Source organism: Coregonus clupeaformis, chromosome 8 (genome assembly GCF_020615455.1).
Source record: "Coregonus clupeaformis isolate EN_2021a chromosome 8, ASM2061545v1, whole genome shotgun sequence".
Classification (NCBI taxonomy): Eukaryota; Metazoa; Chordata; class Actinopteri; order Salmoniformes; family Salmonidae; genus Coregonus; species Coregonus clupeaformis.
Genome location: NC_059199.1, coordinates 19,948,769 through 20,092,947, shown reverse-complemented (window position 1 = coordinate 20,092,947; position 144,179 = coordinate 19,948,769). Strand labels below are relative to the sequence as shown.

The window sequence follows — 144,179 nt, the reverse complement described above, 5'->3', positions numbered from 1 at the left end:
TCTGTCGAATACTCAAAGAAGTCACAGACTGACGCTGTTAAAACATGATATGGCTCTTGACTATATTCTAGCAAAACAAGGTGGCTTATGTTTGGCTATGAATTTGACGGGGGATGATTGTTATACTTTGATTCCAGATAGTTCAGATAATATCACTAGTGTTATAGATGCATTGAAGAATATAAGGGATGCATTTGGTAGATCTGAAGGAGCTGGATGGTCAGCGAAGTCTTGGTTGCAAGATCAGTTAGGCCCAGTGGGAGCAGTGATGGTTCAGATTTTAATAGCAGCTTTGATAGCACTGTGTGTGATGTTTTGCTTTTGTAATTTGTTACTGACCTTTGCGAAAGCTATGATATTGAGATGGGTTGGAGTAGTGATGCCTGGAGACAACACTCAGATGCCGTTGTTGACTGTTCCTGATCTGGATGAAGAGGGACAAGTGGGACTGGATGGAGTATTGATGGATAAATATCCTTTTTGATTATTTGATTATTTTTCAAATGTTTTTCAATATTAGTGTGATTTTAGTATTTTGTTATGAATCAAATGGGGGAAATAGGATAATGTGATTCATATATCATTTATATATCATTTTTTATATTCTTAGTTGATATTGATGTTTTAATTTGAATGTGTTGTTTTGCAAAGATACTGTTTGGTCTTTTCTTTTCTTCCAGAAGCATTTGGGGGAATATGTAGAGATTGAAATACTCAAACAAGGACAATATGAAAGGACAATATGAAAGGAGAATATGAAGCGACTGGAGGAGATGGAACAAGGAAGGTGTGGAAATGTTCCAATTCCATCATCGAAGATGCATTGGAAGTCGACACTGCGGAGGAGATGAAGTGTAGTTGTCACGATCGTCGTAGGAGTGAGTAGACCAAGGCGCAGCGTGTGAAACAAACATGACTTTATTTAATTAAAGTATCAAACAAAACACGACTCGTGAAGTCCACGGTTAACAATACCGACACGGAACAAAAACCCACAACACCCAAGGGAAAACATACAGTTTAAATATAGCTCCCAATCAGAGACAACCAGCCGACAGCTGACACTCGTTGCCTCTGATTGGGAGTCACACAGGCAAACATAGACACAGACAACCTAGAACACCCAAACAAAGAAACAGAACACATCGAATGAACACACCCTGGCTCAACATATAGAGTCCCATAGCCAGGGTGTGACAGTACCCCCCCCTAAAGGCGCGGACTGCGACCGCGCCTCAACTAAAGCAAAACAGGGGAGGGCTGGCCGGGCATACCTCCTCGGCGGCGGTTCTGCCTCTGGCCTTGACCACCACCCTCCAATGAACCCCCCATAGCGCCCCTGGTCCAGTCTAGCTCCGCTGGCTGGAGCTGACCTGGACGTAGCAGGAGCGGCTAGCTTCAGCTCCGTTGGGGAGCAATAACGCGGTACGTGATCTGGCACCGATGACCCAGGCACGGGTTGTGCCGGACTGACGACTCGCACCCCTGTCTTGGTGCGAGTGGCAGGAACGAGCCGGGCCGGGCTGGCGACGCGCACCGTAGACTTGGTGCGAGTGGCAGGAACAGGCCGGACCGGGCTGGCGACGCGCACCGTAGGCTTGGTGCGTGGAGCAGGGACAGGCCGGGCCGGGCTGGCGACGCACCCCGTAGGCTTGGTGCGTGGAGCAGGGACAGGCCGGGCTGGGCTGACGACGCACACCGTAGGCTTGGTGCGTGGAGCAGGGACAGGCCGGGCTGGGCTGACGACGCACACCGTAGGCTTGGTGCGTGGAGCAGGGACAGGCCGGGCTGGGCTGACGACGCACACCGTAGGCTTGGTGCGTGGAGCAGGGACAGGCCGGACAGGGCTGGCGACGCACACCGTAGGCTTGGTGCGTGGAGCAGGGACAGGCCGGGCAGGGCTGGCGACGCACACCGTAGGCTTGGTGCGTGGGGCAGGAACAGGCCGGGCTGGGCTGACGACGCACACCGTAGGCTTGGTGCGTGGAGCAGGGACAGGCCGGACAGGGCTGGCGACGCACACCGTAGGCTTGGTGTGTGGAGCAGGGACAGGCCGGGCAGGGCTGGCGACGCACACCGTAGGCTTGGTGCGTGGGGCAGGAACAGGCCGGGCTGGGCTGGCGACGCACACTGTAGGTTTGGTGCGTGGAGCAGGGACAGGCCGGGCTGGGCTGTCGACGCACACCGTAGGCTTGGTGCGTGGAGCAGGAACAGGCCGGGCAGGGCTGGCGACGCACACCGTAGGTTTGGTGCGTGGAGCAGGGACAGGCCGGGCCGGGCTGTCGACGCACACCGTAGGCTTGGTGCGTGGAGCAGGAACAGGCCGGGCAGGGCTGGCGACGCACACCGTAGGCTTGGTGCGTGGAGCAGGAACAGGCCGGGCCGGGCTGTCGACGCACACCGTAGGCTTGGTGCGTGGAGCAGGAACAGGCCGGGCTGGGCTGTCGACGCACACCGTAGGCTTGGTGCGTGGAGCAGGGACAGGCCGGACAGGGCTGGCGACGCACACCGTAGGCTTGGTGCGTGGAGCAGGGACAGGCCGGACAGGGCTGGCGACGCACACCGTAGGCTTGGTGCGTGGAGCAGGGACAGGCCGGACCGGGCTGGCGACGCACACCGTAGGCTTGGTGCGTGGAGCAGGAACAGGCCGGACCGTACTGGGAACACACACCACTGGCCTTAAACGGGGATCAGGAACGGGCCGGACCGGACTGGCAATACACCTCAGTACCTCTCGCCGTGCCTCTACAACTTCCTTCCCTCCTCTCGCCAATGGCTCCCGTAACCCGGTGGCCTTCTCTCCTCGTCTCCCATTTCACCCTGTGGCAGCCTCCTGCTGCCCAGTCGCCCATGCCGTGTGCCCCCCCCTAAAAATGTATTGGGGTTGCCTCTCGCCTGTCCGACGTTGACCCGTTTGGCGCCGCTGCTCCTCTCCTGCCTGGGTCTCCCCCTTTATCGCCTTCCGGTACCGGACGGCCTCCTCCTCAGTAATCTGCCCCCAACCGAGGAGGACATCCACAAGAGTCACCTCCTGCGTGTGTTCCTGGACACGCTGCTTGGTCCTGGTAGGGTGGGTTTTTCTGTCACGATCGTCGTAGGAGTGAGTAGACCAAGGCGCAGCGTGTGAAACAAACATGACTTTATTTAGTTAAAGTTATCAAAACAAAACACGACTCGTGAAGTCCACGGTTAACAATACCGACACGGAACAAAAACCCACAACACCCAAGGGAAAACATACAGTTTAAATATGGCTCCCAATCAGAGACAACCAGCCGACAGCTGACACTCGTTGCCTCTGATTGGGAGTCACACAGGCAAACATAGACACAGACAACCTAGAACACCCAAACAAAGAAACAGAACACATCGAATGAACACACCCTGGCTCAACATATAGAGTCCCAGAGCCAGGGTGTGACAGTAGTGGACTACATTCCAGTGTCTGCAATGAAATATAGACATATTTGCATGTGTAATACATAATTTGTGTCATATTCTTAGGTATAAATTTTTGTAGAATGATATTTGATGTTATTGGATACATGTGGGGATCTTAGATGTTTTTGTTTATTTCGTGAATGCTTAGGGACATGGAGTCTAGGCAGGGATAGAGATAATCCACCGTAGGGTCCGATGGGTCGACCAGCCTGAGAGTGGACATTTTGGATAGTATTTTGTTTGCTGGGGCTTTCATGTGTATTTAATGGCATCATAGTTTCAAATGCATTGATAAAGATTTATGAATTGATCTGGAGTACCTAGGTGGTTGCCTGGGGCAGAGGGGCCGTGAGAGAATTTTACTGTCTTGATTGATGGATGGATATTTGGAAAGAAGGCTGCCAGACAGGTTTTTCGCTCTCACACTCCATAAAGATTTGTTCATATTTCATAGTAATGTATTCACACTTCATAAAGATTTGTTCATATTTCATAGTAATGTATTCACACTTCATAAAGATTTGTTCATATTTCATAGAAAGGTATTTACACTCCAGAGAAAAGTGGTTTTGGGTTTATTGTTAAAGATACTCAATAAGAGAGATTGTTACTTGTCATAATCCTATTCTTTTTGTTTTCGAGACTTTTAGTTAATCTCGAATGGGGGAATATGTAGTGTATTAAGAATTATGACTTGGCTAATGTTTTCAAGTGGAACCTGAGAGGATGTTTATTTAGTTTCAGAGGGAGCCGTTTTAGGGTGACGCCCCATAGAAGACAGGGAGTGTGTGTTGTAGACAGGGGATTGGACAGTAGAGGGAGCCACCCATATTTTGGAGAATATTATAAGTACTGGGTTTGAACAAAGAACATTAGAGCAGACATATTCTTTTGGGACACTGCTCTCCGGGTGATCATGACATCTGTAAACTTATGCTGAAATCTTGTGATATGAATAAAACTTATGATCAAAGCTCAGTATAAGCAGACTCCTTTGTTACAGCATAATTAGCAACATTTGACTCGACACTACACTATCACAAAAGGGGTTCCTGAAAAGATTGAGAACCCCTGCCATAGGATACACATTTTCCAATATGGCTGTCAACCAGATCCATTGGTTTTAATTGGATTGGTCTCTTTCAATAGTAGGTGGAATATTCCTAATGATAATTTAAAAAAATATTATAGTTATGCAGATAACACAACCAGTTTAGCCAGGCTTGCAACATACAGTATATCATCTTTGTATCCTTTGTAAATATTAGCAACATTTGTCAAAAACACTATTTATGTAACTGGTTTTGGTCAGGTTTATTTTCCTTACATTTTGCATCATTCCATTACATCATTAGTTTACCTTTCTTTCCTCTGTCTCGTTCGTGTGGTTGTTCCTGATGATCGCTAGCAATAGTGGATCATATTAGGCTAACGTATTACAAGTTGTACAATCATTTGAGCCTATTTTAATAATTATGGAACGCAGACCATAACTGTCTCTGTTACTAACAAATACAGCCATGTGTGGTAACTTTACAATTTACTCGAAAGGCAAGGCACTCTTAGGAAATATTTGAATAAGGCTTTACACTAAGCAGTGTGTTAATTTAATTTAACACTGTTCCGGTGTTTATATGGGTTCACAGACTCCTCACTTTCAGTGTTGATTTAAAACTCCTTTTTATATTTTATTTTATTTAGCTGTGTAGCAGTTTAAACCTGGAGCCTGGCGCACGGTTCACAACAACTAGACCGCTGTTGTTACAGTTCCATGATTAGTGAGGATTATTAGGGTAGTTTTATAGGACTACTGATTTATAGGACACTTTATCTGTCAGTAATATTCATTAAAAATATATATTTAAAAATATATATATTTTGAGATCTGGTATAATGATTCAAATAGGCTCAAATGATTGCACAACTTGTAATATGTTAGCCTAATATCATCCACTAATGTAAACTTTTTCTCACCTTCCTTTATTTCATGGATTGAACAATTGAATATGGCAACTTTCAGGATGAATCAATCATTTTTTATATTTACAAATATATTTCGTGCATAAAGGCTCTCCAAACCAGTTTCTTTATTATTCATAAATACTTTCCTAAGCCTAAATAATATACAAGATCACAGTATTTTTTAATCTACCAATTGGTGCTGAAAAGGAGACGAATGTGTGTGTATTTCATTGATCCCTGACAGTTCTCTCCATATAGTCAGTCTAGTGAGTCTATCAAGAAAATTCAAATTAAGGGTACACCAAATTTAAAGGGATGGCTTTAGATAAATGTACTGAAACCCCTATTGAATGAAAACTCCACGAGAAAATCTCTTGGCCAGCAAGTGGGAGTGTTTTCAGCGGTTTAATTACATTTATTCAGCACGTGCAAGGGAACTACACCTGCAAAGCGTGTTATGCACCTGCGGCTGAATACCAACTACTGAGAAGTACATAGGACAGGCATGCGTAGGGAAGGCGTACATATCCTAAGTCTGAATCGGGCAACAATTGCATAATTTCTATTACATTTGTCAACCAGCCACTGAACTAATGACTACAAAATGATTAGGTAGCATAATTTTAAGATCATGATTGTCAGGGACAGAAGAGATTATAATCACCAATGTTATTTTTTAGAGATAATTTGTGCTTACCTAAATCTTTGTGTTAACTTACTGAGCCAACTCAACAAATGACAGAGCACAACTTTCATCTTAGCATGCTGAGTATTGCTGTACAACAGACTATTACAGGTGGGGCGGCAGGTAGCTTAGTGGTTAAGAGCGTTGTGCCAGTAACCGAAAGGTCGCTGGTTCTAATCCCCGAGCCGACTAGGTGAAAAATCTGTTGATGTGCCCTTGAGCAAGGCACTTAACCCTAATTGCTCATGTAAGTCGCTCTGGATAAGAGCGTCTGATAAATGACAAAAAAAAAAAAAAGTGGCAACTATAAAACCAATACGCTACCAGATTTGGACTTATTATTTCCCAGTATGACCAATTTCACTAAATCAAATATGTAGTTCTGCTATTTGTAACGTTATTTCAATGATGAGTCAGTCTAGGTAAATCATTACATCTTATAGCAAAAAATTGCCAAATCTCATGTTTTTTAAGATGAGATCCATCCAATAGAATGTCCCATTGTTGTTTGATACAGTCATTTTCAATGATTATAGATATGGTAAAGGGGTCAATGGAACGTTCCATTGACCAGATCGACGCACATTCTATGATCTGATCTAACAAAGTGGAAATTTGTCAGATCCGTCATGATTTATGTATTGTGACAGGCCCACAATGTGGCTACTTAAGTCCAATTTGGATATATTTAGCTGTTTTTGCTGCACAACATTTAGAAGTTGTACTTTTTCAGGTTTAGAAGAAGTGACTGCTAAATGCTAACTCCCGTTCATATAAGCTGGTTAGCATAGCTAGCCTAAAGAAATGGGTGGTGGTAGTCAAAGTTGTTTTTAACTGTAATACAGTTAGTTGATTGGTGACGATGACATGAACGTCATGTGTTGGGGTTGACATCCATACAAGCATTATACTCCAATTTTTCCCTCAACATAGTGTGAAATACACACATATAAACAGTTGCCTAAATGTAGGCACATTTTGCTGGGGGGAAATGGGGAGATTCGGGATCTTTCCCCCACAACCCTTCCCCCACGTTTCCATAGCAATTCCATTGTTTGGTCGAGATCGAGTGACCTCTTTACCGCATCTATGTGAACATTCCAACATTCCTTTATTAGCCTGCAAACATTCTGTTGCATAGACACCCATGCAACAATATATATAAAGGTGTGAAAAACATAGAAAGCTTCTTTTTTGGAGAGGGTGTCATACATCAATTTGATCAGGGGCTTGTGTGGAACAATTTAATACCATCAAACCTTTGCCACCCCAAAGTGGACAAATCTTTCCGCTGGCCCATGGACAATTATATGAGTCATCACATTCTCTCTTCCTTTCTTTCTTCTTGTTAATATCTCTCTCAATTCAATTCAATTTAAGGGGCTTTATTGGCATGGGAAACATATGTTTACATTGCCAAAGCAAGTTAAATAGATAATAAACAAAAGTGAAATAAACAATAAAAAATGAACAGTAAACATTACACTCACAAAAGTCCCAAAAGAATAAAGACATTTCAAATGTCATATTATGTTTATATACAGTGTTGTAACGATGTACAAATAGTTAAGGTACAAAAGGAAAAATAAATAAACATAAATATGAGTTGTATTTACAATGGTGTTTGTTCTTCAATGGTTGGCCTTTTCTTGTGGCAACAGGTCACAAATCTTGCTACTATGATTGCACACTGTGGTATTTCACCCAATAAATATGGGAGTTTATCAAAATTGGATTAGTTTTTCGAATTCTTTGTGGGAATTGTTTGGTCGTCCAGAGCAATGGCAGCTATTTTAACTCTCTCTGAAGAACATGGAGAATGGAAACACCTGTCAGATGTTTCCATTCTCCCTGTTCTTCAGAGAGAGTTAAAATGGCTGCCATTGCTCTGGATGACCAAACAACCAAACAACTGCTTCTGGAACCCTCTAGAACGTCTCTGTGTTCTGTGTTCTAGACCCGTATTCACTAAGCATCTCAGAGTAGCTGATCTAGGAACAGTTTTGCCTTTTAGATCATAAGGAATATGATTACATGGTCAGATCCTAGATCAGCAGTCCTTCTCTGAGATGCTTAGTGGATACGGGCCCTGATCTGAATCTAAAGTTCTGTTTTAGTTTCAGAATGTGGTTACTGTGTGTCAAACGTGAATGGTGAACGTGTAGAGAAATAACAAAAACAAAGAATTGAGTGAATTATACTACAGTGCCTTGCAAAAGTATTCATCTCCCTTGGCGTTGTTCCTATTTTGTTGCATTACAACCTGTAATTTAAATGGATTTTTATTTGGATTTCATGTAATGGACATACACAAAATAGTCCAAATTGGTGAAGTGAAATGAAAAAAGTAACTTGTTTCAAAAAATGGTAAGAAATTAATAACGGAAAAGTGGTGCGTGCATATGTATTCACCCCCTTTGCTATGAAGCCCCTAAATAAGATCTGGTGCAACCAATTACCTTCAGAAGTCACTAGTTAAATAAAGTTCACCTGTGTGCAATCTAAGTGTCACATGATCTGTCACATGATCTCAGTATATATGCACCTGTTCTGAAAGGCCCCAGAGTCTGCAACACCACTAAGCGAGGGGCACCACCAAGAAAGCGGCACCATGAAGACCAAGGAGCTCTCCAAACAGGTCAGGGACAAAGTTGTGGAGAAGTACAGATCAGGGTTGGGTTATAAAAAAATATCCAAAACATTGGAGCACCAATAAATCCATTATTAAATAAAATGAATATGGCACCACAACAAACCTGCCAAGAGAGGGCCGCCCACCAAAACTCATGGACCAGGCAAGGAGGGCATTAATCAGAGAGGCAACAAAGAGACCAAAGATAACCCTGAAGGAGCTGCACAGCGGAGATTGGAGTATCTGTCCATAGGACCACTTTAAGCCGTACACTCCACAGAGCTGGGTTTTACGGAAGAGTGGACAGAAAAAAGCCATTGCTTAAAGAAAAAAATAAGCAAATACGTTTGGTGTTCACCAAAAGGCATGTGGGAGACTCCCCAAACATATGGAAGAAGGTACTCTGGTCAGATGAGAAAATGCTATGTCTGGTCAAACCCAACACCTCTCATCACCCCAAGAACACCATCCCCACAGTGAAGCATGGTGGTGGCAGCATCATGCTGTGGGGATGTTTTTCATCGGCAGGGACTGGGAAACTGGTCAGAATTGAAGGAATGATGAATGGCGCTAAATACAGGGAAATTCTTGAGGGAAACCTGTTTCAGTCTTCCAGAGATTTGAGACTGGGACGGAGGTTCACCTTCCAGCAGGACAATGACCCTAAGCATACTGCTAAAGCAACACTTGAGTGGTTTAAGGGGAAACATTTAAATGTCTTGGAATGGCCTAGTCAAAGCCCAGACCTAAATCCAATTGAGAATCTGTGGTATGACTTAAAGATTGTTGTACACCAGCGGAACCCATCCAACTTGAAGGAGCTGGAGCAGTTCTGCCTTGAAGAATTGGCAAAAATCCCAGTGGCTAGATGTGCCAAGCATATAGAGACATACCCCAAGAGACTTGCAGCTGTAATTGCTGCAAAAGGTGGCTCTACAAAGGATTCACTTTGGGGGGGTGGGGGGGGGTGAATAGTTATGCACGCTCAAGATTGTTTTTTTGTCTTATTTCTTGTTTGTTCTTCAAAGTGGTAGGCATGTTGTGTAAATCAAATGATACAAACCCCCCAAAAAACAATTTTAATTCCAGGTTGTAAGGCAACAAAATAGGAAAAATGCCAAGGGGGAGAATACTTTCGCAAGCCACTGTATCTTGTCTATTAAACCTCTTTGTTTGCTGTGGTTGTTTTAAACCAATAAGGGAGTGATAACTTTTGTCTTTACTTTTTTACTTTTTGGTTCATATTATATATTTAATCTTAGTTCATCTTGGAAGGTTTTGGAGTTGGGTTTTGATACCTGTTGTAATAAATGATATGATCATAGCTAATTGGTGAATGTGTTACTGTATGGGTGCATTTGCATTCCTAGGTTTTATCCAAAGATGTGAGGACAGCCCTAATCTTAAGCAGTAAAGGAGACCTCTATCTATAGCTTTACAACAGACAATAGCTGACACCAGAGCCATATATTTAGAGAGTTTGGCCAACTTTTAGTATTTTTATTCTAGACATTCAGTTGCACAGCCTTCCCCATGTAATGTTAATGGGGAGCTAACATGGCTGCCATAGAATGTTGTAGTGTTATGTAAATGCCTATTATAATGCTCATTCTAGACATTCAGTTTATAGTATTTTTTAAATATTCCCATGTAATGTCAATGGGATCTAACATGGCTGCCATAGCATGTTAAAGTGTCATGTAAATGCATCATAATGCAGAAACCGCATTGGCCCAACTCTCTAAATACATGGCTCTGGCTGACACTAGTAAACCTTTCCATTTTACCTGACTTGACTCAAATCTGCCGACGTCTTGCTTCCGGACAAGCTAAACACCTTCTTTGCCCGCTTCGAGGATAACACAGTACCACCGACACGGCACGCTGCCAAGGACTGTGGGCTCTCCTTAACCCTCGCAAGGCAGCCGGCCCAGACGGCATCCTTAGCCACGTCCTCAGAGCATGCGCAGACCAGCTAGTTGGAGTGTTTCTGGACATATTCAATCTCTCCCTATCCCAGTCTGCTGTTCCCACTTGCTTCAAGATGTCCAACATTGTTCCTGTACCCAAGAAAGCAAAGGTAACTGAGCTAAATGATTATCACCCTGTAGCACTCACTTCTGTCATCATGAAATGCTTTGAGAGGCGAGTTAAGGATCATATCACCTCTACCTTACCTGACACCCTAGACCCACTTCAATTTGCTTACCGCCCCAATAGATCCACAGATGATGCAATCGCCATCGCACTGCACACTGCCCTATCCCATCTGGACAAGAGGAATACCTATGTAAGAATGCTGTTCATTGACTATAGCTCAGTATTCAACACCATAGTACCCTCCAAGCTCATCATTAAGCTCGGGGCCCTGGGTCTGAACCCTGCTCTGTGCAACTGGGTCCTGTACTTCCTGACAGGCCACCCCCAGGTGGTGAAGGTAGGAAACAACACCACTTCACTGATCCTCAACACTGGGGCCCCACAAGGGTGCATGCTCAGCCCCCTCCTGTACTCCCTGTTTACCCATGACTGCGTGGCCAAGCACGCCTCCAACTCAATCATCAAGTTTGCAGATGACACAACAGTAGTAGGCTTGATTACCAACAATGACGAGACCGCCTACAGGGAGGAGGTGAGGGCTCTGGGAGTGTGGTGCCGGGAACATAACCTCTCACTCATTGTCAACAAAACAAAGGAGCTGATCGTGGACTTCAGGAAACAGCAGAGGAAGCACGCCCCTATTCACATCGACGGTACCGCAATAGAGAAGGTGGAAAGCTTCAAGTTCCTCGGCATACACATCACTGACGATCTGAAATGGTCCACCCACACAGACAGTGTGGTGAAGAAGGCGCAACAGAGCCTCTTCAATCTCAGGAGGCTGAAGAAATGTGACAGATGCACAATTGAGAGCATCCTGTCGGGCTGTATCACCTCCTAGTACGACAACTACACCGCCCGCAATCGCAGGGCTCTCCAGAGGGTGGTGCAGTCTAACCAACGCAAACTACCTGCCCACCAGGACACCTACAGCACTTGATGTGACAGGAAGGCCAAAAAGATCATCAAGGACAACCACCCGAGCCACTGCCTCTTCACCCTGCTATCATCCAGAAGGCGAGGTCAGTACAGATGCATTGAAGCTGGGACCGAGACACTGAAAAACATCTCAAGGCCATCAGACTGTTAAATAGCCATCACTAGGCGGCTTCCACCCGGTTACATAACCCTGCACCGTAGAGGCTGCTGCCCTAGACTTGGAATCACTGGCCATGTTAAGAATGGAACACTAGTCACTTTAATAATGTTTACACATTTTTGCTTTACTCATCTCATATGTATATACTGTCTTCTATTCTACTGTATTTTAGTCTATGCCACTCCGACATTGCTTGTCCTAATACTTATATATTTATTTTACTTTTAGATGTATGTGTATTGTGTGTATTGTTGTGAATTGTTAGAAATAACTGCACGGTTGGAGCTAGAAACACAAGCATTTCGCTACACTTTCAATAACATCTGCTAAATATCTGTATGTGACCAATAAAATGTGATTTGATTTGATTTAGAGTATGTGTGTGTGTGTGTGTGTGTGTGTGGTGGTGTGTATTTATCTTCAGCTCCTGTCAATCTCAGTTAGCCTGTAAGACTGTAAGCGGTGTGTGTGTCCATATTTGATGGACCACTTGTAACTGAAGTGATCTCATTGCTTTAAGTGGATTGAGGGCTGTGACACACCCACCTAAAGTCACTCTCACTCACACACACACACACACACACTCACTCATTCACTCACACGCACTGTCATTATTTGTCTTTGACCCTCAATGTCTCTCAACAGCCACTTACCATCTCTATCTCTCTCTCTCCCTTTCTCTCTCTCCCTCTCGCCCTCCTTCTCTTTCCCTCTCTCTCTCTCTCTCTCTCTCTCTCTCTCTCTCTCTCTCTCTCTCTCTCTCTCTCTCTCTCTCTCTCTCTCTCTCTCTCTCTCTCTCTCTCTCTCTCTCTCTCTCTCTCTCTCTCTCTCTCTCTCTCTCTCTCTCTCTCTCTCTCTCTCTCTCTCTCTCTCTCTCTCTCTCTCTCTCTCTCTCTCTCTCTCTCTCTCTCGCTCTCTCTCTCTCTCTCTCTCTCTCTCTCTCACACACACACACACACAAACAGACTATCTGACAATCACCACTCCATCTTGCCATTACAGACTTAACGACCGCAAGCTTCTCTCACACACACTGTCATGTCACGAGAGCTAATTCTGTGAGCATGAGTCAGCTCAGTGATTTGCGTTGTTCGTATCCGGCGTCCTCTGTCTGTGTTTGTGTCTCCCTGTGTGTGTGTGTGTGTGTGTGTGTGTGTGTGTGTGTTGTTTCTATCGTTCCCCTGAGACGGTAACCCGGGAGACAGCGGCGTCTTGAAAAACATTAATATCATTAATGTGTCCGCTTCCACTTGTTATTTTAGTGTGTGTGTGTTCATTCAGTGCCATGACGGTAAGGAAAGGATTAGACAGTGTATTCCTTCTAACTAAACACTGTTTTAGTTGGGTTCACTCTGGGCTTACAGGAGATGTTGAATATGGCGATTCTCCTTTAAGTCCAGGAAGCAGCCATTCAACTTACCATTCAACAGCTTAATAATGTCAAAATACGTTCGGTACTTACCAAAGAATGGAGTTTCGCTGAGCAACTACCTTCATTACTGTCACCGGAATGTACTTCCAAAAAATGTCTAAATAAAAAGTTACATCCCACTGGGCAAAAATTGGTTGAATCAACGTTGTTTCAACCAAAAAATTAAATGTGATGTTGTTGAATCAACATGGAAAACGTATTGGATTTGTAAAAAGTCATCAACGTAAGGGAACTTTGTATTTTATTCACCTAACTTTTCACCTAAATCCAATGAAAGGGTGAAATATTAGTTGACAACTCAACAAAATGTAAATCAAAACTAGACGTTGAACTGACATCTATACCCAGTGCGATACAACTGAAAAAATGCCTTGTCTAGAAAGAACCTAAGTATTGTTTTTGACCAAGTGCGCCAAATCCACCTCTTGGAATTAAAATACACTAAATAAAGCCAATCTAGAAATATACAATCACTGTAACAACGTACCGTATATTGTCTACTTAATCTATTTACGTGAAATATTATTGCATTCCGTGTGGCGCGGGTGAAACAACAGATTGATATGACATTCATACACTGTTGTACGGTGATAAAATCAATGACCATTTCTGCTGCTGGATCAGCCGACCTGTGCATGGCAGTAATAAGTGATTTTATTGGAGGTGCAGAAGAGGTGGTCAAAAACAATACATACATTCTTTCCACACAAGGCATTTTTTCGGTTGCATGCAACTTTTTATTTAGACCTTTTTTGGAAGTACATACCAGGCGTGGTGGTAGGTGGGACCATTCTAGCCAATGAGAGGGCAGATACGCGTGTGAACAACAGGCACAACTCCGATATAAAGCCGTTTTTTGTTCAAAGTTTCTGAATTGCCACGTGCATCCACATATTTCAGTGCAATCGTAACAACCTAACTATTACAAAACTTCTATTAGATCAAATAAGCCTCACGTAGCAAATAAGCAATTACATTTTTTGTTCACCAAATTTGACACTCTCTCATTGACCTCCATACAAAAATTCCTGGCACCTAAAACCCTCGCAAACTTTTACAGATGCACAATTGAGAGCATCCTGTCGGGCTGTATCACCACCTGGTATGGCAACTGCACCGCCCACAACCGCAGGGCTCTTCAGAGGGGGGTGCGGTCTGCCGAACGCATTCCCGGGGGCAAACTACCCACCCTCCAAGACACCTACAGCACCCGATGTCACAGGAAGGCCAAAAAGATCATCAAGGACATTACATTAGTCATACGCTCTTATCCAGAGCGACTTACAGGAGCAAGTAGGGTTAAGTGCCTTGCTCAAGGGCACATCAACAGATTTTTCACCTAGTCGGCTCAGGGATTAGAACCAGCGACCTTTCGGTTACTGGCATAACGCTCTTAACCACTAAGCTACCTGCAGCCCTCCACTTACAGTCCATTCAGATCTGTGCACCCTAAAGGGCAAGGGGGAAGGTGTAGGGACGCATGGTGGGTCACTGATCAGCACTGACCAATGAGATGGATCCTATTTGAACAAACCTGATTGGTAGTGTAACAGTCTGTTCATACATACACTACCGTTCAAAAGGACATCAACCACCCAAGCCACTGTCTGTTCACCCCGCTCATCCAGAAGGCGAGGTCAGTACAGGTGCATCAAAGCTGGGACAGAGAGAATGAAAAACAGCTTCTATCTCAAGGCCATCAGACTGTTAAATAGCCATCACTAGCACATTAAAGGTTGCTGCTGCCTATTGAAATCACTGGCCACTTTAAGAAATGGAACACTAGTCACTTTAATAATGTTTACATATCTTGCATTACTCATCTCATATGTATATACTGTATTCTATTCTATAATATTCTACTGTATCTTAGTCCATGCCGCTCTGTCATTGCTTGTCCATATGTGTATATATTCTTAAATTCCATTCCTTACTAGATTTGTGTGTATTGGGTATATGTTATGAAATTGTTAGATATTACTTGTTAGATATTACTGCACTGTCGGAGCTAGAAGCACAAGCATTTCGCTACACCCGCAATAACATCTGCTAAACACGTGTATGTGACAAATAAAATTTGATTTGATTTGAAATACATATTTTTTGTCATTGACTCTATGGCCAAAGTTTAACTGCACATACATTCTCAATGAAGTAAGCATAATAATGTTTCTATCCATTTCATGTAGGAAAGAGGAGTCAACTGAAGATTGCAACATAGAATATTTATTATTGTATTTTTTTAGGGAGTAGATCATCTTTAATATTGCAGATAGATTGTAGCTTCCATCAATGTAATTGACTACATCATTTCCAATCCCCCATATATTTTTTTGCAAATATTTATATACATATAAATACGTACAATACCCCATAATGACAAAGCAAAAACAGGTTTTTATAAAATGTTGGCAAATGTATTAAAAATAAAAAACGGAAATATCACATTTACATAAGTATTCAGACCCTTTACTCAGTACTTTGTTGAAGCACCTTTGGCAGCGATTACAGCCTCGAGTCTTCTTGGGTATGACACTACAAGCTTGGCACACCTGTATTTGCGGAGTTTATCACAGATCCTCTCAAGCTCTGTCAGGTTGGATAGGGAGCGTCACTGCACAACTATTTTCAGGTCTCTCCAGAGATGTTCGATCGGGTTCAAGTCCGGGCTATTGCTGGGCCACTCAAGGAAATTCAGAGACTTGTCCCGAAGCTACTCCTGCGTTGTCTTGGCTGTGTGCTTAGGGTCATTGTCCTGTTGGAAGGTGAACCTTCGCCCCAGTATGAGGTGCTGAGTGCTCTGGAGCAGGTTTTCATCAAGGATCTCTCTCTAATTTGCTCCGTTCATCTTTTCCTCGATCCTGACTAGTCTACCAGTCACTGCCGCTGAAAAACATCCCCACAGCATGATGCTGCCACCACCATTCTTCACCGAAGGGATGGTGCAGGTTTCCTCCAGACGTGACGCTTGGCATTCATGTCAAAGAGTTCAATCTTGGTTTCATCAGACCAGAGAATCTTGTTTGTCATGGTCTGAGAGGCAAACTCCAAGCAGGCTGTCGTGCCTTTTACTGAGGAGTGGCTTTCGTCTGGCCACGCTACCATAAAGGCCCGATTGGTGGAGTGCTGCAGAGATGGTTATTCTTCTGGAAGGTTCTCCCATCTCCACAGAGGAACTCTGGAGCTCTGTCAGAGTGACCATCGGGTTCTTAGTCACCTACCTGACCAAAGGCCCTTCTTCCCCGATTGCTCAGTTTGGCCGGGCGGCCAGCTCTAGGAAGAGTCTTGGTGGTTCTAAACGTCTTGAATTTAAGAATGATGGAGGTAGGCCACTGTGTTCTTGGGGACCTTCAATGCTGCAGAAATGTTTTGGCACCCTTCCCCAGATCTGTGCCTCAACACAATCTTGTGTTGGACCTCTACAGACAATTCCTTCGACCTCATGGCTTGGTTTTTGCTCTGACATGCACTGTCAACTGTGAGACCTTATATAGAAAGGTGTGTGACTTTCCAAATCACGTCCAATCAATTGAATTTACCACAGGTGGACTCCAATCAAGTTGTAGAAACATCTCAAGGATAATCAATGGAAACAGGATGAACCTGAGCTCAATTTTGAGTCTCATAGCAAAAGGGTCTGAGTACTTATGTCAATTAAGTATTTCAGTTTTTTATTTTTAATACATTTGCAAAAAATTCTAAAAACCTGTTTTTGCTTTGGCATTATGGGGTATTGTGTGGGATTGTTGAGGGAAATGTTTTATTTAATAGATTTTAGAATAAGGCTGTAATGTAAAAAAAAAATACAAAATGGAAGGTGTCTGAATACTTTCCGAATGCGCTGTACATACATACACATATATACATACAGTGAGGGAAAAAAGTATTTGATCCCCTGCTGATTTTGTATGTTTGCCCACTGACAAATAAATTATCAGTCTATAATTGTAATGGTAGGTTTACTTGAACAGTGAGAGACAGAATAACAACAACAAAAAATCCAGAAAAACGCATGTCAAAAATTTTATAAATTGATTTGCATTTTAATGAGGGAAATAAGTATTTGACCCCTCTGCAAAACATGACAGTACTTGGTGGCTAAACCCTTGTTGGCAATCACAGAGGTCAGACGTTTCTTGTAGATGGCCACCAGGTTTGCACACATCTCAGGAGGGATTTTGTCCCACTCCTCTTTGCAGATCTTCTCCAAGTCATTAAGGTTTCGAGGCTGACGTTTGGCAACTCAAACCTTCAGCTCCCTCCACAGATTTTCTATAGGATTAAGGTCTGGAGACTGGCTAGGCCACTCCAGGACCTTAATGTGCTTCTTCTTGAGCCACTCCTTTCTTGCCTTGGCCGTGTGTTTTGGGTCATTGTCATGCTGGAATACCCATCCACAACCCATTTTCAATGCCCTGGCTGAGGGAAGGAGGTTTTCACCCAAGATTTGACGGTACATGGCCCCGTCCATCGTCCCTTTGATGCGGTGAAGTTGTCCTGTCTCCTTTCCAGAAAAACACCCCCAAAGCATAATGTTTCCACCTCCATGTTTGATGGTGTTCTTGGGGTCATAGGCAGCATTCCTCCTCCTCCAAACACGGCGAGTTGAGTTGATGCCAAAGAGCTCCATTTTGGTCTCATCTGACCACAACACTTTCACCCAGTTCTCCTCTGAATCATTCAGATGTTCATTGGCAAACTTCATACGGGCAAGTGTCTTCACTGACATTTTCAACATGTCCCTGACTGAGTCTGTAATACCAACATGTACCAACATGTTTCAAGCAGACCACCATAGTCCCCGTGCCCAAGGACTCTAAGATAACCTGCCTAAATGACTACTGACCCGTAGCACTGACGTCTGTAGCCATGAAGTGCTTTGAAAGGCTGGTCATGGCTCACATCAACAGCATTATCCCAGAAACCCTAGACCCACTCCAATTTGCATACCGCCCCAACAGATCCACAAATGATGCAATCTCTATTGCACTCCACACTGCCCTTTCCCACCTGGACAAGAGGAACACCTACGTGAGAATGCTATTCATTGACTACAGCTCAGCATTCAACACCATAGTGCCCTCTAAGCTCATCACTAAGCTAAGGATCCTGGGACTAAACACCTCCCTCTGCAACTGGATCCTGGACTTCCTGACGGGCCGCCCCAGGTGGTAAGGGTAGGTAACAACACATCTGCCACACTGATCCTCAACACGGGGGCCCCTCAGGGGTGCGTGCTCAGTCCCCTCCTGTACTCTCTGTTCACCCATGACTGCATGGCCAGGCACGACTCCAACACCATCATTAAGTTTGCCGACGACACAACAGTGGTAGGCCTGATCACCGACAACGATGAGACAGCCTATAGGGAGGAGGTCAGAGACCTGGCCGTGTGGTGCCAGGATAACAACCTCTCCCTCAACGTGACCAAGACAAAGGAGATGATTATGGACTACAGGAAAAAAAAGAGGACTGAGTACGCCCCCATTCTCATCGACGGGGCTGTAGTGGAACAGGTTGAGAGCTTCAAGTTCCTTGATGTCCACATCACCAACGAACTATCATTGTCCAAACACACCAAGACAGTCGTGAAGAGGGCACGACAAAGCCTATTTCCCCTCAGGAGACTGAAAAGATTTGGCATGGGTCCTCAGATCCTCAAAAAATTCTACAGCTGCACCATCGAGAGCATCCTGACTGGTTGCATCACCGCCTGGTATGGCAACTGCTTGGCCTCCGACCGCAAGGCACTACAGAGAGTAGTGCGTACGGCCCAGTATGTCACTGGGGCCAAGCTTCCTGCCATCCAGGACCTCTATACCAGGCGGTGTCAGAGGAAGGCCCTCAAAATTGTCAAAGACTCCAGCCACCCTAGTCATAGACTGTTCTCTCTGCTACCGCACGGCAAGCGGTACCGGAGTGCCAAGTCTAGGTCCAAAAGACTTCTCAACAGCTTCTACCCCCAAGCCATAAGACTCCTGAACAGCTAATCATGGCTACCCAGACTATTTGCACTGCCCCCCCACCCCATCCTTTTTACGCTGCTGCTACTCTGTGAATTATTTATGCATAGTCACTTGAACTCTACCCACATGTACATATTACTTCAACTACCTCAACTAGCCGGTAACCCCGCACATTGACTCTGCACCGGTACCCCCCTGTATATATAGCCTCCCTACTGTTATTTTATTTTACTTCTGCTCTTTTTTTTCTCAACACTTTTTTTGTTGTTGTTTTATTTTTACTTTTTTTGTTAAAAATAAATGCACTGTTGGTTAAGGGCTGTAAGTAAGCATTTCACTGTAATGTCTGCACCTGTTGTGTTCGGCGCATGTGACCAATAACATTTGATTTGATCTGATTTGATTTATATGTGCTTTCTTGAGCAGGGGGACCTTGCGGGCACTGCAGGATTTCAGTCCTTCATGGCGTAGTGTGTTGCCAATTGTTTTCTTGGTGACTATGGTCCCAGCTGCCTTGAGATTATTGACAAGATCCTCCCGTGTAGTTCTGGGCTGATTCCTCACCGTTCTCATGATCATTGCAACTCCACGAGGTGAGATCTTGCATGGAGCCCCAGGCCGAGGGAGATTGACAGTTTTTTTGTGTTTCTTCCATTTGCGAATAATCGCACCAACTGTTGTAACCTTCTCACCAAGCTGCTTGGCGATGGTCTTGTAGCCCATTCCAGCCTTGTGTAGGTCTACAATCTTGTCCCTGACATCCTTGGAGAGCTCTTTGGTCTTGGCGATGGTGGAGAGTTTGGTATCTGATTGATTGATTGATTGCTTCTGTGGACAGGTGTCTTTTATACAGGTAACAAGCTGAGATTAGGAGCACTCCCTTTAAGAGTGTGCTCCTAATCTCAGCTCGTTACCTGTATAAAAGACACCTGGGAGCCAGAACTCTTTCTTATTGAGAGGGGGTCAAATACTTATTTCCCTCATTAAAATGCTAATCAATTTATACAATTTTTGACATGCCTTTTTCTTGATTTTTTAAAAGTTATTCTGTCTCTCACTGTTCAAATAAACCTACCATTAAAATTATAGACTGATCATTTCTTTGTCAGTGGGCAAACGTACAAAATCAGCAGGGGATCAAATACTTTTCTCCCTCACTGTACAGTACCAGTCCAAAGTTTGGACACAGCTACTCACTCTGCCGTCCAACTCGTCCCAAACCATCTCAATTGGGTTGAGGTCGGGGGATTGTGGAGGCCAGGTCATCTGATGCAGCACTCCATCACACTCCTTCTTGGTCAAATAGCCCTTTCACAGCCTGGAGGTTTGTTGGGTCATTATCCTGTTGAAAAACAAATGATAGTCCCACTAAGCCCAAACCAGATGGGATGGCATATCGCTGCAGAATGCTGTGGTAGCCATGCTGGTTAAGTGTGCCTTGAATTCTAAATAAATCACATACAGTGTCACCAGCAAAGCACCCCCACACCATAACAACTCCTCCTCCATGCTTTACGGTGGGAAATACACATGCAGAGATCATCCGTTCACCCACACCGCGTCTCACAAAGACACGGCGGTTGGAACCAAAAATCTCCAATTTGGACACCAGACCAAAGGACACATTTCCACTGGTCTAATGTCCATTGCTCGTTTTTCTTGGCCCAAGCAGGTCTCTTCTTATAATTGGTGTCCTTTAGTAGTTGTGTCTTTGCAGCAATTCAACCATGAAGGCCTGATTCACATAGTCCCCTCTGAACAGTTGATGTTGAGATGTGTCTGTGACTTGAACTTGGCCTCATGAGAGCCATGTCCATCATAGCGCTTGATGGTTTTTGTGACTGCACTTGAAGAAACTTTCAAAGTTCTTGAACTTTTCTGTATTGACTGACCTTCATGTCTTAAAGCAATGGTGGGCGGTTTTTGTCATTGCATATTTGAGCTGTTCTTGCCATAATATGGACTTTGTCTTTTACCAAATAGGGCTATCTTCTGTATACCCCCCCTACCTAACCACAACACAACTGATTGGCTCAAACGTATTAAGAAGGAAAGAAATTCCACAAATTAACTTTTAAGAAAGCACACCTGTTAATTGAAATGCATTTCAGGTGACTACCTCATGAAGCTGGTTGAGAGAATGCCAAGAGTGTGCAAAGCTGTCATCAAGGCGAAGGGTGGCTATTTGAAGAATCTCAAATATAAAATATATTTTGATTTGGTGAACACCTTTTTGGTTACTACATGATTCCATATGTGTTATTTCATAGTTTTGATGTCTTCACTATTATTCTACACTTTTAAAAATAGTAAAAATAAAGAAAAACCTTTTAATGAGTAGGTTTGTCCAAACGTTTGACTGGTAGTGTATATACAGTATATACACATCTTTTTAAAATATACTATTATTTTCCACTAACCCAACCACCCTTCCCCTAATTGGAGTAAACTAATGAACAAAAATACTTTGGCTTCCACTTCCAGCTTATACATACTCTAAACATTTTACTGACACAATCTATTTTAAAATAGTTATCTTTTGTTTGTTTTTACTCCTATCCTTCTGCTACCGTCAACCCCTCCCATCTATTTCTGAAGACCATCCAGTTTGATTTCTATTTGCCATAAAGTTTTAAATGTGCTGTTTCACAAACGTTTTGAACCTATAAACATTTTACGGACACTGTATATTTTACAATAGTTATCTTGTTGTTATTAGTCCCACCATTGAGCTCCACTCAACCCCTCCCATCTATCTCTTAACACCATCCATATTGGATTTCTACGTGGTCCTCTGTAGCTCAGCTGGTAGAGCACGGCGCTTGTAACGCCAAGGTAGTGGGTTCGATCCCCAGGACCACCCATACACAAAAAAATGTATGCACGCATGACTGTAAGTCGCTTTGGGTAAAAGCGTCTGCTAAATGGCATATTATTATTATATTTGCCATATATTTTTCAACTGTGCTGTGGTGTTTAACAAAATTTCTGAACCTTTCTATTCTCATAGTTTCTACAGATTGTATATTGAAGATACATTTTTTTGCTAAAAATATTATTATATCATTGATCGATTTAATATTACTTTTCAAATCACCCAGTAGAGCGATCTGCAGAGTTAGCTCCAGGAAAATGTTGCAATTCTTCTGCCATTCCTGTACCTGCGACCAAAAACTAGCTATGTGTGGACAGTATCAAAACAAACGATCTAATGACAAGTTCCTTACTTTTTCATCCTTCCACTTGCCTCTTCCATTTTTGCTTCCCGTTTTACATTAATGCTGCAAATAGTTTGTTGTAATTTTGGGTAGAGCAGACATTTCCATTAATTTGTGTTAGCTGCATGGGTGACATAACTCCACCAGTCCTATTGATTATATAATTTACAAAGATTCTACTTTTTATTTTTATCAATTAGTATATTTGAGTTTAACCACAATATTTATTGTATTATTTATTCTGTCTTTTCTGGTGGATTAAACTGCATTGCAACCAACTTTCTATGGCTTGTTTTAAAAATAGCAATATTTTGGAGATTATTTCATTTTCAAATAACTGAAAGCGAGAGGTTGTAAACTGAATAAACGAAAAAGGCCAATCTTGAACATGGGGTGAGACATTCTTACTAATCTGCTAGAGAACCAGTTCAGATTTAAGTATAACTATTGTATGAATGACGCCTTTAGTGAGAGGGTTAATTGTTTAGTATCTAATCATTTTTACCATCTGAATTCATATTCATTATATAAATAGGACGTTTAATTTTGTCTGGCTTGCCGTTCCAAATAAAATGGAATGTTTTTTGCTCATATAATTTAAAAAACAGGGAGCTAGGTGTAGGCAAGACCATAAGCAAATAGATAAACTGGGATATGACTAAAGAGTTAATCAGGGTGATTTTTTCCACAAATAGACGAGTAAGTTTCCTTTCCATGGTAGCAAGATCTTATCTATTTTTGCTAACTTTCTATAAAAATATATTATAGTGAGATCATTTCTTTCTTTTGTAATATGTATACCGAGTATGTCCACATCACCGTCAGACCATTTGATTGGTAAACTGACGGTGGTCCTCTGTAGCTCAATTGGTAGAGCATGGCGCTTGTAACGCCAGGGTAGTGGGTTCGTTCCCCGGGACCACCCATACGTAAAAATGTATGCACACATCACTGTAAGTCGCTTTGGATAAAAGCGTCTGCTAAATGGCATATTATTATAAACCACATAGTAACTTAACATTTTTATTTTTTAGGGATCCAATACGTAATATAGTACACTTATCATCATTTGGTAATAATCCAGAGTGGTTAGAAAAAGTATCTAGATCCTCTATAAGGCTGTGGAGGGATCCAAATTGTGGATTTAAAAGAAAACATGAATCATCAGCATTCAATGACACCTTTGTTTTTAAGCCCTGGACTTCTAACCCCTTGATATTATTGTTGGATCTGATTTTAATAACATTTCGATAGCCGTAATAAATAGATATGCCGATAGTGGACAACCTTGTTTTACTCCTCTTGACAGTTTAATACTTTCTGAGAAGTAGCCATTATTTACTATTTTACAGCTAGGGTTACTATACATAAATGTAACCCACTTTATAAAAGATTTTCCTAAATTGAAATATTCCAGGGATTTACAGTATATATAAATTCCAGTCGTACTTTATCAAAAGCCTTTTCAAAGTCAGATATTACCTCCAAAGTATCGTCCATGTAAAAAACCTGTCTGATTAGGATATATAATATCCGACAATACCTTTTAATTCTATGCGATATACATTTTGCTAGAATTTTTGCATCACAACACTGAAGTGCAAGTGGCCTCCAACTTTTTTTATGGACTGGGTCTTTATATTTACCACTTGGATCCTGTTTCAGTAATAATGAAATCAGACCTTCTTGTTGAGTATCTGATAATCTACCATTTTTATAGGAGTGGTTAAAACATGACAATGACATTCCTCTGAGTATATCAAAAAAGGTTTGGTATACCTCTACTCGTATGCCATCCAGCCCTGGAGTTTTCCCTGACTTAAAGGCTTTAATTGCATCAAGAAGTTCCTCCTCTGTAATTTGGCCTTCTCGTGAGTCTTTATGTACAGCTGTTAATTGTACATTATTAATAGAAAAAATCCATACAATTAACTTCGGTTAGTGGAGATGGAGGAGACTGAAATGAAAACATATGCTTAAAGTACTTTGCTTCCTCTTTCAAAATATAATTTGGTGAATCTTGGGTGACTAATTTGTAACAAGTTTCAGTAAATTATTTTTGGTAGCATTCCTATGCTGAAGATTCAAAAATAATATGGTGCATTTTTCCCCATATTCTATCCAGTTCGCTTGATTTTTTACACTATATTACATTTGATCTTTTTTGAATAATTTCCTCCATTACTTTTTGTTTTTCCTTTAACTTATTCTGTGCCTCTATTGTACAGTTTTTTATTGCTATCTATCTGTACTGTTAGTCCTTCCATTTCCTTTGTTAATATGGACTCTTTTGACCTAAATTGCTTTTGTTTTAGAGATGAGTACTAAATTGCATGGCCTCTAAAGGCACATTTAAAAGTGTCCCATACAATAAGGGGATCTGCTGTACCTATGTTATGTCGTAAAAAGTCAGTTATAAATTATTCTGTCCTAGTTAAAAACAAGTTATCATCCAATAGGCTTTGATAAAATTTCCAATATCCTCGCCCACGTGGAAATTCTGTAAGAGTTAAGTATATGCCAATTATTTGATGGTCTGACCGCATTCTGTCCCCTATCAACACTTTTTAAACATTTGATGCCAGCGAGAATGACATGAGAAAGTAGTCAAGATGACTTGCTGATTGAGCCTCCACCAGGTACAGTGGGGAGAACAAGTATTTGATACACTGCCGATTTTGCAGGTTTTCCTACTTACAAAGCATGTAGAGGTCTGTAATTTGTATCATAGGTACACTTCAACTGTGAGAGACGGTATCTGAAACAAAAATCCAGAAAATGACATTATATGATTTTTTAATAATTCATTTGCATTTTATTGCATGACATAAGTATTTGATCACCTACCAACCAGTAAGAATTCCGGCTCTCACAGACCTGTTAGTTTTTCTTTAAGAAGCCCTCCTGTTCTCCACTCATTACCTGTGTTAACTGCACCTGTTTGACCTCGTTACCTGTATAAAAGACACCTGTCCACACACTCAATCAAACAGACTCCAACCTCTCCACAATGGCCAAGACCAGAGAGCTGTGTAAGGACATCAGGGATAAAATTGTAGACCTGCACAAGTCTGGGATGGGCTACAGGACAATAGGCAAGCAGCTTGGTGAGAAGGCAACAACTGTTGGCGCAATTATTCGAAAATGGAAGAAGTTCAAGATGACGGTCAATCACCCTCGGTCTGGGGCTCCATGCAAGATCTCACCTCGTGGGGCATCAATGATCATAAAGAAGGTGAGGGATCAGCCCAGAACTACACGGCAGGACCTGGTCAATGACCTGAAGAGAGCTGGGACCACAGTCTCAAAGAAAACCATTAGTAACACACCGTCATGGATTAAAATCCTGCAGCGCACGCAAGGTCCCCCTGTTCAAGCCAGCGCATGTCCAGGCCCGTCTGATGTTTGCCAATTACCATCTGGATGATCCAGAGGAGGAATGGGAGAAGGTCATGTGGTCTGATGAGACAAAAATAGAGCTTTTTGGTCTAAACTCCACTCGCCGTGTTTGGAGGAAGAAGAAGGATGAGTACAACCCCAAGAACACCATCCTAACCGTGAAGCATGGAGGTGGAAACATCATTATTTGGGGATGCTTTTCTGCAAAGGGGACAGGATGACTGCACCGTATTGAGGGGAGGATGGATGGGGCCATGTATCGCGAGATCTTGGCCAACAACCTCCTTCCCTCAGTAAGAGCATTGAAGATGGGTCGTGGCTGGGTCTTCCAGCATGACAATGACCCGAAACACACAGCCAGGACAACTAAGGAGTGGCTCCGTAAGATGCATCTCAAGGTCCTGGAGTGGCCTAGCCAGTCTCCAGACCTGAACCCAATAGAAAATCTTTGGAGGAGCTGAAAGTCCGTATTGCCCAGCGACAGCCCTGAAACCTGAAGGATCTGGAGAAGGTCTGTATGGAGGAGTGGGCCAAAATCCCTGCTACAGTGTGTGCAAACCTGGTCAAGACCTACAGGAAACATATGATCTCTGTAATTGCAAACAAAGGTTTCTGTACCAAATATTAAGTTCTGCTTTTCTGATGTATCAAATACTTATGTCATGCAATAAAATGCAAATTAATTACTTAAAAATCATACAATGTGATTTTCTGGATTTTTGTTTTAGATTCCGTCTCTCACAGTTGAAGTGTACCTATGATAAAAATTACAGACCTCTACATGCTTTGTAAGTAGGAAAACCTGCAAAATCGGCAGTGTATCAAATACATCCCACTGTATATCTCACTAGGTCAGGATATTTACAGTGGCTTGCGAAACTATTCACCCCCCTTGGCGTTTCTTCTATTTTGTTGCCTTACAACCTGGAATTAAAATTGATTTTTTTGGGGTTTGTATCATTTGATTTACACAACATGCCTACCACTTTGAAGATGCAAAATATTTGTTATTATGAAACAAACAAGAAATAAGACAAAAAAACTGAAAACTTGAGCATGCATAACTTTTCACCTCCCCAAAGTCAATACTTTGTAGAGCCACCTTTTGCAGCAATTACAGCTGCATGTCTCTTGGGGTTTTCTTCTCCTTCTTCTCTTTTGATTGATTGATAGAAGAGGAGAGAGTAGTGGGAGAGAGAGAGCGAAGATTGCGATGGCGCATGACCATCTGAGTAGGGTTGGAGGAGAGGGAAGCAAAAATGGAAACAAAGTAGTGATCAGAGACTTGGAAGGGGTTGCAGTGAGATTAGTTGTCACGACTGCCTCCGAAGCTGCATCCTCTCCTTGTTCGGGCAGGCTTCAGCGTTCGTCGTCACCGGCCTTCTAGACACTGCCGCTCCTCATCTCATCATTCCATTTGTTTTGTCTTGTTTATTACACACACCATATCCCCACATTAGTACCTGTATAAGTGTTCCCTCTGCCCCCCTGTCTTTGTGTGTGATTAGTTATTGTGGAGGTGACTCTAGCTCGGTGGAGCTACTTTGTATTTTGTATCGCCGGGATATTCACCTGTGTGCCTTGTTTTTCTCCAGTGCACCGTATTTACCGCACTGGGGTGTTTTACGCATTGCTGCGTACCGCTGTGTTCCGGAATAAACCATATATTCTGTGATTTACCCTCCTGCGCCTGACTACGTCTAAAATCACCCACTACATTACTAGGTGAACAGCCTCTAGTAAACATGAGGTCTAGCGTATTGCCTGCCTTGTGAGTGGGAGGGGACTGGGAAAGGGTGAGGTCAAAAAAGGCAAGGAGGGGAAAGAAAGAACTGGAAAGAAATTAATCAAAGGCAGATGTCAGGAGGTTGAAGTCACCCAGTACGAAGAGCGGTTAGCCATTATCAGGAAATGAGCTCATCAAGGTGTCAAGCTCATTGAGGAAATCTCTAAGGGCACCTGGTGGGCGATAGATTAGAGCTCTGCTACCCGACCCGAGCCCGACATTATACACCGGGTTAGGGCCTGTTTTTTCATCAATAACTAGGGTAAGGGTAGGGCTCAGGTATCACTAAATTGATCACCAACATTTTTATGCTGAGCCATTTGCTTGTGCTTTGCTGCGCAGTACAGTACATATCTGACTAAGATCATAACATGAACCAATCATAAACATCTATGTTTTAGGACCAAATCAGAACCAATCGTAGACGTCTACGTTTGGGCCAAATCAAGACCGGTCCGGACCACACCAAATCTTCCTGCCATCCAGGACCTCTATACCAGGCGGTGTCAGAGGAAGGCCCTAAAAATTGTCAAAGACTCCAGCCACCCTAGTCATAGACTGTTCTCTCTGCTACCGCACGGCAAGCGTTACCGGAGCACCAAATCTAGGTCCAAGAGGCTTCTAAACAGCTTCTACCCCCAAGCCATAAGACTCCTGAACATCTAATCAAATGGCTACCCAGACTATTTCATATTATTTTATATTGATTTTTTTGTGTGATTTGTTTTGGCATTCTTTCTTAAAACTACATTGTTGGTTAAGGGCTTGTAAGTAAATATTTCACTGTAAGGTCTACACCTTTTGTATTCGGCGCATGTGACAAATAAACATTTGATTTGATTTGATCTCAACCAATTATAGACGTCTATGTTTGGGCCAAATATAAGCCGGACCGGACGTCTGTGGACATTGAAATCAAGGCAGGTTCAGACCAGACCAAATCTGAACTAAACATAGATATTAGGGCTAAAATCAACATCTGTGAATCAACGGTCCATGCTTAGTGGGACACTCGGCATCCCAAATGGCACCCTTTTCCCTACATAGTGCACTACTTTTGACGAGAGCCCTATGTACAGGGCTTATACTGCAAAAGTATTCATCCCCCTTGGCGTTTTTCCTATTTTGTTGCATTACAACCTGTAATTTAAATTGATTTTTATTTGGATTTCATTTAATGGACATACACAAAATATTTAATATTTGAAAGTGAAGTGAAATGAAAAAAATAACTTGTTTCAAAAAATTCTAAAAAATAAATAACGGAAAAGTGGTGCGTGCATATGTATTAACCCCCTTTGCTATGAAGCCCCTAAATAAGATCTGGTGCAACCAATTACCATCAGAAGTCACATAATTAGTTAAATAAAGTCCACCTGTGTGCAATCTAAGTGTCACATGATCTGTCACATGATCTCAGTATATATACACCTGTTCTGAAAGGCCCCCGTGTCTGCAACACCACATTATTAAAAAATTGAAAGAATATGCCACCACAACAAACCTGCCACCCACCAAAACTCACGGACCAGGCAAGGAGGGCATTAATCAGAGAGGCAACATAGAGACCAGATAACCCTGAAAGAGCTGCAAAGCTCCACAGCGGAGATTGGAGTATCTGTCCATAGGACCACTTTAAGCCGTACACTCCACAGAGCTGAGCTTTACGGAAGAGTAGCCAGAAAAAAGCCATTGCTTCAAGAAAAAATAAGCAAACACGTTTGGTGTTCGCCAAAAGGCATGTGGGAGACTCCCCAAACATATGGAAGAAGGTACTCTGGTCAGATGAGACTAAAATTGAGCATTTTGGCCATCAAGGAAAATGCTATGTCTGGTCAAACCCAACATCTCTCATCACCCCGAGAACACCATCCCCACAGTGAAGCATGGTGGTGGCAGCATCATGCTGTGGGGATGTTTTTCATCGGCAGGGACTGGGAAACTGGTCAGAATTGAAGGAATGATGGATGCCGCTAAATACAGTGAAATTCTTGAGGGAAACCTGTTTCAGTCTTCCAGAGATTGAGACTGGGACGGAGGTTCACCTTCCAGCAGGACAATGACCCTAAGCATACTGCTAAAGCAACACTTGAGTGGTTTAAGGGGAAACATTTAAATGTCTTGGAATGGCCTAGTCAAAGGCCAAACCGCAATCTAATTGAGAATCTGTGGTATGACTTAAAGATTGCTGTACACCAGCGGAACCCATCCAACTTGAAGGAGCTGGAGCAGTTTTGCCTTGAAGAATGGGCAAAAATCCCAGTGGCTAGATGTGCCAAGCTTATAGAGACATATCCCAAGAGACTTGCAGCTGTAATTGCTGCAAAAGGTGGCTCTACAAAGTATTGACTTTGGGGAGGTGAATAGTTATGCACGCTCAAGTTTTCTGTTTTTTTGTCTTATTTCTTGTTTGTTTTACAAAAAAAAATATTTTGCATCTTCAAAGTGGTAGGCAAATTGTGTACATTAAATGATACAACCCCCCAAAAAATCAATTTTTATTCCAGGTTGTGAGGCAACAAAATAGGGGGGGGTGAATACTTTCGCAAGCCACTATACAAAACATTAGGAACACCTTCTCTTTCCATGACATGGACTGACCAGGTGAATCCAAGTCAAAGCTATGATCCCTTATTGATGTCACCTGTTAAATCCACTTCAATCAGTGTAGATAAAGGGGAGGAGACAGGTTAAAGAATGATTTTTAAGCCTTGAGACAATTGAGACATGGATTGTGTATGTGTGCCAATCAGAGGGTGAATGGGCGAGACAAAATATTTGTATTTGTATTTATTAAGGATCCCCCACTCTTCCTGGGTTCCAGCAACATTAAGCCAGTTATATACAGTTTAAAATATTACATGACATTACATTTCATAACACTTTTCACAACACATTGTGTTCCCTCATGCCACTACTCTACTACCACATATCTACAATACAAAATCCATGTGTACGTCAGTGGAGGCTCCTCAGAGGAGGAAGGGGAGGACCATCCTCCTCAGTGAATTTCATAAAAATACAAATGGAAAAACATAGAAAAAGTTATCATTTTCAGATAAAACTATACTAAATATATTCACGTCACCAAATATTTGATTAAAACACACTGTTTTTCAATGGTCTACAGTAGCCTCAACAGCATTCTGTAAGGTAGCACAATGGTGTAGCCGGAGGACAGCTAGCTTCCGTCCTCCTCTTGGTACATTGACTTCAATACAAAACCTAGGAGGCTCTTGGTTCTCACCCCCTTCCATAGACCTACACAGTAATTATGACAACTTCCGGAGGATGTCCTCCAACCTATCAGAGCTCTTGCAGCATGAACTGACATGTTGTCCACCCAATCAAAGAATCAGATAATTAATGTAGTACTGAAAGCATAAGCTACAGCTAGCTAGCACTACAGTGCATAAAATGTGGTGTGTAGTTGACTCAAAGAGAGAGAAAGACAATAGTTGAACAGTTTTCAACAAATTATTTTCTTCAAAAATTAAGGGGAAGCAAGAGAGAGAGAGATATCATCTTTTTTTTCTTTCACTTTCAGTTTCACTTACTTAGCTAGCAAATGCAGCTGGCTAGTTTAGTTACTCAAACACCCGGCTCATACAGAGGGATGCTATGTTAGCTAGCTGGCTATGACTATCCAACACAACATTGAAACTCTTCCAAGCCAAGGTAAGCTTTTGGTTTTATTAATGTATTGCCTCCGGGGCCCGCCAGAGTAACTGCTTACTGACTATATACTGTAACGTTACTGTATGATTGTAGCGGGTTTACTAACGCATTAGTTATATTAGCTATGTTGACTAGGACGTTACTTTAGCTAATATGGGGACAACAATGTAGGCTGTGTGTAGCGGTTATGACATGGTTTGGCTTGGAAAGGTTTTTTCTCCTGGTCACATACAGTTGATGTGTTGTTCATTGAAGTCCACAAACGAAGGGAAAAGGTGAGAGGAGGATAGTGCATAGAGGAGGAACTGTGTTTATGCGTGAGACAGGGGTGTATTCATTCTGCCGATTCTGTTGAAAAACGTTTCTTAAATGGAAGCAAACGAAACGGGGATAAAAATACCTGAATTTTTCTAATAGAAACTCTCGTTTGCAACTGTTGGACTAATGATTACACCCTAGATAAGCTAGATGCAGGCAAGAGTGTGCAAGGCGGTATTGAATGTGTCACTGTCTGTTCATGTGTCACTGCCTGTCATCTCAAATTTTTCTCTCAACCTGTATGCACCTACGTTGTAAACTTTAATTAATAGGCTAGGTTGATGGGTATAGGGAAACATTTGAGTATCATGTAGTAGCCTAAACCTATCAATGTTACATTGAACTGGGTGAATGAAATATATGACAGTCATCCAACATGCTGTAATACAAATAAGGCCATGCTCATGAAAAAAAATAATTGTCCTCCCTCATCATAAGTGGCACTGACCACCACTGGTGTACGTGTGTGTATAGTGCATGTCTTATCATGTGTTTGTGTAAGCGTGTGTCTGTGCCTGTGTTTGTGTCTCTTCACAGTCCCCGCTCTTCCATAAGGTGTATTTTATTATGTTTTTTAAATCTGATTCTACTGCTTGCATCAGTTACCTGATGTGGAATGGAGTTCCATGTAGCCATAGCTCTATATAGTGCTGTGCGCCTCCCATAGTTTGTTCTTGACTTGGGGATTATGAATAGACCTCTGGTGGTGTATGCATGGGTGTCCGAGCTGTGTGCTAGTAGTTTAAACAGACACCTCGTGCATTCAGCATGTCAACACTTCTTACAAAAACAAGTAGTGATGAAGTCAATCTCTCCTCCACTTTAAACCATGAGAGATTTACATGCATATTATTAATGTTATGTCTCCGTGTACATTTAAGGGCCAGCCATGCTGCCCTGTTCTGAAAATTGTAATTTTTTCGAGGTCCCTCTTTGTGGCACCTGACCACACGACTGAACAGTAGTCCAGGTGCAACAAAACTAGGGCCTGCATGACCTGCCTTGTTGTTAGTGTTGTTAAAAAAGGCAGAGCAGTGCTTTATTATGGACAGACATGTTTTGACCATGACAGTTTACAATCCAGCATTACTCCAAGCAGTTTTGTCACATTATTTATTACAAGATTTAGTTGAGGTTTAGGGTTTAGTGAATGATTTGTCCCAAATACAATGCTTTTAGTTTTTTTTAAATATTTAGGACTAACTTATTTCTTGCCACCCATTCTGAAACTAGCTGCAGCTCTTTGTTAACCTCTTAAGGATCGGACCCTTTTTTTAAATTTTCGCCTAAAATTACAAACCCAAATCTAACTGCCTGTAGCTCAGGACCTGAAGCAAGGATATGCATATTCTTGATACCATTTGAAAGGAAACACTTTGAAGTTTGTGAAAAAATGAAACGAATGTAGGAGAATATAATACATTGGATCTGGTAAAAGATAATACAAACAAAAAAACATGCAATTTTGTTTTGTTTTTTGTTCCATCATCTTTGAAATGCAAGAGAAAGGCCACAATACAATATTACAGTTTAGGTGCAATATAGATTTTGACCACTAGATGGCAGCAGTGTGTGTGCAAAGTTTCAGATATATCCAGTGAAGCATTGCAATACTGAACTATTTTGTATCAAGTCTGCCCAAATGTGCCGAATTGGTCAATTGATTCATTTTCAAGTACATAACTATAGAAAACATACAAAAATGATATGGTAATACAAAATGTAAGTTTACACACTCCCAGGAATGTCATACATGATGGATCATTAGCTTATACACTAACTTTCACACATCTAAATGGCCGGGCGGGGTGGGTTTGGAGCCAGAGAAAGCAGGGGTTCAAACTGTAGAACCCAGTTCCTACATTTGAATATAAAAATGGATTTTATCAAACAAAACTATGCTACATGTTATCTCTGGGACCCTTAGGATGACAAATCAGAGCAAGACTACTGAATGTAAGTACATTATTTACCTTCAGAGGTGATTGTGCCTCCTGAGTGGCGCAGTGGTCTAAGGCACTGCATCGCAGTGCTAACTGTGCCACTAGAGATCCTGGTTCGAATCCAGGCTCTGTCGCAGCCGGCCGCGACTGGGAGACTCATGGGCGGCGCACAATTGGCCCAGCGTCGTCCAGGGTAGGGGAGGGAATGGCCGGCAGGGATGTAGCTCAGTTGATAGAGCATGGCATTTGCAACGCCAGGGTTGTTGGTTTGATTTCCACGGGGGGCCAGTATAAAAATAAAAGTAATATGTATTCACTAACTGTAAGTCGCTCTGGATAAGAGCGTCTGCTAAATGACTAAAATGTAAATGTAAAATTGTTTCAAACCAGTTGCCGTGATACGTTTTTTGTTGTTGTGCACTCTCCTCAAACAATAGCATGGTATTTTTCACTGTAATGGCTACTGTAAATTGGACAGTGCAGTTAGATTAACAAGAATTTAAGCTTTCAGCCCATATAAGACATGTCTATGTCCTGGAAAGTTTGCTGTTACTTACAACAGTCATGCTAAACACATTAGCGGACGTTAGCTCAACCGTCCCGTACAGGACACCGATCCCGTAGAGGTTAAGTGTTACAGTGATTTCACTCACTGTAGTAGCTGACGTGTATAGTGTTGATTCATCCTCATACATAGACACATTGGCTTTACTTAAAGCCAGTGGCATGTCATTAGTAAAGATTGAAAAAAGTAAAGGGCCTAGACAGCTGCCCTGGGGAATTCCTGATTCTACCTGGATTATGTTGGAGAGGCTTCCATTAAAGAACACCCTCTGTGTTCTGTTAGACAGTTAACTCTTTATCCACAATATAGCAGGGTGTGTAAAGCCATAACATATACGTTTTTCTAGTAGCAGACTATGATCGATAATGTTAAAAGCCGCACTGAAGCCTAACAAAACAGCTCCATTTTACATTTAGCAGACACTCTTATCCAGAGCGACTTACAGTTTGTGAGTGCATACAATATTTTTACATACTGGCCCCCCGTGGGAATCAAACCCACAACCCTGGCATTGCAAACACCATGCTCTACCAACTGAGCTACATCCCTGCCGGCCATTCCCTCCCCTACCCTGGACGACGCTGGGCCAATTGTGTGCCGCCCCATGGGTCTCCCGGTCGCGGCCGGCTACGACAGAGCCTGGATTCGAACCAGGATCTCTAGTGGCACAGCTAGCACTGCGATGCAGTGCCTTAGACCACTGCGCCACTCGGGAGACTAGCTCCCACAATCTTTTTATCATCAATTTCTCTCAGCCAATCATCAGTCATTTGTGTAAGTGCCAAGATTGTTGAATGTCCTTCCCTATAAGCGTGTTTGCCAAGTGTGCAAAGCTGTCATCAAGGCAAAGGGTGGCTATTTGTGGTCCTCTGTAGCTCAATTGGTAGAGCATGGCGCTTGTAACGCCAGGGTAGTGGGTTCGATCCCCGGGACCACCCATACGTAAAAATGTATGCACACATGACTGTAAATCGTTTTGGATAAAAGCGTGTGCTAAATGGCATATTATATTTTATTATATTATTTGAAGAATCTCAAATATAAAATACATTTTGATTTGTTTAACACTTTTTTGGTTACTACATGATTCCATATGTGTTATTTCATAGTTTTGATGTCTTCACTATTATTCTACAATGTAGAAAAAATAAAAAAAATAAAGAAGAACCCATGAATGAGTAGGTGTGTCCAAACATTTGACTGGTACTGTATATACTGAACAAAAATATTAACGCAACATGTATAGTGTTGGTCCCATATTTGTTTACATCACTGTTAGTGAGTATTTTAGCAAGAAGCTGATTAAACAGCATGATCATTACACAGTTGCATCTTATGCTGAAGACAATAAAGGCCATTTTAAAATGTGCGGTTTTGTCACACAACACAATGCCAGAGATGTCTCAAGTTTTGAGGGAGCATGCAATTGGCATGCTGACTACAGGAATGTCTTCCAGAACATTTGCCAGAGAATTGAATGTTCATTTCTCTACCATAGGCCGCCTCCAACGTCATTTTAGAGAACCTGGCAATATGTCCAACCGGCCTCACAACCGCAGACCATGTGTAACCACGCGATTCCAGGACTTCCACATCCGGCTTCTTTACCTGTCACCCGGACAGCGGATGAAACTGAGGAGTATTTCTGTCTGTAATAAAGCCCTTTTGTGGAGAAAAACTCATTTTGGTTGCCTTTGCCTGGCTCCCCAGTGGGTGGGCCTATGCCTTCCCAGGCCCTCCCATGGCTGCGCCCCTGCCTGTGACACTTGTGGGGGTCCAGAAAAATAATGTTGTAACCGACCATACTTGATAAGATTGCACAATATGGAAAATGAATAGTTTGAGAGAAAAATTTTTATTTTCTCAGTAAAAGTCGCTTGGTTTTGTGAGTAGCTCACCAGCAGGTTTGAATTAATTTTTAACTGTGAATGTAAAACGTCAATGGTTACCTGCCTAATCACATGCTCTCTGTTTGTTCAGTTTGTCACTTGCAGGCTATCGTCTTCTCTAATCATGTCTCTGTGTCTCATGTTTATCATGAGAGTAAATGTTCAATAGTTACCTGCCTAATCCTTAACTCTGTTTGTTCTGTTTGTCCTTTGCAGGCCACTGTCCTCTCTCAGCATGTCTCTGTGTCTCATGTTCATCATGAGAGTTAATGGTTAATATTGCTTCTATTACTTCTTCTCTCTGTTTGTTCTGTTTTTCCCTTGCAGGCCACCGTCCTTTGTCATCATGTTTCAGTGTGTGCCCTCTAACCTCTGTGTGCTGATGCTGCTGACCCTGCTGCTGCTGTATCCATTTAATTTCATCTACGTGGGGCTCAGTCCAAGACCTGGCTACCATCTATACTGTCTGTCTAACACACACACAGACATAAAGATATACACACACAGACACACACACACACACACATACATCATTTACAGATACACACACACAATGTACAGATACTCACACACACACACACACAAACACACACACACACACACACATATGCAATGTAGAGATACACACACACACCACATCTCCCCCATCCATACTCACTAATTCCTCTCCTCCTTTCCTCTCCTCTCCTGCAACGTTTACAGTTTTTTTCAATTGTTTAAGCACAATTTTGAAAACAGGGCCCGGTTTGTCAAAACACTACACACAATTAGCACAACCCTACACCAAAGTAACACAACACTTCAGATCATTTGCAAAATGGAACACTTTTGTCAAAACTATACACGACTTCATAAAAACAATATTTTGTTACCATACGAAACACACACATTTCATATGACTTCAATCTTTTTGAACCAGTTACACACTGCTGTTGCTAACCTAAAACACTTTTAGCAAGTCTAATTCTCAGTGATTAGAGTACTGTAAATGAAGTACACAGAGAAAGTGCAACTATACAAACACTACACAAGACCAATGCTGCAGACTGAGGAAAATATCATTTATTTCTCTCCATATACCCAAATCAGTCAACATGTCAACATGGAGAATCACAACAAAACATGTCCCAGTTTTCATGCTACTACAGTAGTGCGCATAACACTGTTAGCTCAGCAAACAACAGACAAACGTAAAATACTGTATCCAGTACAGGTTACAATTACAGTAAATAACAACAACAACAAACATAAAAAATAATCTGAAAAAAACTGACAATATTGTACAGAAAATACTACAGTAAACATGCTATACATTATCTCTTCACCTAGCTGGATCTGGCCAAATAATTTTATCAACATCACAAGCAATATCCTTATTAGCAAGACAACGCGGGAAGAACCGTCTTGAATGTCGAATCCATCCTTGCACAGCTGCGGCGTCGACTTGGTCACAGGCGTCCTCCATGGCCTGAATGAGGGGTACCTGAGCCTGGGGCTGGAGATCGTAAACCTTCCACCGCCGTGCAGAGAAAAACTATTCGATAGGGTTTAGAAACGGAGAGTATGGTGGAAGGTATAGTACTGTCAACTGTGGATGGTGTTGAAACCAGTTCTGAACCAAAGCAGAGCGGTGGAATGACACATTGTCCCAGATGACAGTGTATTGCATCTGGTGCATTTCATTACCTGCTGTGACGATGTGTTGCAATCGGTCCAAAAATACGAGAATGTGAGGTGTGTTGTAAGGGCACATTTTGGCATGACGGAGGAGAACCCCATGCTGTGAAATGGCAGCGCAAAGGGTGATGTTACCCCCACATTGCCCTGGGACATTGATTATAGCCCTGTGGCCAATGATATTTCTGCCTCTCCTTCTTGCTTTTGTGAGGTTGAACCCTGCCTCATCAATATATATGAATTCATGCAGGATTTCCTCAGCATCCATCTGCAAAACTCTCTGAAATACAGTGAAAGACAAGATTGTGTAGTTCAGGAAAGGTCTAGTATACAGTCAATGTAAAAAAGTAATGTGTGCAGTATGCAACATCACAGTGCTAAAGTGAACAATACAAACCTCCACATACTCATGCCGCAGCCGTTTGACCCTCTCTGAATTCCGCTCAAAAGGCACTCGATAAAGTTGTTTCATTTGAACCTGATGTCTTTTCAGGATGCGTGCCAGTGTTGACTGAGAGACCTGATGGACATTATTGAAAATGGCATGGTCACCGATAATGTTGGCTTGTAGTTCTCTGAGCCTGATAGCATTATTGGCCAAAACCATGTTTATTATCTCTCTCTCTTGTTCTTGCGTGAATATGGGCCCCCTTCCTCCTTGTCGTTCCCGACCCTCAATCCTATGTAGAGAATAATACATGTAACTTACTCTACAGGAAGGGGTATCACAAGTGCTGATATGGTGCATACAATAAACGGCTGATTACTGTAACTGTAGACAGATCTTCTTTTACCTTTTTTCCTGTCGAAAAGTCCTTATGACAGATGCCACTGTATATCTGCTAAGATTTGGCTGAACTCTCAGTCCAGCCTCCCTCAGCGTCAATCCGTGGTTCACAACATGGTCCACTAGTGTTGCACGAATGTCATTTGATAAGTTTGGTCCTCTTCTTCTTTGTGCACGTTCTCCTCCTGCTTCAGGTCTTCCTCGACCTCTGGCTCGGCCTCTGCCTCTTCCTCTACCTCCTTCTCCTCCTCTGTGTACTCCTCCTCTCACCCTCACTCTTCTTCTGACTCCTTCCATTTTGGTTGAAGGCAGGTGAACCTACCTGCTGCATTTTTATAGAGCTTAAACCTGTTTGGTGTGTCTACAATTTAGCAATCATTTGTTTGTGCACCTGATGGCTGTGTTTAACAGATTGGCTCATAGGTGTGGTAATTTGACAGTCAGTGCTTTGGAATTGCAAGGACGTGACATCATGATATACTTCTGTGTCTGATGTATACAAGTGTGTTTAGTGTTTTGCAAATCACTGTGTGTAATGTTTTGCAAATAGTGTGAAGCTGACAATGTGCTTACAGTTGTGCAAATCTAGTATCGTATCTGAAGATTATGCCTTTGTTAAATGTTTTTCATGACGAAATGGAATGTTGGTTATGTTAGTATCAAAAGGCAATATTTAGTATAAGGTAACATATAATAGACAGGAAGTGTATTGTAAACTGGCCAGCAGAGGGAGCCCATCTTGTTGCATTGGTTATAAATAGGGGTACACGAAGAAGATAGGACAGAGCAGACATTAGAATTGGACGCCACTGCTCTCCGGACCACGCGTGTCTGTAAACTCATGCTGAAGCTTGTGGTCTGAATAAACCTTATGATCAATGTTCAGTATGAGCAGACTCCTTTTGTTGACAGCAATAATTGCCACCATTCATCATATACTACATAATGGCGAGCTTGCCAGGAGGGATGATGCAATCCTTCTTTGCTGCATTTGGAGTTGCCAAGCTAACTCAAGCTAACTTCGGTCTGGAGTCATGACCCGACTAGACACAGCTAAGTTGTTGGTTTTGTTACTGCTTGTGTACACTGGAGGAGTGTACCCTTATGACTGTGCCTTAGGTGGTGTTTTTGCTGATGACTGGGGTCTGGCTAATCATTATACAAATTTTAAAAATTGTTTATAGAGATGTGTTGTTTGAATAGTAAGTCAAGAACAGTCGGGGCCAAGATATGTATACAATTTTAGAGCATTGCAGGTTTAGATAAGCCCTCGTGACGAGGCGACCACAGGGTGGGCCAAAATCCTGGACATGCGTTATGAGTGTTCAGGTTCAGTCTGGGACTGGGGGTTGGTGGGACATTTCTTGGGGATGGCTTACTCAACTTCTGTTCGACGGGATAGTTGCATTGGGGGGGATCGCTCACTGAAATAGCCATACCCACGGCAGAATAAATTTAGGGCAAACGAAACAGTACTCAATTAAAGGAACGCAATGCTGGGTTTTGTTACATGTTGTAGGCTGCAGTTAGCGAAAGGCTAGTGCTAAAGGCTAATTGTGTTGCGTGCTACATGATAATCTCAACCTTAGAGGTCCACTGCAATGGATTCAAGCCTCTTAAACTTGTTTGTATGTGGTGGAACTGAAAGTTTTACGCAAATGTGAGCTCTGTTATGTGTAATTGTGTGAGTATAACGTATAAAATAGTGACGCTGTAGCGTAATGCTATCGGTCTATTGTGTGGGAAGCATGGGCTTAAGGGGTTGTGCGCATGTGCGTGTGATTTTACGGGGGCTAAAAACTACGACATGAGGTCGCGTTGAGCCTACAAAACAAAATGGTGGCTTAGGGTCAGAGGTCTTTGGGGTTTCTTTGCAGGGGTTTAATAGCTACTGAGAAGGAAAGGTGGACACCATCTTTTAAAATCGTTAGAGTGACTTTTATTTGAACGGGAAACTATTTGGCGATATGTAGTAAAGTTATAAATCAAATATATGTTGACGGAGTATAATTAATTAAATTAAAAGACGATTAAAATTAAATGAAATGTTTTGGAGCGATCTATGTAATAAATGATATTTGCGCATGCGTGGGATTCTGCAAAACAACACATTGGTTAAACTGCAGGGGGAGACAGAGGAACACAGACGACGAAACCAATACGCATAAAGAGATTTTAACACGATGATTCTAGTTTAAACTGTGATTGGTTAAAGATGAAACTTGTTTTGTAGCCTATTGAATTTATAAATTAAATATAGGATAACGGATTATAATAGATTGAATTAAATAATTAAATGACGGATTAAAATCAAGGTTTTTGGGCGATCTATAATTAGTCCTGAGTTTAGTCTTAGAGTGAATAATGTAGAACGAATGAATATTGAATGGTTGGAAATACTCAGTGATGGCATGAACTACTAAAAGCTGTTCTTGTGTCTTTGTCCCTTGTCATGAGAGAGGGGGAGCGAGGAGATACAGGAAGTGATCACGTCACGTGGCAGAGGATCAAGTCAAAAAGGTTTTGGTACTGATTGTGGTTACAAGATCTTTCCCTAACAAGATATGTGATGTTATGACGATTTCGCATAAGCTTGGCAAACTGATTCATTAAAAATTGCATTTTGGAGGCTATGTGCATCACTGGGGTTTAATTACAGATGTGTTGGGAATCCAGGATGGATTGAGGATTCTTCTGTAAATGTATGATAATTAGAGCTAATAGAGCAAGGGGTTATGGGAATTGGAGTATTGAAGGGTTGTAAGGTTAGAAGGCTTTGTTTATGGGTATTTTAGTCTGAAGTTTACTAACTTCATTTACTTGCATTTGATGGGTTGTGGTAAGATAGCCAACACTAATTGATATTGGTGACATAGGAATAGGAATTGGGGTTAATTATTCAGGATGGTTAATGGATTTGTTTAGGTTATATTAAGAATTACAGGGGGGAAGCTTATATAACTTATATAGTCTAAAATAGGATAGTTCACAATAAAGGAATATAAAGGGCTTGATATAGGGGAAAATTGATTAAAATAGTCATTTTTTGATCAAAGTAGGGTTAGAGTAGTGTTAGGAGAGACTAATGGCAGATGTTAGTACACCTTTCTCACATATGGATTCAGCAGAAAGACATCATCCAGCAGGGTGATTATGGCATCAGAGATGAAGACGAATACGAGCAGAAACAACGATGAAGATGAATCCAGAAGACGGAAGAAAACCGAGATGTCTGGGAACTTAAGGAGATGAGGATGATGACGATGAGAGTGATTGATGAGAGGCCATGGGTGGAGGTGACTCTGTGATCAGAAGGAAGTGGCAAGAGAGGAAAGAAGGATACTGGAGACTTGATCTCTGATGAAAGTTGAACGAAGAAGGAGACAAGAGATTCGAGTTCTGATGAAGAAAGTGATGAAGATTTGGAGATGAAAGGTGTTGTATGTTCAAGAGGATTTTATCCTACAATGACTAGCAAAGAAGAAATGGAGGTATAGACCGATGCTTATCATGCCTGGATAAAGCGAATAGTTTAGAAGAAGTAACACCGCTGAAGATACAGAAGAGGAGAAACTGCTGAGGAAAGGATCCCAAGAATTGAAGAAGAAGAATACATTGAGGCAAAGATGCTGAAGAAAAGTAAGAAGATGATGGAAGACGATATTTCGAGGACAGAACTTGAAATATAAGCTTTTGAAGAATCCTGATATGTCAACAACAAAGAACAGGACGAAGAAACTCTGAGAAGTCAATCATACAATTGGTGGAGAAGAGAAGCTTGTGTGATGAAGAATCAGAGTGAACCAAATCAACAATCACTGTTACAGCTTCAACTGAACAATATCCGGAAGGGGGGTATCAGCTGAGAGCATCGATTAGAGAAGAAGAGAAAATAGCCAACAATTGAAGTAAAAACAACCGACCATTAGAAGTGATAGTGAATAGGGGAAAAACTTATCTGGGTTCAGCCTAAAGAGGTTAAACATATCACTCTGTAAAATAAACTAATTAGGTTAGGATAGGGATTTGAAGTAGTAAAACAGTTTACTCTTCGGGAATCAATTGAGCTCTGTTATAGAAGTCAAATAGGAATTACAATAGACATACTAATATTAGAAGATACTGTTATTGCAGTGTTGGGAAGAGAATTGAATTGTACAATAAGATGTACACTAGACTGTCTAAGACAATCTGTCTGAAAACTTAATAGGGGTGACTGTTATTTTGGGTTATATTCTTACACTAAGAGATTTGAGGTTAGGCTAAAAGGTGTTTAGTCGGTTTTGCCAAGTCTGTGTAAAGGAGTCAGGAGCAGGTGGGGAATTCCCAATCACGTATTCTAAAAATTGGTGGGGAAGGAATTTTGTCAATAAATCAGGGGAAAAGGTTTTAAATGTTATGAGAGAAAAGATTAGATTAAAATAAGTTAGGAGAACTAGGGGTGAAGGAACTCTGAGACAGTAAGCTAAGTTTCAAAGTTAGTAGTAAGACAGAGAGAGAACAGTGAGGAAGGACATTTTAAAGTTTAGTGGGGAGATATGGTAGGAGTTTAAATCGATTAGGAGCAGATGCATTGAGAAAGTATGTGTTGCTGAATGATTTGAGGGTGATTGAGTATCTATATTTACAGTTTCCAGCAGGGAGATCAAGGTCATTATAGGTGTATTTTGTGTAATCAAAAGTTTGAAAGTCAGGGATTTAGAGATAGGACTGCGATTTGGGGAAAAAGTGACACTAGTGGTGATGGATGGAAGTACAAGGAAAGAGTTCAAAGTCTTAGGGGAAAACTGGGGGAAAATTAGGAGTAACTAAGGACATCAACACGTGAGGCTATTATAACAACAGTAAGAAGCAATTTAACTCTTTCAACATTGATAGGTATTAAAGTCATAAATATATTGCATTTGATTATAAGGGAACCAATACAGCACCAATTTTAGGGGGAAAACACTTATTAGGGTTTAGGATGGGGACGTTTCTCTCATATGGAGAGATAATTATGGAGAATAAGTGTTGTTATTAGGACCAGGAGTAAAAGGAGGTATAGTTTAGAAGAGGGTTAGGAGTGACTGTTCACTTATTTTGCGTAAGGTTACAGATAAAGATCAGGGAGAATATGTGTACTTATCTAGTGAAAGCATAGGAATTTGTTCCGGTTAAGAATTATTGGTTAAAGGGCTATGTAATTTGTAAGGTGATGCTTATAATGGAAGATTTGAAGTCTGTAAAACTTTCCACAGTCACAGAGGGAGTTAAGGATAAGTTTATTACAGTAGTCACTCCAACAGGGAATAATCGAATAGGATGTTGGTAGTTTCCCACTAGAGGGAATTAAGGGTTTTAATTCATCAACTAAATCAACAACGTTAATGGTAACTTTGGGAAGGGATTAATGATACGATGGTAATAGCAAATGTAGGAAGGATGACAACAACTTTTCTGAAATTAAAGGAGGCAGCAAGAGAGACTCAGGGGTTTAGGTTACTACGAATAGGGTTAAAAAGTAGAGCAGATAGTAGTAGAGAGCAATATAGGTTAATCTGAAATGGAGAAGAGAGATTCATCATGGAAGCTGCAGGATGGGGTCTTTTGATTTTGATGACAGAGGGGGGGGGCATCTGATCAGTGCTGCTCGTTCCTCTGTTGTGAAAATTAGAGATAGATTAACTCATTCGGTAAGAGTCAGTGAGGAATCTTGAGGGTTGATGTCTGTTGGGGATGCCAGCCCAAGACGTGTTAGACGGTCGCGCGGCCTCTGGCAGGTGTGGGTCAGGGTTATGCTTTGTCATGACTGTGGTATCGGCAACAGTCATTGACCGATAAAATAATGTCATTGTCAGAACAGTGGTTTAAGCCTAGGGTTTAGGTGTTCTTGGGTAAATGGATTACCCTATGGGAATTGTTAGATGGAAAGTAAAGTCAGGTAACAGTGGAAACCTGAAGTATTCAGGTGAACCAGTGAGGATAAAAGTTGTTGTTATTCTAATAAAACATATGAGGTAAGGGGTGTGTTTATGGGAAGATCAGATTGGGATGTTATAGGATTACTTAGGATAAGTATGACCTTAAGGGTAGTAATGACAAATAATATGTTACTTAGGACTTTGATGGTTAAAAGATTAGCTTTTGACTGACAATGTGACTATGGGAATTTTAGAGATATTTGGTAGGTTTGTGATGATAGAGTATATTCTTACCCTATGGGGGATAGGATGTTGTTACAGGTCAACGTTTAAGCTTCCATATGAGGTTTTTACCATTAAAAGAGGAGTGGTACCAATACAGGAATCTGAAGCTAGGGTTGAAAATGGGGTGAAAAGAGACATGGCTACAGGTCATAGTCTTCAAGCCTATCATTGAAGAATAAGTTTAAGGGAGAAGGGGGGACTTCATTCATGGTATGGTGTAACATTTGGGAAGATAATATTGATAAATATTAGTTATACTTTGAGTCCAGATAGTTCAGATAATATCACTGGGGTTATAGATGCATTATAAGGGATGCATTTGAAAGGATTTGGTTGCAAGATCAATTAGGCCAGTAGGGGCAGTGATGGGTTAATGACAGCTTTGATAGCAAGGTGTAATATGTTACTGACTTTTGAGGAAGCTATGAGATTGAAATAGGTTGGAGAATGATGCCGGTGTTGACTGTTCCGGATCTGGACGAAGACGGACGAGGGGGTCTAGATGGACTACTGAATGGATAAATATCCTTTTTGATTATTTGATCATTTTATTTTTATTGTTTCAAGGAAAACATTTTTTTTTTAGTATGATTTTAGTATGATTTATGAATCAAGGGGGGGATAGGTTAATGTGATTCATGCATCATTTATGTATCATTTTTTAAATTCTTAGGTGAAATGGAGGTTTAATTTGAAAGTGGTTGTTTTGCAAAGGATACTGTTTGGTCGTTTATTTTCTTGTCATTCCAGAAGCATTTGGGAGAACATGTGGAGATTGGAATACTCAAACAAAGACAATATGAAGGGAGAATATGACTGGAGGAGATGAAACAAGGAGGGTGTGGCTGATTCCATCATCAACAAGTCCATTGGAAGAGGACACTACAGGGAGATGAAGTGTAGTGGACTACATTCCAGTGTCTGCAATGAAATATAGACATATTTGATGTGTAATACATAATTGTGTCATATTCTTAGGTATTGATTTTAGTAGAATGATGTTTGATGTTATTGAATGCAGATGAGGATCTTAGATGCTTTTGTTTATTTCGGTGAATGTTTAGGGACAGAGAAGGTCTAGGAAGGGAGAGATTCATTGTACGATTCGATGGGTTGACCAGCCGTACAATGGATATTTATGGATAGGATTTTGTTTACATGTGTATTTAATTACATCATAGTTTCAAATGCATTTACATGGTTAATGAGGTTATCTGGAGTACCGACGGTGGTTGCCTGGGGCAGAGGGACCGTGAGAGAATTTTACTGTCTTGATTGATATGGATGGATGGCTGCTGGACAGTTTTTCGCTCTTACACTCCATAGAGATTTCTTCATATGTCATAGTAATGTATTCACACTTCATAAACAGGTATTTCATAGGAAGGTATTTACACTCTAGAGGAGAATGTGTTTGGTTTAATGTTAAAGATACTCAAGGAGATAAATGGTTAATAGTCATAATCTTATTCTGTTTGTTTTCGAGACGTTTATTTCGTCTCGAAAGGGGGGAATATCGTATCTGAAGATTATGCCTTTGTTAAATGTTTTTCATGACGAAATGGAATGTTGGTTATGTTAGTATCAAAAGGCAATATTTAGTATAAGGTAACATATAATAGACAGGAAGTGTATTGTAAACTGGCCAGCAGAGGGAGCCCATCTTGTTGCATTGGTTATAAATAGGGGTACACGAAGAAGATAGGACAGAGCAGACATTAGAATTGGACGCCACTGCTCTCCGGACCACGCGTGTCTGTAAACTCATGCTGAAGCTTGTGGTCTGAATAAACCTTATGATCAATGTTCAGTATGAGCAGACTCCTTTTGTTGACAGCAATAATTGCCACCATTCATCATATACTACACTAGCCTTGTGTTTTGCTCCTTGAGTGTAAGGTTTTGCTAATTGTGGGAAAAGTTTAATTTTAGTGTGTAAGCAATCGTAAAAAACTGTAACGTGACCATCCGTAGTGACATGTAAGGGAATCAATGTTGTGTATGCCTTTGTTGGGTACTGTGAGTCATGCCTTTCCCTAGCACTACTCTGTCCTGGTTGCATCTAACTTCACTCACAACATCACCTCAATATCAAGATGTTGTACCATCAGCAAGGACGCAAATGGAGAGTATAGAGACAGAGAAACACACACATACACTCACAACATTATCTCAGCCTCGCAATGCTGCAGTATCAGCAAAGACACAAAGGTAGAGTATACTCAGACAGACAGACAGACAGACAGACAGACAGACAGACAGACAGACAGACACATACACATACATACACACAAACATGCATGTGTGCACAAACACACTCACACATAAAGGGTAAGGGTATGTCATACTGATTACCTACTTGGTTGAAACGTTGTCACTTGACATGAAAAATATGATATAAAATACAATTTTTAAATAGTATTCGTTTTTAATTTTTTCCTTCAGATCAAAGTTCATCTGGACTGTCCTCGCAGTCGTCACCATGACGACATTGAAATCCTGATGGCGCGGGCCTGTCACTGCAACATGTGCTGCAAGTCACGCTACTGACACGTCACCGTGGCAGCGGGAACACGCGCTACACGCAGCAAACTGTAACATGAGGACTGGGATAAGAAAGAGACCCAAGGAGCGCAATCTGTCAATAAAATGTGTGTGAAAGGACTCATTGATTGAATGGTGTGTGTGTGTGTGTGTGTGTGTGTGTGTGTGTGTGTCTGTCTGTCTGTGTGTACACTACTTTTGCGTCTTTGCTGATAGTGCAGCGTTGCAAGGCTGAGAAAATGTTGTGTGTGTGTGTCTCTGTTACGGTCCGGCACTGTTGGTCCTGTTCCTGCTGGGTTTCCTTTCCCTTTTTCCCTGTGTGTGTTGTTTGTGTCTGTCTCCCCCTGCTGTGCAGTCCAGAGGATCTAGGTCAGGGGGCGTGGCCATTCTCTCACAAGATCAGTTACATCCAGCTGCAGCTCGTTGTCAACAATCAGCCAGCAGTTATCTACCCGGGCTGGACACCTCTCCAGCGCCAGTTCGTTCCTACACTACCTGTGGTAACTTGGCCCCGTACAGCAATCTCAGTCTAGTTGTTACTATCTCAGCATTATAGTTGTTTCTGCCACGTTTTGTAACCTGTCTCTCCTTCGACCAGATCCCGTCTGTTCCTGCTGCCTGCCTACCTGCCATTCCCACGCCGCAACCTGCTCATCTGTTGTCTGATATCCTCGTCATCCAGCTCTCCGGACTACTGGCTCTCCCCCCACTCAGCTCCTACCCCGGTCTGAAGCTATTCCACCCTGAACTGTTTCTCTCTGCCAATTCACGCTGAATAAACGACATCCTAATTCACCCTCTGTTGTCCGTGTGTCCGTCTCTGCACCTGAGTCCCCCACCAAGCCTAATAGAACGAACTGGCCAAACATGGACTCAGCAGAGATGCCACATGAAACAACGGGTGATGGCGTACAACGCGCCCTCCATTCACAGGGAATGGTATTGGGACAACACGACCAACTCATCCGGACTCTTGTGGATAACAACCAGCAGTTGTTGGATCAAGTATCTCATCTCACCTCTCAGGTAGCTAACCTGGTAACACTCACTACCCTTCCTCCCTCTGCTTCTCCTCTGCCTGTTCCTCCTACAGTGGCTCCAGGCTCGGCTTCCGCTCCTGCCCTTCGGGAACCCCCCTACAACCTCACCCGAACCTTTCACCGGGGACCTGAACAAATGCCGTGGTTTCCTGCTTCAGTGCCGCTTGGTGTTCCAACAGAAGCCCCTGTCTTTCTCCACGGAATCCTCAAAGGTACATTACGCACTGGGGTTAATGAGGGGCAAAGCTTTGATTTGGGCAGAAGCGGCTTGTTCTACTCAGCAGATTGCCAGCCTGTCGTTTGACGATTTTTCCTCTCAATTGAAAGTTGTGTTTGATCACCCGGACCATGCCGGGACCGCCACAAAGAGACTATTGAAGCTACGACAGGGCACGGGTAGCGTGGCTGAATACGCCATTGATTTTTGGACCTTGGCAGCCGATTCCAAGTGGAATGACGAAGCTCTTCAGGGAGCGTTTGTGAACGGTCTAAGTGACACGATTAAGAATGAACTAGCTGTTCGTGATGAGCCTGCTAACCTTCATGTTCTCGTTTCCCTTGCTACACGAATAGACAACAGGCTACGGGAGAGGAGACAGGAGAGGGGCGGTCGGGTCCACACCGCAGGCGGGGCCCCCTCGCTTTCTGCAGCCCGAGCTACACCACCACTCGGACACCGCCCACACACCGCAGCGGATCCCTCCACGGAACTAGACGAGCCCATGCAGCTGGGCCGTGCTCGCCTGTCCCCTGCCGAAAAGGAACGGCGTATGCGGGCTGGTGAGTGCATGTACTGTGGGGACCGCACTCATTTCCTGGTTAACTGTCCGGTTCGCCCAAAAGGCCAAGCTCGCAGGTAAAAGTGGGCGTACTTGCGAGTGCTACACCTGACTCAATGCCCACAGCACCCCGTCTAGTTATCCCAGCTACAGTCCAGTTCAGGAATCTATCTCTCCCACTAGCTGCTCTAATCGACTCTGGTGCTGAGGATAGTTTCCTTGACGTCAACCTGGTCACTCAGGCTGAGATCCCTGTTAAGCCTCTGCCTAAGCCTATAACAGTTACCGCTATTGACGGCCATCAGTTTGCCAACATCACCCACCAAACTGTCCCCGTTTCTCTCATGCTGTCCGGCAATCACAAAGAAACCATCCAGTTTAAAGTAGTCTCCTCCTCGGCCTCCCCCTTATCCTCGGTTTCCCTTGGCTTAGCCTTCACAACCCCCATATTGACTGGCAAAACCACAAGATACACAGTTGGAGCACTCACTGCCATTCTGTTTGCCTGGGGTCGGCTATTCCGCCCTCGGTCGGCTCCCCTGCTTCCCCTGTCAAAACCCCAGACCTCTCTTCAGTCCCTGAGGAGTACCTGGACCTGGCCGAGGTATTCAGTAAGTCCAAGGCACTTTCATTACCACCTCATAGGCCATACGATTGCGCTATTGAGTTACTGCCTGGAGCCCCTTTGCCGTCCAGTCGGCTTTTCAATCTGTCCCGTCCTGAGAGAGAAGCTATGGAAACCTACATAGGCGACTCCCTAACCTCTGGCATCATTCGTCCCTCATCTTCCGCTGTTGGAGCTGGGTTCTTTTTTGTTGAGAAGAAGGACAAAACATTACGCCCCTGCATTGACTACAGAGGACTAAATAACATCACAGTCAGAAATACATACCCCCTGCCTCTCATCAACTCAGCATTTGAACCCCTTCATGGTGCCACCGTGTTTACCAAACTCGACCTACGTAACGCTTACCACCTCGTTAGGATCAGGCCGGAGACGAATGGAAGACTGGGTTCAATACCCCTCTCGGACACTTTGAATACCTAGTCATGCCATTCGGTCTCACTAACGCCCCAGCAGTGTTTCAGGCCATGGTTAACGATGTGTTGAGGGATTTTCTACACCGTTTTGTGTTTGTCTATTTGGATGACATTCTAATATTCTCTAAGTCACAGGATGAACACGTCTCCCACGTCCGTCTGGTTCTCCAACGCCTCATGGAAAACAAACTGTATGTGAAAGCAGAAAAATGTGAGTTCCACCGGCAGTCCGTCCCCTTTTTGGGCTTTATTATCGAGCGGGGACAAGTGTCACCAGACCCTGACAAGATCAGAGCGGTTGTGGAGTGGCCCACACCCACGTCTCGGAAGCAGCTACAACGCTTCCTGGGCTTCGCCAACTTCTACCGCCGCTTCATCAGGGGTTTCAGCCGAGTGGTTGCCCCCCTGACCAAGCTTACCTCCCCTAAGGTGCCATTCCTGTGGACGCCTGAGGCCGAGTCAGCCGTGAGTACATTGAAGGAACTGTTCACCACCTCACCTGTTCTTATTCATCCAGACACTAGTTTGCAGTTTATTGTGGAAGTGGACGCCTCTGATTCGGGGGTGGGGGCTGTCCTGTCACAACGTTCCCCCACGGACCAGAAGCTCCATCCTGTGGCCTTTTTCTCCAGGAGATTGACCCCTGCTGAGAAGAACTACGACGTGGGTAACCGGGAGTTGCTTGCTGTCAAGTTGGCGTTGGAGGAGTGGAGGCACTGGCTAGACGGAGCAGAGCAACCCTTCATAGTCTGGACAGACCACAAGAACCTGGCTTACATCCAGTCGTCCAAGAGGCTGAACTCCCGTCAGGCCAGATGGGCTCTGTTCTTCAGCAGGTTCAAGTTTATTTTAACATATCGTCCTGGCACACGTAATGTCAAGCCTGATGCTCTCTCTCGCCAGTTTACAGACAATGAAGACTCCAGCAATCCTGAATCTGTTCTGCCCGCTTCCTGTGTGGTGGCGGCGGTTCACTGGGAAATCGAGTCCCTCGTCCGATCGGCACAAGAGTTGGAACCTGGACCGGCCGATGGCCCCCCGACCTTCTCTATGTTCCCGCAGCCGTGCGGCCGCAAGTGCTCAACTGGATCCACACCTCACGCTTCTCCTGCCACCCTGGTATGAACCGTACACTGTCGCTACTGAAGAGGCACTTTTGGTGGCCATCCGCCGAGGCTGACGTCCGGGAGTACGTGGCGGCCTGTTCCATCTGTGCCCAAAATAAGGCTTCCCACAGGGCTCCTTCGGGCCTGCTGCGGCCTCTCCCAGTCCCGAGTCGTCCTTGGTCTCACGTGGGCTTGGACTTCGTCACTGGACTTCCTATGTCTGAGGGTAATGACACCATACTCACCATCGTGGACAGATTCTCTAAATCTGCCCATTTTGTTGCATTACCAAAATTACCATCTGCCAGTGAGACAGCCGACCTCTTTGTCCTACATGTATTCCGTCCCCATGGAATACCTGTGGACATAGTGTCCGATAGAGGCCCACAGTTCATTTCTCGGGTATGGAAGGAGTTTTGTTCGGCTCTGGGTGCCACTGTCAGTCTCTCATCAGGTTTCCATCCCCAGTCCAATGGCCAGACTGAGAGGACCAATCAGGACCTGGAGGCTGCTCTACGCTGTGTGACATCCCAGAACCCGTCCACCTGGGCCAAACATCTCCCGTGGGTCGAATATGCCCACAATTCCCTCACCTCATCTGCCACCGGCCTCTCACCTTTTGAGGCGGCTTTGGGGTACCAACCGCCATTGTTCCCGTCTCAGGAAAGGGAGTTAGCCGTCCCGTCAGTTCAGGATAACCTTCGTCGCTGCCGCAAGGTGTGGGTGGACACCCGTGAGGCTCTTCTACGGACAGCAGAGCGTAACAAGAGGGTGGCGGACAGGCACAGGGTAGTCGCTCCCCAGTTCCAGCCTGGTCAGCGAGTCTGGCTCTCCTCCAGCAACATTCCCCTGCGCACTGACTCCCGTAAGCTGTCGCCCCGGTATTTGGGTCCTTTCGAGATCGACTCCATCATCAACCCTTCGGCTGTTCGGTTGAAGCTTCCCCAGGCCATGAGAGTCCATCCTACATTTCACGTGTCCCAGCTGAAGCTGGTCTCCTCCAGCCCTTTGTGTCCGCCTGTGGATCCCCCTCCGCCCCCGCGTATTATTGACGACCATCCAGCCTACACGGTGCGGAGACTGCTGGACGTCCGGAGGCGTGGTAGAGGGTTTCAGTACCTGGTGGACTGGGAGGGATACGGTCCCGAGGAGAGGTCCTGGATTCCCCGACGATTTATACTGGATCCGCAGCTGGTGGCTGACTTCCATAGGGACCACCCTGACAAGCCGGGTGGAGTCGCCGGGTGGCGCCCGTTGAGGGGGTACTGTTACGGTCCGGCACTGTTGGTCCTGTTCCTGCTGGGTTTCCTTTCCCTTTTTCCCTGTGTGTGTTGTTTGTGTCTGTCTCCCCCTGCTGTGCAGTCCAGAGGATCTAGGTCAGGGGGCGTGGCCATTCTCTCACAAGATCAGTTACATCCAGCTGCAGCTCGTTGTCAACAATCAGCCAGCAGTTATCTACCCGGGCTGGACACCTCTCCAGCGCCAGTTCGTTCCTACACTACCTGTGGTAACTTGGCCCCGTACAGCAATCTCAGTCTAGTTGTTACTATCTCAGCATTATAGTTGTTTCTGCCACGTTTTGTAACCTGTCTCTCCTTCGACCAGATCCCGTCTGTTCCTGCTGCCTGCCTACCTGCCATTCCCACGCCGCAACCTGCTCATCTGTTGTCTGATATCCTCGTCATCCAGCTCTCCGGACTACTGGCTCTCCCCCCCACTCAGCTCCTACCCCGGTCTGAAGCTATTCCACCCTGAACTGTTTCTCTCTGCCAATTCACGCTGAATAAACGACATCCTAATTCACCCTCTGTTGTCCGTGTGTCCGTCTCTGCACCTGAGTCCCCCACCAAGCCTAATAGTCTCTATACCTTGCTGATGGTACAACATCTTGATGCTGAGGTGATGTTGTGAGTGAAGTTAGATGCCACTAGGACAGAGTAGCGCGAGGGAAAGGCACTGGACTCACAGTACCCAACACATGCATACACAACATGGGTTCCCTTACATGTCCCACGCCGGTCACTACGGATGGTCACGTTAAACGCTGCAGGAGAGGAGTGAAAAGGAGGAGAGGAATTAGTGAGGATGGATGGAGGAAGATGTGGTGTGGTACATTGTGTGTGTGTGTGTGTGTGTGTGTTTGTGTGTGTGTGTGCATAAGTATTGCGGAGGGGGTATTTGGTTGTGTGTGTTTGAGCATGTACAATGCCTTCGGAAAGTATTCAGACCCCTTGACTTTTTCCACATTCTGTTACGTTACAGCCTTATTCACAAAATACCCCATAATGACGAAGTGAAAACAGGTTTTTAGACATTTTTGCAAATGTATTAAAAATACAAAAATGAAATATCACATTTGCATAAGTATTCAGACCCTTCACTCAGTACTTTTTTGAAGCACCTTCGGCAGCGATTACAGCCTCGAATCATCTTGGGTATGACGCTACAAGCTTGGCACACCTGTATTTGTGGAGTTTCTCCCATTCTTCTCTGTAGATCCTCTCAAGCTCTGTCAGGTTGGATGGGGAGCATCACTGCACATCTATTTTCAGGTCTCTCCAGAGATGTTCGATCGGGTTCAAGTCCGGGGCTCTGGCTGGGCCAGTCAAGGACATTCAGAGACTTGTCCCAAAGCCACTCCTGCGTTATCTTGGCTGTGTGCTTAGGGTCATTTTACTGTTGGAAGGTGAACCTTTGCCCCAGTCTGAGGTCCTGAGCGCTCTGGAGCAGGTTTTCATCAAGGATCTCTCTGTACTTTGCTCCGTTATTCTTTCTATTGATCCTGACTGCTCTCCCAGTCCCTGCCGCTGAAAAACATCCCCAAAGCATGATGCTGCCACCACCATGTTTCACCGTAGGGATGGTGCCAGGTTTCCTCCAGACGTGACGCTTGGCATTCAGGCCAAAGAGTTCAATCTTGGTTTCATCAGACAAGATAATCTTGTTTTTCATGGTCTGAGAGTCTTTAGGTGCCTTTTGGCAAACTCCAAGCGGGCTGTCATGTGCCTTTTACTGAGGAGTGGCTTCCGCCTGGCCACTCTACCACAAAGGCCTCATTGGTGGAGTGCTGCAGAGATGGTTGTCCTTCTGTAAGGTTCTCCCATCTCTACAGAGGAACTCTGGAGCTCTGTCAGAGTGACCATCGGGTTCTTGGTTCTTGGTCACCTCCCTGACCAAGGCTGTTCTCCCCTGATTGCTCAATTTGGCTGGGTGGCTAGCTCTAGAAAGTCTTGGTGGTTCCAAACTTCTTCCATTTAAGAATGATGGAGGCCACTTTGTTCTTGGGGACCTTCAATGCTGCAGAAATATGTTGGTACCCTTCCCTAGCTCTGTGCCTCGACACAATCCTGTCTCGGAGCTCTATGGACAATTCCTTCGACCTCATATCTTGGTTTTTGTTCTGACGTACACTGTCAACTGTGGGAACTAATATAGACAAGTGTGTGCCTTTCCAAATCATGTCCAATCAATTGAATTTACCACAGGTGGACTCCAATCAAGTTGTAGAAACATCTCAAGGATAATCAATGGATAAAGGATGCACCTGAGCTCAATGTCGAGTCTCATAGCAAAGGGTCTGAATACTTATGTAAATAAGGTATTTCTGGTTTTTATTTTTAATGCATTTGCAAAAAAAATCTATAAACCTGTTTTTTATTTTATATTGTGGGGTACTGTGTGTAGATTGATGAGGAAAAAAAAGATTTCATCTATTTTAGAATATTTGGAAATAGTCAAGGGGTCTGAATACTTTCTGAATGCACTGTAAGTCAAACTATTGAAGTCTCTTCTCTTCTGTTCTGACACTACAAACTTATATAGAACTCCCCCTAGCGTCCATCATGATACCTACACGGCGGACCAAGAGATCTCTGTGCTGAGCCTGAGCAACTGGGCAAATACAGTGATAACTTAATGTCATTATAAAGGAATTTAAATAAAGATTTCCATCATTTATTTAAAAAAAAATGTTTTATTACAAGCAAATTTTAAGCAAAACTGAGTTCTAAATGTTTACATCAATGATGGAGATACGTTCTTAGAATTAGACTGCATTCTACAATTTCTACTGGTTGCTTTCGGTCTGTTTAGTTCACATGCAAATATTTACTTGAAAACGTTTTATAGGCCTCCTCTAGCTCAGTTGGTAGAGCATGGCGCTTGCAACGCCAGGGTTGTGGGTTCGATTCCCACGGGGGGCCAGTATGAAAAATGTATGCACTCGCTAACTGTAAGACGCTCTGGATAAGAGCGTCTGCTAAATGACTAAAATGTAAATGTAATATTGGCGACGGCAAAAATGTTGTAATCGGATTACAGATACTTTTGAAAAACTAGATGATTACTTCTTGGATTACTTTAAAATTCAGAAAGGATGTTTGCGGGGAAAAAATACATTATGACACCTTTCTGTTTTCTCAATGACATTAAATTCAGCATTGAAAAAAGGTGCACGTTTAAGTTTGTTCAGAGGGGTATTCAAGAAGCCAAGGAAAGGGGCTTCATTAGGTGAAGGAATAGGTCATATTGAATGATGTCATCATTGATTCACAGGTAGAGTGGAGTTCTGTAATGTGTGCTTGTTTGTGTCTGTGTGTGTATATAGTTCTGTAATGTGTTTTCTTTCTATTGTGGCCCAGTGATATAAAACCTATCCACTTTTCTCCTCCATGTCTGCTGTCCCCCAACCCGCCTCTGTACTGCCTTATAACAGAAGGAGAAGAGAGAGAAAGAGAGAAGAGAAAGAGAGAAAGGTGTTAACATTTCGATGAGAGAGACACAGGGAGAGAGACACTATATTATATTATAGAAAGATATTAAAGTAATTGGCTGATTTTTTGGTTTTCTGTAGGTGAAGTTAGAGAGAGAGAGAGAGAGAGAGAGAGAGAGAGAGAGAGAGAGAGAGAGAGAGAGAGAGAGAGAGAGAGAGAGAGAGAGAGAGAGAGAGAGAGAGAGAGAGAGAGAGAGAAGACAGAAAGTTGGAGAGAGAGGGGGAGAAACAGAAAGGTAGACTAACAGTGAAGGTAGAGAATCAAATCAAATCAAATCAAATCAAATCAAATTTTATTGGTCACATGCGCCGAATACAACAGGTGCAGACATTGCAGTGAAATGCTTACTTACAGCCCTTAACCAACAGTGCATTTATTTTAAACAAAAAAAGTAAGAATAAAACAACAACAACAAAAAAGTGTTGAGAAAAAAAGAGCAGAAGTAAAATAAAGTGACAGTAGGGAGGCTATATATACAGTAAAATAAAGTGACAGTAGGGAGGCTATATATACAGGGGGGTACCGTTGCAGAGTCAATGTGCGGGGGGCACCGGCTAGTTGAGGTAGTTGAGGTAATATGTACATGTGGGTAGAGTTAAAGTGACTATGCATAAATACTTAACAGAGTAGCAGCAGCGTAAAAAGGATGGGGTGGGGGGCAGTGCAAATAGTCCGGGTAGCCATTATTAGCTGTTCAGGAGTCTTATGGCTTGGGGGTAGAAGCTGTTGAGAAGTCTTTTGGACCTAGACTTGGCACTCCGGTACCGCTTGCCGTGCGGTAGCAGAGAGAACAGTCTATGACTAGGGTGGCTGGAGTCTTTGACAATTTTGAGGGCCTTCCTCTGACACCGCCTGGTATAGAGGTCCTGGATGGCAGGGAGCTTTGCCCCAGTGATGTACTGGGCCGTACGCACTACCCTCTGTAGTGCCTTGCGGTCAGAGGCCAAGCAGTTGCCATACCAGGCGGTGATGCAACCAGTCAGGATGCTCTCGATGGTGCAGCTGTAGAATTTTTTGAGGATCTGAGGACCCATGCCAAATCTTTTTAGTCTCCTGAGGGGGAATAGGCTTTGTCGTGCCCTCTTCACGACTGTCTTGGTGTGTTTGGACCATGATAGTTCGTTGGTGATGTGGACACCAAGGAACTTGAAGCTCTCAACCTGTTCCACTACAGCCCCGTCGATGAGAATGGGGGCGTGCTCAGTCCTCTTTTTTTTCCTGTAGTCCACAATCATCTCCTTTGTCTTGGTCACGTTGAGGGAGAGGTTGTTGTCCTGGCACCACACGGCCAGATCTCTGACCTCCTCCCTATAGGCTGTCTCATCGTTGTCGGTGATCAGGCCTACCACTGTTGTGTCGTCGGCAAACTTAATGATGGTGTTGGAGTCGTGCCTGGCCATGCAGTCATGGGTGAACAGAGAGTACAGGAGGGGGACTGAGCACGCACCCCTGAGGGGGCCCCCGTGTTGAGGATCAGTGTGGCAGATGTGTTGTTACCTACCCTTACCACCTGGGGGCGGCCCGTCAGGAAGTCCAGGATCCAGTTGCAGAGGGAGGTGTTTAGTCCCAGGATCCTTAGCTTAGTGATGAGCTTAGAGGGCACTATGGTGTTGAATGCTGAGCTGTAGTCAATGAATAGCATTCTCACGTAGGTGTTCCTCTTGTCCAGGTGGGAAAGGGCAGTGTGGAGTGCGATAGAGATTGCATCATCTGTGGATCTGTTGGGGCGGTATGCAAATTGGAGTGGGTCTAGGGTTTCTGGGATTATGCTGTTGATGTGAGCCATGACCAGTCTTTCAAAGCACTTCATGGCTACAGACGTCAGTGCTACGGGTCGGTAGTCATTTAGGCATGTTATCTTAGAGTTCTTGGGCACGGGGACTATGGTGGTCTGCTTGAAACATGTTGGTATTACAGACTCAGTCAGGGACATGTTGAAAATGTCAGTGAAGACACTTGCCAGTTGGTCAGCACATGCTCGGAGTACACGTCCTGGTAATCCGTCTGGCCCTGCGGCCTTGTGAATGTTGACCTGCTTAAAAGTCTTACTCACATCGGCTACGGAGAGCGTGATCACATAGTCGTCCGGAACAGCTGGTGCTCTCATGCATGCTTCAGTGTTGCTTGCCTCGAAGCGAGCATAGAAGTGGTTTAGCTCGTCTGGTAGGCTTGTGTCACTGGGCAGCTCGCGGCTGTGCTTCCCTTTGTAGTCTGTAATAGTTTTCAAGCCCTGCCACATCCGATGAGCGTCAGAGCCAGTGTAGTATGATTCAATCTTAGACCTGTATTGACTCTTTGCCTGTTTGATGGTTCGTCGGAGGTCATAGCGGGATTTCTTATAAGCGTCCGGGTTAGAGTCCCGTTCCTTGAAAGCGGCAGCTCTACCCTTTAGCTCAGTGCGGATGTTTCCTGTAATCCATGGCTTCTGGTTGGGGTATGTACGTACGGTCACTGTGGGGACGACATCATCGATGCACTTATTGATGAAGCCAGTGACTGATGTGGTGTACTCCTCAATGCTGTCTGAAGAATCCCGGAACATGTTCCAGTCTGTGCTAGCAAAACAGTCCTGTAGCTTAGCATCTGCCCATCTGACCACTTTTTTATTAACCGAATCACTGGTGCTTCCTGCTTCAGTTTTTGCTTATAAGCAGGAATCAGGAGGATAGAGTTATGGTCAGATTTGCCAAATGGAGGGCGAGGGGAGAGCTTTGTATGCGTCTCTGTGTGTGGAGTAAAGGTGGTCTAGAGTTTTTTTCCCTCTGGTTGCACATTTAACATGCTGGTAGAAATTAGGTAGAACGGATTTAAGTTTCCCTGCATTAAAGTCCCCGGCTACTAGGAGCGCTGCATCTGGATGAGCGTTTTCCTGTTGATTAATGGCCTTGTACAACTCATTCAGTGCAATCTTAATGCCAGCATTGGTTTGTGGTGGTAAATAGACAGCTATGAAAAATATAGATGAAAACTCTCTTGGTAAATAGTGTGGTCTACAGCTTATCATAAGATACTCTACCTCAGGCGAGCAAAACCTCGAGACTTCCTTGGTATTTGATTTTGTGCACCAGCTGTTGTTTACAAATATACAGAGACCGCCACCCCTTGTCTTACCAGAGTCTGCAGTTCTGTCCTGTCGATGTAGCGTATAGCCCGCTAGCTGAATGTTATCATTGTTGTCGTTCAGCCACGACTCCGTGAAACATAAGATATTACAGTTTTTAATGTCCCGTTGGTAGGATAACCGTAATCTTAAATCGTCAATTTTATTCTCAAAAGATTGAACGTTGGCTAATAGGATTGATGGGAGAGGCAGTTTACTCGCTCGCCGTCGGATCCTTACGAGGCACCCGGATCTGCGTCCGCGATATCTCCGTCTCTTCCTCACGCGAATGACGGGGATCTGGGCCTTGTCGGGTGTCTGTATGATATCCTTCGCGAACGCCTCGTTGAAGTAAAAATATTCGTCCAATGCGAGGTGAGTAATCGCTGTCCTGATATCCAGAAGCTCTCTTTGGTTATAAGAGACGATGGCAGAAACATTATGTACAAAATAAATTACAAATAACGCGGAAAAACACACATAATAGTACAATTGGTTAGAGGGCTGTAAAACGGCAGCCATCTTCTTCCGGCGCTGTTCTAATCACGGAGGGAAGGAGGGGTCCAGACACACTCGCGCACACACACTCAAACACACTCTCACATTCACACACACACACATTTCGGGAGAGAAAAAGGGCTTGTTGTGACTGACTGTGGGTGTGACCAAAGGAGTAACTTAGACTCTTCTCCCGTTTACCTGAGGAGCTACATATAGCCGTGTGTGAGGTAGGAAACACACACTCACCCACACGTGTCGACGCTGCTGCCCTGCCGATTCACCTTGACTCACCTGGACTGAAGAAAACATATACCACACCTTAACAGGTAACATCAGTGCCTCTCTCACACACACACTTATACACACCTGAGAATTGCTGTTCTCACTTGTACAGCTTGTTAATGGTCTCAATTTTGTATTTTGTATTTTCTTTACACATTCAGGCTTTTGGATACATTATTGTGTTGGCGAGATTTTATGTTGAAATTCTTGAGTGTTTGTGTGTGTCAGCGGATGTCTGTCTGTCTCTGCCAATATAAGTCGCATGAAAGTTTTTATGAGTCACATCTCACTAAGTAAAATGCAATAACTTAAGTTCTGCAATTAGTGTGTACAGTATGTAATAAATATTGTGTGTTTTGGCCACAAAATACAAAATTACATAATTTTGCGTAAAATTGGGCACAGTCAATACCTCTAGGCAACAATAGTTAGTCAGTGGATTGGTGTGTTTCAGATAAATCTGATCTTGTAGGATTTTACTTAAATTCTTCACATTATTCTTACATTAGGATCTGTCATTTTACTAAGGGTTTTGCCAAGTGCTTCAGTAACATATTTTATTTTGTCATACATATAAGTGCATGTAGGCATACAGAATTTGATGGATAATCTTGAGTTCCACGTTGATCACTTGGGGCCGAATCCTGACCTGATATCTGTGCTCATAACTTACTGTAGACTTTTTGCATAGATTTTGCTTTGATATCAAATGAGTAATGATTATCACACACACACACACACACACTGAATCAGGGTAACAACAATCCCCTAAACACACTTGGCAGAGACTAAACAGTGCAAATGACCACAGACACACACACATACACACTTTGAGGCATGGAAACCCCAATGCGTCCCAGGAGAGGAAAAAGCAGGGTACTTCCCCATCAGCGATCACAGGGTTAATTTGATGTAGCATAATAATGGCATCTCTAGGCAATTATAATTCCGCCATCGACATGGCACTCCCAACGTTCCAAACTGGAAAAGACATGAGGTCAGGTCAGGAACAAAGAATTCCGGAAATACAGAACAGAATTCACAGGAAAAAATTACTTGACTGTTTACGTGTGTTAAATGGAAATGGAAGTGTAGTGTGTAAATTAACTCAGCGGCCAAACTGAGGAGCCACCCCTTCTACTTTTGAGAGTTTGATCCACGGGGCCTCAGTGTGTGTGATTGAGAAACAGAAACTCACTGGGAGAGAGTGAATTTTTATATACTTTATCAAATCTGATAATGTGTGCTTATGAGCATGTTTGAGCCAGGGCTATAGCCATCGTAGCTTTAGCTGCAGAAGAGTGTGTGTGTAGGAGGTGTGTGAGTGTTATGTATGTCTACCTTAAGGGTGATGGGTGGGGCTGACAATAAAGGCATCATTGTCTTTATCCACTTACACATCTGTCAGTTGTACAGACAGACACCTGAACACAGAGGAATCACCTGAGTTTTCCCCTCTGAAAAATTATGTTAAAACTGACCATACTTGATAAGATTGCAATGGAGAAAATAGTTTGACAGAAAAAAATGACATTATTTTCTCTGTAAAAGTCACTCAGTTTTGTGAGTAGGGCACCAGCAGGATTGAATTCATTTTAAATTGTAAATGTAAAACGTCTATAGTTACCTGCCTAATCCTTAACTCTGTTTGTTCTGTTTGTCCTTTGCAGGCCACTGTCCTCTCTCAGCATGTCTCTGTGTCTCATGTTTATCATGAGAGTTAATTGTTAATATTACTTATATTAATCCTTCTCTCTGTTCGTTCTATTTGTCCCTTGCAGGCCACTGTCCTTTGTCATCATGCCTCAGTGTGTGCCCTCTAACCTCTGTGTGCTAATGCTGCTGCTGACCCTGCTGCTGCTGTCTCCATTCAGCTTCAGCTACAAGGGGCTCAGCACAGGACCTGGCTGCCATCTATACCGTCAGTCTAACACACACAGACATATACAGATACACACATAGAATATACAGATATACTCACACACACACACACACACATAATGTACAGATACACACAAACACACATACTGTACAGTACAGATACACACACTCATGCTGAGCGATTAGTGCTTTTTGAGGTCGGTTAGGTTTCGGTTCGATTATTAAAAAATAATCAGGAATGAATGCTGTAACAACACAGAATAAAACAATTAATAAAAGTCCCATGATGGTAGTGACTGCCCATTACTGCTTATCACTTATAAACCATCATTTATTCAATTACTTTACTTTAATAAAATATTTCCGTTGTTGTGTATATTACATTTGTTTTATTTGATGACTTTATTATTTCATTCCAGGACATCATTTCATCTCTATAGAGCTGCTGCTTATGCTGTCTGATAAAATCACTATTTCGCAGATCTTCAAAGTAAATAAGGCATACTTTTATGACTGCTGAATACCAACTATCAATCACTTAGATCATGTATTTTCAGGTAGGGATACTTCACCAAGCAACTGCTGATTTCTACATCCCCTCACTATCGCGCATTCTTCTGTCTCTACCATAGCAGGCATAAAAGAAACACAGACCGGACAAGTAGATATGCAACGGATTATGGTCATTGTAGTTAATTACCACATTTTATATGCTAAACTATGTAGAATATTGGCCTGTTGGAAACAACAACTCCCTACTATGTCGCACAGTTCCGGCTGGATCTGATTTATCTCTAGAAAATCTGTGCAATGTGCGCATTGAGCTCACAGGAAAAAAACAGAACAAAATGGAATTCAAATAATTGAACTGATGTTGGTCAATTATTTATTTTTTTACGAAAAATAAAAGAAATGTTGGTTAATCACTTAACGCACGCACGCACGCACGCACACACACACACACACACACACACACACACACACACACACACACACACACACACACACACACACAAAATGTCCCACACCACATCTCCATCCATTCACACTAATCCCTCTCTCCTCCTTTACTCTCCTGCAGCGTTTAACGTGACCATCCGTAGTGACCGGCGTGGGACATGTAAGGGAACCCATGTTGTGTATGCATGTGTTGGGTACTGTGAGTCCAGTGCCTTTCCCTCGCGCTACTCTGTCCTGGTGGCATCTAACTTCACTCACAACATCACCTCAGCATCAAGATGTTGTACCATCAGCAAGGACGCAAAGGTAGAGTATACTCAGACAGACAGACACACACACACGCACAAACACGCATGCATGCACACACACATACGTAGGGTAAGGGTATGTCATCCTGATTACCTATTTGGTTGGAACATGGTCACTTGACATGTCTGAAATGTGATATAAAATACAATTTTACAATTGTATTCATTCCCCTAAGATCAAAGTTAGTCTGGACTGCCCTCGCGCTCGTCACCATGACGACATTGAGATCCTGACGGCGCGGGCCTGTCACTGCGACATGTGTCGCAAGTCACGCTACTGAGACGCCACTGTCGCCGTGGGAACACGCAACAAACTGTAACATGAGGACTGGGATAAGAAGGAGTCCCAAGTAGAGCAATCTGTCAATCAAATGTACTGTATATGTGTGAGAGGGTGTGAGAGGGTGTGTGAGAGAGAGAGAGAGAGAGAGAGAGAGAGAGAGAGAGAGAGAGAGAGAGAGAGAGAGAGAGAGAGAGAGAGAGAATGGCGTGTGTGCATGACTTGAGAAAAACTTTTTATAACGTTGCTTTATTTAAGAATTGTTGGTTTAAACATTGGTTTAAGACAGGAGAAGACAGTTTGTGACCCTGTATGAGTTACACCCTATTCCCTATGTAGTGCACAACTTTTGATCAGGGTCCATAGCGCTTTGGTCAGAAGTAGTGCACTACAAAGGGAATAGGGTGCCATTTGGGATGTATCCGTAGGCACTGACTGCCAGTTAAACCACTATAGGTAATACAATAATTAACCATACATAGATCTGCTATACAGCCCCTACCACAGAACTAGAATGTGTAGAACTATAATCCACTTTCAAATCAATGGGTGGACTGGCAGCCAATTTGAGTGTTTACCAATCAAGTTGCCATGGTCAGTAGTTCCAATTCTGTTCTATTCATTCTATTTCTATGGCCACTACAACAGACAGACATTGTGAGACGAAATAATGTACATAAAACTTTATTTATATTAATGAGCTTGAACAACTGATGTTTTGTAAATAAGTGACAAGAAATAATGTTGGAAGTGTTGACGAAAATAAAAATGGAAAAGATCACTACAGATTTGTAAAGTAGTTTGCTGTGTAATAACAGCAATATGAAACCCTCTTGGTCTTTCTCTCTCCACACACACACACACACACACACACACACACACACACACACACACACACACACACACACACATACGTACACACATACACACACACACCCTCCTCTCATATCCTCAATATCTCTCTCTCACAAACAAACACACACCCTGCTCCCCCTCCACCCCCACTCATACACATACTCCTTTCACTACCATCAGAAGGTCTCACACTCAGTGTCCTGTGTGAAGAAGACAGTAGCGGCACTGCAGGGTGATAATATAGGGGTAGAGGGGTGAGACACACACATACACTCCCCACACAGCTCTAGGTGTAAAGGGGGGAGACGTGAAGCTGGCAGCCTGGCAGATGGGCCGTCAGGTAACGGTACGCCCGTAGGAACACACATGGTGGTGCCGCTGGATGTAGGGGGGCTCTGGGAGCAACTTCTTTAGGGGCGACAGGAACAACATAACAACCCTATTAATCCTGCCAACGATAGATCATTGTTTTTGTATAAGGCGAGATATGGCGAGATGATATGTTGAGATGGCAAGACGTGTGACGACATATAGAGCACTATTGGACCAAGCAAGAATAAACACACACAAAATTGGAGGCTTGGAGGCGGGGCAAGCTCAAAAAAGGCCTATCATTGTTCAAGGAAGTGTCCAGGTGTGTACATGTGTTTGTGCGAGTGTGTGTGTTGTCCTGGTTACCTCCCTCCCAGGTGATGCAGCAGTCAAAAGACCAATTGGTTTTTAAAAAGATCAGAATTGGGCTGCCTGTGTAAATGCAGCCAGAGAGAGGGAGCGGGGCAACAACATCCTGAGACAGAGGGAGGGAGTGAGGGAGGGAAAGAGAGAGAGCGAGAGAGAGAGAGAGAGAGAGAGATAACGAGACAGAAGAGAGAGAGAGAGAGAGAGAGAGAGAGAGAGAGAGAGAGAGAGAGAGAGAGAGAGAGAGAGAGAGATGGGGGGGGGGTGATGATGAGAATGTTCTGATGGCTCAATACACTTTAAACTCATACATCAAATTTACATCTGGTCTACAACATCTGGTCGACAACATTTTTAAAATAATTTAGGGTAACTTTCACATAAGTTACTATCAGTTCAATCTTGCATCATATAAGACAGGTAAGTCAAACTATTGAAGTCTCTTCTGTTCTGACACTACAAACATATAGAACTCCCCCTAGCGTACGTCATGATTCCTGCACGGCCGGCCAAGAGATCTCTGTGCTGAGCCTGAGCAACTTCGCAAGTACAGTGATAAGTTCTTGTCATGATAAAGGGAATAAAATGTCCATCAGTTATACAGATATTTTATTGTATTAAAATTGTAAGCTAAACTGATTTCTAAACGTTTACATCAATGATGTAGATGCGTTCTTAGAGTTCTACTGGTTGCTATCACCGTCATATCAACAGAATCAAAGGTCTGTTTTGTTCACGTACAGAAATGTACATGAAAACATTTATATTCCGACGGCAAGGCTGATGGTCCTCGTGCGCTCAAATTACCTGGAGTGACGCGCGCGGTGCCAAGAAACATCATTGTCATGAGCCATGTCCGTTAACTACAAAAAAAGAAAGGGAGTAAACTATTTTTAAGGAGCAACAAATCATTTAACATTTCCCAAATGTTGTCAAAATAAAGATAACCACCAACAACGAAGTAGCCTATACAAACCTGTTTTGTAGGCTACGTAAAGACTAGTTTAATTATAAAAACAACAGTTGGGCATCTTCTCCACTGTCTGAATATGCCCTATCTCGGAACAAATGTGTTGTTGTTGCTTTTAGTCCAATTATAATGAAATGCACTTAAACTTGGCGACTCCCGGTAAAATGTAGATTTCTGCCTAAATAGACATTCCCAAAAGTAAATATTTTTCATGAGATGGCCCTAAATAATAACTAGTAATGATGCATAATTCTAGAAAGATCTGGAACCCACCATTCTAGTAAAACATTGTTATAAATTGCTGAGGTGTACTCACTTTTGAGGACACAAGCTCAAAACATATTATTAAAAAATACAAAAAATCATACATTATTTTTTCCCTATTCAACAAAAGTGGAGGAATAGGGCTTGAAATGAATGAAATGCGTTCTAAATATAGTAACAATCAAATTATGACTTACTATACAATTTCACCTTTCTCATAAATGTAAAATAAATATGATACAAATTTGGCCACATTTCATATAACTGACAACAGAGCATTTCCTGCCAAGCGTCGTCTGAGCAATGCAGAGACACTATTCGAAAGATACTATTCGAATGTCTGCAGATTTCGTCCCTCTTTGACCAAGAGAAAGTGGTCGTGTTTCAATTCAAAAAAATTATTTCATGTTTTTTTTATGTTGAAAGCTATAAATTCGACTGAGATTGATTGAAGATATTCACTTGTGGTGACAATCAATGCAACTTCCAATTGACAAAATGCATCCCATAACATTTTAACATGGAAAGACGTGAAGCTGTTCTATCATTCAGCCTACAGTAGAAGCCAATGTGTGGTGTTCAATGTAGGCCTACATTCCAATATACTTTTTTTAAAAACATGCAGGGCTTGACATTAACCTGTTTATCCACTTATCCTTCAAACAAGGAGCTGACTGAAAATGTTGTTGTGTTGTTTGATGCAAGAAAAACACACGCAGAAAACCCCCAGATTTACCAACGGGATGGGAGGAGGGATACAGTGGGGGAAAAAAGTATTTAGTCAGCCACCAATTGTGCAAGTATTCCAACTTAAAAAGATGAGAGAGGCCTGTAATTTTCATCATAGGTACACGTCAACTATGACAGACAAAATGAGAAAAGAAATTCCAGAAAATCTTCATTGTAGGATTTTCAATGAATTTATTTGCAAATTATGGTGGAAAATAAGTATTTGGTCAATAACAAAAGTTTCTCAATACTTTGTTATATACCCTTTGTTGGCAATGACACAGGTCAAACGTTTTCTGTAAGTCTTCACAAGGTTTTCACACACTGTTGCTGGTATTTTGGCCCATTCCTCCATGCAGTGAGCAGTGATGTTTTGGGGCTGTCGCTGGGCAACACGGACTTTCAACTCCCTCCAAAGATTTTATATGGGGTTGAGATCTGGAGACTGGCTAGGCCATTCCAGGACCTTCAAATGCTTCTTACGAAGCCACTCCTTCGTTGCCCGGGCGGTGTGTTTGGGATCATTGTCATGCTGAAAGACCCAGCCACGTTTCATCTTCAATGCCCTTGCTGATGGAAGGAGGTTTTCACTCAAAATCTCACGATACATGGCCCCATTCATTCTTTCCTTTACACGGATCAGTTGTCCTGGTCCCTTTGCAGAAAAACAGCCCCAAAGCATGATGTTTCCACCCCCATGCTTCACAGTAGGTATGGTGTTCTTTGGATGCAACTCAGCATTCTTTGTCCTCCAAACATGACGAGTTGAGTTTTTACCAAAAAGTTATATTTTGGTTTCATCTGACCATATGACATTATCCCAATCCTCTTCTGGATCATCCAAATGCACTCTAGCAAACTTCAGACGGGCCTGGACATGTACTGGCTAAAGCAGGGGGACACGTCTGGCACTGCAGGATTTGAGTCCCTGGCGGCGTAGTGTGTTACTGATGGTAGGCTTTGTTACTTTGGTCCCAGCTCTCTGCAGGTCATTCACTAGGTCCCCCCGTGTGGTTCTGGGATTTTTGCTCACCGTTTTTGTGACCATTTTGACCCCACGGGGTGAGATCTTGCGTGGAGCCCCAGATCGAGGGAGATTTTCAGTGGTCTTGTATGTCTTCCATTTCCTAATAATTGCTCCCACAGTTGATTTCTTCAAACCAAGCTGCAGATTCATTCTTCCCAGCCTGGTGCAGGTCTACAATTTTGTTTCTGGTGTCCTTTGACAGCTCTTTGGTCTTGGCCATAGTGGAGTTTGGAGTGTGACTGTTTGAGGTTGTGGACAGGTGTCTTTTATACTGATAACAAGTTCAAACAGGTGTCATTAATACAGGTAACGAGTGGAGGACAGAGGAGCCTCTTAAAGAAGAAGTTACAGGTCTGTGAGAGCCAGAAATCTTGCTTGTTTGTGGGTGACCAAATACTTATTTTCCACCATAATTTTCAAATAAATTAATTAAAAATCCTACAATGTGATTTTCTGGATTTATTTTTTTCATTTTGTCTGTCATAGTTGACGTGTACCTATGATGAAAATTACAGGCCTCTCTCATCTTTTTAAGTGGGAGAACTTGCACAATTGGTGGCTGACTAAATACTTTTTTCCCCCACTGTATACGTTCGAAGGAGCCCGCTGCTTCATCAAGTCCTCGTACATCTGGGATGGACCAGTGAGGCTTCAAGGTGACAGTTAAAGAGGACAGCTCTCACTCTCGAACTGCTCAGAGGAAAGGAGAGGAGACGAGAGGAGAGAAGGAGGAGAGGTGAAATACACTCCTCTCTCTCTGCTCTAGCTCCCAACTCGTAAAACAAGAGGAAAGCTGGCTTTGGCCAGTGGATAGAACATTTATCTCACAAACATGATATTTTAATGGATTTGAAATGTACTACAACTGATTATGTACAGCTTACGGCTTGTACCTGCTCTGCTCTTAGGGAACAGGCTGTATGTTTTTTCTCTTTGGGCAGACTAGATTTAGCTTCACACACTTTCTGATTCAGTGGGAATCAGATGATGTCAGTGTCATTTGCATTGAAAAACGCCTACGGTACACACACACACAGACACACACACATACCCACATACACAGCTAGAATAACCTGCCCTGGTTTTTAAGGAGTGATTCACTTGTCTCTAGGCACTCCTGAATTACCTCGGCCCCAGTTTACATCAACATCAAGCATTGTAGGTCCTGTGTAGCTCAGTTGGTAGAGCATGGTGCTTGCAACGCCAGGGTTGTGGGTTCGTTTCCCACGGGGTGCCAGTATGGAAAAAAAAAAAATGCACTCACTAACTGTAAGTCGCTCTGGTTAAGAGTGTCTGCTAAATGACTAAAATGTAAATGTAAACCACTTGACAAAATAAAATGCATTATTATGTCCATACCATTATTACAGAGTCAGACAAATTATGATGCCCTTTGCCTATTGGCTACTTAAGACTGTCTCAATTTACAACATTGCCCCTTTAAGACAAAATAATAGTCTTTACCCAACTCGCTTTCAAAGATGTCTAGAAATGTACACGTTTTGTGCTCTTGTAGGAAGCAATCACTCCACCATTGCTGACTACAAATTATCAATAACTGGGCTAATAATTCACTAAAAGAACATGGTTGTGTTTCAATTCTACAAAAATATTTCATGTTTTTTTTTTATGTTGAGAGCTATAAATTCAGCTGAGAATATCACAGTGAGATGAAACCACAATTACCGGATTCGCTAGACTGTCCCTTCTAATACGTTGTCTCCCAGGCTCCGTCGCTCAGAGGCTATAGGTTCTTTGTCTGGATAGAACAGAAAATGTGACACTCACTCCCTATGCAAATGTAGGGTGTGAAACCTGACACTTCAAGTCAGCCCCACTGACAGAGTGGTAGCGGAAAGCAGACAGATGGGGCTTTCTGGCACTATAAGGCACTGGACCCTGTGACATTCACAGAGTGCTCTGTTCACCACAATATCAGTCGGAACTGGTACAGAACCGCTCAAAGTCCCCTATTATAACATCTATGCCCCATTAGATGGATGGAGTGATAGGGACAAGAGAGAGAGAGAGAGAGAGAGAGAGAGAGAGAGAGAGAGAGAGAGAGAGAGAGAGAGAGAGAGAGAGAGAGAGAGATAAAGAGAGAGAGATAAAAGAGAGAGAGAGAGAGAGAGAGAGAGAGAGAGAGAGAGAGAGAGAGAGAGAGAGATTACACACGAGACCATTAAAAAACGACACACACACTCCATTGTTTTCTCAAAGTGAAGTTAATTTAGCACATCATCTTCTCCTTTTTACAACCCCAGTTTAACTTGACTGTACATTAATCTACCCAGCTGTTGGTCCCCGAAAAAAAAATACATTGTCATCCTTGATCGTTTCTATGTTTCTGAGCACGGATAGCTTACAGACCAGACCAGGAGGACAGTGCAATTCTAGTTTAGTGATGCTACGTATGCGTACATATTCAATTCCATTATTCCATTATTATTGCTGCTCTATAATTCTACTGGCGGGAACCTCTTCTTTCCATTGATAAATTGCGTTCCAATTCTGGATTTCCGGAAGGATTCTTCTAATTCTAGAACAGAATAGTGGAAGGGAAGATTCTTCTCCCAGCGAACTGACTGACTGACAAATGGGGGAATTATGGGTAACTTGCAAAATTCAGGAAGTGTTTTAACGATAGTGAGGTTTGTTTCTTTTATGTATTTTTTTGTTTTGTTGAAATTAAAAACAGTTAGAAGAGTGTTGAAGGCTGCTGGTCTGGTTGTCTTGGTAACAAGACACAAGAAAAACCTCCAGATTCACAATCAATCGAAAGTGTTACATTCTGATTCAAACCCTGTTCCTACGAAAGGAGAGAAAGGGAGAGAAGAAAGAGAGAAAGAGGGATCGATGCCACGTCTCTCCCTCTATCACTCTGTCTATACACATCACCTGTCACTTTTACACTCATACCGAACTCTCTCACACACACACACACACACACACACACACACACACACACACACACACACACAAACACACACTTCCATCACCTCTGCATCTTACACACATGAACACACACACGAACACACACACACACACATACACACACACTTCCATGACCTCTCCATCTCTCTCTCTCACACACACACACACACACCAACTTCTCATCTTTGCCAACTTCCTGCAATAAGGTCACAATTCCAGAGATCAAATAAAAAATATCATAAATATCAGATATCGCCAAAATGAATATACAAAAACATAACAAAAATATAAAAACAAATTCAAAATCATTTCATCAAATGAATGAATAATAATAATATGCACAGAAGTACAGTAAGACAGTGTGATATTAAGGACTAGTAGACTGAGCCCGCAAGGTGGTAGACTAAGGCCGCATCCAAATGGCATTATATTCCCTATATAGTGCACTACTTTTGACCAGAGCTCTATGGGTCCTGGTCAGAAGTAGTGCACTTCATAGGGAATATGGTGCCATTTAGGACACACATACCACCCTACACACATTATCCAAAACAAATTAGAATATTACTTGAAAAACGTGGTTTTCTGACTCTCTTCCTTCTCTCTATCCCCAATTATGAACGGACAAGAATAATAACATATCAGAACATTGTTCTAGTCTAGCAGATTAGGGGTCGCCCAAAATCATACACTGGGTGCGTCCCAAATGGCACCCTATTCCCTAAATAGTGCACTACTTTTGACCAGGGCCCATAGGGCTACCCATAGGGCGCTGGTCAAAAGTAGTGCACAATGTAGGGAATAGGTTGCCATTTGGGAAGTAGCCCCTTTCCCCCATATAGTGCACTGCTTTTGGTCAGTAGTATTGCACTACAATATGGGGATTAGGCCCCATATAGTATACTACATTTGGCCAGTAGTGCACTCGCTCTGTAGCGAATAGGGTGTGATTTGGTCCATGCTCTAGTTCTGCTAAAGCTTTAGGAGTGCTACACTAAAGATTCTCCCACCAACACTATAATAATCATAATATTCAGACATATATATAAAAACATCAGTAGTAGTAGGAGTAGTAGTAGTACAGTAAAGAAGAATAGAAGAAGGAACAATATGATGTAGCATTCACTTCATCTTCATCATCAACATCAATCCTCTGCATCTTTTGGGACGGTAAAAAGTCCTTTGTCAGAGAACCCGGGAAAACGGTTCCACGTCAAAACCTAGACAGCTAGAACCAGTACCAGTTGATCAGTGTGTGTGTGTGTGTGTGATAGAGAGAGAGAGAGAGAGAGAGAGAGAGAGAGAGAGAGAGAGAGAGAGAGAGTAAAATATGTCTTGTTTAAGATGGGCAGTGTGTGTGTGTGGGTAGTCTTGTAGTAAGTGTGTAGAGGGCTGTGTTTGTACTTCAATGTAGGTGTATCTAGTCTAACAGGGTGAGTGTCAGTCTATGTGTTTGAGTTAATTCATCTTTTGTTTACATTCTGCATGAGTGTGTGTGTACACAGTATATTCCTGTGTGTGACTACGTGTGCGTTCATGTGTACGTTCTCAGTGTGTGTGTGTGTGTGTGTGTGTGTGTGTGTGTGTGTGACTGTGTATACTGTCTCTGTATGTCCTCTAAGTACTCTATGTATCCTGGTACTGATCCTCCACTGTCTGGCTCTAGGTGTTAGAGGAGGCTCCGCTGAGCTCGGGGTTTGGCTGCTCAGGGAATGCTGTCTGTGGGGAGGAGGGCTGAGGAGGCTCCCCTCTCTCCTGGAGGTTCTTCTGATTGCGACTGGCCTCCCCCAGGGTCTGCAGTCTCCTCTCCTGCTGCTCCTCCAGCCCCCGCCACAGCTCTGCACGCTCACACTCCCTCTTCAACTCCCTTGAGGGGGAGGGGTGAGGAAGGGAGGAGGGAGAGAGAGAGAGGAGGAAGGGATGGATGGAGGGAGAGCAGATGGGGAATGGAGGTAGGAAGAGAGAGAAAGCTTAGGTTATATACACTGAGTGTACAAAACATTAGGAACACCTTCCTACTATTGAGTTGCACCCCCCGTTTTGCACTCAGAACAGCTTCAATTCGCTGTGTGAATGGTGTCAAAAGCGTTCCTCGGGGATGCTGGCCCATGTTGACTTCAATGCTGGGGGGGGGTGGTAAGAAAGATTGAGACAGAGGGATGTAACATTAATTATGGCTAGTTTTTCGTAGCCACTGTGATTCTGCATCTGTTTTGCTTGCTCTTAGGGGTTGTAGGCTAGGTATCTGTATAGCACTTTGTGACAACTGCTGATGTAAAAAGGGCTTTATAAAATACATTTGATTGATTGATTGATTGATTGAAGATATTGACTTATGGTGTCAATCAATGCAACTTCCAATTGAGAAAATGCATCCCATAACATTTTAACATGGAAAAAGCTGTTCTATCATTCAGCCTATAGTGGAAGCCAATGTGTGGTGTTCAGTGTAGGCCTGCATTCCATGAGTCATAAAAGAAAAAACATACAGGGCTTGACATTAACCTGTTTATCCACTTATCCTTCAGACAAGGAGGTGACTGAAAATGTTGTTGTGTTGTTTGATGCAAGAAACCACTTTACAAAATAAAATGCATTATTATTTTCATACCATTATTGCAGAGAATCAGACAAATTATGCTACCCTTTGCCTATTGGTTACTTAGCTTATTCAAGACTGTCTCAATTTACAACATTGCCCCTTTAAGACAAGAAAAAATGCTCTTTACCCAACTCGCTTTTCAAAGATGTCTAGAAATGTACATGTTTTGTGCTCTTGTAGGAAGCAATCACTCCCCCATTGCTGACTACAAATTATCTATAACTGGGCTAATAATTCACTAACTAGCAAAGGATATGAACAAATGTGCACACGTGGCAACATGCAGCTCTCGCTTTGATCTTAAAACAAGCGCATCTACGCACGACTACTCATGCTGTAAACACAGTCCAGTTCAAACTGAATGGCACAGATCCATATATGGCAATGGTCTATTTGCATATAGGCCTACTGCAGCTCTGATTGGTTTGTGTAGAGTACGGGCTGAGTCGTGCGTGTCAATGCAATAGAATCCTACTCCGATGCGTTCTGCCTACAACAAAATCTCTTGCATAGTTAGTTTAGCATACTAAGTCTTGCATAATTCATTTGGTTTCGGTATGTTGCATTGAAAGTGGCTAATATTGCGTTGATTCGATCACAATTCCCACAGTAAAGGGAAACGTTGGTAGTGTTAACTAAGGAGGAAAAAATGTTGAGTGAAGTTCAATCTCTTGCTTCTCTGCGCGGGCTGATATTTATTCTGTGTGGCAGTCCCGGGGAGCTGCGTAACCTGCGCATGCGCGTAGCTTAGAGGGAACATTGATGTCATTAAAGCTCCTTGAATTGAATGTAAGTGAACACAAAGAGAAAAGGAGAAAGAGAGGAAGAGAAAAAAAGAAAGACGGGAGGATGATAAACAGGGGTGTTATACAGACATATTAGTACACACAAGCACGCTCACTTCTGTTTCTCCACTTTGTAAGAGGCAGTGAGGTCATCAAACAGCTTGCTGTTCATCTCCATAAAGGTCTTCAGAACGTTGTAGATCAGAGAGACTATAGTCCTGCAGAGAGAGAGAGAGAGAGAGAGAGAGAGAGAGAGAGAGAGAGAGAGAGAGAGGGGGGATATGGAGGGATGGATAGATGGATGGATGGAGGGAGAGGGGGGGATGGAGGGAGAGAGAAATGGAGGGAGAGAGAGAGAGAGAGAGAGAGAGAGAGAGAGAGAGAGAGAGAGAGAGAGAGAGAGAGAGAGAGAGAGAGATGGAGATGGAGAGGTGAGGGGAGGGGAGGGGAGGGATGGAGGAAGAGAGAAGGACAGAAAAAGAGTGAGGGTGGGGTTAGAGAGGTATATCTGCAAAGATTCACAGTTCATACAGACTTAGAGAGCAAAGGTTATAGGTTAGGGGTTAGAGGTCACTCACTGGTTCCAGTGCTCCTTGGACACTGTGTAGAGCGTGGCGAAGACCAGAGGTAGAATCACCTGACAGTTCTCCTCTATCAGAGACAGGATGTACTCGTTGTTCCAGAAGTACAAAGCCCTCTCCGCTACCTACAACAGGGAAGGAGGAAGAGATGGAGAGAGGGAGGGAGAAAGAGGAAGAGAGAGAGAGAGAGAGAGAGAGAGAGAGAGAGAGAGAGAGAGAGAGAGAGAGAGAGAGAGAGAGAGAGAGAGAGAGAGAGAGAGAGAGAGAGAGAGAGAGAGGGAGAAAGATTGAAGGATGGAGAGGGATAAAGGGAGAGAAGTAGTGAGGGAGAAGGAAGTAAGAGGGAGAGAGGGAGGAATGGATGGATGGAGGGAGAGCAGAAGGGGAATAGAGGGAGGAAGACAGAGAAAGCTTAAACTGACTGTCCAAAACATTAGGAACACCTTCCTACTATTGAGCTGCACCCCTCCTTTTGCCCTCATAACAGCCTCAATTTGTTGGGGTATGGACTCTTCAAGGTGTTGAATGCGTTCCACAGGGATGCTGGCTGGATGTCCTTTGGGTGGTGGGTCATTCTTGATACACACAGAAAACTGTTGAGCGTGAAAACTCCAGCAGATTTGCAGTTCTTGATTGTCTCAAGGCTTAAAAATTATTCTATAACCTGTCTCCTCCCCTTTATCTATACTGATTGAAGTGGATTTAACAAGTGACATCAATAAGGGATCATAGCTTTCACCTGGATTTACCTGGTAAGTCTATGTAATGGAAAGAGCAGGTGTTCTTAATGTTTTGTACACACAGTGTATAACAGTAGAACAAATCTTTATTGTCCAGAGAAGTTTTCCTTTGCAGTTTGTTAGATCAATGTGAGAGGACAGGGATTGGCTGCCCAGATGTGGTGGGCATGGCCTAACCTAGGAGTGTGAGTGTGTGTGTGTTTGTTTGTTTTAATGTGTGTGTGTTTGTGTGTGTGTGTGTGTGTGTGGATGTCCCCACAAGTATAGTAAACAAACAAAAATTTGAACTGGGGACATTTTGTGTTCCCCACAAGGTCAAATGCTATTTCTAGGGTGTTTAGGATTAAGGTTAGAATTATTGTTAGGGTTAGAATTAGGGTTAGGGTTAGGGTTAAGACCTAGGGTTAGGGTTAGGAGCTAGGGTTAGGTTTAGGGTTAAGGTTAATGTTAAAGTTAGGGTTAGGGGTTAGGAAAAATAGGATATTGAATGGGACTGAATTGTGTGTCCCCACAAGGTTAGTTGTACAAGACTGTGTCTGTGTGTGTATGTGTGTGTGTGTGTGTACCTGGAAGTGTGGGCTGGAGATGCAGGCAGCGATCTGTTTGAAGAGAGGCTCCTGAACACGGATAAACTGAGATGGCTCGATCACATCCAGTATCTCCTCTATCTCCCCTAGGAACATCACCTACAGACGCACAGACAGATGCACATGCACACACACACAAGAAAAACACACACACGGATGAAGAGACGGATGCACACAAACATACACACACGCACGGACAGACACACACACACAGATGCACACACACAGACTCACACACACAGGAGAGAATCACACCATGAGTTTATATCAAAATACACACACAAAGATGTCTCACCTCTTTCTGGGTGCAGGTTTTGGGCCAGTACTTGAGGAGCCCTCGTATGATCTGAACAGAAAACAAACAGAGGCAAAGTCCAGCAGGGTGTTACAGTGTTTTATGGATACTGGAAGTTACAGTGTGGGAAGTGACTAACGACAGTTGGGTTGCAAAATTCCGGTAAACGATAACCCAAAGTTCCCAGGTTTTCCCAAAATCCCAGTTGGAGTATTCCTGGAATAAGCAGGGAATATGCAGGAAATCTTGCAATCAGGATTTCTGCAAGGCCTGGGATTTTTAGGGAAGTTACTGTAATTTTACAACCCTAAATGACACAAAAGGTGTTCCTTACGTATTCTGTGACTGTAGAATCTTTCTCCATAAACTGGACCACACAGTACGCCAACTGTAGAGTGGTAGATACATACAGCAGGTTAACACACGTATACACACACACATACAGCCCAGCTAGCACATAATGTTCTGAGAACCATATGTTCCTTTGAGCTTGGTGAGAGCGTGGTTGTCCTATGGTTATTTTGCATACAACCTTCCCATAACTCTCTGGGAATGGCGCCAGATAGTTGCTTGGCTTTAGAACATTCTCAGCACATTTAAGGAACTTGACCCCCAAAAAATATTTTCTTGGAATTTTATTACATTAAGAGAATGTTTCCTAAAAGTTCAAACATGGTTACATTTAATTTCAGTTTGGTAATGTTCTAGGAACATTCTCCAACTGCTTTGACATTGGGAATGTTCTCAAATAGTTCCAAGAACGTTAAGAAACAACGTTCTTCTATAGGAATTTCAGTACGTCTGCATAATGTTTCCTACAGGTTTCCCAATGGTTGTATTTAAAGTCATGTTCTCAAATTGTTCCAAGAACGTTAATAAAATGTTCCATAAAAACCACAAGAAAACTTTTGTAACGTTCAGAGAACGTTCTAAGAATGTTATTTAAAAACATATGCATACAGTAATTAGTGCTTGTTTCCTTTAAAATGGGGTCTGTTTAAATAGACAAAAATTAACAGCTTTGTATGCGTAAAAAAAACATGTTATGCTAGCTCCATCCTGGTGGCACAGTGGACTAATTCCATGGATATAGAAAATAAGATTATAAGTTCAAATCTCACTGATGCCGTGTCACAATAAAACATAAATGTGTTTGCATGATTAATGCCTAAGTAAATGAATTTCCATGTGTTTGGAGTTCAAAAAAGTTAACTCAAAATTTGCTCCTTGGAATTTGTGGAAACGTTCGTTTTTGGTTTCCCATTGGTTCTGGGAACGAAGCCATACGTTTCCTGACCAGTAAAACAATGTTTTTTCAATGTTCTGATAACGGATGTGAAAATTAAGCCTGTTCTGGGAATGTTATTTTTTAGGTTGCAGGGAGGTTCTGAGAACATTTTACTATAGTTCCCTGAAAGTTTTCCTGGGAGGTTTTATTAACATTCTGAGAATGGAAATTATAGGTTATTTGAAGGTAATTAAATAATGTTCTGAGAAAATGTTTCGATAAGACTTTTAATAACACTGCTAGCTTAACTGTGTTGAATGCTTAGGCATTAATCATGCAAACACATATCATTTTATTGTGGCACAGCGTCATTGAGATTTTAACTTATGATCTTCTGTTCTCTATCCATGGAATTAGTCCACTGCGCCACCAGGATGTAGCTAGGATGCCATGTTTCTTAACTCATACAAAGCTGTTCATTTTAGTATATTAAATCAGACACCATTTCAAAGGAAACAAGCACTCATTAAGATCAGGTGTGGCCAATTAGTGGGCGCAGCCAACACACCTGAACACACTTAACAAGATACAGAGTAGAGAGAGTTTTGCTGATGCTGAAAACGGAATGTATATGTTTTTAAATAACATTCTTATTGTTTTATTGTGGTTTTTATGGAACGTTTTCTTAATGTTCTGAGAACATTACTTTAAATAGAAACATGAGGAAACCTGCAGAAAATGATGTGCTGAACTACTGAAATTCCCCCTTAAGAACATGGTATTTTAACGTTCTCAGAACGTTCCGAGAACATGACTTCAAATAGGAACATGAGGAAACCTGTAAAAAACGTTATGATGAAGTACTGAAATTCCCACCTGAGAAACATGGTTCTCAGAACGTTATGTGCTAGCTGGGTATTCTGCACCATTCCCAGAATGTTGTGGGAAGGTTGTATAATAATATGCCATTTAGCAGACGCTTTTATCCAAAGCGACTTACAGTCTTGCATGCATAATTTTTTTTGTGTACGGGTGGTCCCGGGGATCGAACCCACTACCTTGGCGTTACAAGCGCCGTGCTCTACCAGCTGAGCTACAGCTGAGCTACAGCTACATGTTTATGCAAAATAAACATAGGACAACCAAGCTCTCACCAAGCTCTAAGAAACATTTGGTTCTCAGAACATTATGTGCTAGCTGGGCTAGCAGTGTTATTAAAAGTCTTATTGAAACATCCAGTGAAAGTTAAGGAAGTTATTCAAAACCTCCAAATAACCTATAATTTCCGTTCTCAGAACGTTAATAAACCCTATCAGGAAAACTTTCAAGGAACCATAGTAACATTTTCTCAGAACCTCCCTGCAATTTAAAATGTAAGACTTATGGCTTCGTTCCCAGAACCTATGGGAAACCAAAAACTTACATTCCAATAACATCCAATGAATCAAATGTGCTAGCTGGGAGTACTGTATACTGTGTACACACTAAAATATTGTATTTTATACATGCATGCACACACATTCAAATACGCCATCTGATGGCGCCGGAGGGTATGGCTGCCGTTTTATGGACTCTTATCCAACCGTGCTATTTTGTGTGTTTTTTCGGCCCAGTACATCACTGGGGCTAAGCTTCCTGCCATCCAGGACCTCTATACCAGGCGGTGTCAGAGGAAGGCCCTAAAAATTGTCAAAGACTCCAGCCACCCTAGTCATAGACTGTTCTCTCTGTTCCCGCACGGCAAGCTGTACCGGAGCACCAAGTCTAGGTCCAAGAGGCTTCTAAACAGCTTCTACCCCCAAGCCATTAGACTCATGTACATCTAATCAAATGGCTACCCAGACTATTTGCATTGCCACCCCACCCCTCTTTTACACTGCTGCTACTCTCTGTTTATTATCTACAGTTGAAGTCGGAAATGTACATACACTTAGGTTGGAGTCATTAAAACTTGTTTTTCAACCGCTCCACAAATTTCTTGTTAACAAACTATAGTTTTGGCAAGTTGGTTAGGACATCTACTTTGTGCATGGCACAAGTAATTTCTCCAACAAATGTTTACAGACAGATTATTTCACTTATAATTCACTGTATCACAATTCCAGTGGGTCAGAAGTTTACATACACTAAGTTGACTGTGACTTTAAACAGCTTGGAAAATTCCAGAAAATGATGTCATGGCTTTAGAAGCTTCTGATAGGCTAATTGACATCATTTGAGTCAATTGGAGGTATATCTGTGGATGTATTTCAAGGCCTACCTTCAAACTCAGTGCCTCTTTGCTTGACATCATGGGAAAATCAAAAGAAATCAGCTAAGACCACAGAATAGAAATTGTAGAACTCTGGTTCATCCTTGGGAGCAATTTCCAAACGCCTGAAGGTACCATGTTCATCTATACAACAATAGTATGCAAGTATAAACACCATGGGACCACGCAGCCGTCATATCGCTTAGGAAGGAGACGCGTTCTGTCTCCTAGAGATGAACTTACTTTGGTGCGAAAAGTGCAAATCAATCCAAGAACAACAGCAAAGGACCTTGTGAAGATGCTGGAGGAAACAGGTACAAAAGTATCTATATCCACAGTAAAACAAGTCCTATATCGACATAACCTGAAAGGCCGCTCAGCAAGGAAGAAGCCACTGCTCCAAAACCACCATAAAAAAGCCAGACTACGGTTTGCAACTGCACATGGGGACAAAGATCGTACTTTTTGGAGAAATGTCCTCTGGTCTGATGAAACAAAAATAGAACTGTTTGGCCATAACGGCCATCATTATGTTTGGAGGGAAAAGGGGGTTGCTTGCAAGCCGAAGAACACCATCCCAACCGTGAAGCACGGGGTGGCAGCATCATGCTGTGGGGGTGCTTTGCTGAAGGAGTGACTGGTGCACTTCACAGAATAGATGGCATCATGAGGAAGGAAAACTATGTGGATATATTGAAGCAACATTTCAAGACATCAGACAGGAAATTAAAGCTTGGTCGCAAATGGGTCTTCCAAATGGACAATGACCCCAAGCATACTTCCAAAGTTGTGGCAAAATGGCTTAAGGACAACAAAGTAAATGTATTGGAGTGGCCATCACAAAGCCCTGACCTCAATCCTACACATTCTTAAAATAAAGTGGTGATCCTAACTGACCTAAAACAGGGAATCTTTACTAGGATTAAATGTCAGGAATTGTGAAAACTGAGTTTAAATGTATTTGGCTAAGGTGTATGTAAACTTCCGACTTCAACTGTATTTATAGTCACTTTAATAACTCTACCTACATGTACATATTACCCCAATTACCTCGACTAACCGGAGCCCCCGCACATTGACTTGGTACTGGTACCCCCTGTATATACAGTGAGGGAAAAAAGTATTTGATCCCCTGCTGATTTTGTACATTTGCCCACTGACAAAGAAATTATCAGTCTATAATTTTAATGGTAGGTTTATTTGAACAGTGAGAGACAGAATAACAACAACAAAATCCAGAAAAATGCATGTCAAAATGGTATAAATTGATTTGCATTTTAATGAGGGAAATAAGTATTTTACCCCCTCTCAATCAGAAAGATTTCTGGCTCCCAGGTGTCTTTTATACAGGTAACGAGCTGAGATTAGGAGCACACTCTTAAAGGGAGTGCTCCTAATCTCAGCTTGTTACCTGTATAAAAGATACCTGTCCACAGAAGCAATCAATCAATCAGATTCCAAACTCTCCACCATGGCCAAGACCAAAGAGCTCTCCAAGGATGTCAGGGACAAGATTCTAGACCTACACAAGGCTGGAATGGGCTACAAGACCATCGCCAAGCAGCTTGGTGAGACGGTGACAACAGTTGGTGCGATTATTCGCAAATGGAAGAAACACAAAAGAACTGTCAATCTCCCTCGGCCTAGGGCTCCATGCAAGATCTCACCTCATGGAGTTGCAATGATCATGAGAACGGTGAGGAATCAGCCCAGAACTACACGGGAGGATCTTATCAATGATCTCAAGGCAGCTGGGACCATAGTCACCAAGAAAACAATTGGTAACACACTACGCTGTGAAGGACTGAAATCCTGCAGCGCCCGCAAGGTCCCCCTGCTCAAGAAAGCACATATACATGCCCGTCTGAAGTTTGCCAATGAATATCTGAATGATTCAGAGGAGAACTGGGTGAAAGTGTTGTGACCAGATGAGACCAAAATGGAGCTCTTTGGCATCAACTCAACTCGAGGAGGAGGAATGCTGCCTATGACCCCAAGAACACCATCCCCACCGTCAAACATGGAGGTGGAAACTTTATGCTTTGGGGGTGTTTTTCTGCTAAGGGGAAAGGACAACTTCACCGCATCAAAGGGACGATGGACGGGGCCATGCACCATCAAATCTTGGGTGAGAACCTCCTTCCCTCAGCCAGGGCATTGAAAATGGGTCGTGGATGGGTATTCCAGCATGACAATGACCCAAAACACACGGCCAAGGCAACAAAGGAGTAGCTCAAGAAGAAGCACATTAAGGTTCTGGAGTGGCCTAGCCAGTCTCCAGACCTTAATCCCATAGAAAATCTGTGTAGGGAGCTAAAGGTTCGAGTTGCCAAACGTCAGCCTCGAAACCTTAATGACTTGGAGAAGATCTGCAAAGAGGAGTGGGACAAAATCCCTCCTGAGGTGTGTGCAAACCTGGTGGCCAACTACAAGAAACGTCTGACCTCTGTTATTGCCAACAAGGGTTTTGCCACTAAGTCATGTTTTGCAGAGGGGTCAAATACTTATTTTCCTCATTAAAATGCAAATCAATTTATAACATTTTTGACATGCGTTTTTCTGGATTTTGTTGTTGTTATTCTGTCTCTCACTGTTCAAATAAACCTACCATTAAATCTATAGACTGATCATTTCTTTGTCATTGGGCAAACATACAAAATCAGCAGGCTATCAAATACTTTTTTCCCTCACTGTAGCCTCGCTATTGTTATTTTTACAGCTGTTCTTTAATTATTTGTTACTTTTATTTGGTATTATTTTATATTGTATTTTTGGGGGGTATTCTTTCTTAAAACTGCATTGTTGGTTAAGGGCTTGTAAGTAAGCATTTCAATGTAAGGTCTACACCTGTTGTATACGGTGCATGTGACAAATAAAATTTGATTTGTGTATACACACACAAACACTGTACACACACACCCCATGTGTCATGTTATAAGCAGTGGTATTGCAGTAATCTGTAGAGTTTTTCCTTGTTGCAGCATTCCTTAGAGTCAGAATACCCACTCACCCACAAACCCCCCACACACACACACACACACACACACACACACACACACACCCACACACACATTCCCTAGAGCAGGGTCGTCCCCCCCGATGTAAGTTTTGTTTTTCGCCCTAGCACTACACAGCTGATTCAAATAATCCAAGCTTGATGAGAGTTGGTTATTTGAATCAGCTGTGTAGTACTAGGGCAAAAAACTAAACGTGCACCCAGGGGGCCCCAGGACCGAGTTTGGGAAACCCTGCCCTAGAGTGTGAATACAATGGGATGTAAAACCCTGATCCCACCGGATTACTGCGCTAAGGATCGGAAAGAGAAGTTTTCCAAGTCGGTGCCTGAATATGTGCGTGTGCGTATGTGTTTCGCGGTTGGCCCTATGCCTAGGCTCGTTGCCATGGTGAGTGGGCACCGTGGCGACGGAGTGTGTGTGTTTACTTCGGAAGGAGTGATGTCACAGTCTGCCCTGAGGGGATATGACATATTAGAGCTTATACCTCTCCTTTCTCTCTCTCCCTCTCTCTCTTTCTCTCTTTCTGTATCTTTCTCTCTCTGTCTCACTTTCTCTCTCTCTTGATCTTTCTCTCTCTCTCTAACTATCTGTCTCACTTTCTTTTTCTCTATAACTCATTCACTTTCTACCTCTCTCTGCTTCCTTCTCACTTTTCCCCATCTCTCTTCGTTTTTTTCACTCTTCATCCCTGACTTTCTCTATCCCTCTCTCTCTATGCACATTATATGGAAAGATCAACAGAGGGTTGGAGCGGAGGTAGAGGGTGAATGGAGGGTGAAAGGAGCGAGGGATGAATGAGAAAAGCAGGAAAGAACCAGTGATTAAAATGAGATGACAGGAGTTGAAGCGTTTAAAGTATTAAAGTCAGATTAGTGACAAGCCTAGGGTAAATACAGAGTTGGATTCTGTTGTTAGGTGAGGGATTATCGGTATTGTAGTCTGTTAGGATAGAGTTTATGGTGTTTGTAGTTCCAGGGTAATAAGAGGTGACAACTGGTGACTTTAATAATGTAAATACAGCAGCCTAAACCAGTGTTTGCCAACTCCATTCCTCGAGTACCCCCAACCGCAGACATTTGTTTTGTAGCCCCAGACAAACTCACCTGATTCAACTCATGGAGGGCTTGATGATTAGTTGACAAGTTGAATCAGGTGTGGTTGTCTGGGTCTACTACAAAAATGTATGCTGTTGGGGGTACTCAAGGAGTTGAGAAACACTGGCCTAAATCATGGGCTATTTTTGACCAGAGCCCCCACCCTATTACCAATAAGCTCAATAAGGAATAGGGTGCCATTTGAGAAACAGGCCATTGTTCCCTCCCACCCTGCTGAAAAAAACAGCATAGACCAGCATAGGCTGGTGACTAGCCTTCATTGTGTTTTCACTGGTGTCCAGCCTTCATTGTGTTTTTGCTTGTGACCAGCCTTCATTGTGTTTTTGCTGGTGACCAGCCTTCGCTGTTTTTTTGCATGACCAGCTAGACCATGCTGGTCAGCTAGACCCCTTAAACTCAACTCTGAGTTCCACTGTTTTTTTAAATTGTTCACCTCTAATCAGGTACTGATTTAGACCTGGGACACCAGGTGGACGCAATTCATTATCAGGTAGAAAAGACAACCAGCAGGCTCCGGCCCTCATAGGGTAAGAGTTGAATACCCCTGAGCTAGACCATGCTGGTCTGCCAGCAGAACCACCTAGATCAGGGGTTCCCAAACTTTTTTGGCCAGCAACCCCATTTTGATATCAAAACATTTTCGCGACCCCACCATGTAAAAAACATGATTTAATCAACTGCCCATGTTCATTTTTTTAATTGGGTCTATGACAGTCTATTACAAATCAGTCTGACAGTAATTTTGATAGTTTTTCAATCTTAACCCTCCCGTTGTCCTAGGGTCAAAATGACCCGCCACTGTGTTGATCCAACTTTATTTAATTTTTATATTTTTTGGATCATTTGTGAGAAGGAGGCAGTGATACTTTCTTTAAAGTCTCACTGCCTCCTTCTCACAAATGATCCCCAAAAAATAAAAATTAAATAAAGTTGGTTCAACACAGTGGCGGGTCATTTTGACCCTAGGACAACGGGAGGGTTAAGGAAGTATGGTTTGAGATGACTGAAATCAGAATCAGAAAGGTATTGGGAAGTTCAGAAGATCTTCAGGCAATCATTTTTATGTTCTTTTTCCCTCAGTCTGATTTAGTGCCTGGTCTTGTCCATTCTGTTCTAATGAGCCAGGGTTGTGGGTTCGATTCCCACAGGGGGCCAGTATGAAAAAATTATATATTAAAAAATAATGTATGCACTCACTAACTGTAAGTCGCTCTGGATAAGAGCGTCTGCTAAATGACTAAAATGTAAATGATCACAGCTGTATGTGCAGTCAGTCAGTCTGTAGTGTGATTTGAGGCCGGTCTCTAGTGGTCATGGGTGCACATTGCAGTCACTCTCATTTAATATTTAAAGCTGCAAGATGTAACTTTTTGGGCAACCCAACCAAATTCACATAGACATGTGAGTTATAGATATGTCATTCTCATTGAAAGCAAGTCTAAGAAGCAGTAGATCTGTTCTATGTGCGCTATTTCTATGCTTCCCGTTCTTCAGTTTCGTTTTTTTGCTTCAAACAGCTGAAAATACAATATTTTTGGTTATGGAAAATATATTTCACAGCAGTTTAGATTGTACAATGATTCTCCACACTATACTTGCTTGTTTTGTCACATAACTTGAAATTAGGTGAACTATTACAATTTTAGCAACCAGGAAATTATTTCTCCATAGTGCACCTTTAACTCTTAGTACTTGGGAACAGAGCGAGAGAGCGAGAGAGCGAGAGAGCATGTGTGCGTGGTTAGCAGGCCGTGCTGCGTGTGTTAATAAATAATACATGGAGTCTGAGGAGAGAAATGTAGGGCAAGCTGACGTTTATACTCAGAATACACACACACACACACACACACTGACACATACACAAACACACACACACACATATATACACACATATATACACACACACACACCAAGGCTGAGACGCACACATACAAGTACATTCAGATTGAATAGAGCACACATACACATATAGAAACCTACACATTGACACATAGACACACACATTCACAGATACTGGTTGTGTGTGTGTGTGTGTATAAGAGGATGGTGTAAGTTGTGATCACAGCTGGATGTGCAGTCAGTCAGTCTGTAGTGTGACTCGAGGCCGGTCTCTAGTGGTCATGGGTGCACATTGCAGTCGCTCTCATTTAATATTTAAAACTGCAATATGTAACTTTTTGGGCAACCCAACCAAATGCACATAGAAATGTGAATTATAGATCTGTCATTCTCATTGAAAGCATGTCTAAGAAGCGGTAGATCTGTTCTGTGTGTGCTATTTCTATGCTTCCTGTTCTTAAGTTTCATTTTTTGCTTCAAACAGCTGAAAATACAATATTTTGGGTTATGGAAAATATATTTCACAGCAGTTTAGATTGTACAATGATTTTACACTTGTTTTGTCACATAACTTGAAATTAGGTGAACTATTAGAATTTTAGCAACCAGGAAATTATTTCTCCATAGTGCACCTTTAACTCTTAGTACGTGGGAACAGAGCGAGAGAGCGAGAGAGTGAGAGAGCGAGAGAGCGAGTGAGCATGTGTGCGTGTGTGTGTGGTTAGCAGGCCGTGCTGCGTGTGTTAATATATAATACATGGAGTCTGAGGAGAGAAATGTAGGGCAAGCTGATGTTTATACTCAGAATACACACACACACAAACACTGACACATACACAAACACACACATATATACACACATATATACACACACCAAGGCTGAGATGCACACATACAAGTACATACAGATTGAATAGAGCACACATACACATATAGAAACCTACACATTGACACATAGACACACACATTCACAGATACTGGTTGTGTGTGTGTGTATAAGAGGATGGTGTGAGCCATGGGTGCACAATGAAGTCTCTCTAATTTAATATTTAAAGCTGCAATGTGTAACTTTTTGGGCAACCTGACCAAATTCACATAGAAATGTGAGTTATAGATCTGTCATTCTCATTGAAAGCAAGTCTAAGAAGCGGTAGATCTGTTCAGTGTGCACTATTTCTATGAATCCCGTTCCTACGTTTGGTTTTTTATTTCAAACAGCTGAAAATACATTTTTGGTTATGGAAAATATATTTCACAGCGGTTTAGATTATACAATGATTTTCTACACTATACTTGCTTGTTTTGTCACATAAACTGAAATTAGGCAAAGTATTCGAATTTTAGCAACCAGGAAATGATTTCTCCATAGTGCACCTTTAACTCTTAGTACTGGGGAACAGAGAGAAAAAGAGAGAGAGAGAGAGAGAGAGAGAGAGCATGTGTGCGTGGTTAGCAGGCCGTGCTGCATGGTGTGTGTGTGTGTGTGTGTGTGTGTGTGTGTGTGTGTGTGTGTGTGTGTGTGTGTGTGTGAGTGACTGACCTGTGCGTGGAAGATGGACAGGGACTTGGCTGAGTGTAGAGGGATCAGGACTCGAACCAGGAATTGCTTATGTTCCGACTTCAGGGGCAGAGCAAACCCGTTTATAATGCTGTAGAGAAAGAGAAGGTTCCCTATGAAATTTAAAAAATTCAAGCATACAACCTAAGAAAATGTACAACAATGGCAAATACTTTGATGAAGAAAAAACCTAAGAAAGAAATGGAGAAACCTAACCAACCAAAACCATAGAGACCTAGAAAACCTGAGCCTACGCCTTCACTATGGTGAATCACTAAAACAATACAGAAATGCACTACGGAAAAAGAAGGAACAGCACGTCAGAAATCAGCTCAATGTAATTGAAGAATCCATAGAATCTAACTGCTTCTGGGAATATTGGAACACACTAAACAAACAACAACACAAAGAGTTATCTATGCAAAACGGAGATGTATGGATAAACCACTTCTCCAATATTTTTGGCTCTATAACAAAGAACAAACAGCAAAAACATATACAGTGCATTCGGAAAGTATTCAGATTCATTGACTTTTCCACATTTCATTCCCTTACCGCCTTATTCTAAAACGGATTAAATCGTTTTTTTCCTCATCAATCTACAAACAATACCCCATAATAACAAAGCAAAAAAAATTAAGATGGCGCCGACAGAGACGGCTGCCTCGCTTTTAGTCCTTAGGAAACTTTGCAGTATCAAGATGGCCACCATTGTTCCTGTACCCAAGAATGCAAAGGTAACTGAACTAAATGACAAACACCCCATAGCACTCACTTCTGTCATCGTGAAGTGCTTTGAGAGACTAGTCAAAGATCATATCACCTCCACCTTACCTGTCACCCTAGACCCACTTCAATTTGCTGACCGCCCCAATAGGTCCACAGACGATGCAATCGCCATCACACTAAACACTGCCCTATCCCATCTGAACAAGAGGAATAGCTATGTAAGAATGCTGTTCATTGACTATAGCTCAGCATTCAACACCATATTACCCTCCAAGCTCATCATCAAGCTTGAGGCCCTGGGTCTCAACCATGCCCTTTGCAATTGGGTCCAGAACTTCCTGATGGGCCGCCCCCAGGTGCTGAAGGTAGGAAACAACATCTCCACTTCGCTGATCCTCAACACTGGGGCCCCACAAGGGTGTGTGCACAGCCACCTCCTGTACTCCCTGTTCACACATGACTGCGTAGCCATGCACGCCTCCAACTCAATCATCAAGTTTGCAGACGACACAACAGTAGTAGGCTTGATTACCAACAACGATGAGACAGCCTACAGGGAGGAGGTGAGGGCTCTAGGAGTGTGGTGTCAGGAAAATAACCTCTCACTCAACGTCAAAAAAACTAAGGAGATGATCGTGGACTTCAGGAAACAGCAGAGGGAGTACCCCCCCTATCCACATCGACGGGAGAGCAGTGGAGAAAGAAAGGCTGAAGAAATTTGGCCTGTCACCTAAAACCCTCACAAACTTTTACAGATGCACAATTGAGAGCATCCTGTCGGGCTGTATCACCGCCTGGTATGGGAACTGAACTGCCCACAACCGCAGGGCTCTCCAGTGGGTGGCGCGGTCTGCACAACACATCACCGGGGGCAAACTACCTGCCCTCCAGGACACCTACAGCACCTGATGTCACAGGAAGGCCAAAAAGATAATCAAGGACAACTACCACCCGAGCCACTGCCTGTTCACCCCGCTATCATCCAGAAGGCGAGGTTAGTACAGGTGCATCAAAGCTGGGACCGAAAGACTGAAAAACTGCTTCTATCTCAAGGCCATCAGACTGTTAAACAGCCATCACTAGCACAGAGAGGCTGCTGCCTACATACAGACATGAAAATCACTGGCCACTTTAATAAATGGAACACTAGTCACTTTAATAATGCCACCTTAATAATGTTTACATATTTTGCATTACCCATCTGATTTGTATATACTGTATTCTATACTATCTATTGCATCTTAGCCTACAGTGCCTTACAAAAGTATTCATCCCCCTTGGCGATTTCCTATTTTGTTGCATTACAACCTGTAATTTAAATGGATCTTTATTTGGATTTCATGTAATGGACATACACAAAATAGTCCAAGTAAAAAAAAATAAAAAAAATTAATAACGGAAAAGTGGTGCGTGCACATGTATTCACCCCTTTTGCTATGAAGCCCCTCAATAAGATCTGGTGCAACCAATTACCTTCAGAATTCACAAAAAAAATATCCAAAACTTTGAACATCCTACGGAGCACCATTAAATCCATTATTTAAAAATGGAAAGAATATGGCACCACAACAAACCTGCCAAGAGAGGGCCGCCCACCAAAACTCACGGACCAGGCAAGGAGGGCATTAATCAGAGAGGCAACAAAGAGACCAAAGATAACCCTGAAGGAGCTGCAAAGCTCCACAGCGGAGATTGGAGTATCTGTCCATAGGACCACTTTAAGCCGTACACTCCACAGAGCTGGGCTTTACGGAAGAGTGGCCAGAAAAAAGACATTGCTTAAAGAAAAAAATAAGCAAACACGTTTGGTGTTCACCAAAAGGCATGTGGGAGACTCCCCAAACATATCGAAGAAGGTACTCTGGTCAGATGAGACTAAATTTGAGCTTTTTGGCCATCAAGGAAAACGCTATGTCTGGCGCAAACCCAACACCTCTCATCACCCCGAGAACACCATCCCAACAGTGAAGCACGGTGGTGGCAGCATCATGCTGTGGGGATGTTTTTCATCGGCAGGGACTGGGAAACTGGTCAGAATTGAAGGAATTATGGATGGCGCTAAATACAGGAAAATTCTTAAGGGAAACCTGTTTCACTCTTCCAGAGATTTGAGACTGGGACGGAGGTTCACCTTCCAGCAGGACAATGACCCTAAGCATACTGCTAAAGCAACACTTGAGTGGGGGGGGGGGGGTGAATGCAAGTTTTCAGTTTTTTGGTCTTATTTCTTATTTCAAAAAATATTTTGCATCTTCAAAGTGGTAGGCATGTTCTGTAAATCAAATGATACAAACCCCCCCAAAATCCATTTAAATTCCAGTTTGTAAGGCAACAAAATAGGAAAAATGTCAAGGGGGTGAATACTTTCGCAAGCCACTGTATGCCACTCATCTCATCCATATATTTATATATTCTTATTCCATTTCTTTACTTAGATTGTGTGTATTAGGTTTTTGTGTGGAACTGTTAGATATTACTTGCTAGATATTGCTGCACTGTCGGAACTAGAAGCACAAGCATTTCGCTACACTCGCAATAACATCTGCTATGTGACCAATACATGTGATTTGATTTGATTTGAAAACAGTTTTTTTTTTTATATTTGCAAATGTATATAAAAAAAAAAAGTATTCAGACCCTTTATTCAGTACTTTGTTGAAGCACCTTTGGCAGCGATTCCAGCCTCGAGTCTTCTTGGGTATAACACTACAAGCTTGTCACACCTGTATTTGGGGAGTTTCTCCCGTTCTTCTCTGCAGATCCTCTCAAGCTCTGTCTGATTGGATGGGGAGTGTAGCTGCACAGCTATTTTCAGGTCTCTCCAGAGATGTTCAATCGGGTTCAAGTCCAGGCTCTGGCTGGGGCACTCAAGGACATTCAGAGACTTGTCCCGAAGCCGCTCCTGCATTGTCTAGGCTGTGTGTTTAGGGTCGTTGTCCTGTTGGAAGGTGAACCTTCACCCCAGTCTGAGGTCCTGAGCACTCTGGAGCAGGTTTTCATCAAGGATCTCTCTGTACTTTGCTCCGTTCATCTTTCCCTCAATCCTGACTAGTCTCCCAGTCCCTGCCGCTGAAAAACATCCCCACAGCATGATGCTGCCACCACAATGCTTCACCGTAGGGATGGTGCCATGTTTCCTCCAGACGTGACGCTTGGCATTCAGGCCAAAGAGTTCAATCTTGGTTTCATCAGACCAGAGAGTCTTGTTCTTCATGGTCTGAGAGTCCTTTAGGTGCCTTTTAGACAAACTCCAAGTGGGCTGTCATGTGCCTATTACTGAGGAGTGGCTTCCGTCTGGCCACTGTACCATAAAGGCCTGACTGGTGGAGTGCTGCAGATATGGTTGTCCTTCTGGAAGGTTCTCCCATCTCCACAAAGGAACTCTGGAGCTCTGTCAGAGTGACCATCGGGTTCTTGCAAAAATACTAAAAACCTGTTTTCGCTTTGTCATTATGGGGTATTGTGTGTAGATTGATGAGGAAATGTTTTTATTTAATCCATTTTTGAATAAGGATGTAACGTAACAAAATGTGGAAAAAGTGAAGGGGTCTGAATACTTTCCGAATGCACTCTACATGATCAAATACAAATCTTAGAATCTACTATTAAAGACTACCAGAACCCACTGGATTCTCCAATTACATTGAATGAACTGCAGGAGAAAATACAAACCCTCCAACTAAAAAAAGGCCTGTGGTGTTGATGGTATCCTTATTGAAATGATAAAATATACAGACCAAAAATTCCAATTGGCTACACTTAAACTCTTTAACATCATCCTCAGCTCTGGCATCTTCCCCAACATTTGGAACCAAGGACTGATCACCCCAATCCACAAAAGTGGAGACAAATTTGACCCCAATAACTACTGTGGGATATGCATCAACAGCATCCTTGGGGAAATCTTCTGCATTATCATTAACAGCAGACTTGTTCATTTCCTCAGTGAAAATGATGTACTGAGAAAATGTCAAATTGGCTTTTTACCAAATTACCGTAGACAGACAACAAACTCACCCTGCACACTCTAATTGACAAACAAACAAAACAAAACAAAGACAAAGTCTTCTCATGCTTTGTTGATTTCAAAAAAGATTTTGACTCAATTTGGCATGAGGGTCTGCTTTACAAATTGATGGAAAGCAGTGTTGGCGGAAAAACATACGACATTCTAAAATCCATGTACACAAACAACAAATGTGCAGTTAAAATTGGCAAAAAACACACACATTTCTTTCCACAGGGCAGTGGGATGAGACAGGGATGCAGTTTGAGCCCCACCCTCTTCAACATTTATATCAACGAATTGGCAAGGGCACTAGAACAGTCTGCAGCACCCGGCCTCACCCTACTAGAATCTGAAGTCAAAGTCTACTGTTTGCTGATGATCTGGAGCTTCTGTCCCCAACCAAGGAGGGCCTACAGCAGCACCTAGACTTTCTGCACATATTCTGTCAGACCTGGACCCTGACAGTGAATCTCAGTAAGACAAAAATAATGGTGTTCCAAAGAAGGTCCAGTTGCCAGGACCACAAATACAAATTCAATCTATTCTAAACTATTCTAAAACAAATCCAATTTTGATAAACACCCACGTCTATTGGGTGAAATACCACAGCGTGCCATCACAGCAGCAAGATTTGTGACCTGTTGCCACAAGAAAAGGGCAACCAGTGAAGAACAAAAACCATTGTAAATACAACCATATTTACTTTATGTTTATTTATTTTCACTTTTGTACTTTAACTATTTGCACATCGTTACAACACTGTACAGTATATATCCATAATATGACATTTGACATGTCTCTATTCCTTTGGAACTTTTGTGAGTGTAATGTTTACTGTTCATTTTATATTGTTAATTTCACTTTTGTTCATTATCTATTTCACTTGCTTTGGCAATGTAAACGTATGTTTCCCATGCCAATAAAGCCCTTTGAATTGAATTGAAAGAGAGAGTGAGAGAGAGAGAGAGAGAGAGAGAGAGAGAGAGAGAGAGAGAGAGAGAGAGAGAGAGAGAGAGAGAGAGAGAGAGAGAGAGAGGGAGAGAGAGAGAGAGAGAGAGAGAGAGAGAGAGGGAGAGAGAGAGAGAGAGAGAGAGATACAGAGATACAGAGATAAATTGGGTGGGTAGAGGAGAACAAAAGGAGAGAGGTGGATAGAAAGAGAGAGGGGAATGGATAGAGGTGTGAAAGAATGAAAAAAAGAGGAGAGAATAATAGAAACAGCGAGGAGGAAGAGCAGGAGGAGAAAAAGAGGAGAGGAGGAAAAACGGATTAAGAAAGGATTAAGAAAAAAAGTGTCATCATATCTTGTCATCATCACCACATCTCTCTCTCCCTCTCTCTCTCTTCTCTCTCAATTTCAATTTCAATTCCATTTCAATTTAAGTGGCTTTATTGGCATGGGAAACATGTGTTTACATTGCCAAAGCAAGTGAAATAGATAATAAACAAAAGTGAAATAAACAATAAAAAATGAACAGTAAACATTACACTCACAAAAGTCCCAAAGGAATAAATACATTTCAAATATCGTAATATGTTTATATACAGTGTTGTAACGATGTGCAAATAGTTGAAGTACAAAAGGGAAAATAAATCAACATAAATATGGGTTCTAAATGTACAATGTTGTTTGTTCTTCACTGGTTGCCCTTTTCTTGTGGCAACAGGTCACAAATCTTGCTGCTGTGATGGCACAGTGTGGTATTTCACCCAATAGATATGGAAGTTTATCAAAACTGGATTTGTTTTCAAATTCTTTGTGGGTCTGTGTAATCTGAGGGAAATATGTGTCTCTAATATGGTCATACACTTGGCAGGGGGTTAGGAAGTGCAGCTCAGTTTCCACCTCATTTTGTGGGCAGTGTGCACATAGCCTGTTTTCTGTTGAGAGCCAGGTCTGCCTTTCTCAATAGCAAGGCACTGAGTCTGTACATAGTCAAAGCTTTCCTTAATTTTGGGTCAGTCACAGTGGTCAGGTATTCTGCCACTTTGCACTCTCTGTCTGTTTCGGGCCAAATAGTTTGCTCTGTTTTTTTGTTAATTATTTTCAATGTGTCAAGTATTTATCTTTTTGTTTTGTTTTCTCATCAAAAAGAACATAAACTTCAACATACCAATTAGGATCTGGCAAAAAAATACTTGAATCAGTTATAGAACCCATTGCCCTTTATGGTTGTGAGGTCTGGGGTCCGCTCACCAACCAAGAATTCACAAAATGGGACAAACACCAAATTGAGACTCTGCATGCAGTATTCTGAAAAAATATCCTCAGTGTACAATGTAAAACACCAAATAATGCATGCAGAGCAAAATTAGGCCGATACCCGCTAATTATCAAAGTCCAAAAAAGTCCTGTTAAATTTTAATTCTACAACCACCTAAAAGGATGTGATTCCCAAACCTTCCATAACAAAGCCATCACCTACAGAGAGATAAACTTGGAGAAGAGTCCCCTAAGCAAGCTGGTCCTGGGGCTCTGTTCAAACACAAACAGACCCCACAGAGCCCCAGGATAGCAACACAATTAGAGCCAACCAAATCATGAGAAAACAAAAAGATAAATACTTGACACATTGGAAAGAATTAACAAAAAAAACAGAGCAAACTAGAACGCTATTTGGCCCTACCTGACCACTGTGACTGACCCAAAATTAAGGAAAGCTTTGACTATGTACAGACTCAGTGCCTTGCTATTGAGAAAGGCCGCCGTAGGCAGACCTGGCTCTCAAGAGAAGACAGGCTATGTGCACACTGCCCACAAAATGAGGTGGAAACTGAGCTGCACTTCCTAACCTCCTGCCAAATGTATGACCATATGAGAGACACATATTTCCCTCAGATTACACAGACCCACAAAGAATTTGAAAACAAATCCAGGTTTGATAAACTCCCATATCTATTGGGTGAAATACCACACTGTGCCATCACAGCAGCAAGATTTGTGACCTGTTGCCACAAGAAAAGGGCAACCAGTGAAGAACAAACAACATTGTACATTTAGAAACCATATTTATGTTTATTTATTTTCCCTTTTGTACTTCAACTATTTGCATATCGTTACAACACTGTATATAGACATATTATGATATTTGAAATATCTTTATTCATTTGGAACTTTTGTGAGTGTAATGTTTACTGTTCATTTTTTATTGTTTATTTCACGTTTGTTCATTATCTATTTCACTTGCTTTGGCAATGTAAACATATGTTTCCCATGCCAATAAAGCCACTTAAATTGAAATGGAATTGAAATTGAAATTGAGAGAGAAGAGAGAGAGAGGGAGAGAGAGATGTGGTGATGATGACAAGATATGATGACACTTTTTTTCTTAATCCTTTCTTAATCCGTTTTTCCTCCTCTCCTCTTTTTCTCCTCCTGCTCTTCCTCCTCGCTGTTTCTATTATTCTCTCCTCTTTTTTTCATTCTTTCACACCTCTATCCATTCCCCTCTCTCTTTCTATCCACCTTTCTCCTTTTGTTCTCCTTTACACACCCAACGTTTCTCTTTCTCTCTCTCTCTCTCTCTCTCTCTCTCTCTCTCTCTCTCTCTCTCTCTCTCTCTCGTTATTTGTGTCTGTCTTCCATTTATCGTTTTTTGAAATCCTTTTATCGCCCTTTTTCTTCCCTTGTTTCCACTCTTCTTATTTGAGGACTGAAAGAGAGATATCTGCCTCTCTCTCTTGCTCTCTATCGCATCCCTCTCTAATCCTCCCTTTCTCATCCTCTCTCTTCTGTCTACGGCACCCCTCTATACCCCTCTATTTCATTCTCCCTCCCCTCCCGTCTCTTTCTCCCCACCCTCTCCCTCTCTCTCCCTTTCTTCTATCTATCAGTGAGTGTGTGGGTGGGTCTATAAATACTCAGTCAGCATCAACCTGAAGCCCACACCCCCTCCTTCTCCCAAAACATTGACTCACTCACTCCTTCACTTACTCCTTCACCCTCCCTCCCTCCATATCTCTATCTCTCAATCTTTCAGTCTCAGCATGAAGAAACCTTCTAAAATCAAACATCTGTTTTGTTGACTAGGGAGAAAGATAAACAGTGTGTGTGTGTGTGTGTCACTTGTTGTAAGGGAGAAAGATAAACTGTGTAGTGCAGGGATTGGGCAATTAGAGGCCCGCGGAACAATTTCCAAACTCACTCAGGGTCTCAACTGCACTTCCTAACCTCCTGCCCTGTGCCTGTAGCGAGTTGAAATAGTAGAATACACAAGGTGCAATTTTGGTTGTGCATCGAAATTTGGTTATGTCAGTCACTGACAGTCACTCAATTAGCCATGTCAGCTAACAATTTTAAGATTAGTAAGTTAGTCTAGCCAGCTATCTAAACTTGTAGTAATCATGGCCGAATACCAACCTGGGCCCTGACCTCCAGTAGCCCCCCAATGATTTTATTAGTCCCATATCATATTAACATGGCATAAGTCATGGCAAAAGGTGTAGAATTGCAGTAAATTAGCTTTAAAACTGCTCAAATGTTTCTCCACCCCATGTCAAAATGAATAGAACTGCAGGAAATTGCTATTTTTTTCTCTCTGTCTCATGGCTAAATTTTGAGAATTGCATGAAATTTGTTATAAAATTGCAATATTTCCTCTCCACGCCATGGCAAAATGTGTAGAATTGCAGGAAATTAACTTTAAAGATCCAATGCAGCTGTTTTTATCTCAATATCAAATCATTTCTGGGTTACAATTAAGTACCTTACTCTGATTGTTTTCAAACAAAATGGTAAATAAAAAATAGCTTCATAGCGAAGAGTAATTTCTCAAGTAAGAATTTTGCTAGGACTGTCTGGGAGTGGTCTGAGTGGGGAGGGGCTAACTGAAAACTAGCTGTTATTGGCAGAGACGTTTGGAACTCTCTTTCTCATTGGTCTATTAACTAATTTCACCAGGCAGTCCAAAACTCCAAACCACCCAAACAGGCTGAAATTTCAGGCATCATCATTTTAAAAATGTCACAGTATTGTTCCAACCTCATAGTGTGTAAATATATATATAAAACACAGGAAAATCAAGGTTTTGACTGCACTGGGCCTTTAAAGGGATAGTTCACACAAATGACCAGTATTAGCATTTTTCGCACTTGTCCAAATCATCCGAAAGTATCTACAATTGATTGTGAAGCTAAACAAAGTCACTTATAGAGGTTTTGAACATGATGTTTGAAAAATGCTAATATCTGTCCCATGACAAATGGGATTTGTTCCACAAATGCTAAAACGTTGACATATCTTGTACATAGACTACTTACAGATTAAGGAAACCAATGTGTCATTTTGTAATTTAGGTGAACTTTCCCTTTAAAACTAAACATTTTCTCTCCATCATTCAAGACATGAGCCAGTAAAAAGAATTGCCTGCGAGGTGGGGGGCACTCCAACCAAATCTTGCTTAGGGCCTCCAAAAGGTTAGGGCCGGCCCAGGCTACTGGTATAAAGCATTTCGTTAACAGAGTTAAGTATAGTTTAATTGCACAAATGGATTGATTGCACAAATCAGTTGACTGCATGTGTGAGTATAGATTTGGGTACGCAGATCCGCGAGTTCTGATTTTTTTTGTGGCCCCCACCCCCATCAAAGTTGCCCATCCCTGGTTTAGAGTGTAGAGGGGATGCACAGCTTCAATCCTCGAGGATGGCAATGTTGGCTGGTTTTCTTTATTTTTTATCAGAAATTGGTTTTCCCTTGGGGAAAGGTCTAGAGTCTGCACTCTCTAGACTAGAGTTCTTATTCAACATTTTAGTTTTTGCCCTAGCACTACACACCTGATTCCACTAATCAAAGGTTTACAGTTTTTTTCGATCGCTAACAAGCATTGTTCAATACTGCGGATACATGTGCAAAACTCTAAATACAGTTATCACAACAACACTCTATGTGGCAACCTGTGGATCATTTGTCATTGTTTTGACACAAAATGCATTAAATGACAACATCTTTCAAATTACATAAATACTTGTCTCACAAAAACACATTTACCAACAAAACTCTAGTTATCTACAGACCATTTTGCAAATGTTAAGATACCCTTATCAAAACTGTTAAACTCAAGTTCAAAAGCTACTGAACATTTTATTAGACTGCAATGTTTTACATTTCTACAGTAAAAGCAAAATAGAAAATAATAATAATAACTCTTAATTATTCACAGCTGATTTTCATTCTACATTATGTAACTGAAGACCTACCCAGGTGTTTTCCATTTTTGTGTCATTACCATCTCTACAAATGGGGACATCTTTGGAATATATTTTATATAAACATGGACCCAGCCAGAGATCGTGTAGTAGCTTACAGAGGTGGAAGAGTTGCCTGGAGAGGCAGAGGATTACGTATCTGTGGTGGAAGACAACTGAGGGGATTACGTATCCGTGGTGGAAAACGATTGAGGGGAAGACCCAGAGTTTTAGTGTCAGATGAGATTAGGGCTACAATCATTGATCATGTTGTCAATCATGGTCTATCAATGAGAGATGCTGGTCTCAGAGTGCAGCCAAATTTGCAACGCTCAACTGTGTCATCTATTATAAGAATCTTCCAGCAAACTAACTGGTAAGATATGCATTCTGCATGGGCATCTAACTGTACTGAATATTACTGTAGAGTAGTAAATCGAGCAAAAGCTCTCCAAACCACTTGTGTGTAATTATTTCTGTTTTAGGACCCAACGGTTACCAAATGGAGGGGGGTAGGATTTTCTCTGCTCAGCAGGAAGCTGTAATTGTTGACATGGTCATTAGCAACAATGCCATAAAACTCAGAGAAATTCAAGAGAGAGTGTTGGCAGACAAAAATTCATTTCAAAACGTTGAAAGTGTAAGCATGACAACCATTGCTAGAGTCTTGACAAAGCATCATATCAGCATGAAGCAGGTGTACACTGTTCCCTTTGAGAGGAACTCTGATCGTGTCAAGGAACTCCGGTACCAATATGTGCAGGTAAGATGTCTATATCCTGTAATACAGTACTGTTTTTACTGTAAACAAAACCCACCAGAGCACTGCACACTCAGCAGTGATTTCAGTTACAGTATACTGTAATGCAAACTACTGTTATAGAATAACTGTTATGTTGCCCTGTGGATTTACAATATTTTAGAGTGTCATGGAGCTTGAAGCCAGGCCAACACCGCACATGTTCGTCTTTGTGGTGAGGCTGGTATTAACATGGTGGAAGGAATGTGATTGGGAAAAGAGCAACAGTGAATGTTCCGGGCCAGAGGGGTGCCAACATCACAATGTGTGCCGTAATATCCTCTGAAGGATTGCTGTTACATAAACCACTAATTGGGCCATACAACACAGTGCGCCTCATTTCATTCATGGATGACCTCTATGGAAGGCTTTTGCCAGGTGAAGAAAGAGGGCAAGTCAGAAGAAATATGGAAACCTGGGTGATTGTATGGGACAATGTGACATTTCACTACTCCCATGCAGTCACAGAGTGGTTTGCAGCCCATCCCGGGATGGTGTCACTTTTCCTCCCCCCTTACTCTCCCTTCCTCAACACCATAGAATAATTATTTTCCTCATGGAGGTGGAAAGTTTATGACCATGATCAAATGTCACTCTTGGATGCAATGAATGCAGCATGCCTGGATATCTCTCCAAAAGATTGCCAGGGATAGATCAGGCATGCAAATAGATTATTTCCTAGGTGTATTGCGCGAGAGGCCGCACGGTGTGATGTGGATGAGAACTTGTGGCCCAATGCAGCAGACAGGGTTCACTAGCATTGTTGTCACGACTTCCGCCGAGGCTGCCTCCCCTCCTTGTTCGGGCAGGTTTCGGCATTCGTCATCACTGGCTTACTAACCACTGCCACCCCAATTATCATCATCACATTTGTCTTGTCTTGTCAATCACACACACCTGGTTCTAATCCCCTCATTAGTCTGTGTATAAGTGTTCCCTCTGCCCCCCTTGTCCTTGTGGGTGATTGTTTGAATGTGAGAGTAGTGTAGCTCGTGGAGCTACTCATACCATTTTGTTGCCAGGGTAGATGATTCCCCTGTGTCTATGTATTGTATGGAGATACTGTTACAGTGTACTGCCAGGGTAGATAGTTTCCCCTGTGCCTGTTTCGTTTGTCGCTATTCCAGTGTATTTTGTGTAACGAAGGAATAAACTCTGTATTCGGTGACTACCCTCCTGCGCCTGACTCCTTCCATCACACGCATCACAGAATCACCCACCTGCTATGGAGTCAGCGGGAGAAGAGCGCATGCCTGAAGTCGTGGCACGAGTCCAGGAACATTCCCCGATGCTGGCCAGCGTGGGGGAAGCGATGGATCGGGTTCTTCAGGTCGTCCAACGCCTGGAGAGGACAGGACCCGATTTGTCAACACCAGCTGGTCAACCGGATCCAGCCACCTACACCCCAGCACCCAGAGGGATCCAGATATCCCAACCACGGGCGTTCGATGGGACGGTGGCGCTCTGCCAAGGATTCCTCCTCCAACTAGAGCTTTACTTCTCCAGCATCAGGCTGGCGCCATCGGAGCGGGAGAAGGTGTCCGTCCTCGTTTCCTCCCTCTGTGGGAAAGCCCTGGAGTGGGCCAACGCGGTGTGGAACGAAGGAGGAGCCGCGTTGGAGGACTACGGGGAGTTCGCTCGCCTCTTCCGGGTGGTCTTCGATCACCCGCCCGAGGGTCGATAGGCGGGCGAGCGGCTGGTCCACCTGAGGCAGGGGACGAGGACCGCGCATGACTTCGCGTTGGAGTTTCGGACTCTGGCAGCGGGGTCCAGGTGGAACGAGCGGGCCTTGATCGACCATTTCCGTTGCCATCTGCGGGAGGATGTCCGATGGGAGCTAGCCTGCCGGGACACCATGTTGTCCTTCACGAGACTGGTGGACATGGCCATTCGTTTGGACAACCTGCTGGCAGCTAGAGGACGTCCTGGTAGGGGTCTGCCCGTTTCCACCCCGGACGACTCGGCTCCCGAGCTGATGGAGCTGGGTGGAGCCGCTGTCCGAGAGAGCGGAGGAAGAAAGCGACAGTGCCACTCTGGTGGCACGAAGGGACAGTACACCACACGTCGTAGTCAACGTTCTTTTGGGCCTGGAGGCGGCAGGCAGGGCACTCTCGCATCACACTAGGTATCGAACACCCACACTTGTTCAGAGCCCTCTGCTGCGCACTGTACCCTACCTATCCACTTTCCCGATCACATGGTAGTTCCCCAGTGTAAGGCGCTAGACGATTCAGGCGCAGCTGGGAACTTTATGGCCAAGGCATTTCATTGGTTCCCATATCCATTCCACTCCCCATCAGAGCACTTGATAGTCGACCATTGGGGTCCGGGTTTGTTACGGAAGTCACTATACCAGTCACCATGATCACCCAGGAGACACATTGTGAGCAGGTTATTTTTTTCGATTATTGAGTCTCCTGCTTTCCCTGTGGTATTAGGTATCCCTTGGCTAGCACTCCACAACGACGCAGAGGGCTCTCACGGGGTGTTCGCGAGAGTGTCAAGGTAGGTGTCTAGGTGTTTCCATTGGTACAACCATGGTGGAAAGTCCAGACGGTACCTCCACCGTGCGTATTCCCCCCGAATACCTCGATTTGGCGCACGCGTCTAAATTACCACCTCATCGGGCGGGGGATTGCGCGATATACCTTCGGGTAGACGCTGTACCTCCCAGGAGTCATGTGTGCCCGCTGTCGCAGGCTGAAACGGAGGCTTTGGAAACATACATCACCGAGTCCCTCGGCCAGGGGTATATACGTCCCTCCACTTTACCCGCCTCCTCAAGTTTCTTCTTTGTGAAGAAGAAAGACGGCGGTCTGTGCCCGTGCATTGATTATCGATCACTGAACAGGGAGACGATTAGATTTAGTTATCCTCTCCCCCTCTTTCCTTCAGTGATTGAGTCAATGCATGGGGCGCGCTTCTTCACTAAGCTAGATCTCAGGAGTGCATACAACCTGGTGCGTGTTCGGGAGGGGGATGAGTGGAAGACAGCATTCAGCACAACCACAGGGCATTATGAATACCTGGTGATGCCCTACGGTTTGATGAATGCTCCATCCGTCTTTCAGTCCTTTGTGAACAAGGTGTTTCGGGACATGCTTGGTCGCGGTGTGGTGGTCTACATCGATGACATCCTGGTGTATTCCACTACGTGCGCTGAGCATGTGTCCCTGGTTCGCAAAGTGCTGTTAGAAAATGACCTTTATGCCAAGGCAGAGAAGTGTATGTTTTTCCAGCAGTTTGTCTCCTTCCTCGGATACCGCATTACCACCTCAGGTGTGGAGATGGAGGGAGATCGCATTTCAGCCGTGCGTAATTGGCCGACTCCAAACACGGTTAAGGAGGTGCAGCGCTTCCTTTGCCAACTACTATCAGAGGTTTATCCGGGGTTTTGGCAAGGTCGCAGCTCCCATTACATCCCTGTTGAAGGGTGGGCCTGGTCTGCTGAGGCTGACCTTCAGGAGACTGCGGGGTCTGTTCACCTCAGCCCCGGTACTGGCCCACCCTGATCCATCACTACCGTTCGTAGTAGAGGTGGATGCGTCCAAGGTAGGGATAGGCGCTGTCCTGTCCCAACACTCAGGCACCCAAGCTCCGCCCCTGCCTGTGCCTTCTTCTCTAAGAAGCTCAGCCCGGCGGAGCAGAACAACGACGTTGGTGATCGGGAGCTGTTGGCTGTTGTCCGAGCTTTGACCGTGTGGAGGCATTGGCTCGAAGGAGCGAAACACCCTTTCCTCGTCTGGACGGACCACCCTAACCTGGAGTACATCCGGGCAGCGAGGAGGCTGAATCCTCGCCAGGCCAGGTGGGCCCTATTCTTCACCCGGTTTGATTTTACACTATCATACATTCCGGGCACGAAGAACGTGAACGTACTGTCCCAGCTGTATGACACAGAGGAGAGGCCCAGAGACAACACCCCCATACTCCCGGCCTCCACACACGTCACCCTCCTCTGGTCACCCAGGTATCGGTCATACAGCGCGCTGCTTGATCGGAAAGTACTGGTGGCCTACCTTGGCTAAGGACGTGAGGGTGTACGTCTCCTCCTGCTCGGTGTGCGCCCAGAGTAAGGCACCTAGGCACCTCCCAGTGGGTAAGTTACAACCTTTACCAGTTCCACAACGACCATGGTCTCACCTTAGTATAGATTTTTTGACCGATCTTCCCCTCTCCCAAGGTAACACCACCATCCTAGTCATTGTGGACCGCTTTTCCAAGTCCTGCCGCCTCCTTACTCTGCCCAGTCTCCCCACGGCCCTGCAGACTGCGGAGGCCCTGTTTACTCACGTCTTCTGGCACTACGGGGTGCCAGAGGATATAGTGTCCGACCAAGGTCCCCAGTTCACGTCCAAGGTCTGGAAGGCATTCATGGAACGTCTGGGGGTCTCGGTCAGCCTGACCTCAGAGTTCCACCCCGAGTCAAATGGGCAGGTGGAATGGGTAAATCAGGATGTGGGTAGGTTCCTGCGGTCCTACTGCCAGAACCGGCCGGGGGAGTGGTCGGTATTCTTGCCATGGGCAGAATATGCCCAGAACTCTCTCCGACACCATTCCAATGTGTTTTAGGTTACCAACCGGTTCTGGCACCGTGGCACCAGAGCCAGACCGAGGCTCCTGCGGTGGATGACTGGTTTCGGCACGTGGAGGAGGCGTGGGACGCTGCCCACATTCACCTCAGAAGGCCAACGCTGACCGTCACTGCATTTAGGCCCCGGTCTTCGTACCGGGGGATCGGGTCTGGCTCGCGACCCGGAATCTGTCCCTCTGCCTGCCCTGCCGGAAGCTGAGCCCGCTGTTTGTGGGGCCGTTCAAAGTCCTGAGGAGAATCAACGAGGTCACTTATAGGTTGTTACTCCCCCCTGATTACCGTATTGAGGACATTCTATACAGTACAGGTTTGCCACGCGTCCTCCTGGACGTCCCCGAGGCTGGGGTCGGCGCGCTGCTGGAGCTGCGCGTCAAGGGGGGGTACTGTCACGACTTCCGCCGAGGCTGCCTCCCCTCCTTGTTCGGGCAGGCTTCAGCGTTCGTTGTCACCGGCTTACTAACCACTGCCGCCCCAATTATCATCATCACATTTGTCTTGTCTTGTCAATCACATACACCTGGTTCTAATCCCCTCATTAGTCTGTGTATAAGTGTTCCCTCTGCCCCCTTGTCCTTGTGGGTGATTGTTTGAGGACATTCTATACAGTACAGGTTTGCCACTCTTATGTAAAAATGACTGTTGGTTCATCTAAAAAAATATGATATTAAAGACAAATTGACACATTTTAGCTGTTTTGTAGGTCATGATATTATGAATGACAAAGTGTGCATGTCGTGAGAGACTGTTAGCTTTTATTTGGTAGAAAGATTTGCTTTTGTGACATATAGGATGTGCATTGCCAAGTTGCATGTTGTTTTGATAACTGTATTTAGAGTTTTGCACATGTATCCGCAGTATTGAACAATGCTTGTTAGCAATCGAAAAAAAACTGTAATAATGACTTGATTAGAGGAATCAGGTGTGTAGTGCTAGGGCAAAAAACTAAAATACGCACCACTTTAAGTCTCCAGGAACAGGAATAAGAAACAATGCTCTAGAGAGTGCATAGACCTTTCCCAAAGGGAAAACCAATCAGGGACATGTATTGATCTAACAGAACTTGAGGGCCTGCACCCCATAGAGGGTAAAGAGTGTGTGATACAAGATGATACACACCTGCCCAGAATCTCCAGTAGCTCTGCCACACCGTTGAAGTGCTCAGTCTCATAGATAAACCTGGAAGAACAGAGACAGGTCACACAAACGCATAATTTGCAATATTTCAATTTGTGTGTGTGTGTTGGGTTTACGTGTGAGTCTGCATGAGTGTCTGTGTGAGTTTGCACGTGAGTGAGTGTGTGAGTATGTACATGCGTGCGTGTCTGCCTGAGCGTGTGTGTGTGTGTGTGTGTGTGTGTGTGTGTGTGTGTGTGTGGTACCTGAGGAAGATATTGTTGATCTGTTTGCGTATGTACGCCCGCAGGCCGAGCAGTTTGCCGTAGACACGATGCAGGATGGTCTTGAGGTACTCTCTCTCCCTCGGATCTTCACTGTCAAACAATTCCAACAGCTACACACACACACACACACACACACACACACACACACACACACATACAGACAGGCACACACAGAGAAAGAGAGATAAATGATCAAAATGCAGACATAGAGAACCCAGAGAGTCTGAGTAATACACAAACAGAGACAGAAGAAATAGCTTTTTACCTGAAGAACAAACTTCTGGTCGACATAGCGTTTGGCCATGGAGGGCTGGAAGTCTGGGCTCTCCAGGAAACGCAGAAAGAACTCATACACCAGCTGAGAAAACAGACACACAGAGAACACACACACACACACAGTTAAGACAGAGTTAAGACTGAGGATGATACATGGAATCATCTTCACAGATATAGATTTCAAGTCTGTTACTAATCGTATGACTGCCCGTGTTTGTGTGTGTGTGTGTGTGTGTGTGTGTGTGTGTGTGTGTGTGTGTGTGTGTGTGTGTGTGTGTGTGTGTGTGTGTGTGTGTGTGTGTGTGTGTGTGTGTGTGCATGCGTGTACCTGCAGGTGTGGCCAGGAGGCCTCTAGAGTGGGTTCATCCTCCTCCGGGTCAAACTCTGGGTTCTCACTGGGAGGTAACGTCCTGAAGATATTCACTGAGATCTAAAAGAGGATAGAGTGATGGAGGGATGGAAGGAGGAGAGGAGAGGAGACGAGATGAGAGGTGGAGAGGTGGAGAGGTGGAGAGAGGAGAGGTGGAGGGAGGAGGAAAGGAAAAGGAGGAAAAATAAGAGAATAGAAACTTCATAACCCTTTCTCTTTTCTCAAACGCTATCTATCTATTTCCTTTGTCCTGTCCCTCTCTTCCTCTCCTCCCTCTTTCTCTCTCCTTCAACCAATCCTTTATTTTAGTTTACACTCCAGTTGAAGAGGTCTTTACATCTCCCCACCTCCTCTCATCCCTCCATCTCTCCCTTTCTCCAATCTTCTACTCCTCTCTATCCCTTCTCCACCCCCTTTCCTCTCCTATTCTCCCCCCTCTCCCTCCCTCCATCCCTCTCTCCTCTCACACTCTCTTCTCCCTACCGCCTCCCCCTCCCTCCCTCTCTCCATCTCTCTCACCATCTTAATAGCCTCTGGGTAGAGTGGCTCTATCAGAACTCCTCTGCTTGTAGCAACAGACTCCACCAGTTCGTTGAGCGCAGCTCGTTTGATCTCTTTCCCCTTCAGGTCTGCCACACAGTCCAGGAAGTCAAAGAGGACGCAGCACTGCTGCAGCTTCTTACAGAACAGGTCATGGAGCTCTGCCACAGGGGCATCTGGGGAGGGATGGAGAGAGGGACGGTGAGAGGGATGGAGAGAGGGACGGTGAGAGGGATGGAGAGAGGGACGGTGAGAGGGATGGAGAGAGGGACGGTGAGAGGGATGGAGAGAGGGACGGTGAGAGGGATGGAGAGAGGGACGGTGAGAGGGATGGAGAGAGGGACGGTGAGAGGGATGGAGAGAGGGACGGTGAGAGGGATGGAGAGAGGGACGGTGAGAGGGATGGAGAGAGGGACGGTGATAGGGATGGAGAGAGGGACGGAGAGAGGGATGGAGAGAGGGACGGTGAGAGGGATGGAGAGAGGGACGGTGAGAGGGATGGAGAGAGGGACGGTGAGAGGGATGGAGAGATGGACGGAGAGAGGGATGGAGAGAGGGACAGGTTAAACACACAACACTCCTGCAAACAGTCAAAACCTTTTCAACCAACAGGCTGCACCTTTTGATCACATCAAGGTAACACAAAACCCTTGAACTAAATGTTCAAAGTCTAAATGTTCAAAAGTGTACATCCATCCCTCTTCCTCTTTGCACCTCTCCAACCCTCTCCCCCAACCCTCCTTCCCTCTCACAGGGCTCTACGCTGACCTTTTTTATAAGGAGCATGTGTTGAAAAATTGTTGGAAAATGTAGGCGCACAAAACAAAAAATAGGAGCACAATGAAAAATATTTTAGATATTAACGCTAGAATCCACCCAAAAATGTGCCTCACTGATGCTCCTAAATAGAACTTCCAGGTCGCACAGCAAAATATTTAGGTGCATATGCGAGTAAAATGGTCGAACTGTAGAGCTCTGTCTCACCCCTCCATCCTTTTCTCCCTCCTCTCTCCCTCCATCCATTCCTCTCTCTCCCTCCATAGTCAGACTATGAAGGAGAAATCTAATCCGTTTTTAATGGAGAGTAATTGTATGAAGAAGAGCCGAACTAGGAACCAGAAAGAACAGATCGAGAAAGGGAGGGAAAAGAGAGAGAAAGAGAAAGAGAGAGAGAGAGAGAGAGAGAGAGAGAGAGAGAGAGCGAGAGAGAGAGAGAGAGCAAGGGAGTATGACTACAGTAGGGATGGGCAACTGGCGGCCCACTGAGGCCCTCGAGTCGATTTTCAAAAACGGGGGGCCCGACCTCAGTCTGGGTCTCAACTTACTGTTGAGAATTAGAATAGTATAATACATAATATGCAATTAAAAAATGTGGTTGTGCATCAGCAGTTTTTCTCTTGTTACAGTATGTCAGTCACTGACAGTCACTCAATTAGCCATGTCAGCTAACAATGTTTTAATTGGTAAGTTAGAACTAGTAATCATGGCCAACTAGTAATCATGGCCAAATATCGACAGGGCACGCAAGGCACATGCCCAGGGGCCCTGACCTCCAGGGGGCCCCAATTGATTTTGTTAGTCACTCTCACTCAGATATCATATTAACATGGCATAAGTCATGGCAAAATTAGTAGAATTGTATGAAATGTGTTATAGAATTGCAAAAATGTCTCTCCACCCCATGGCAAAATATGTACTTTAACATGTCCTTTAAATGTACTAAAACATTTATCTGCGCCATCAAGACACGGGCCAGTAAAATGTTAAAAAGGTAAGGGCCAGCCCTGCATTTAGTTAAGTAGTTTAACTGCACAAATATATTTATTGCACAAATCACTTGACTGCATGTGTGGGTATTGATGTGGGTACGCAGACCCGCGAGCCACTGCATCGCGTCATGATGACTTCACATTTTTTGTGGCCCCCATCCCCATCAAAGTTGCCCATCCCTGGGCTACAGTATTAAGGAAAGGAATTGTGCCCATAGGCCTGTTCAAAAGTAGTGGACTATATAGGGAATAGGGTATCATTAAGGATACAGGAGGAGGGGGCGGTAGGGAAAGGGGTGAAGAGAGAGGGGGAGCGAACTAGAATAAGAGAGAGAGAGAGAGAGAGAGAGAGAGAGAGAGAGAGAGAGAGAGAGAGAGAGAGAGAGAGAGAGAGAGAGAGAGAGAGAGAGAGAGGGAGAGAGAGAGAGAGAGAGATTTACACAGGGTTCTACATGGAACCCAAAAGAGTTCTACCTGGAACCACAAAGGGTTATCCTATGGGGACAGCCGAAGAACCCTTTTGGAACCCTTTTTTGTAAGTGTACATATTGTAGCTTCCGGAGCACAGTGGCAGAAAAATATAAATTAAATTGGAGACAGTGAGTTTGTGGAAACATGGATGGAGAGAGAGGGAGAGAGAGGGAGAGAGAGAAAGAGAGAGCTAGAGAGCAAAAGGGCAGGAGAGAGAAATAATGTGAAAAAGACAGGGAGTTTAAAGGTGTGCAGACATCTTTAAGGGGCAGACATGAAGAAGCATCACTGATTCAGACACCCGGCAACACACACACACACACACACACACACACAGACAGACAGAGCTAAATATAGTACTGCCACAGAGAGAGGGAGAAGAGAGAGATGGGGGAAAGGGCGAGAGAGAGAGAGAGAGAGAGAGAGAGAGAGAGAGAGAGAGAGAGAGAGAGAGAGAGAGAGAGAGAAGGGAGAGGTATACTGGGTTAAAGGATGACATCATCTCTGTTGCTCTTCTGTCTCTCACTCTCTTTCCCCTTCCTCCCTCCATCTCCCTGGGTACCTCTCCTCCATCCATCCCTCCCTCCCTTTCTTTCTCCTTCTCTCTGTGGCTTTCTAAATGAGATGAGCAACTACTGCTCTTGTCTTTAAATAACACTTTTTCTGTTTTGGCTGTGTGTGTGTGTGTGTGTGTGTGTGTATGTATGTGTGTGTGTGTGTGTGTGTGTGTGTGTGTGTGTGTGTGTGTGTGTGTGTGTGTGTGTGTGTGTGTGTGAGTGTGACGACGAAACGCTCTATTTTAGCTGCCACCCTCCTCCCTCTCTCTCTCACTGTCTAACCTCACCCACATTATGACGCAGTGAGAGAGAGAGAATGAGAAAGGGAGAGAGAGAGAGAGAGGGAGAGAGAGAAAGAGACAGAGAGAGACAGAGTCAGAGGTAAAGAGAGATAGACAGAGAGAGAGAGAGAGAGAGAGAGAGAGAGAGAGAGAGAGAGAGAGAGAGAGAGAGAGAGAGAGAGAGAGAGAGAGAGAGAGAGAGAGAGAGATAGAGAAGATATAGAATCATAATTTCTTTATTATGTCCCTTTCGGGAAATGGTGTCTTGCATCTCAACACAGCATCACCACATAAGAGACAATTCGAAATGTACTGGGCTGGGGTGGGTCTAAGTTTTTTTTTGCTTTGGGGAGGGATGTGTGGTTTTTTATTGGGCACAGAGGAGGTTTTTCCCTGGTTTACATTGTCCCTTTTGCAGGTTTTACTATATAATTTCTTCCATCCTAGTCACATTTCCTCATCTACTTGCATGCACCGCACCTATATCAAGGTGTTTTGGTACATCCCTTATGCACTATGCTTTTGTGTGCGCTAACTATTACTATACCACCAGGTCAATATGGTCTACCAGTCTAACTGTCTATCCTGCCCTCTATCCACCATTCATAGTGACAATAGTGGTAGGTGGATCGTATATGTCCAGATCTGCAATAGGCTAACTAGCATTCATACCACACATAAAATCATTCAAAGCTGCACCAGTTTTCAATATGACAAGAACAAATAGGAATAGCTGATAGACAGAGGAGAGGCCAGGTGCGTCATTGCGCATGAAAGATCCCCTATTGATCTTTTTGACAAGACAATAATCCTACCTAGACTAACATACAACTACACAATGCAATGAATAATTGCGTTATTGTTTTCAAGTGAGTACAAAATTCTACTCTAGGCTGCAGTGAAAATGTACTTTGAATAATGGCGCAAAAGCCCTGTGATTTGAATGTTTCATTCCATTTGAATCACTCGATAAGGTCTAGAAAGGGACAGTAGCAGGCCGGTCTGGCTGTATTTTTACTTCTGATACTGAGATATGCTGTCTGTTGCGGATCATCATTCTCCCAAGTCGTCCTATAATAATGTGACCACATAAACTGCGTTTACACAGGCAGCCTAATTCTGATATTTTTTCCACTAATTAGTCTTTTGACCAATCACATTATACATTTTCACATCATATCTTTTTCAGAGCTGATTTGAATGGTCAATAGACCATTTAGGGAAAAAAATACCATAATTGCGCTGCCTGTGTAAACACAGCCATATCCTCCCAGCAGGCCCAGTTATTAAGGAAAGCTTAGTAATCTCCAATCCGTACGTCTACTCCTCGCACACCTAGAACCTAACTCTTTAATATAGCCTAAAGATTTGTCATTTAACTTTTACCTTTTATATGTGGCATAAACACAACCAGTCACAATGTTTTAATCTGATTAGGCTACTTCAAAAGTCTCCTGTAGGCTACCTGCGCACGTTCGTCCAAAATATAATTACAGCATTAAAAACTGTGTAGCAGCCATTTGATAAATGGAAAGAAACATCTGTTACAAAACACCAAAAGGTTTAATGACATTTGGAGATTGTCAAACCAAGCCTTCGATACTGGATAGGCCTACATGGTAGGGAGGGATGTATTTTATGTTTGTCGAGATTAACAGAAGTTAGGTTTCCCTTCATTTGGCAACAGATTTTCATGTGAATATTCAAAAATCCACATAAAGAAAATATTTGAATTTTCCCACCAATGGTGTGTTTCCACCAAACAGACTTGTTGCGGATAACAATCAGTGCGTGATAACATAGTGCACACAAAATGTACTTTTTCGCTTACGTTAGCAGATGTGCCTACACAGATGTGCCTACACTGGTCTTGGCACTTGCGCTCTAGCCAACACTCGCAGATACAGTGCGGGTAGGCTAGTCTACATGATGACATTATTATGGCATCCAAGCAGTCAAGCATCTATCATCATGTCACCAGAATTAGACACTCAATATTTATTGGAAAGGAGCATTAAGATCACCGTGCACTTTCACCACCCTGTGAAGTTCATCATATGTTATTTAATCTGTAGCCTGTTTGCTTATGGCTGTATACAGTTCATTGAGTGCGGTCTTAGTGCCAACATCAGTTTGTGGTGGTAAATAAAAAAAATGTATTTAGTCAGCCACCAATTGTGCAAGTTCTCCCACTTAAAAAGATGAGAGAGGCCTGTAATTTTCATCATAGGTACACGTCAACTATGACAGACAAAATGAGAAAAGAACATCCAGAAAATCACATTGTAGGATTTTTAATGAATTTATTTGCAAATTATGGTGGAAAATAAGTATTTGGTCAATAACAAAAGTTTCTCAATACTTTTGAGAAACTTACTTACAGAAAACGACCTGTGTCATTGCCAACAAAGGGTATATAACCCTTTGTTGGCAATGACACAGGTCAAACGTTTTCTGTAAGTCTTCACAAGGTTTTCACACACTGTTGCTGGTATTTTGGCCCATTCCTCCATGCAGATCTCCTCTAGAGCAGTGATGTTTTGGGGCTGTCGCTGGGCAACACAGACTTTCAACTCCCTCCAAAGATTTTCTATGGGGTTGAGATCTGAAGACTGGCTAGGCCACTCCAGGACCTTGAAATGCTTCTTACGAAGCCACTCCTTCGTTGCCCGGGCGGTGTGTTTGGGATCATTGTCATGCTGAAAGACCCAGCCACGTTTCATCTTCAATGCCCTTGCTGATGGAAGGAGGTTTTCACTCAAAATCTCACGATACATGGCCCCATTCATTCTTTCCTTTACACGGATCAGTCGTCCTGGTCCCTTTGCAGAAAAACAGCCCCAAAGCATGCTTCACAGTAGGTATGGTGTTCTTTGGATGCAACTCAGCATTCTTTGTCCTCCAAACACGACGAGTTGAGTTTTTACCAAAAAGTTCTATTTTGGTTTCATCTGACCATATGACATTCTCCCAATCCTCTTCTGGATCATCCAAATGCACTCTAGCAAACTTCAGACGGGCCTGGACATGTGCTGGCTTAAGCAAGGGGACACGTCTGGCACTGCAGGATTTGAGTCCCTGGCGGCGTAGTGTGTTACTGATGGTAGGCTTTGTTACTTGGGTCCCAGCTCTCTGCAGGTCATTCACTAGGTCCCCCCGTGTGGTTCTGGGATTTTTGCTCACTGTCTCTGTGTTTTCTCTAGCAGGAGGTAAGCTTGGCTTCTTATATGGTGTTGAGTAAAGCTTAAACCATGTATTTAGATTGTAGGTAGGTATTGTAGGTAGGTATTGTAGTTAGGTATTGTAGGTAGTTTATTTAGGTAGTTATTGTAGGTTATTGTAGGTAAGTTTTGTATTCGGCGGTGCCCGGTGAAGCACGAGGCTAGCTAACCCACTACCTGGACCAATAAAGCTAGCTAGCTAGCGGGTAGCTACTGGTAACTTTTAACAACTGTGGATAGTTGTTTCCAATGTTATTTCACGCTTAAGAGTACCTGTAATTAAGCCAGCTAGCTACCTACCATTCAGCTGTTTTTCTAACCTCATTATCTGAGGCATTAACGTTAGGTAGTTAGTAGCTACTGTACTTAATTACAGCTACTGATTGCAGAAGACCAATGTATTCTTGTCTGCCACCCAGACAGCTGGCGTCGGGTAAGTTTGGCTTTATACATAGCTTGGGCTTTGTCGAGTAGGGCTTAAACTATGTATTTAGATTGTAGCTAGGTATTGTATGTAGGCATCGTGGGTTGTTGTGGGTAGTTATTGCATGTAATTATTGTAGGTTAGCATTGTATTCGGCGGTGCCGGGTGTAGCACGAAGCTAGCTAGCTAGCTAACTCACCTCCTGGACTAGCTGGCGAGTAGCTATTAGCAACGGTAGCAACTAAATACAATATCCTTTTAGCCAGCTACATTTGTTCGCAGCGCCGCCGTTTTTCAAAACAAAGTCAACACAGCAGCCATTGCTAGCTAGCCAACACGACCAGCTAGCTGTACTGTAGCAGCTAAATACAATATATTTGTGCTAGCTAGCCAACGTTTAATTATTGCTGCGTTATGAAAGGAACTAGACACGGACACGAATTATCTGTTTAGTGTGTTAACACACTATTGGTAGTTTGTTGTAACCAAGTATTGGTGCTAAACTGTGTGTTATTGGATGCTAGCATGCTAGTTAGCTATGGCGTCATAGTTAGCTAGCTGAATAAAGTAAGTTGAGTCTATTCCTTGAAACATTGAACCGCTGTAGTTTACAACAATTCTAATTTCTAAAGTGGAAGTTGGGAGAGTTTTATTCGGGTGGTTCAGTGAAACAATTATAGTTTCTGAGGTGGAAGTTGGGAGAGTTATATTTGGGAGTTTTTGGTGAGGGAGGCCGTACTCTCTCCTTTCCCAGATGTTTAGTTCATTTCATTCCGATCTCCTCTACATTATTGTAGCCTTTTGCTACAGCCTGTCAACTATGCCTCTGCCTATCCCTGTTCTCTCCTCTCCGCACAGGCTACACAAACGCCTCACACCGCGTGGCTGCTGCCTCTCTAACCTGGTGGTCCCTGCACGCACCACACACCTGGAGTTCCAGGTCTCAGGCAGCCTCTGGAACTGCCGTTCTGCTGCCAACAAGGCTGACTTCATCCCAGCCTATGCTACCCTCCAGTCCCTCGACTTCCTGGCGCTGACGGAAACATGGATTACCACTGAAAACACTGCTACTCCTACTGCTCTCTCCTCGTCTGACCATGTGTTCTCGCATACCCCGAGAGCATCTGGTCAGAGGGGTGGTGGCACAGGAATCCTCATCTCTCCCAAGTGGACATTCTCAATTTTTCCCCTAACCCATCTGTCTATCTCCTCATTTGAATTCCATGCTGTCACAGTCACTAGCCCATTTAAGCTTAATATCCTTGTCATCTATCGCCCTCCAGGTTCCCTTGGAGAGTTCATCAATGAGCTTGACGCCTTGATAAGCTCCTTTCCTGAGGATGGCTCACCCCTCACAGTTTTGGGGGATTTCAACCTCCCTACGTCTACATTTGACTCATTTCTCTCTGCCTCCTTCTTTCCACTCCTCTCCTCTTTTGAACTCACCCTCTCACCGTCCCCCCCCTACTCACAAGGCAGGCAATACGCTTGACCTCATCTTTACTAGATGCTGCTCTTCTACTAATCTCACTGCAACTCCCCTCCATGTCTCCGACCACTACTTTGTATCCTTTTCTCTCTCGCTCTCCTCCAACACTACTCACTCTGCCCCTACACAGATGGTAATGCGCCGCCGCAACCTTCGCTCTCTATCTCCCACTACTCTCTCCTCTTCCATCCTATCATCTCTTCCCTCTGCTCAATCCTTCTCCCCTCCAATCTCCTGATTCTGCCTCCTCAACCCTCCTCTCCTCCCTTTCTGCATCCTTTGACTCTCTGTGTCCCCTATCCTCCCGGCCGGCTCGGTCCTCCCCCTCCAGCTCCGTGGCTTGATGACTCATTGCGAGCTCACAGAACAGAGCTCCGGGCAGCGGAGCGGAAATGGAAGAAAACTAAACTCCCTGCCGACCTGGCATCTTTTCACTCCCTCCTCTCTACATTTTCTTCATCTGTTTCTGCTGCTAAGGCCACTTTCTACCACTCTAAATTCCAAGCATCTGCCTCTAACCCTAGGAAGCTCTTTGCCACATTCCCCTCCCTGCTGAATCCCCCCCCCCCCCCCTCCTCTCTCTCTGTGGATGACTTCGTCAACCACTTTGAAAAGAAGGTTGACGACATCCGATCCTCGTTTGTTAAGTCTAATGACACTGCTGGTCCTGCTCACACTGCCCTACCCTATGCTTTGACTTCTTTCTCCCCTCTCTCTCCAGATAAAATCTTGCGACTTGTGACTGCAGGCCGCCCAACAACCTGCCCGCTTGACCCCATCCCCTCCTCTCTTCTCCAGACCATCTCCGGTGACCTTCTCCCCCTACCTCACCTCGCTGATCAACTCATCCTTGACCGCTGGCTATGTCCCTTCCGTCTTCAAGAGAGCGAGAGTTGCACCCCCTTCTCAAAAAACCAACACTCGATCCCACTGATGTCAACAACTACAGACCAGTATCCCTTCTTTCTTTTCTTTCCAAAACTATTGAGCGTGCCGTCTTTAGCCAACTCTCTTGCTATCTCTCTCAGAATGACCTTCTTGATCCAAACCAGTCAGGTTTCAGGACTGGTCATTCAACTGAGACTGCTCTTCTCTGTGTCACGGAGGCTCTCCGCACTGCTAAAGCTAACTCTCTCTCCTCTGCTCTTGTCCTTCTAGACCTGTCTGCTGCCTTTGATACTGTGAACCATCAGATCCTCCTCTCCACCCTCTCCGAGCTGGGCATCTCCGCGCGGCTCACTCCTGGATTGCGTCCTACCTGACCGGTCGCTCCTACCAAGTGGCGTGGCGAGAAGCTGTCTCCGCACCACGTGCTCTCACCACTGGTGTCCCCCAGGGCTCAGTTCTAGGCCCTCTCCTATTCTCCCTATACACCAAGTCACTTGGCTCTGTCATATCCTCACATGGCCTCTCCTATCATTGCTACGCTGACGATACACAACTAATCTTCTCCTTTCCCCCCTTCTGATAACCAGGTGGCGAATCGCATCTCTGCATGTCTGGCAGACATATCAGTATGGATGACGGATCACCACCTCAAGCTGAACCTTGGCAAGACGGAGCTGCTCTTCCTCCCGGGGAAGGACTGCCCGTTCCATGATCTCGCCATCACGGTTGACAACTCCGTTGTGTCCTCCTCCCAGAGTGTGAAGAGCCTTGGCGTGACCCTGGACAACACCCTGTCGTTCTCCGCTAACATCAAGGCGGTGACCCGATCCTGTAGGTTCATGCTCTACAACATTCGGAGAGTACGACCCTGCCTTACACAGGAAGCGCACAGGTCCTAATCCAGGCACTTGTCATCTCCCGTCTGGATTACTGCAACTCGCTGTTGGCTGGGCTCCCTGCCTGTGCCATTAAACCCCTACAACTCATCCAGAATGCCGCAGCCCGTCTGGTGTTCAACCTTCCCAAGTTCTCTCACGTCACCCCGCTCCTCCGCACACTCCACTGGCTTCCAGTTGAAGCTCGCATCTGTTACAAGACCATGGTGCTTGCCTATGGAGCTGTGAGGGGAACGGCACCTCTGTACCTTCAGGCTCTGATCAGTCCCTACACCCAAACGAGGCCATTGCGTTCATCCACCTCTGGCCTGCTGGCTCCCTTCCTCTGCGGAAGCATAGTTCCCGCTCAGCCCAGTCAAAACTGTTCGCTGCTCTGGCACCCCAATGGTGGAACAAGCTCCCCTCACGACGCCAGGACAGCGGAGTCACTCACCACCTTCCGGAGACATTTGAAACCCCACCTCTTTAAGGAATACCTGGGATAGGATAAAGTAATCCTTCTACCCCCGCCCCCCTTAAAAAATAAATAAATAAATAAATTTGTAAAGTGGTTAACCCACTGGCTATAGGGTGAATGCACCAATTTGTAAGTCGCTCTGGATAAGAGCGTCTGCTAAATGACGTAAATGTAAATGTAATTTTGACCCCACGGGGTGAGATCTTGCGTGGAGCCCCAGATCGAGGGAGATTATCAGTGGTCTTGTATGTCTTCCATTTCCTAATAATTGCTCCCACAGTTGATTTCTTCAAACCAAGCTGCTTACCTATTGCAGATTCAGTCTTCCCAGCCTGGTGCAGGTCTACAATGTTGTTTCTGGTGTCCTTTGACAGCTCTTTGGTCTTGGCCATAGTGGAGTTTGGAGTGTGACTGTTTGAGGTTGTGGACAAGTGTCTTTTATACTGATAACAAGTTCAAACAGGTGCCATTAATACAGGTAACGAGTGGAGGACAGAGGAGCCTCTTAAAGAAGAAGTTACAGCTCTGTGAGAGCCAGAAATCTTGCTTGTTTGTAGGTGACCAAATACTTATTTTCCACCATAATTTGCAAATAAATTCATTAAAAATCCTACAATGTGATTTTCTGGATTTTTTTCTTCTCAATTTGTCTGTCATAGTTGACGTGTACCTATGATGAAAATTACAGGCCTCTCTCATCTTTTTAAGTGGGAGAACTTGCACAATTGGTGGCTGACTAAATACTTTTTTTCCCCACTGTACATGTCTTCGTTCAGCCACAACTCGGTGAAACATAAGATATTACAGTTTTTAATGTCCCGTTGGTAGGATATTCGTGCCTGTAGTTCGTCTACTTTATTATCAAGCGATTGTAAATTGGCCAATAGTATCGATGGCAAAGGCAGATTAGCCACTTGTTGCCGGCTCCTTACCAAGCACCCCGATCTCCTTCCGCGATATCTCATTTTCTTTCTACTGCGAATGACGGGGATGAGGGCCCTGTCGGGTGTCTGGAGCAAATCTCTCTCGTCCAACTCATTAAAGAAAAATTATTCGTCCAGTTCAAGGTGAGTAATCGCTGTTCTGATGTCCAGAAGCTCTTTTCAGTCATAAGAGACATTAGCAGCAACATTATGTACAAAATAAGTTACAAACAATGCGAAAAAGCACACAAAATAGCACGGTTGGTTAAGAGTCCATAAAACGGCAGCCATGGATGGATGTCGAATACTGACTTGTATTACGGGTGACCTGCCTGAATATTGATATAATACCCATCATATCGAAGTTAACTTGGAGTCACGCGATGATATGATGTGTGATCCTCCCATGACGACTCGGAAACTATGCAGTTAATTTCAGCGTAAAAGATGGCACCGGAGGGGATGGCTGCTGTTTTAATGGACTCTTAGCCAACCGTGCTATTTTGTGTGTTTTTTCGCATTGTTTGTAACTTATTTTGTACATAATGTTGCTGCTACCGTCTCTTATGACCGAAAAGAGCTTCTGGACTTCAGAACAGCGATTACTCACCTTGAACTGGACAAATAAATTTTCTTTAATGAGTCGGACGAGAGGGATTTGCTCCAGACACCCGACAGAGCCCTCATCCCCGTCATTCGCAGTAGAAAGAAAATTAGATATCGCGGAAGGAAATCGGGGTGCTTGGTAAAGAGCCGGCGACGAGTGGCTAATCTCGCTTTGCCATCGATACTATTGGCCAATTTACAATCGCTTGACAATAAAATGGACGAACTACAGGCACGAATATCCTACCAACGGGACATTAAAAACTGTAATATCTTATGTTTCACCGAGTTGTGGCTGAACGAAGACATGAATAACATACAGCTGGCGGGTTATACACTGTATCGGCAGGATAGAACGGCAGCCTCTGGTAAGACAAGGGGTGGCGGTCTATGTATATTTATAAACAACAGTTGGTGCACGATATCTAAGGAAGTCTCGAGGTTTTGCTCGCCTGAGGTAGTGTATCTCATGATAAGCTGTAGACCACACTCTCTACCAAGAGAGTTTTCATCTATATTCTTCGTGGCTGTCTATTTACAACCACAAACCGATGCTGGCACTAAGACCGCACTCAATGAACTGTATACGGCCATAAGCAAACAGGAAAATGCTCATCCAGAGGCGGCACTCCTAGCGGCCGGGGACTTTAATGCAGGGAAACTTTAATCTGTTTTACCTAATTTCTACCAGCATGTTAAATGTGCAACCAGAGGGAAAAAACTCTAGACCACCTTTACTCCACACACAGAGACGCATACAAAGCTCTCCCTCGCCCTCCATTTGGCAAATCTGACCATATTTCTATCATCCTGATTCCTGCGTACAAGCAACAACTAAAGCAGGAAGCACCAGTGACTCGGTCAATAAAAAAGTGGTCAGATGAAGCAGATGCTAAGTTACAGGACTGTTTTGCTATCACAGACTGGAATATATTCAGGGATTATTCCGATGGCACTGAGGAGTACACCACATCAGTCACTGACTTCATCAATAAGTGCATCAATGACGTCATCCCCATATTGACTGTACGTACATACCCTAACCAGAAGCCATGGATTACCGGTAACATCCGCACTAAGCTAAAGGGTAGAGCTGCCGCTTTCAAGGAGCGGGACTCTAACCCGGAAGCTTATAAGAAATCCCGCTATGCCCTCCGACGAACCATCAAACAGGCAAAGCATCAATACAGGACTAAGATCGAATCGTACTACACTGGCTCCGACGCTCGTCGGATGTGGCAGGGCTTGCAAACTATTACAGACTACAAAAGGAAGCACAGCCGCGAGCTGCCCAGTGACACGAGCCTACCAAACGAGCTAAATTACTTCTATGCTTGCTTCGAGGCAAGTAACACTGAAACATGCATGAGAGTATCAGCTGATCCGGACGACTTTGTGATCACGCTCTCCGTAGCCGATGAAAGATCTTTAAACAGGTCAACATTCACAAGGCCGCAGGGCCAGACGGATTACCAGGACGTGTACTCCGAGCATGAGCTGACCTGGCAAGTGTCTTCACCGACATTTTCAACCTCTCCCAGTCTGAGTCTGTAATACCAACATGTTTCAAACAGACCACCATAGTCCCTATGCCCAAGAACACTAAGGTAACCTACCTAAATGACTACCGACCCATAGCACTCACATCTGTAGCCATGAAGTGCTTTGAAAGGCTGGTCATGGCTCACATCAACACCATTATCCCAGAAACCCTAGACCCACTCCAATTTGCATACCGCCCCAACAGATCCACAGATTATGCTATCTCTTTTGCGCTCCACACTGCCCATTCACACCTGGACAAAAGGAACACCGATTTGAGAATGCTATTTATTAACTACAGCTCAGCGTTCAACACCATAGTGCCCTCAAAGCGCATCACTAAGCTAAGGACCCTGGGACTAAACACCTCCCTCTGCAACTGGATCCTGGAATTCCTGACGGGCCGCCCCCAGGTGGTAACAACACATCCGCCACGCTGATCCTCAACACGGGGGCCCCTCAGGGGTGCATGCTCAGTCCCCTCCTGTACTCCCTGTTCATTCATGACTGCATGGCCAGGCATGACTCCAACACCATCATTAAGTTTGCCGATGACACCTCTCCCTCAATATGATCAAGACAAAGGAGATGATTGTGGACTACAAGAAAAAGAAGAGGACTGAGCACGCCCCCATTCTCATCAACGGGGCTGTAGTGGAGCAGGTTGAGAGCTTTAAGTTCCTTGGTGTCCACATCACCAACAAACTAATGTAACAGTGTTGCTTCCGTCCCTCTCCTCGCCCCTACCTGGGCTTGAACCAGGGACCCTCTGCACACATCGACAACAGTCACCCTTGAAGCACCGTTACCCGTCGCTCCACAAAAGCCGCGGCCCTTGCAGAGCAAGGGAAACAACTACTTCAAGGTCTCAGAGCGAGTGACGTCACCGATTGAAATGCTACTAGTGCGCACCGCTAACTAGCTAGCCATTTCACACCGGTTACACTAACATGGTCCAAGCACACCAAGACAGTCGTGAAAAGGGCACGACAAAACCTATTCCCCCTCAGGAGACTGAAAAGATTTGGCATGGGTCCTCAGATCCTCAAAAGGTTTTACAGCTGCACCATCGAGAACATCCTGACTGGTTGCATCACTGCCTGGTATGGCAACTGCTCGGCCTCCGACCGCAAGGCACTACAGAGGGTAGTGCGTACGGCCCAGTACATCACTGGGGCCAAGCTTCCTGCCATCTAGGACCTCTATACCAGGCGGTGTCAGAGGAAGGCCCTAAAAATTGTCAAAGACTCCAGCCACCCTAGTCATAGACTGTTCTCTCTGCTACCGCACGGCAAACGTTACCGGAGCGCCAAGTCTAGGTCCAAGAGGCTTCTAAACAGCTTCTATCCCCAAGCCATAAGACTCCTGAACATCTAATCAAATGGCTACCCAGACTTTTACGCTGCTGCTACTCTCTGTTTATTATCTATGCATAGTCACTTTAATAACTCTACCTACATGTACATATAACCTCAATTACCTCGACTAACCGGTGCCCCCGCACATTGACTCGGCACCGGTACCCCCTCTACATAGCCTCGCTATTGTTATTTTTACTGGTGCTCTTTCATTATGTGTTACTTTTATTTCGTATTATTTTATATTGTATTTTTTTGTGATTTTTTTGGTATTCTTTATTAAAACTGCATTGTTGGTTAAGGGCTTGTAAGTAAGCATTTCTCTGTAAGGTCTACACCTATTGTATTCGGCGCATGTGACAAATACAATTTAATTTGATTTGATTTGATGTCTGGCGACGTCGGGAAATGACGTGGAAACCGGCCACTAGGGGCAACAGTGAGCACTGTTACCTTCAAGTCGGTTTCGGTTTTGCTAGGGTGTTGTGGACGTGGATGGCAGATGGGCGTAAGCATCTGCCTCTGGTTTGAAAGGTTGCATGTTAACGAATATTTTTGTTTTAAGCTTTAACCCTTACCTTAACAATTCTGAGTTAATGCCTAACCTTAAGAATTCGGAGTTAATGCCTAAACCTAACCCTAACCTTAAAAATTTGGAGTTAATGCCTAAACTTGACCTTAAACACTTCGAAATGTGACGTTTGGAAGAACTTTGAAATTTGACATTTGACAAACATGGGTGAACCTCTAATTCTGACGTGAGATTGTGAGAGCTGGTTGCAATATTTATGCATGAAGGTGTTTCCACCACCATTTCTTTCATTATTAATTTTACAGACACAAAAAATCCTGTCGGCATTTATACAATTGTTATGAAACTTCCTGACTTTACTCGAATAAAACTGTGGATGGAAATGTGGTTAGAGTCTATTTTTGATTGTGGTGTTGAAATGATAAGCCATGATATTGAAGCGCCTGAAGTCGGTTTGCTTTGCTTATTGGTTGTGTGGTGCATTGGCACAGAAAACTGTTGGTGGAAAATTTGTATAAAAAATATAGCATCAAAATGTTGAAAATCTGATTTCCCCCTAGCTGATCATTGTCTGCAGCTGGCTCTGATCATAGTGTAAGGAAACAGGCAGGGAGGGTGAGCTGGTCCGTGGTGGTCGGCAAACCCTCAACCTTCTGGCCTGTAGCCCTACGTTGCATCAACTGTGCCACAAAAAGCATGCTGAAGTGGCAAAGTCGATATCAATGTTAATAAACACAGGGTCGCTACAGTTATTGCTATTTGTGGCCGTAAACATTATTTTGAGTTAACTCTGAAGGGGGAGGGGGTGTCATTTTTTTTCAGTACAAGGGGAGGGTCATGTGAAAATATTTTTAACAGAAGGGAGGGGTGCACATTTCTTTATGACACCTCGGTTGGACAACCCCCCCAGCATAAAGACATAAATACAACGTAAATCAAGCAATAATTACAGGATTTGTACAGCTCTTCTACACACACACAAACACACCCACAAGTTTTCAGCTCCATTTATGTGTATGTATGAATCACTAGACTTCACACTGAATACATTTGCCTTTCACAATACTAACAGAATACACCATTGTCTATACAGCTAACACAAGAAACTGAATACAAGAAGCTGAATGCAAACAATTCATAAAACAAGCGCCTGAAAATCATCACATTTTGTATTTTCCTTTCTTCTCCTCTTTCTTTTTTGTTCCTCACACAACTATGTTACTGTATTTCGTTACTATTATTGCGTTCTTCCCTCTCTTCCTCTTCTCTCTCTCGTCTCTTCCCTCCCTTTCTCCATTCCTGCACCTGTCAACTTAGATTTTCTCTCCTTTTTAATTGTCTCCCTCTCTTCTTCTCTTCTCTCTCGCTCTCTCCTTCTCTCTCTCCCCTCCCTCTCTCTTTCTTTCTCTCTCCCCCCAACCCTTCTCTCTCTGTATTGATCAGAAGGGAGAGGATTCTGTGTCTTCTGTAACCCTATACCTACCCTCTCCAGCTGGCCTCTCCGTAGCTCCTAACCCTGACCCTAAACCTAATTCTAACCCTAACACAAATTCTAATCTTAGTCTTCTGGTCCCCACAAGTATAGTTAAACACGTCCACACACACACACACACACACACACAAATAATACATGAATAGATGATTCTAGTTAGAACTGAGAGAGAGAATTGAGAAGTGCACCAGCTGAAATGACTATTGTCGTTGTCTGCATGGGACCCAATGTAAGTACACACGAACACACACACATATACACTAGGGTGATTAAAATAATTAAATAGAGTTAATAAATTGTTGAATTTTCTCAAATTTGGCACTAAAAAAGGTTTTTCCATTTAAGAAGCAGCGCATTGAGTTACAGGCATACTATGCTTTGATTGTAAGGGAATGAAACACAAAATTATGTACATCTGAATGTTTTAAAAGCATTTTCACCATAAACAACACACAAGTCACTAACATAGCTACAGCTATTAATGCTCCCAATGTTTAAGTAGGTCTACTCACTCTGTAGCTCAGCTGGTAGAGCACAGCGCTTGTAACGCCAGAGTAGTGGGTTCGATCCCCGGGACCACCCATACACAAAAATTTATGCACGCATGACTGTAAGTCGCTTTGGATAAAAGAGTCTGCTAAATATTAGATTATTATCAATGTTCTTGAAGTTTAACACTAGTGCACAGCACACACACACTCTCGCTCTCTCTCTCACACACACACCGCACACACACACAGCTTAAAGTACTGTTAAAGCTTCATGAATTCTTAATGATTGTGACTATAGGAAAAAAGAGGTGGCTCTATGGATACAAAGAGCTTTTAAACTTGTCCAACAATGTTATGAAAACACTGTAACCATCGGTAATGTTCAGATAACTTTACACACATAGGCCTACACACTATCCATCCCTCCAACACCCTCTCTCTCTCACTTACTCCTGCTCTCATGATATTGATTACTGCATTGTTGGGAAAGAGCAAGAAAGGCATTTCACTGTACTAGTGCACGTGACAATAACAACTTGAAACTTGAAACACACATCCTCTCTCACACACACAGAAGCATTCACACCGCACTCTTGCATATACAGCCTACCTTTGAAGCATCTCTTTGAGGAGCCTATTCCTTTTTCAGTTCTTCCTGTGCCATCCAAATTCATGCATAGTCTAGTCAGTGGTCAAGTTATCAGGTTGCTAGCTAGGTAACTAGCCCTGGATCATGACTCTCAGTTCCATTACATTGCACATGTGTCATTGGATGAAGGTGTCTTCTGTAAGGGGGAGTTTTGTTAAGAGCCCCGCCGCTCAATCTGAACATTAGTGTCGCTTGTGGTACAGTTTTGGAAGCATAATGACCTTATCTTTCATATCAGCGAGAAATAATAATAAAACATTTTTAAAAGGTTGAATTGACACACACTTTGATAGGGTTAGGGTTAGTGTTCCCACACAGCCATAGTATCTCCATGTTATAGCGCTTGTTTACGAAAAACAGACAGAAGGCAGGAGGTGACCACCTGTGCTAATTAGCTATCTAGAGTGCTCCGAACACCTGTGTGTAAACGTAACTCAGGAAGTGTAGCAGAAGTGTAGTTTTGTTGGATGGAGGCACCCATAGCTGTATGGATCTGTGCGAAACTACTACAGTAAGTGTATATTTTTTATTTGAAGGATTCTTTCTTGTTGATGAAAGACAAGTGCCATATGTTTTGAAAGCCGTATCGCAAGCGATGATTATTGACGTTTCTAAATGTTAAAACACATAATCGGGATTGTAGTTCACATGAGCCAGTCGTGGGCGAAGTTAATGACTGAAAACAGTAGCAATAAGGCAGAATGACGCCTAGAGTTTTCGAGTGCTAGCTAGGTAACATGACTAGCTAACTAAACAATGCTGTTTGTTATCAAACCAAAAAATTGCGCCATAACGTTGGATGCCAACCGCCAACCACCGATAAACCCCACAGAAGAAGAAGAGGTAGCTAACTAGCTAATAACCGGTAGACCGTTTCCTTCACTCCAACACCGTGTTACTAGCTAACTAGTCAGCTAGCACACGGTGTCACTAGCACACGGTGTCGCCCCCGCCTCCCACCTGCTGGGAGGCGGGGTCGAACAGTAGACAGTGTCCTTCGCCCCCGCCTGTCGGGCATTGTTTTCCCGCAGTTCTTAACGATGGTGAGGGCAGGTGTTCGGCAGGCGGGAGTGAAGGACAACAATTATGGTAATACTTTTATTTCCCTTTTGACCCACATTCAAAAGTGTCACACAATCATGAAGGTCGTGGTTCTCTGTAGCTCAGCTGGTAGAGCACGGCGATTGTAACGCCAAGGTAGTGGGTTCGATCCCCGGGACCACCCATACACAAAAAAAAAAATGTATACACGCATGACTGTAAGTCGCTTTGGATAAAAGCGTCTGCTAAATGGCATATTATATTATTATGTTGTGATCGAGGGTGGTCGTTCATGCAGGAACCAATGGAATGCTCAAAGGGGCGATCCTGCAGATCCAGGAATGCCCACATGGAGGAACGACCAGAATTGCGGCCTGCAGTTGCACACTATTGTGATTAACGGCGTCAAAAATGTTTACGCCGATAAACATGTCACACCTTACTCTTCCTTCTCTCTCTCTCTCTCTCTCTCTCTCTCTCTCTCTCTCTCTCTCTCTTTCTGTCTCCCTCCTGCTTTTTTCTCACTTCCTCTCTCTTTCTGTCTCTTTCTCTCCCCTCTCTCTCTTTCTTTCTCTCTGTAATTCGTTCACTGTCCCACAGAGTTTAGGTAGAAACCCAGAGAACAATCTTTGCTTCCCAGAATGTTTCTTGTAGGTCAAGAAACAACTTTTCCTGACCTACAGTATTTATGTCTACTTGTTGAGTTTTCTAATACATTTGTGAATGGAACACACACACACACACACACGCTCTGCACTCTCAGAAAAAAAGGGTATGGTTAGGGTACAGTATTGTTCTCTGTGGTAATAAAAAATCTAAATACACAAATGTACCTTCAGAGGTACACATATGATCTCACATGGTACTGTTCAGTACCTTTTAGGGTACATGTGCGGATAATCTAGTATAATGGTAAAAAAATGGACCCAATATTTTTTATGTAAAGGTACAATCATCACACACTCAAAAAAAGGGGTACGGTGAATGTACACTGTAAACCCCAATGTACTGTCTGTCATTACTTTAAACTTTTGAGGAAACCGGTTGCACTTATCATATCTGAGTACAGTTACTTAAAGGTACCGAACAGTCATTTTGATTACCATGTAAAATAACTTTTTGAGTGACAGAAATATCACCCTTAATATTTTTTGGTGATTGAAATGCAAAATATTTGAGGAAAATTAATTTTTCTCTCATGGCTAACTACCAGGAAGTTTGAAAAGACAGGCTGAGTGGGCAGGGAGTTTATATTCATGAGCTCGCTGAAACACCTACAGTGCATTCGGAAAGTATTCAGACCCCTTTACTTTTTCCACATTTTGTTACGTTACAGCCTTATTCTTAAATTGATTAAATAAAAACATTTCCTCATCAATCTACACACAATACCCCATAAAGACAAAGTGAAAACAGGTTTTTAGAAATGTTTGCACATTTATTACAAATAAAAAACACAAATACCTTATTTACATAAGTATTCAGATCCTTTGCTATGAGACTCAAAATTGAGCTCAAATGCATCAAGTTTCTATTGATCATCCTTGAGATGTTTCTACAACTTGATTGGAGTACACCTGTGGTCAATTGAATTGATTGTACATGATTTGGAAAGGCACACACCTGTCTATATAAGGTCCCACAGTTGACAGTGCATGTCAGAGCAAAAACCAAGACATGAGGTCAAAGGAATTGTCCGTAGAGCTCCGAGACAGGATTGTGTCGAGGCACAGATCTGGGGAAGGGTCCAAAACATTTCTGCAGCATTGAAGGTCACCAAGAACACAGTGGCCTCCATCATTCTTAAATGGAAGAAATTTGGAACTGTCACGCCCTGGCTCTGGGGACACTGTTATGTTGAGCCAGGGTGTGTAGATCTATGGGTTTTGTTTCTATGGGTGTTTATTTCTATGTTGGCCAGAGTGACTCCCAATCAGAGGCAACGAGTGTCAGCTGTCGTGGGTTGTCTCTGATTGGGAGCCATATTTAAACTGTCTGTTTTTCATTCGGGTTTGTGGGATTTTGTTCGTGTTTGGTTTGTTTATTGACCATTGACTGTCACGTCATCGTTTTGTTGTTTTGGTCGTGTGATCATTTATTAAATAAATATGTTCACGTTCAACGCTGCGCCTTGGTCCTCCTCTATGTTAGACGATCGTGACAGGAACCACCAAGACTCTTCCTAGAGCTGGCCGCTTGGCCAAACTGAGCAGTCTGGGGAGAAGGGCCTTGGTCAGAGAGGTGACCAAGAACCCGAGGGTCACTCTGACAGAGTGGCGGTCAGTGTCGTTTAAGATGAGGGAGGGCAACAAAAAAAATCATGAGCATGGCCTTATTTCTATCACAGCATATTGGATGACTCTCATTCATATTCCATTCATCCAGTTCAATGTAACAGCGATAGATTTAGGCTACTACATGATACTAACATTTTCCCTATACCCATCATGAGGTTGCTACAACCTAGCCTAAGAATGAACATTTACAACATAGGTGCACACCGGTCGAGAGACAAATTTGAGATGACAGACAGTGACACGTGGACAGACAGTGACATTCAATACCGCCTTGCATACTCTTGCCTGCATCTAGCTGATATAGGGTGTAATCATTAGTCCAATAGTTGCAAATGAGAGTTTCTATTGGACAAATTCAGGTATGTTTATCCCTGTTTTTTCCATTTGCTTCCGTTTAAGAAACGTTTTTCAAACAGAATCGGTGGAATGAATACAGCTGTGATCACGCGTAAACACAGTTCACTTTCATAGCAGCCAAGTTATATTCCTTCTCGCATCTCTCCTCCTCTCACCTCTTCCCTTTGCTTGTGGACTTCAATTTCACAACACATCAGCTGTATGGAACCAGATGAAGGAACCTTTCCCAGCCAAACCGCTACACACAGCCTACATCGTTGTGACCATATTAGCTAAAGTAACATCATAGTCAGCATAGCTAATAGAACTAACGCGTTAGTAAACCTCCTACAATCATGCAGCAACGTTGCAGTGTACAGTCAGTAAGCAGTTACACTAGCGGGCCCCGGTGGCAATAAATGAGTAATACCAAAAGCTTACCTTCACTTGGAAGAGTTCCAGTGTTTTGTTGGAAAGTCATAGCCAGCTAGCTAACATAGCATCCCTGTTTGAGCAGGGTGTTTCAGTAGGCTGAAACTGAAAGTGTAAAATTAATTTGTTCAAAACTGTTCAACTATTGTCTTTCTCTTTGAGTCAAGTACTCACCACATTTGATACACTGCAATGCTAGCTAGCTGTAGCTTATGCTTTCAGTACTAGATGAATTCTCTGAGACTTTGATTGGGTGGACAACATGTCAGTTCATGCTGCAAGAGCTCTGATAGGCTGGAGGACGTCCTCCGGAAGTTGTCATAGTTACTGTGTAAGTTTATGGAAGGGGGTGAGAACCATGAGCCTCCTAGGTTTTGTATTGAAGTCAATGTACCCAGAGGAGGACAAAAGCTAGCTGTCCTCTGGCTACACCATGGTGCTACCCTACAGAGTGCTGTTGAGGCTACTGTAGACCTTCTTTGCAAAATAGTGTGTTTTAATCAATTATTTGGTGACGTGATTATATTTAGTATAGTTTTATCTAAAAAGGATAACTTTTTTTATGTTTTACTATTTTAATTTTAATGAAATTCACTTCCTCCTCTGAGGAGCCTCCACTGTCTGACAGAGCTCCAAAGTTCCTCTGTGGAGATGGGAGAACCTTCCAGAAGGACAACCATCTCTGCAGCCCACCACCAATTAGGTAGAGTGGCCAGACGGAAGCCACATGACAGCCCGCTTGGAGTTTGCCAAAGGGCACCTAAAGGACTCAGACCATGAGAAACAAGACTCTCTGGTCTGATGATACCAAGATTGAACTCTTTGGTCTGAATGCCAAGCGTCACATTTGGAGGAAACTTGGTACCATCCCTAAGGTGAAGCATGATGGTGGCAGCATCATGCTGTGGGGATGTTTTTCAGCGGCAGGGTCTGGGAGACTAGTCAGGATCGAGGGAAAGATTAATGGAGCAAAGTACAGAGAGATCCTTGATGTAAACCTGCTCCAGAGCGCTCAGGACCTCAGACTGGGGCGAAGTTTTGTCTTCCAACAAGACAACGACCCTAAGCTCACAGCCAAGAAAACGCAGGAGTGGCTTCGGGACTAGTCTCTGAATGTCCCAGCTAGAGTGGCCTAGCTAGAGCCCAGACTTGAACCCGATCTAACATCTCTGGAGAGACCTGAAAATAGCTGTGCAGCGACGCTCCCCATCCAATCTGACAGAGCTTGACAGGATCTGCAGACAAGAATGGGAGAAACTCCCCAAATACAGGTGTGCCAAGTATGAAGCATCATACCCAAGAAGACTCAAGGCTGTAATCGCTGCCAAAGGTGCTTCAACAAAGTACTGAGTAAAGGGTCTGAATACTTTTGTAAATGTGATATTTCAGCTTTAATTTATTTTATTTTTGCAAAAATTGTGGGGTATTGTGTGTAGATTGATGAGGGGGGGGGGGGGCAAACAATTTAGTCAATTTTAGAATAAGGCTGTAATGTAACAAAATGTGGAAAAAGTCAAGGAGTCTGAATACTTTCCGAATGCACTGTATGTCAAGAAACTTGGATGCAGTGAGCAGTGTTGCAGTCAGTGGTAGAAAAAGTACCCAATTGTCATACTTAAGTAAAAGTAAAGATACTTTAATAGAAAATGACTCAAGTAAAAGTTAAGTCACCCAGTAAAATACTACCTTGAGTAAAAGTACAAATTATTTCACATTCCTTATATTAAGCAAGTCAGCGGGCACCATTTTCTTATTTCTTTTAATTTACAGATAGCCAGGGGCACACTCCAACACTCAGACATAATTTACAAACGAAGCATTTGTGTTTAGTGAGTCTGCCAGATAAGAGGCAGTAGGGAGGACCAGGGATGTTCTCTTGATAAGTGAGTGAATTGGACCATTTTCCTGTCCTGCTAAGTATTCAAAATGTAACGAGTACTTTTGGGTGTCAGGGTAAATGTATGGAGTAAAAGGTACTGTATTTTCTTTAGGAATGTAGTGAAGTAAAAGTAAAAGTTATCAAAAATATAAATAGTAAAGTACAGATACCCCCCCAAAAAACTGAAGTAGTACTTTTAGTATTTTTACTTAAGTACTTTACAACAATGTTTGCAGTAAAATCATTTCAAGCAAATTTGCTGATACACAAAGCAACTCAAAAAACATTGAAATTGCATCAATGATGGCAATTTCTTTTATACATCTCCCATTTGGCATGTCTCTTGTGATGTGGTTCACAGCAGCACTGACGGATGTGACAACTGCGTCATAGTTTTGAACAACCCTTCCACCCCTTTTGTTCCATGCTGGCTGAAGACCTAGCTATCCAGTAACTAGCTAACACCAGACACAGATGAAAGGGGAAACATATAAGTACCTTTGCCATAGATGAATAGTGTAAACTTGTAATTATATTTGCTGTCACCCTACAGTCAAATATTGGCACCAGTAGAGTAACTGTCTGGCTACTGTACACTATATAAACCACGCATCTCTGCAAACACACCTTCTCCAATGTTGGTTACAAGGCAGTATTTTTTAAAATTAGGTAAGAGAATATCATGTTACCATTGGTGTATTAAAAGGTGAGTTAGGGTGATATCAGACTATCCCCTTAATAATCCCGCCTCCTGAATTCAAGTGTTTGACATGGGGGAGGGGACCAGTAACTCCACATCTGCATTGCTTGCTGTTTGGGGTTTTAGGCTGGGTTTCTGTATAGCACTTTGTGACATCTGATGATGTAAAAAGGCCTTTATAAATACATTTGATTGATTGATTGATTGATTGATGATCAAACATTATTAATGCAGAAGCAACAGTAAATGTTCATACTTTCGTCGTCATACTTTGATCTGGTTTCATTCAAATATCATAAATTTCATGAAAAACATGATTTTGACTGTTCATGACCTTTAGTGAAAGAGACATGGTTGTTGAATTAATAAATGTACAGTCCTGTGGCCTTCATCAAGTGAGTTCTTAGGTGAATGTTATTATTAAAATTAAAGTCTTTATGACAATACATTACATATCTACATATTATATTTATATTATTATTATATTATTATATTATATATCTCATAAGCCCTTATTTTGAGACCTAGCTTTATCCTAATACAGTGGCCTGAAACTCATGGTTTAAAGGCCACATCAGGCCGGCAAGTAGGGTTGCAAAATTCTGGTAAGTCTCCCAAAATTCCCAGATAAAAAAATAAAAAATCCTGTTTGAAGGATTTCCAGGAAATTTACCAGAATTTTGCAACCCTACCTGCAAGTCACATTATGCTGGCTTGCAAAGTGTTTAGTAATTCCTATTGGAATCCAGCCAGAGTTAGGATATCCAACAGTTGAAATCTGTATTCACCCGCAACTTGCATTCATTATGGCTGCCAGGGTTAGAAACAGTGTGAGGAGACTACCTAAGTAATTTAAACTGGAACGGGTGCAAAAAAATGATTGGATTAGTTAAGATTTTTTTTTTTAATCTTTGAGTAGCATAAGATCAATCAATCAATCAACACAGATATTTAAAACAATTCCAAAAAATCTACCTGCAGTAGAGCATGCTGGGAAAAAAAGTTGATTTGTTATCGTAACTTTTTTTTAAATGTAACTGATGTGACTTATCATTTAGTTTTGAGTCAGTACCACGTGCACATTTTAAGTAATCATGACTTTTCATTGACTTTGAGTTGAACTTACTAGACGTATTTCAGTTAAAAATGCCTTGTAGTGTACATGACTGTTTCCCAGGGATGATTCTACATGTGAAGGACTTGGTATAGAGGAACAAATGGTTTTGTCACTATGTTTTTAGGTGAATGTTTTTGCTTAGCAGAAAAGCTACAAATGGAAAATGTATTGAAGAAAGGTACATATTTGTACCCACCATGAGGTACAATGATGAATACACCTGTGCCATCTTATTGACAGAATTTAAATATTGTTACGGCGGGCCTCATTATATTGGAGGCGTGGCTTAGTGGGGGTGTGGCTTTCAGGTAGTTATTTTTGGCCACCCGTGAGTGGAAGTGTTGTACCAGTTTAAAAGGTCTATGGTTATGTTAATTTAAGTTTGAGCATGTCTGCTGCCACTTCTGAAGTCTTTATAAAGGCTTACATAAGAGCATTTCACACCAAAAGAGCTGTAATGGATAATGTAGTGACCTTAGCACAACACTGCCAAATGTTATGGACTTCTTGGCATAATGGTTAAGGTGTTGGCTTGACAGTTGCTGGACCCAGGTTCAAGTCCTGGTAGGGGCTACCCTGTAATTTGCTACATTGGTGTCAGAAGTGGAGAGGCGTGTACATGTGAGGGACTTAGTATAGAGAAGAAGTACATTTTGGTCACTTAAAAGGAACAAATGGTTTTGTCACTTTGGTGATACCCTAAAAAGGCACATTTGTACCTTTTCTAAAGGTACGCTTTTGTACCTGTGGACTATATGTAAGAAAGATACTATCTTGTCCCCTAAAAGTACACTATTGGCTCTTTTAAGGTACGATTTGCAAGGGTACAATTGTGTGTGTGTGTGTGTGTGTGTGTGTGTGTGTGTGTGTGTGTGTGTGTGTGTGTGTGTGTGTGTGTGTGTGTGTGTGTGTGTGTGTGTGTGTGTGTGTGTGTGTGTGTGTGTGAAGCAGGGCGAGTGTGTGTGAAGCAGAGCGATCACGGGATAAACTCTCTGGTCTATCTTAGGGAGCAAGGCTCTGCCAACGGCTTCAGAACTCAGAGCTCACACACAAACACACACACACACACACACACACACACACAGAACCCCCTTATGCCTCTGGATTCTACTGTTTGCCCTTTATCCATAAGATGTGCCTCGTCTGCATATTCTATCACTTATCCAACTGTATTTTCATTGATTGTTGTATTCCAGTGTTTCCTAATCCTGGTTCTGGGGACCCGAAGGGGTGTACATTTTAGTTTTTGCCCTAGCACTAACACACCTGATTCCACTACTCAAAGGTTTGATGATGAGTTGATTAGTTGAATCAGGTGTGTAGTGCTAAAGTAGGGCAAAAACTAAAATGTGAACCCTTTTGGGTTCCCAGGACCAGGATGAAAAAACACTGCTGTATTCAATTTGTTTGCAATTGATTCAGAATTTAATTGGAATCAGTAAGGAATCTGTATGAATAATGTTGTAATGTTCTAGAAATACAACCAGGCCTCTGTTACAGGTTCACTGGCTGTGTTTCAAATGGTAGTTTATTTCCTATGTAGTGCACTACTATTGACAATAGGGCTCTGGTCAAAAGTAATGCACTACAAAGGGAATAGGTTGCCATTTGGGTCGCATTAACTCTTGATAAACAGATTCTCTGTCTCAACTTCCTAGTCAAATAAAGGTCAAATAATACATAATAAAACTAAAAAGGAGCGGAGAGGAGAGGAGAGGAGAGGAGAGGAGAGGAGAGGAGAGGAGAGGAGAGGAGAGGAGGAAAGTCTACCCTGTGGGTGAAAATGTGATCTTAGCATCGTTAGCGTTTTAGCTAAAGCATGGAGACCCATGACCAGGGAGGCAGGCTGATGCTGTAGCCTGAGGGGAGGACATCAAAGCTGGGGAGGAGCGCCAACAGCCTGTTTGAGGGAGATGTGGAGGTCTGGAGGACAAATACTTATGTTACTGTATTGTTGCACTACAACTTGTAAATCGTCTTTGGGTCTCAGAAAATTGTTTTATAAATCCAATGTATTGTTATTATAATACTGAGCCTGTACTCACAAAGCATCTCGGAGTAGAAGTGGTTATGTAGGATCAGGTCCCCTGTAATCTTATTCGTTATGATCTAAAAGACAAAACTGATCCTATATCAGCACTCCTACTCTGAGATACTTTATGAATACAATGATGATGTTCTTTTCTACACAGAAGATCATACAAAATGATTGCCTGATGATCTTCTTCACTTCATAATACCTTTCTGATTCTGATTTCAGTCACTTCAAATCATACTTCCTTCAGATTGAAATACTGTCAAAAGTACTGTCAGACTGATTTGTAATAGACTGTCATATCCCCAATTTAAAAAGTAAACATTGGCCGTTGATTAAATCACTTTTCTTTACATGGTGGGGTTACAAATAAACGCTGATATCAAAATTGGGTTTGAGAACCCCTGCATTATGGGATGTTCTGCTCTAGATTCATCCACTTTGATAATGATTAGAAAATACTTGATTAGCCTACATTAAACATACACTACATGGCCAAAAGTATGTGGACACCTGCTCGTCGAACATCTTGTTCCAAAATCATGGGCAATAATATGGAGTTGCTGCTATAACAGCCTCCGCTTTTCTGGGAAGGCTTTCCACTAGATGTTGGAACATTTCTGCGGGGACGTGCTTCCATTCTGCCACAAGCATTAGTGAGGTCGGGCACTGATGTAGGGCGATTAGGCCTGGCTCGCAGTCGGCGTTCCAATTCATCCCAAAGGTGTTCGATGGGGTTGAGGTCAGGGCTCTGTGCAGACCAGTCAAGTTCTTCCATACCGATCTCAACAAACCATTTCTGGATGGACCTCGCTTTGTGCACAGGGGCATTGTCATGCTGAAACAGGGCCTTCCCCAAACTGTTGCCACAAAGTTGGAAGCACAGAATGCTGTAGCATTAAGATTTCCATTCACTGGAAGTTAGGGGCCTAACCCGAACCATGAAAAACAGCCCCAGACCATTATTCTTCCTCCACCAAACTTTACAGTTGGCACTATGCATTCGGGCAGGTAAGGTTCTCCTGGCATACGCCAAACCTAGATTCGTCCGTCGGACTGCCCGATGGTGAAGCGTGATTCATCACTCCAGAGAACGCGTTTCTACTGCTCCAGAGTCCAATGGCGGCGAGCTTTACACCACTCCAGCCGACGCTTGGCATTGTGCATGGTGACCTTAGGCTTGTGTACAGCCGCTCGGCCATGGAAACCCATTTCATGAAGCTCCCCAATAACATTTATTGTGCTGATGTGGCTTCCAGAGGCAGTTTAGAACTCAGTAGTGAGTGTTGCAACCGAGGACAGACAATTTTTACGCACTACGCGCTTCAGCTCTCGGCGGTCCCGTTCTGTGAGCTTGTGTGGCCTACCACTTCGCGGCTGAGCTGTTGTTGCTCCTAGACGTTTCCACTTCCCAATAACAGCACTTACAGTTGACCAGGGCAGCTCTAGCAGGGCAGAAATTTGACGAACTGACTTGTTTGAAAGGTGGCATCCTATGACGGTGCCACTTTGAAAGTCACTGAGCTCTTCAGTAAGGCCATTCTACTGCCAATGTTTGTCTGTTGAGATTGCATAGCTGTCTGCTCGATTTTATACACCTGTCAGCAACGGGTGTGACTGAAATAGCCGAATCCACTAATTTGAAGGGCCATATAACTTTTGGCCATGTAGTGTAAATGTATATACTGTCTATTACCCTACATCCAGTATGGCCTCATGGACTATATTCATGCAGGTTGATAGGCTTATGATTTTAAATGACTAAATTATATCAGTAGAATAAATGTTGTTGATGTCGTGCACTACTTATTCCGTATGTAGTGCACTACTTTGACACCCTACTCCCTATGTAGTGCACTACTTTTGAGCAGACTACATTTGATCAATAGGCTTATCACATAGAATAGGCATTGATGAGGAGTAGGCTACCCACCTTTCAGGAATAGGCCTAGGCTGTATAAAATAAAGATAGAACAGACGTTGATGGGGAGGTAGGACCCGCCTTTGGGCCCTGGTCAAAAGTGCACCATCAAGGAAATAGGCTGCAATCTAAATCATATTACGGGCCATACTACATAGAATAGACCTTGATCAGCAGGTATAGGACCCATCTTTGAGCAAAGGCAGGCCTACTATAAACATATAAGATAAGACAGATTGAATACACATTGATAGGGCATAAAATGGTAGCCTACTAAAATAGGCCTACTACATAGAATAGACATTGAGGAGAAAGCAGAGGACCCACCTTTGAGTAGCGGCAGTGCCGTCAGCTCGACCTGGGAGCTCTGGTAGCGGAACTGGGACGAGGAGTGGGAGCGCCTCTGCCGGGCTCTGCGCATCGAGCGCCGGGGAAACCCATCCACCTTCTCCGCTGACGGTACAGAGAACCCGGTGGTCGGGGAGGACGGGCTGGTCGGGGGCAGTTTGGTGGTCTCCATCGCTGCTGTGTTGTGTTAGCGAGCGGTCCGGTGTGTGTTTCAAGTTTGTGTGTTTGTGTGTCTGGATGCGCCGATGAGATGCTAGTGAAGGAGAGGCGTATAGGATTGAGATAGGGTGAACCGTTAAAAAAAAAAATCCTTTATAGAGCTAATACGTTAACAAATGAATAAAAATGGATAATCTGGGAATGGAACAGAGGGATGGGGAGGATTAGAGGAGGGGTGATAGAGGAGGGAGGAAGGAGGGAGGGATAGAGAGATGGAGAGGTGCAGTCCAGAGACGGACGGATGGTGTGTGTGTTGCTTGTGACTGCCTGCCTGCCTGCCTGCTGCCTAACGTCTCAATACAGCCGAGGGAGGGAAAAAACGGTTGCTTCACTCGTTTTTAAATTAACCGAAACATATTTTTATGCAAAGACAAACGCATATATCTAACGGGTAGGCCTACTTGTCCATGTATCTATCGATAGAGATAGGAAGAAGCACATGGGTTGTTTAGACTACTACTAAGTCATCAGCCTAAATGTGGTATTTATGTATATATTTCTGTCATGAATATAGCCCGTAGCCTATGGATCCTTAGATAAAGCACATCACACCGATAAAGCAGGCTTATCCCGAGCGCTGGTTATAGGGATCATTCCATTTCGAAAATGTCAACAACATGAATCCATAAAATCAGTTGTTTGATTGGTCCATCCTCATCGATGATAAGTAACTCATTAATTGATTAGCTTATAAAGGCTCATATCATAAAACCTTTGATCTGAGTCCCTCTCAGATGCCGCATCACTATTCCCCGGTTCCGTTAACGGTTCCGTTATTCGGTAACCTGCCTGGCCCTGCCGTTTCAGACTCTGAGATCCACGCAGGGCGGGGATGGAGATGTGGAGCTTGAACGTGTTGACATGTGCGGTTCTTCAGGGGGGGCGGCCGCTGCAACACCGAATGCCCGGTCTCCTTTATAGCTTAAAAACACCACAAAAACCTCGGCTGTGCTGGTTGCTCACAGATGGGTTAGGTTTATATAGGCCTATATTTCCATTCTTGTCTGTCTGCGTGTCGCGTCTCCTCTCTCCTTGGTTCGGTTAGGAAAGGAATGGCTTGTTCTCTCTCTCTCCGTCCTCCCTGTCCTCGTCTCTCTGTTTCGGCTGCGCTTAGGTGGTGCAAGGAGAGACACACACTGCGGATGACGCTCTCCTCGCCACGGAGAATTATTTAATTATTTCAGATATATTTATGTACCCCGGTTTTTACGCCATGGACGGACGGTGGAGCGCCTGGCTTGGGCTAATCGGTGGATGCGTTATGACGCGGCGGGCGCACACTCCCTCTTTCACTCCCCATCTTTAAATAAAAAATAACATAGTTTATCCTTTTATCCGACCTCCTGTCCTCTCCTTCTGTTTCTGTTTCTTTAGCTAGTCTACATCCACCGATTGTTCACCACTGTCACTGTGTCATTCTCTCCACCCTCTCTCTTCCTCCTTCACCCCTTTCTTTCCTCCCCTCTGTGCGTGTCTACGTTAGTTTGAGGCTGATAGTGTCTACAGACGAGGTAAACCATTGTTCATCCCTTTCTTCTTCCTCTCCTCCATTTGTTCTAACCCAGTTTCTCACTCTCAATTGCGCAATCGGTCACTGCATGGGCTCTAGTGCCTGGTGTCTGTCTGCAAGCGCTATGTTTATGATGTAATCATCTGTATTAACCCGGTTAGTAAGCCGTTACCGTTTATTATCACTGTTCCACGTCTCTCCAGTTGTGTCGTAATGCTGCCTCTCTCTCCAACCTTGTCTCAGAGCATTTCAAATTATTCTGTATGCAACCCACCACATTTAGTATTTTATGTTCGGTATTGTAGGCCTATGTATTCATTTGTGGATGGCCATTGCCCATTTCGTATTAAATGTTACAAATTACAGTTCTTATTATATGTCATTAATTTTCAAAACATACAATATATTACGAATTGCAAAATGTACAATATGTTACGAATTTGCAAAAAGTATGATATGTTACGAATTCTAGCTAGGTGGCAAACGTTAGCTGGGCTAGGGGTTAAGGGTAAGGGTTAAGGTTAGGGTTATGTTTAGGACTTAGGTTAAAGGGTTAAGGTTAGGGTTAGGGGAAGGGTTAGTTAAAATGGTTAGGGTTAGGGGAAGGGTTACCTAACATGCTAAGTAGTTGCAAATGATCTAAAAGTAGAAAGTAGTTGAAAAGTTGCTAATTAGCTAAAATGCTAAAGTTGTCCATGAGGAGATTCGAACTCGCAACATTTTAGTTTTTGCCTTAAGTAACCATCTGCCTTATGTAACCATACCAAACATGACATATCATACTAAATGGAGTGTTTTAGATTTAGGTACAGAATAATACGAAATGATCTGAGACCAGGTTGGGCTCTCTCTCTCTGTCTTGCTCTCTCTCTTTCACTGTCCCCTCCTTTTCCTTTCCTTTCCTCTCCTCCTCTCTCCTGTTATCAACCTCTCCTCGCACCAATGAGAGGGTAGCAGTTTGGTAAACGGGAGATGGTGCTGAGCTCGAGCACAGTAGTTGGCTCAGCATCACGAGATGGGTGTGGGATTGTATTCAATGGGATTCAATGGGATTGTATTCAATGATTATATACAGTGCCTTCGGAAAGTATTCAGACCCCTTTACTTTTTCCACATTTTGTTACGTAACAGCCTTATTCTAAAATGGATTAAATAAAACTATTTCGTCAGCAATCTACACACAATACCCCCATAATGACAAAGTGAAAACAGGTTTTTAGAAATTTTTGCAAATGTATTAAAAATAAAAAACAAAAATACCTTATTTACATAAGTATTCAGACCCTTTGCTATGAGACTCGAAATCAAGCTCAGGTTCATCCTGTTTTCATTGATCATCCTTGAGATGTTTCTTCAACTTGATTGGAGTCCACCTGTGGTCAATTCAATTGATTGGACATGATTTGGAAAGGCACACACCTGTCTATATTAGGTCCCACAGTTGACAGTGCATGTCAGAGCAAAAACCAAGCCATGAGGTCGAAGGAATTGTCCGTAGAGCTCTGAGACAGGATTGTGTCCAGGCACAGATCTAGGGAATGGTACCAAAACATTTCTGTAGCATTGAAGGTCCCCAAGAACACAGTGGCCTCCATCATTCTTAAATGGAAGAAGTTTCAAACCACCAAGACTCTTCCTAGAGCTGGCTGCCCGGCCAAACTGAGCAATCGGGGGAGAAGGGCCTTGGATTAGGGAGGTGACCAAGAACCCGATGGTCACTCTGACAGAGCTCTAGAGTTCCTCTGTGGAGATGGGAGAACCTTCCAGAAAGACAACCAACTCTGCAGCACTCCACCAATTAGGCCTTTATGGTAGTGGCCAGACTGAAGCCACTTCTTAGTAAAAGGCACATGACAGCCCACTTGGAGTTTGCCAAAAGGCACCTAAAGACTCTCAGACCATGAGAAACAAGATTCTCTGGTCTGATGAAACCAAGATTGAACTCTTTGGCCTGAATGCCAAGCGTCACGTCTGGAGGAAACCTGGCACCATCCCTACGGTGAAGCAGTGTGGTGGCAGCATCCTGCTGTGGGGATGTTTTTCAGCGGCAGTGACTGGGAGACTAGTCAGGATCGAGGCAAAGATGAATGGAGCAAAGTACAAGATCCTTGATGAAAACCTGCTCCAAAGATTTTTCAGTTTTTTATTTTTAATAAAAACCTGTTTTTGTTTTGTTATTATGGAGTATTGTTTGTAGATTGATGAGGGCGGGGGGGAAACAATTTAATCAATTTTAGAATAAGGCTGTAACCTAACAAAATGTGGAAAAAGTCAAGCGGTCTGAATACTTTCGAAGGCACTGTATATCCTGTTTGAACCCAATTATCTGGTCTTTGAATATAGGAATTTAAGTTTGTTATAGGCCTATTATATTGTAGCACAGGAGGTTGGTGACCCCTTATTTGGGGAGAACAGGCTCTGTGGTAATGACTGGAGCGGAATCAGTGGAATGGTATCAAATTCATCAAACACATGGTTTCCAGGTGTTTGATGCCATTCCATTTGCGCCGTTATTATTATGAGCCATTCTCCCCTCAGCAGCCTCCACCATAAGGTAGCCTACATAACTTGAATGTATGCTATCTTTATCTTCATAGATAGATGCATGTGTTCATGGGTTGTAATCAATGGTTATACAGTGCCTTCGGAAAGTATTAGACCCCTTGTCTTTTTCCACATTTTGTTATGTTACAGCCTTATTCTAAAATGATTTTATCCATTTTAGAATAAGGCTGTAACTAATACAAAATGTGGAAAAAGTAAATGGGTCTGAATACTTTCCGAAGGCAACGTATATATATTATATGTTTGAACCCACATCTGGTGTGTTATAAATATATATTTGATATCATATGAGATCTGGTTTTGCAAATCAGTTATTTGCTATTCATTTTTTCTTTAGCCTATTCATGATACATTATTTTTATGCAGCTTGTTACAATTAATTAATCACACACAAAGGTTTGAAAGTCCATTCAATTGGTGATTTTATACACAAATACATTAACTCAATATGTGAGGTTCTAATGAAGAGTTTACAGTGCCTTGCAAAAGTATTCATCTCCCTTGGCGTTTTTCCTATTTTGTTGCATTACAACCTGTAATTTAAATTGATTTTTATTTGGATTTCATGTAATGGACATACACAAAATAGTCCAAATTGGTGAAGTGAAATGAAAAAAATAACTTGTTTCAAACAATTCTAAGAAATAAATAACGGAAAAGTGGTGTGTGCATATGTATTCACCCCCTTTGCTATGAAGCCCATAAATAAGATCTGGTGCAACCAATTACCTTCAGAAGTCACATAATTAGTTAAATAAAGTCCACCTGTGTGCAATCTAAGTGTCACATGATCTGTCACTAGATCTCAGTATATATACACCTGTTCTGAAAGGCCCCAGTGTCTGCAACACCACTAAGCAAGGGGCACCACCAAGCAAGCGGCACCATGAAGATCATGGAGCTCTCCAAACAGGTCGGGGACAAAGTTGTGGAGAAGTACAGATCAGGGTTGGGTTATAAAAAAATATCAGAAACTTTGAACATCCCACGGAGCACCATTAAATCCATTATTAAAAAATGGAAAGAATATGGCATCACAACAAACCAGCCAAGAGAGGGCCACCCACCAAAACTCACGGACCAGGCAAGGAGGGCATTAATCAGAGAGGCAACAAAGAGACCAAAGATAACCCTGAAGGAGCTGCAAAGCTCCACAGCAGAGATTGGAGTATCTGTCCATAGGACCACTTTAAGCTGTACACTCCACAGAGCTGGGCTTTACGGAAGAGTGGCCAGAAAAAAGCCATTGCTTAAAGAAAAAAATAAGCAAACACGTTTGGTGTTCGCCAAAAGGCATGTGGGAGACTCCCCAAACATATGGAAGAAGGTACTCTGGTCAGATGAGACTACAATTGAGATTTTTGGCCTTCAAGGAAAACGCTATGTCTGGCGCAAACCCAACACCTCTCATCACCCCGAGAACACCATCCCAACAGTGAAGCACGGTGGTGGCAGTGAATGGTTATGTACGCTCAAGTTTTGTGTTACAAAAAAAAATATTTTGCATCTTCAAAGTGGTAGGCATGTTGTGTAAATCAAATGATGCAAACCCCAAAAAAATTAATTTGAATTCCAGGTTGTAAGGCAACAAAATAGGAAAAATGCCAAGGGGGGTGAATACTTTCGCAAGCCACTGTAAAAGCTTATTCCACTCTCAATCAATCAATCAATCATTAATAATGAATTAATCAATCAATTAATCCACTCTCAAAGGAGCAAATCACTGCAATGATCAGGGCTGGTTAGTCTAGTATGACCAAGTTAGCTAGTTCTGATTCACTTAAAACATGTGTAATAAAATAGAAATAACAGACACAAAATCACAATTCACCATTAAATCATATCTTTCAAATGTAAAAAGGATACTAATGACTGGGGGGTAAAGTAGATTTAATTTATTCCCGGTATGGGAGCTCCTGTGTATGCACATGCATGCACCCAAAAAATGTATGGGTGGCAAAATGGCCCTGTACACTCTGCCGGCGTAGGTGCAGTGGCGATTTTCACATGTAAATCTTGGTGGGGCAAACTCCCAATTTATTGGGGAGATGCATGCCAGCAAAGCCACTACACAACACTAAACAATACATGAATTGCACTATAACAGTGACAAACGGTGCCCACAAACTGTTAGGGCCTACATAAAGCTGTCCCAACAGCAGCACTTTCTTTTCAGCACCATAGAGCCATAGAGTGAATCCTTACCACCGCTACACCTGGCTATCAGTGGAGCCTTGTCTGGCAACAAAACAGTTCATTCAGCCTCATTTACTTCCTATTTAAAAAACATAGCTGATATGGCTGACTTGCTTAAACAAATGTGGTTTCTATTGACAATTGAGATGTACAAACTATGGCATAAGGGAACGATGAGCGGATAAGAGGCAATCCGTAATTTTGATTAAGACATTAATGAGCGAGCAAAGATGGACGTAGTCAATATAACTATTTGTTCAGCACTTTTGAAATGTACAGCGACAGAATTCAGAACGTGGGCCGTTCTTACAGTATTCTTCCTGTAGCTCAACAGCTCAACTAGACTGGCTGCCCCACCACCACAAAAAGCACTGAGCTAGGCTGAAACACCTGCATTTTCGAGCTGCCTTACTCAAGAAAGCAAAAAAGAGACCATGTTTGTATGCTGCTTTATTAACTCCTCAATTTCTTTTTTTACATTGGTTGCAAACTGATATGTGACACATATTAATGCCAAAATAACATGCAAAACAGGCAACAACAAAAAATACAAACAATTATTATTATTATTTATACATTTTATAGCTAAACAGGTGGGGCTCAAAATGACGGGTTTTATAGGAAGAAATAGGCTCCAACAAAGTCCTCTTGTTGTTAGTGAAGTCAAATTAAAATGAAGCCAATTGTTGAAATGAATTACTTTCAGCACCACCTTTTTTTCATTATGCTGAAGCCACTCCAAGCTGATGTCTGCCCGCTTGCCTTTTTAGTTGACTTTCTCATTTACTCTCTCTACTAGTTAATAAGTTCATGATTTAAAAAGTGTCTGTCTCATGACATTGTAATACATTTGGTCTCCAGTCTATGGGCTACAGAAAAACCACATCTTTCTACCGTAGGCTACATCATTTATGTGAATTTGATGGAGTATTGGTGGAGCGCCGCATCTCTCCAACAGCAACCTATAGAGGCTGTTGGCGAGAATAATGTGAGGTGTTATGTGTTGTTGGAGGTGCGTCTTGGTCAGTTTAGTTCAGAAAATGCCACCCTCGTCAAACAGCCGCTCTAGGCAGCCGCCTAATCCTGCCTAATGGGCGGGCCGGCCGTGGGGCCTAATCATATAATTCTGTTGAGAATCCCTATTAATTCAATAGCATCTCTGTGAGCCTAGTCATAAAGATTTGTCATTTTACTTTTTAAATGTAGGCTTACCTTTTATTGT

At 43.3% G+C, this 144,179-nt stretch overlaps 2 protein-coding genes across 2 annotated transcripts; one reads left to right on the top strand and one right to left on the bottom strand.

Moving 5' to 3' along the window:
* The first annotated feature begins 61,730 nt into the window (after positions 1 to 61,730).
* LOC121572727 (glycoprotein hormone alpha-2-like) lies at positions 61,731 to 63,360 on the top strand. The gene is made up of 3 exons (XM_041884749.1): positions 61,731 to 61,851; positions 62,893 to 63,077; positions 63,256 to 63,360. The coding sequence occupies exons 1-3, from the start codon at positions 61,731 to 61,733 to the stop codon at positions 63,358 to 63,360; spliced, it is 411 nt and encodes a 136-aa protein (XP_041740683.1).
* Positions 63,361 to 71,599: 8,239 nt separating this feature from the next.
* On the bottom strand, positions 71,600 to 136,901 carry LOC121571246 (serine/threonine-protein phosphatase 2A 56 kDa regulatory subunit beta isoform-like). Its single transcript, XM_041882588.2, has 13 exons — positions 136,447 to 136,901; positions 106,295 to 106,491; positions 105,734 to 105,835; positions 105,395 to 105,487; positions 105,109 to 105,239; positions 104,846 to 104,905; positions 87,397 to 87,505; positions 76,741 to 76,794; positions 76,407 to 76,457; positions 76,091 to 76,210; positions 74,782 to 74,909; positions 74,320 to 74,421; positions 71,600 to 72,683 (listed from the first exon to the last, which is right to left on the bottom strand). The coding sequence occupies exons 1-13, from the start codon at positions 136,637 to 136,639 to the stop codon at positions 72,479 to 72,481; spliced, it is 1,545 nt and encodes a 514-aa protein (XP_041738522.1). The 5' UTR covers positions 136,640 to 136,901; the 3' UTR covers positions 71,600 to 72,478.
* Positions 136,902 to 144,179: the final 7,278 nt, after the last annotated feature.

Excerpts from the sequence above, each read along its gene's own strand:
- LOC121571246 (XM_041882588.2), bottom strand. The coding sequence starts at position 136,639 with ATGGAGACCACCAAACTGCCCCCGACCAGCCCGTCCTCCCCGACCACC. Across the intron at positions 106,492-136,446 it reads GGCACTGCCGCTACTCAAAG|ATGCCCCTGTGGCAGAGCTC; the intron begins GTGGGTCCTCTG and ends ATCCCTCCCCAG. Across the intron at positions 87,506-104,845 it reads CTACTGGAGATTCTGGGCAG|CATTATAAACGGGTTTGCTC; the intron begins GTGTGTATCATC and ends CTTTCTCTACAG.
- LOC121572727 (XM_041884749.1), top strand. The coding sequence starts at position 61,731 with ATGCCTCAGTGTGTGCCCTCTAACCTCTGTGTGCTAATGCTGCTGCTG. Across the intron at positions 61,852-62,892 it reads ACCTGGCTGCCATCTATACC|CGTTTAACGTGACCATCCGT; the intron begins GTCAGTCTAACA and ends ACTCTCCTGCAG. Across the intron at positions 63,078-63,255 it reads CCATCAGCAAGGACGCAAAG|ATCAAAGTTAGTCTGGACTG; the intron begins GTAGAGTATACT and ends CATTCCCCTAAG.